General features: G+C 41.9%; 1 protein-coding gene and 1 pseudogene across 11 annotated transcripts; one reads left to right on the top strand and one right to left on the bottom strand.

Moving 5' to 3' along the window:
* Window positions 1–46,064: 46,064 nt before the first annotated feature.
* Window positions 46,065–138,453, bottom strand: ZC3H13 (zinc finger CCCH-type containing 13). Of its 11 annotated transcripts, none has more exons than XM_075532988.1 (21): window positions 138,005–138,453; window positions 133,918–134,043; window positions 133,547–133,656; window positions 123,404–123,515; window positions 121,216–121,324; window positions 114,811–114,950; window positions 112,639–112,796; window positions 103,455–103,652; window positions 91,521–91,831; window positions 87,761–88,231; window positions 77,367–77,558; window positions 72,524–72,607; window positions 71,544–72,153; window positions 70,789–70,881; window positions 69,946–70,049; window positions 66,929–68,092; window positions 63,098–63,613; window positions 59,398–59,550; window positions 57,984–58,184; window positions 54,032–54,195; window positions 46,065–48,709 (listed from the first exon to the last, which is right to left on the bottom strand). In XM_075532988.1, exons 2-21 carry the CDS (start codon window positions 134,032–134,034, stop codon window positions 48,539–48,541), a joined length of 5,178 nt encoding a protein of 1,725 aa, XP_075389103.1. In that variant the 5' UTR covers window positions 134,035–134,043; window positions 138,005–138,453; the 3' UTR covers window positions 46,065–48,538. The 11 variants fall into 11 exon arrangements, with proteins under 11 accessions (XP_075389103.1, XP_075389108.1, XP_075389109.1 ...); XM_075532993.1 differs by having other exon boundaries at window positions 59,398–59,547; XM_075532994.1 differs by having other exon boundaries at window positions 72,554–72,607.
* Window positions 79,151–82,102, top strand: LOC142428048 (ubiquitin carboxyl-terminal hydrolase 22 pseudogene; annotated as a pseudogene).
* Window positions 138,454–144,179: the final 5,726 nt, after the last annotated feature.

Raw genomic sequence — 144,179 nt, 5'->3', positions numbered from 1 at the left:
GCCTATGATTTAACTTGGAAGGATGTAATGGTTATACTGGGGACAGACTATGATGGATTTGAGTGCTCAAAGGTGCTAGGAAGTTTGCAGAGGAGTTACAGGTGATGAATGATAAGTACCCAGTAGGGGAAACAGCTGTGCCTTTTACTGACCCTGCTTGGGATCATAATGACCCCAAGGACAAATGGGCATGGGAACATTTTCTGGGGTGCATCACAAGGGGACTGAAGTCAGGTAGACAAAAGGCTATTAAGTATGCCAAAGTGACAGTGATTCACCAGGGACCTGAAGAAAGCCCCTGTGGGCTTCTTGGAGCAGCTAAAGGAGGCCCTGAGGAATCATACTGCTGTAGCCACAGATTCCTACAAAGGGCAAGTCTTACTCAGGGAAAAGTTTCTCATACAAGCTGCACCGGACATTCAGAAGAAGCTCCAAAAGTTACTGCAGAAGCCTGAAGGAGTCACCCTAGAAGAGATGGTTACTAGTGCTCATGCTGCCTTTTACAATGAGAAAAAAGAGGGGGAGGTTCAGGCTAAAGAGAAGGAAGAATATCTGGCCTGCCTACATATTGGCTGCTATTACTAACCAGTGCCTGTCGAATGCCTCCCAGGTTTCCCAGACACCTGAACAAGGTGCCAAGTGCCACCTGTGCCAGTGGTCAGGTCATTGGGCTAGGAACTCCCCTAACCAGAACAAGCCCCCACGTTACCATTGCAAGCACACAGGCCATTGGGCTGCTCTGTCATAAGGTCAACAATCTGGAGGAGAGACGCCCACAGGCTAGGGTGCAGCTGCTAACCGAGGATTGCAGGTGCCCAGCCCAGACGGTCAAGAAGCAGGAGATAGCTGTTAGTGGTCTAGAGCCTAGGGTAAGCATTGATGTGGCAGGTAGGTCAGTAAATTTCCTCTTAGATACTGGGGCCACTTATTCTGTCCTTATCTCCTATCCCAGACCTCTGGGACCTCTCAATTGCAACATCCTGGGAGTGTCAGGAAAATCTGTAGTTAAGCGCTTTACAGAACCCCTTTGGTGCCTATGGGATAATTTCTACTTCTCTCTTTGCTTCCTATTAGTCCCTAAATGTCCAGCTCCTCTCTTAAGCCAAGATGTATTGCCTGAACTGAACACCTGCATAATCATTAGGCATCATCCTCACTCTTTGACAGCTTTACAAATGCCCCTTATGGCAGAGGAGCCACAGATTCCCCCACAGGAACTATGGGAAAGGGCCATAACCCCTGAAATTTAGGACATGAGAGTTCCCACCAGAGCTAAGTATGCAACCCCTATAAAGATTTTCCTATAAGACTCCACCCAGTTTCCCAATCAGTGATGGTATCCTTTGAAACCTGAAGCCATCAAAAGATTACAACTCCTCATTAATAAGTTCCTCCAACATGGACTTTTGGTCCTTGTTAACTCCCCCTGTAACACCCCAATATTACTGGTCAGAGGTCTTACAGGGTGGTCCAAGACCTCAGGATAATAAATGAAGCAGTGATCCCACTGTACCCCATAGTTCCTAATCCCTATACACTCCTATAGGAAATTCCTAGCTCCACACAGTGGTACAGTGTCCTGGACTTAAAGGATGCCTTATTTTGCATCCTGCTGTACCAACAGAGCCCGTTCCTTTTTGCCTTTGAATGGAAGTTAGAGCAAGGGCAGTCACATCAACTTTCCAGGACTGTGTTATCAACAGGCTTCCGAGATACCCCCATTTGTTTGGACAAGCCCTAAGCCAGGACCTAGCTGGCCTTACTCTAAAGGGGTGGGGGGGAGGGGATGATCCTACAGTATGTAGACAGCCTACATATCTGCTCCGGCACTCAGGAACAGTCCATTGCTCGTATAGTACAAGTTCTAAACCTCTTGGCAGAAAGAGGCCACAGAGTCTCCAGGGCCCAGCCCAGCTAGTGCAATGGGAGGTGACCTACCTGGGACTAGTCTTATCAAAAGGAAAGAAAGGGCTCTCCTCAGAACGAGTAAGGCGATTGTGGGGCTGTCCAAGCGGGACATGCAGTTAGCTGTGAGTGTTTCTAGGCCTCTAAGGGTTTTGTAGGGTCTGGATTCCTAACTACAGACTCCTAGCAAAACCCCTGTATGAGAGCCTGAAAGGGAGGAGTGACTTGGAACCCCTACTGTTGGGGCTGGAGCAAAGGGAGGCAGTGAACCTGGTTAAGACTCTTCTGCTCTAGGCTCCAGCACTGGGTCTCCCAGACTCTGCAAAGAACAATTTTACCTGTATGCCCATGAGAGAAAGGGGGTACGCCTTGGGGTGCTGGTCCAGAAGCTAGGGCCTCAGCCAGTGGCCCACCTATCAAAGAGGTTAGTTAGATCCTACCTCAGCAGGCTGGCCACCTTGTCTATGAGCAATAGCTGCCGTGGCCCTGTTGGTCCAAAGCAGTAAAGATCACCCATAGGAGGAATTTTAGAGGTCCTACAAGTTAAAAAGGCTATAACTGGCTTTCTGATAGCCACCTATTAAAGTCCCAGGTCCTTCTTATAGAGAACCCTGATGTCACTGTCCAGACTTGTGACACCTCAATCCAGCTATGTTACTCCCCGACCCTGGGGGGGACACTAGACCCCTTCATTGCTGCTTTGAACAGCTGTCTACTAATAGCTTGCCTTGGCCAGGGCTCAAAAACCAACCTCTGGCTGTAGCAGATGGTGTCTGGTTCTCAGATGGAAACAGCTTTGTGATTGAGGGGGTGCACAAGGCAGGTTATGCTGTTGTCTACCTCGACCAAGTCATGGAAGCTAATCCCCTGTCCCCAGGAATTTCAGCCCAGCTGGCTGAATTCATAGCCTTATCTCAGGACCTTGAACTAGAAGAGGGGAAGAAATTAGCATTATTTACTGACTCCAAGTATGGTTTTTTTTGTTTGTTCTCTGAGCCCATTTTTTGATCTGTTCAATCTGGCAGGAAAGAGGCTTTCTCACTACTCAGGGAAGCCCCAGTACGTGTGGGAGCCAGGTCAAGGCACTCTTGGAAGCTGTCCAAAAACCAGCTGAAGTGGCGGTAGTGCACTGCCCAAGGCACCAGAAGGGCGACTCAGAAATCGCCGTGGGTAACTGAACAGCTGACAGGACTGCCAGACAGGCAGCCCTTTAGCCTCCAGAAATGCCCTAATTCCCTAAAACAGCTTCCTCTTCCAAATTACTCTCCAGAAGAAGTGGAACAAGCAAAGACATGGGAATTCTGCCTTTGGGTGGTGGGAGAAAGACAAGCTTCACAAAGGTTCCAGTGGAGATTAATGAAAGCCTTACACAACTCTACTCAACTCAGCCATAAACTCTCCTTGACTCTGCTCATTCAGCAGTTCTGTGGGGCCAACTTAACCTCAGCCATCAGGTCAGTAAACTCCCATTGCCCCACCTATCAGACCAATAGCCCCCAAGGGGCGCTCAGAAGCCACTTTGCTCAACCTGTCCAGCGCAAGGGATCCTACCCTGGGGAAGCCTGGCAGATAGATTTTACCCAGGTTCCTGCTGTCCAGGGATTTAAGTATCTTCTGGCGTTTACAGACACCTTCACTGGGTGGATTGAAGCATATCCCACCCACGTGGAGAAGGCTCATGAAGAAGCTAAAGAAGGGTTACTTCAGGAAATAATTCCTCGATTTGGGCTTCCCAAATGGCTTCAGAGTGATAACGGGCCTGCTTTCATCTACCACATCCCTCAGGCAGTCTCCCAACACTTAGGGAATAACTTTTCATCTCCACTGTGCCAGGAGGCCTCAGCCTCCAAGGCAGGTGGAGAGAATTAACCAACAACCGGAAGTTAACCTTCAGAAAATTAACATAAGAGTCTCAGATGAACTGGAAATAGTTGAACTGCCAATAGTTCTGTTCCGTCTCAGGATTGCCCCATGGCAACCTACGTGTTTGAGCATCTATGAAGTTTTATACGGGCGGCCTTTTCATATAATGGAGCCAGCTATAGACTCTGAGGTAGCCTTACTACAATAATATGCCATAAAGTAGCTCAATGACAGGAGGCATTCCGTCAATATGGGCTCACTCAGGCCCAAGGAGAGGAAAAGTTACCACCCTTGTGCCAGTCAGGAGACCTAGTTCTTATAAAAATTTGGAAGAACGGGTCCCCTAATTCCCAGCTTCAGCCATCCCCCACTCCCACCCCCACATCACTACCATCAAAGTTCCAGGGCAGAGTGCTTGAATCCACCATTCATGGGGGAAACCATGGGAACCGTCACAAGCATACCTCTCTGAGGGCACACAGACAAGTACTCCTGGGAGCCATTGGATGGTCTTAGGATGGTATTTCACCACCCACCCCAGGACAGAGAAGTGCTCCTCAGAAAATCCTACCTCAGACCCCTCACAGTCATTAAGCCAGTAAATGTTTTTACACCATTCCTGTGCTTAACTAACACCCATGGCTGTCAGCCTTAAGATTTCCTCTTCTTTAAACTTCTTGTGGCACTAACCCACACCTCCACGGGCACTGCCATCTCAATAGCCTTACTCCTGTCTCACCTAAACTGTCCACCTGTTTTGTTTCTTCTAGAAGTTCTTAAGTTACCAATGTCTCTGAGCCAAGTGTACCAGCTCCAGGATCACCAGCTCCTGGACCACCCCAACCTCATCCATTGTGGGCCCTGCATGGACATCCCCTTCCCACAGAGTAGGAAGGGTATAAACCCAATGCCCCACTTCATGCCCCATTTGCCAGCCGGAAGTAGCTAGAGATGTCATTGCCCAGTACCCCAAAGATATGGGTCCATACTTCTTCAGTGGGGAAATGTTAGGTAGCTAGAGGCAGAAACTAGGGGTTGTCCCGCTATATGCCAAGGCCTCCATTCCCCCTTTTACAGGAAGCTGGATCAAGGCTAGAGGGCATGCACAAATTCAGGCCTTCGAGATAGGAAGCCAGTACACTTGGGTGGGCCCCAATCGAGGCCAGGTCGGCTTAATTCAGCCAGTGGGGTCAACAAGTACCGTCAACCATGCCTCCAAATGAGATGCTCTGAAAAGCCAGAATCCGAAGCACCTCCCTCCTTTTCCAGCTGCTCTTTGGCCGCCCTGCTGTGGGTTTCTCTGGCCTCAGGTTTCCACGTGTGAGTGTGAAGTGCCCTGAGGGTGTCTGTGTAAAACCTGAAACTCCTTCTATCCTTCAGAAAAACTCACTTGGATCACAAACTAGGCTTCGGAGTGAATTTTTGTGTGTGCAAAGCCAAGGACGAACGTATCTCCTCCCGAGGAGCCGAGGAGCCTAACAGAATTAGCCACTGAAAACCCTATGGGTAGCACAGAAACATTGTCAGTTACTAGAAACGTTAACGGACAGCAGCAGAACACTCTCAGATAGAGTGCCAGAGGATTAATCCCTCGGTGAGAAAAAACAGACAATATAACTGCAAAATAAGTGCCCTTCAAAGCAGAGTTCGTCATAATGGACTGGGGTAGCTGAGTAGCCCGTCGAGGAAAGCCTTCAAGCCCTTATTTGCTGGAGGGGCATGACTCAAGATAAGATGACCCAGCTGCACACATCAATTAATAAATGGAACTTGGAATCTCCAAAGTGTGAATCTAGAAAAATGGGGAGTTGTCAAAAATGAAATGGAACCTAAAAAGATTGATTATTTTAGGCATTAGTGAGCTGAAAAAGATTGGCATTAGATATACTGAATCAGAAAATGTATAGTTTACTGGGCTGTGAAAGACACACTCTAAAGGAATGGTGTTGCATTCATAGTCAAAAAGGACATATCAAGATCTATCTTGAAGTACAATGCTGACTGTGATTGGATTATATCTATCTGCCTGCAAGGAAATCCAAAAAACACAACTATTACTCAAATTTATATACCCAGCACTAAAGCTGGTGATGAAGAAATTGAAGAACTGTATCGACATGTTCAATCTGAAACTGATCAGACATTCAATCAATATGCATCGATAATTATTGGTGATTGGAATGCAAATGTTGGAGGAAAGAAGGAACTACTTGGGAAATATGGTCTTGGTGATAGAAATGAGGCTGGAGATCGCTGGATAGAATTTTGCAAAACTAAATATGAATTCTACATAGAGAATGCCTTTTTTTAAACAACACACAAGGCATGGACTTCTCCAGATAGAATATGTATGGTGGAGAAACTCAGTATCAGAAGCTAAAACAAGGCCAGGTACTGACTGTAAAACAAACCATCAATTGCTCATGTATAAGTTAAAGTTGAGTTTGAAGAAAATGAAAACAAGTCCAGGAGAACCAAAATACAACCTTGAATATATCCCATCCACATTTCGAGAGTATTTCAAGAAAAGACTTGATGTGCTAAACACTAATGAAGGAAAAAGACCTGATGAGCTGTATGCGCTAGATCGTTGACTAGAGAAAAAAAGTACAGTGATATATATATATGATAGCTTTATATCAAGAAGTAATTATATATTAAGAAAGCACCCCAGCCCAGTCCAACTCAAGTCCATAAGTCTCATACAAGACTATAGTTCCCTCTTTAGACCCATGCAGCCCCAAGCAATGATGCAGAATGCAGGAATATCACAGGCTGGTGGGTGCAAAGTCATGGGTATCCAGTGACGGTGGTAACATCTCTAGGGCTCTGGCAATGATGAGGGTCTGCCAGCAGGAAGGTGGGGGGAGTGTTAGGGTCTCGTCCAGCGAGACCCTCACGCAGTGACCCGGAGGGGCAACGAACCTGGATGGGAAAAAGAAAGAGAGACGTGGGGCAAGACAAGTGCTGATCAAGCCCGTTTATTTTGCCAAAACTCTGGGTATATATTCACAACAGAGAAGGAAGTGGGAGGCACATATTCCAATGAAGCACATTGTGTAACAACCGCACACTGTACAACAACCAATTAGTCACATGTTCCCAATAAGGTACAAAGGGTGCGCAACAGTACTCAAAGACATCGTGGTGATGTACGGGTGAACTTATCACTTTGTTCCTAATATGGTATATCTGCAGTTCAAGGGGTGCTCAGTACTTTGACTAATGGCAACAAGGTCAGTTATCGGAACTGCTCATGCTACAGTAGCTTGGAATGTGGGGGCGAAGTTGGGCAGGAAACAAAGCCTTGCTGTTACAAAGCGGCCAAGTTTCTGCTACGTGTCAGAGGCCAGGGTCTTAATGGCTATCGGCTCCCAACAGGGGAGGTTCCCAGGGTCTTCCTTATGAGAAGGGCATGCCTACAAGTAGTCACCACCAGGCTGTGACCTGATTGACAGACAGAACTTCACCCCTACATTTTTACATATTTTCAAGTTGACAGAAATTATGTAGCTAGCACTTTGTGGGAGAATATCAAGAACACCATTCATGAAGAAAGCAAAAAGGTCATTAAAAATCAGTGTGAGCCCACCTTCCCGATAGATCGCTGAAGACAAATGGGTGAATAAGCAAATGTGGTGAAGAAAACTGATGGCACCCAGCTATCAAAAGACATAGAGTCTGGGGTCGTAAAGGCTTGAAAATAAACCATCTAGCTCAGAAGCAACAAAGCCCACGTGGAAGAAGCACACCAGCCTGTGTGATCATGGGGTGTTAAAGGGACCAGGTATCAGGCATCAAAGAACAAAAATCATATCATTAGAAATGAGGGGGAGTGCAGAGTGAAGACCCAAAGCCCATCTGTAGGCAACTGGAGATGAGTCAATCAGGATACAGGGTAGCAACGATGAAACATACAACTTTCCTCTAGTTCTTAAATGCATCCCTCCCCCCGCTCCTACTATCATGATCCCAATTCTACCTTACAAATCTGGCTAGACCAGAGCATGTACACTGGTTCAGATAGGAACTGGAAACACAGGGAATCCAGGACAGATGATCCCTTCAGGACCAGTGGTGAGAGTGGCAATACTGGTGGGTGGAGGGAAGATGGGGTAGAAAGGGGGAACCGATTACAAGGATCTACATATAACCTCCTCCCTGGGGGATGGGCAACAAAAAAGTGGGTGAAGGGAGACATTTGACAATGTAAGATTTGACAAAATAATAATAATTTATCAATTATCAAGGGTTCATGAGGGAGGAACAAGTGGGGAGGGAGGGGGAAAATGAGCTGATATTAAGGGTTCAAGTAGAAAGCAAATGTTTTGAAAATAATGATGGCAACAAATGTACAAATGTGCTTGACACAATGGATAGATGGGTTGTGGTAAGAGTTGTTCGAGCCCCTAATAAAATCATTTAAAAAAAACACCAACCTTTAGTATCAGCTCAGTGAGATTTTGGTGACTACAATAAAACAGATGTTTAAAACTAAATAAAGAAATCAGAACAAAAATAAATAAAAGTGTATGTCAGAAGAGACTCTGAAACTTGCTTTTAGTGGGGAAAGATGAAGGCCGTGGAGGGGACAGGGCTCTAATTCACACAGGAGGGCACTGTTTATGTCTCCACAGTAAAGGGAGTGAGGGATCAGACCTCAGCCTGATGCGCCAAGCTTTGAGGAAAACCCACTGAAATGAAGCAGTGGACTAACAGAGAGGTCTGTGAGGCCTGGCTGGCCCCTATCCCAGCTACGTTCACAACCTTCCCCCCAGAAGGATGCACTACAGAGGACAGCACTGAAGATACAGCCCAGGCAGAGTGGCAGACTGGAGCGAACTAAAAGGGAAGAGAAGGAGGAGGAGGAGGAGGAAACAGCATCCTGGCCCACCAAGCTTCCAGGATGATATTCCCACATAGAGCAGCCAGTGCACAGAGAGTACTGTAGGGTCAGCACCACCACAAGACACGATGTCTCCTTACTGACCCACACACTACAAGGGCAGCACTAGAGACAGTGCAGGAAGTGTGCCCAGTCTGACCCCCACACCAGGGTTTGACATGAAGGGAGTGCAGCACAGCAGCAAGGGAGCAAAGCAACAAAGTTCCCGAGGAATTCTAAAAATAGGCTTCGGACTTGTGGGACAGGGTTTGCCACTGCATTAGACTCTATCCGAAACATTCATAAGGGTCAGCAGACAGACTTGGAATTATTCATAGGTATGTTTTTCTTTTTCTTTTTCTTTTTTCGTATGTCTATCTATATATGATAGGCAAGATATACAATCCCAAGGAGAAAACAACGGGACAGATGGTTGGCACGGTGGGGGCGAGGAGCCCCGGGGGAGAGAGGAGGAGGTGGGGAGAAAAGAGGTGGGAGCCAACACACCCAGGGACAAGAGAACAACAAGAGATCAAAAATTGATGGCAAGGAGGGCATTGAATTCTTGGTGGGGTTCAATCACGGCAATATAGCCAAGAGGAAATACAGAGAGCCAAATGAAGGTCCAACATGATAGTGGGACAGGAGGAAAGTAAAATAGAGTAAAGTGCTAGGAGGCAAAAGATATTTATAGAGCTATAAACATAGGCATATACATATGTGAATATATCAATAATGATAGGTCTAGGTTAACTATTAAGGTAGCAGTTGGACATTGGGCCTCTACTCAAGTCCTCCCTCAACACAGGAACACTTTGTTCTAGTAACCTGCTCTTCTATGATGCTTACCTTTCCAACATGATCACTGAAGACAAAATGGGTGCATATGCAAATGTGGGGAAGAAAGCTGATGGTGCCCAGCTATTAAAAGATATGGCATCTGGGGTCTTAAAGCATGGAAGTTAAACAAATGCCCACATAGCAGGGAAGAAACAAAGCACACATGGAACAAGCACACCAACCTGTGTGATCACAAGGTGCTGATGGGATCAGGCATCAGAAGACCCAAAATAAATAACTACTATGTGAGGGGGGCGGGGTCAGAATGAAGACCCAAAGCCCATCTGTAGACAATTGGACATCCCCTTACAGAAGAGTCACAAGGAAGAGATGAGCCAGCCAGGGTTCAATATAGCACTGATGAAAGACACAACATTCCTCTAGTTCTTTAATGCTTCCTCCCCCTCCCCAATATGACTCCAATTCTATCTTACAAATCTGGCTAGACCAGAGAATGTACACTGGTTCAGATAAGAGCTCTTGACACAGAATCCAGGACAAATAACTCCTTCAGGACCAATAATGAGAGAGCGGTACCATGAAGGTAGGGGGAAGGTGGGGAAGAAGGGGGTGGGGAAAGGAGGAATTGACAGCAATGATCAAAGTACAATCCCCACCACCACCCAAGGGGGATGAACAACAGAAACAAGGATGAAGGGAGCCAGCAGATTTGTAAAATATGAAATTAAATATAATTTCTAAATTACCAAGGCTTCACCAGGGTGGGAGGGTGGTGGAGGGAGAGGAAAAGAGATAAGTTGATACCAAGGGCTCAAGCAAAAAGAAAATGCTTTGGAAATTATAATGGCAACATATGTACAAATGTGCTTGATACAATTGATGTACGGATTGTTGTAAGAGTCCCTACTAAAATGATTTCTTAAAGGAATTTTTAAAAGATTAAAAACCTTGCTGTTAGCCAGAGAATAAATAAAGCAAATGGAAGAGATGATGAAGTCAAAGAGCTGAACAGAAAATTGCAATGGGCAGCTCTGGAAGATGAAGTAAAGTATTATAATAGATTAGAAAACCGAAGGAAGAAAAAAAGAGAGAAAGAAAGATAACCAACGGAAGAACATGAGCTATGAGCTTAAACTGAAGGAGCTAAAAAAGAAAAAGTTCAAGTCTAGTTGCAATATTAAGTGACTCAATGGGCAAAATATTGAATGATGCAAGAAAGATCAAAAGAAGATGGAATACAGAGTCACTGTACCAAAATGAACTATTTGACATGCCATTATTGCAAGAGGTAGCACATGAGCAAGAACCAATGGTACTGAAGAAAGACGTTCTAGCTACACTGAATGTATCAGCCAGAAGCAAGGCTCCAGGAATTGATGGAATGCTAATTGAAATGTTTAACAAGCTGCTGAAGTATTGGGAGCACTCACTTGTCTGTGCCAGAAAAATTAGAAACAACTACTCAACTGACTGGAAGAGATCCATGGTTGTACCCGTTCCCAGGAAAAGTGACCCAGCAGAATACTCGAATTCTAGAACCCTATCATTGATAGCACATGCAAGTAAAATTTTGCTGAAGATCATCCAACCATGGTTGCAGCAGTACATCGATAGGGAGCTGCCAAAAGTTCAGACCAGATCCAGAAGAGGAAATGGAACAAGGGATATCATTGCTGGCATCAAATGAATCTTGGCTAAAAGTCATGAATACCAGAAAGATGTTTACTTGTGTTTTATTGAATATACCAAAGCATTTGACTGTGTGGATCATAATAAAGTACGGACCACCTTGATGAAAATGGAAACTGTACTTACATCAGGTTGTGGGAACCAAACAAGGGCATACTGCATGGTTTAAAATCAGGAAAGGTGTGTGCAAGGGTTGTGACATCTCACCACACTCCCTCAATCTGTATGCCGAGAAAAACATCAGCAAAGCTGGCTAATATGACGAAGAAGTGGCATCAGAATTGGAGGAAGGCTCATGAACACCAGAGTCTTGCAGATGACACGATCTTGCTTGCTGAAAATGAGGAAGACCTGAAACACTTGATGTTGACATTCAAGGAACACAGCTTTAATCATGGATTACAACTCATGGTCAACAAGACCAAAATCCTCACAACTGGACTCAGAGGTAACATCAAGATAAATGGAAAAAAGACCGAAGGTGCGAAGGATTTTGTTTTGCTTGGATCTCTAATCAACGCTCATGGAAGCAGAGGTCAAGAGATAAAATAACATTTCATTGGGTAAATCTGCTGCACAAGAACCCTTTAAATGTTGAAAAGCAAGGATGTTACTTTGAGGGCTAAGATGCGCCTGACTCAAGACATGGTATTTTCCATTGCTTTATCTGCACGCGAAATTGAATAAGGAAGACTGAAGGAGAATCGATGCATTTGAATCATGGTGCTGATGAGGAATCTTGAAAGTGCCATGGACTGCTGTTAAGAATAAACTTGACAGGAGAATTACAGCCAGAGTTCTCTTTAGAGGAAGGGATGGTGAGCCTTCTTCTCACATAATGTGGACACATGATCAGGGGAAATCAGTTCCTGGAGAAGAACATCATGCTTGGTAAAGTGGAGAGGCACCGAAAATGAGGAAGACCCAGATGAGATGGATCGACACAATGGCTGCAACAATGGGTTCAAACAGAACAATTGTAAGGCTGGTGCAGGACTGAGCAATATTTCGTCATGTTGTATGTAGGATCACTCTGAGTCAGAACTGACTCTATGGCACATAAGAACAACATTGATTGTCATTCATCTGTGGCCCCTAAAACTCACACTTAACTTTCCCCTCTCTGCAGAGAAAGAAGTTCTATTAAAAAGGAGAATGCTGCACCTTCCCGACACAACCGCAGAAGACAAAGCAGGTGAATAAGCAAATGTGGTGAAGAAAGCTGATGGTGCCCGGCTATCACAAGATATAGCATCTGGGGTCTTAAAGGCTTGAAGATAAACAAGTGGTCATCTAGCTCAGAAGCAACAAAGGCTACAGGGAAGAAGCACACCAGTTTGTGTGATCACGAGGTGCCAAAGAGATCAGTTATCAGGTATCAAAGAACAAAAAATCATATCATTGTGTGCTCACCTCCATGATACGATCGCTGAAGACAAATGGGTGCATAAGCAAATGTGGCGAAGAAAGCTGATGGTGCCCGGCTATCAAAAGAGATAGTGTCTGGCGTCTTAAAGGCTTGAAGATAAACAAGCAGCCATCTAGCTCAGAAGCAATAAAGCTCACATGGAAGAAGCACACCAGCCTGTGTGATCATGAGGTATTGAAGGAATTATCAGGTATCATCAGAACAAAAAAATCTCACCATAGTGAATGAGGGTGTGAATGCGGAGTGGAGACCCAAAGCCCATAGGTAGGCCACTGGGCATCCCCTTGCAGAGGGGCCTCGGGGAGGAGATGAGCCAGACTGGGTGTGATGTAGCAAAGATGAAAAATATAGCTTTTCTCTAGTTCCTAAATGCTTCCTCTCCACCCCCCTATCATGATCCCAATTCTACCTTGCAAATCTGGCTAGACCGAGGACGGACACTGGTACAGATAGGAACCAGAAACACAGGGAATCCAGGGCGGATGATCCCTACAGGACCAGTGGTGTGAGTGGCAATATTGGGAACATAGAGGGAGGGTGGGTTGGAAAGGGGGACCCGATTACAATGATCTACATGTGACCTCCTCCCTGGGGGACAGACAACAGAAAAGTGGGTGGAGGGAGATGTCGGACAGGACAAGATATGACAAAATAATAATTTATAATTTATAAGGGTTCATGAGGGAGGGGGCAGCGGGCAGGGAGGGGAAAAATTAGGACCTGATGCCAGGCTTAAGTGGAGAACAAATGTATTGAGAATGATGAGGGCAATGAATGTACAAATGTGCTTTACACAATTGATGTATGTATGGATTGTGATAAGAGTTGTATGAGCCCCTAATAAAATGATTTAAAAAATAATAAGGAGCATTCTGTTAACAGCTGACTTCTCTAGGATGGTGATTCTTTTCAAAGATTACCTACAATGTTATTCTATTCAAATAGCATGTACAATACAAAACCATTTTAATAACTATGTGATACTTTGGATCCATTTTATAGATGAATCAAAAAGAGGTGGCAAAATTTAGCTGAAGCCACACAGCTCTGAGTTAGAGAAACTAGGATTTGACTTCTGTAGCTCATGCTTGCAAAAGCATAATGTTATTTTCAAAATTATATACCAACTAGACACTGAAAACCAAGTCACTTCTTTTTAATCTTTTATTGGGGGTTCATACAACTCTGATCACAATCCATATATTCATTGGGTCAAGCACATTTGTACATGGTTGCCACAATCCATATATTCATTGGGTCAAGCACATTTGTACATGGTTGCCATCATCATTTTCAAAACATTTTATTTCTATTTGAGCCCTTGATATTAGCTCATTTGTGTCTGTCCCCCTTCCACTCTTACCCTCCCTCCCTCATGAACCCTTGATAATTTATAATTTTTTTTCATGTCTTACACTAGCCAATGTCTCCCTTCACTGACTTTATTGTTGTCTGTCCCCCGGAAGGGGATTGTATATAGATCATTATAATTGGTTACCGCTTTCTCTTCCCCCCACCTTACCCTTACCCTGCTTGTATAGCTACCCTCATTATTGGGGGTTTATCGGTCCTGGATCTCCTCTGTCAAGAGCTCTTATCTGTACCAGTGTACATACTCTGGTCTAGCCAGATTTGTAAGGTAGAATTGGGGTCATGATAGTGGAGGGTGGGAAGATTAAAGAACTAGAGGAAAGTTGTATGTTTCATCGGTGCTATACTGCACCCCGACTGGCTCATCTCTTCCTTGTTACCCTTCTGTAAGGGGATGTCCATTGCCTACAGATGGACTTTGGGTTTCCACTCTGCACTCCCCCTCATTCACACTGATATGATTTTTTTGTTCTGGGTCTTGATACCTGATACCTGATTCCATCGACAGCTCATGATCACACAGCCTGGTGTGCTTCTTCCGTGTGGGCTAGATGGTTGCTTGTTTACCTTCAAGACTTTATCTGTATCTTTTGATAGCTGGGCATCACCAGCTTTCTTCACCATATTTGCTTATGCACTCATTTTGTCTTCAGCGATCATGTTGGGAAGGTGAGCATCACAGGATGCCGGGTTATTAGAACAAAGTGTCCTTCCATTGAGGGACTAACCAAGTCACTCTTTAGAAACTTTACAAATTGGTTTATTATGAACCAGGTGAAGGTTTACAGAGCAGATCATCAGTTTTGCTTTCAAGCACCCACACACACTCCCTTTCAACTTATTTATTGTCACCTTCATTCTGCCTCCTCCCCGTTTCCATTCCTCCCTCCTTCCCAACCCTCTGGATTTTGTCCATGAGTAGATGTTACAATTAAGTGATTAATTATTCTGCCATGGGGGTGACTCAGTTCCTAACTTGGATGGTGACTTAGAGACATAGTCTCAGAGGTCCTGCCTGTCTCTGACTAACCAACCTGCTCTCTCTGAAATTTTGGCTTTTGTTCCGTATTTTACTTCTACTCTATTCAGGGCCTTCTACTATGTCCCTTTTCATTGCAGTTGTTGGTAATAGTTTGGTATCATCTAGTTCTTCTGGTCTTAAGGTTGTGGACACCGATATTTGGATGGTCCATTAATCTATTGGACAAATTATTCCCATTGGACAAATTATTTAATTTTTCTTCCTTTTTCTTTCTTCTGGACTGGAAAAAACCCCACAGTAATTGCACCTTAGATGGCTGCCCACAGTCTTTGAAGACCCCAGTCGTTATTCAACAAAGTAGGATGTAGAACAATGTCACTGTATTTAAAGAAGTCATTGGTCTTACAAAATCTGATCCTGTGACCTTGGGCATTGTTTTTATGACTAATACCATACTTCCCAGGTTATGACTCTTCCTCTTAATTCAAACTTTCACATTCTAATTGCCAGTAATTATCAATGCCCCTTGATTGAATGTTTGATCAATTTAATACAGAAAATATTGGTAGAAATCTTCAGTTTCTTCCTCATTGGTTCTAATCATTGGCTCATAAATTTGAATAATATTCACATTAGCTGTTCTTTGCTATAGATTTATGGGTACTATCCTATCACTGAAGAGCTCTGGTGGCATAGTGATTAGCCATTGGGCTGCCAACCACAAGGTCAGCAGTTCAAAACCACCGAGTGCTCTAGTCATCACTATACCACCAGGATTTCTGTGTAGCAGCATTAGATAACAAGATGTCCCATTGGCATAGTGGTTACCAGTTGACCTGCTAATGGAAAAGTCAGCAGTTTCAAACCTCCAGCCATTTCATGGGGAAAAGGTGGGGCTTTCTACTCCTTTAAAAAGTTAATTTACTCTGTCCTATAGGGTCACTATGAGTTGGCATCAACTGGATGGTAGTGAGTAAATCAGATAATTCCATTCACATGAAGCTTTTACAAAGGTAAAACAAGCAGTATTACGTAGCCCTTCATACTGAAGAGATACACTCATAAAGAAAAGCAGAGAGGGATCCTCACAAATATCAAGATGGTGACTATGATTTAGCTAGTGGAGCAAAAAGGACAGTGTGATCAGGAAGAGGTGATTTCAGGGATCCTCCCTTATTCTGTTTCTTGACCTGGACTGTAATGGTAGGCAACTTTGTTTTATAATGGCTTTCTAAACCCTACCTAAATACTTTATGCACTTTCTCATAGTATACATGAAATCTGATTTTTAAAAGAAAAAAATAGCTCTTCATTTAATATTGCTACAATAGCACATGAACTGAAAATACAAGAATGTGAAGCTATTGTTTCTAGACATATTTTCCATCTATGTCTGCACATCGCTGAAGGCGATGCTTCCATCTCTTTAACCCTTCAAGGAGGCATTCTGCACTCTTCAATTTGCACTGCGTCAAACGGCAGTTCTGCCATTTTGGTAATTACGTAATATCATGTCAACTTGAAGAAGTAGAACAGAAGGGGTGGAATCTAGTCTGTCAACCAGGTCACAACCTGGTACCTCCTGGTGGGCGTGGCCTTTTCATAGGAGGATCCTGGGAACTTACGCTCTCGCTCTGCCTTCACCTTCACGCTGGCAAGCCATGCTGAGACCTGTGTGAGCCTTGGAAGCGAGTACACAGCCATTGGATCCACAAGACTCTACAACCACCATCCTGTAATCTACTTGTACTCTCCATCATTTCATTGAGCTGTGTGAGTCTGAAGAGGGATTTATGAACCAGTATCAGACTTATGGACTTAATTTGGACTAAGTTGGGACATTTTCTTAATATCCAATTACTCCTTGATATAAAGCTTTCTTTTAAAAAAATCATTTTATTGGGGGTTCATACAACTCTTATCACAATCCATAGATTCATCAATTGTGCTAAGCACATTTTTACTTTTTTTGCCCTCATCTTTTAAAAATATTTGCTCTCCACTCAAGCTCTTGGTATAAGCGCCTCATTTTACCCCTCTTTCCAACATTCCTCCCTCCCTCATGAACCCTTGATAATTTATAAATTATTATTTTTCATATCTTACACTGTCCGATGTCTCCCTTCACCCACTTTTCTGTTGTCCATCCCCCAGGGAGGAGGTTATAGGTAGATCCTTCTGATCGGTTCCCCCTGTCCAACCCACCCTCTCTCCACCCTCCAGGTTCTTACACTGCATTTGTTTCTCTGGTTTCTCTAGTGAACCCTACTGAACGCAGCCATCCTCTTATTGCTTGAATCGTGTTCTTTTTCAATGCTTTTATAGTTTGGGAAACCAAAGAAGTCTGATGGGGCCAGATAAGAAATATAGGGTGGATGGGCTAAGGGTTCCTTTGAGAACCTCCATCAAGATGACTCCTGGGGAACCCACCAAGCACCACCACCACCCACACACACAAAGAAAACAAAAACAGTTGCCATAACATTCTGAGCTGACCACTCTGCCTTGAATTTAACTGGCTTAGCCAATCTCCTGAGAAACTATTATTTCAATTGGACTTTTCAAAAGGTACTCTAAATGTGTGTGTGTGTGTGTGTGTGTGTGTGTGTGTGTGTGTGTAGCCCTGGTGACATAGTGATTATAAGTAGGGCTGCTAACTGTAAGGTCAGCAGTTCAAAACCACCAGCTAACTCCTCAGAAAAAGGGATTTCTACTCCCCCAAACAGTTACAGTCTTGGAAACTCATGGGGGCATTTCTACCTGTCCTGTAGGGTCACCATGAGTCAGTATTGATATATGTACATATACATACACAGAATTACATGCTCGAGACATACATGAAGAGGCTTTAAAAGAATCAGGGGGGAGGGGAATCCATTATCTTTCCCCCCCACTCTCTTTTAATGATATCAAAAATTTCCATCAAATTTCTTGTTCCTCTCATATGAGAAGAATAGGTGAAAGGGAATATGCAAAGCATATATGGAAAGTGAAAAACTGATTCATGGTTTTATAATGTTAACTGTGAGTAAAAGAATATATGTTGGAGGTTGGGAACGAAGGAGAATGACAAGGCTGGGCATAAACATACCAGATACATGCAAAAAGAACAAAGCAAGGGTCATAACCTGTGATACAGAAAAGGGCATATCAATTCAACAAGTATTCAAAGAGGAGGAATAATATGTTAATTGGGGGATAAAAGAAACCAATAAGTAAAAACAACCCAAATCTCAAAATTATTCAAGTTTATGACATGGTAAGCACTTGGCCTACTAAACAAAATCCAAAAAAAGCAATAAATTAAAACAATAAAGATAAAGGAGGAAAAAATTTCTAAGCAGAAATTGCCTACCTTGTGACAAAAATTCTACTCCTAGCTATTTACCCAAGATAAATGAACCATTTGTCTATGAAAGGACTTGTATAAGAGCATTTGCCAAAACTTCATTCATAATAACCCCACACTGGAGACAGCCCACATGTTCAGCTAAAGGAAAATGTCTAATCAAATTGTGATGTATGTAGTCAATCATTCAAAAGGGAGAGCAAACCTGGCACAATGTGGATGAATCTCAAAACAGAATGCTAAATTAAAGAAGCTTTAAACATCCACATCAGTGAAGTTCTAGAAGAGGCAAAGCAAAGCTATGAGAACAGAGTTCGTTAATAGTGATTTCTCCAGATGGAGGAGTGTGGGGATAAGCCATGAGGGCGAAAAGGAACACTTCTTGGCTGGCAGTAATGTTCTCTACATTGCTAGCAGTTTGGTTTGTGCAGCATACACGAGGGGGCACCGAAAACAACTGGGAAAAAGCTCCTCCGTTGAGCAGATTTTTCATAGTATGCATTTTTCCTGCTAGGTGAGCATCCAGCAACTCACTCTGAATTAGTGCATCTAGGTTCACTCTGGTCACAGTGAACTTTTTCATAAAAGAGTTTTGCTCGAAACTCGTTTTTTGTTGTTTGTTTATTTTGCTTTGTGATAGCTGATTTGAGAGAATGGAATGAGGCTGTGAGATTTTGTTTCTTCCTCCGGAGAAACGGCACAGAAAGTGCTGTGATGTTGAACACAGCTTACAAGAACAGCGCTGTGGGGAAAACTCAAGTGTACGAGTGGTTTTCTCATTTCCAAAAAGGTGAAATGCCAATTGATGAAAAACCTAATTTTGGACGTCCATTAACTTCCCAAACGGATGAAAATGTTGACTCGGTGAACTTGGAGGTCATTCCACCAGGTCAGACTGTTAAGCAAGCTTTCTATTTAGAGGTTCGGAAAATACTGCATAACAGTGCGCCACCAAAAAAGGCCTAATTTGTGGCAGACGGGGACTGTGTTTGCCACCACGACAATTTACCTGCTCATGCAGCCATCTCTATGTGCCAGTTTTGGGGAAAAACAACAACAAAACAAACAGTATGTCTCTCTTGCCCCATATACCTGACTCACCTGACCTTCCATGAATGAAGAGGGTCATGAAAGGACAGCAATTTGATGACATAGAGGTGGTGAAAAAGCAAGAAATAAGGGACATGCTGTCATCCATCCAAACAGATGAGTTTGAAAGATATTTCCAAGAATGCAATAGCGGATTTGACAAATGTATTAAGTGTAATAGAAAGTACTTTGAAGGTGATAAGGTTATTTTGTTAAAAACAAAATTAAATACATAGTTTTGGGAAAAATTTCAGGGTCTTTTTGAGGGGGTACCCTCTCATACTTTGTCAAAACTCAGTGAATTAATGGTATCCTTTTGTTTTGAGCATTTCAACGTATGTAGATTTTACCTCAGAGTAAAATAAGGAAGCCCTGGAGCACTAGTAAATGCTTATGTTTTACCAGCTGAATTATTTAGTCTGGTTCTTCTACCACTTGACTATGTAGCACTATGCAATGTGAGGTAGCCCACTAAGGGGTTTGGATAGTTTGCTACTAGTGAAAATAAGGTACATGATCCCCTCATGGGGTGTGACCATGCAAATAAGGTGTTGGGAACCCTAACATAGGAATTGTTCAGTTTTGCCACCTGCTAGATTTTAAATGAGCCATCATCTCGGGTGCAGAAAAAGGGACCTCGTTACCATCAAGAAAAAAGAGGCAGACAAGAAGTTTGGACCCTTTGGATCTGCGATCCTCCTCCAGCCAAGAGCCAAAGAGCTGTGACGCTAGAGATAGCGCGAGATGGTGAGAAAGAAGCAGGGCCAGAGAGCCCGTGGAGCCAGCCCAGCAAGAGACAGAATGTGGACTCCCTGGTCATAGAAGGAGAAAGCCACGTGGCTTTGGGCGGGAGGCAGGCTGTCGGAGTGCCTCTGGGGGACACTCACTGTCATAACTGAGACCAGTAGAGTGGCAGATTTCCAGGCACTTGACTGGGGAGCTAGGTCTGTTGGCCCTGGGGGCCAGAGTCTACAAGTTGAGATTTATTGGCGGAGTGGTACCTCTGGGCACCTAAGCAGCAGTACTAAAAGCTTTATTTTATTTTATTTTTTTAATCATTTTATTAGGGGCTCATACAGCTCTTATCACAATGCATACATACGTCAATTGTATAACGCACATTTGTACATTCATTGCCCTCATCATTCTCAAAACATTTGCTCTCCACCTAATCCTCTGGCATCAGCTCCTCATTTTTTCCCATCCCTCCCCACTCTCCGCTCCCTCATGACCCCTTGATAATTTATAAATTATTATTTTGTCATATCTTGCACTGTCTGACATCTCCCTTCACCCACTTTTCTGTTGTCCGTCCCCAAGAAGGAGGTTATATGTAGATCCTTGGAATCAGTTTCCCCTTTCCAACCCATCCTCTCCCCACCCTCCCAGTATTGCTACTCACACCACTGGTCACTAAAAGTTTTATCACACTTGCTGGACCAAGGCAAAGGCCGTCAAGGTGCTGAGTGGCTGAGAGGCCAGGGGTCAGAGAGATGCGGGCCTGCTACACTCTGAGCATCCTGAAATGTACCAGGGGAAACCAGCAGGCAGGGAATGGAAGACATAAGGGCATCAAAGGCAGGGCGTGGACCCTGACTCTCCCTAACAACAATCTTGCATAGCAATTAGGTCTTTGGAAGTTATCCCTGTTGATAATGAGGGATGGCTGTCATGAAAACAGTGTGGAAAAAAAAGAAAAGAAATTCCCTAAGTAGACTCAGTTGCATATGGAAATTCAGTGTATGATAAAAAGCAGCATCTTAAAGGAGTGGGAAGCCATAGGCCTTTTGATAATTGTGCCAGGAGTTACTGGATAGACAAACGGATGAAGACTAAATTGGGCCCGTTCTCCTCAGTGCATACAAGTATAAATTGCAAATAGGTCAGAGCATTACAGATAAAAGTGAAAGCACAGAAGTACTTGGGACTATTATAGGTAAATTTCTGTATAATCTGAAAATGGACTGGATAAAAGCTTTTCTTAAATGACTCAAACTCTAAAATAAAGTAGTATTAAAAAATTGAATATGTAAAAAATTTTAAGTTTTTGTTCCAAGAAAAGCTTAAGGCAAATTTGATTAATATTCCATCACAAAGTATTAGTATCTCTATAATAAGATATTTAGCTCTACATTAAAAATAGAGGTCAAAAGATCAACAACATGATAAGAAAATATGAGTAAAAACTACAGTTCACAAAAAACAGAAATACAAATGACTTTCAAAATATGTAAATAGCAGCCTTGTTCACAATAAGGGAAAATGCAGATGAAAGTTATGTTGATAGAATATTTTTTACCGGAAAATTTAGGCAAAATGTGAAAATATTCACAACATACTCTGTTTGCAAAATAATCCCACACACACACTGCTAGTGAGGATGCAATTTGGTCGAGAGCGTCCGGATGAGAACTTGGCAACTTCTACAAAATTCACCACACACGCACTTAGTTTTTGACCCAGCAGTCACAGTTTTAGGAAGGTATTCTAAAGGCAATCACACAAAAATATCTCCAACTGCGGCCCGTGGGCCACATGCGTCCTGCAGAGGACATTTATCTGGCCCGCAGGCTGTTTTTGCCCCACTTTGTTTTTTACTTCAAAATAAGATATGTGCAGTGTGCATAGGAATTTGTTCATGGTTTTTTTTTAAACTATAGTCCGGCCCTCCAACGGGTCAGAGGGACAGTGAACTAGCCCCCTGTTTAAAAAGTTTGAGGACCCCTGATCTATACAAATAAAGCTACTATGCACTATTTTAATAGTAGACAAGTGGAAACAGATCAAATGAACATCGGTTCCTGACCAAGTTACCTAGCGCTGCATAAGATACCACAGGTGAGTGACTTCAAAAACAGAAGTTCATGTTTTTCATGGTTGCAGAGGCTGAAAGTCTAAATTCTGGTGCCAGCTCTCTCACTTTCATTTTTGGGAGAAAGGCCTTGTCTCTTCAGCTTCTAAGATCTCTGCGTGGCTTGTCATCTCTCTAACCCCATCTCTGCTTTCCTCATTTGCTTTTTCGTCTCTTTTATCTTATTTTAGGGTGCAAAAGAGTCCCACGTCTCAGATATAATTTAAGGAGAACATTTATTAAGTCTTAAAAGAGACAAAGACACAGACATGTTGTCCAGGTGAGTGAGACCATTAGCATGAGGTCAAAATGGTGACTTGGGGCTCAGGCAGGAGGCTGGAGAGACAAGACATGGAATAAAGGGAACTGTCACAACATCATGATTGGTGATCAGATCAAGATAGCATCACTTCAGGTGGGACTGCAGAAGCAGGAACAGGGCCATGATTGGAACACTTACATTGTCAAGTAGAAGAGTTAACCAGATCGGTCCAGGCTTTCTGACAAAGGCAGTAAGGGCCAGACTGATAGTGCATGGCTTGTGACTACCCTGTTTCCCCGAAAATAAGGCAGTGTCTTATATTAATTTTTGCTCCCAAAGATGCACTAGGTCTTATTTTCAGGGGATGTCTTATTTTTCCATGAAGAAGTATACAGTACACATTTATTGTTTTATTAAAAGTGACCTCGCACTTCCTGTCTGCTCAGGCTGTGCTGCGGTCAACAGTGACCTGTGCAGTGGTGCCTGCCACTACAGTCCAGAGTTATGGTAGCTTCGGGGGGCCTTATTTTTGGGGAGGTCTTATTTTCAGGAATGTATATTTCAGCAAGAGGCCAACTGTAAGTAGGTCTTATTTTCGGGAGATGTCTTACTTTCGGGGAAACAGGGTATGTGACCCCCTAGTACTGTCCTTTAGGGACACACCTGAGCAAGTCCCTAAGAGACGGCCCCTCCCTGGTCTGGCTGGAGAGGCAGAGGGGATCTCCTTTCTAAGATACTCTACCTGAGGGCAAGATTATCTACATGACGATCTGAAAGAATTCAATGGAGGCTTAATCTATGTGTGGACACTGCACATGGAATTTGCGCTATCATTGTCGTCCATAGCCTTCTGTAAAACGGGGTGCTCAGAATTTAAGTGCTAATAAAATATTTTGAAAAAGATTTATATAAGATACACCCGATACTAATGCTGTTTCAGTAAATAACAGACACCTCATTCCCAAGTGGGATTAGAACCACAGGCATGAAAGTTAGGATTTATAACACGTATTTTCTGGGATCACAAAGTTATATAATGGAGAATTGTATAGCTATAATAGAAAAGTATCTGTATATACTGCTGTAGAATAATTTCCTGGGAATATTAAGATGAAGAAAATAGTTTAATATGCTATAATTTAAGAACATGAAATGTAGATTATTTTCTTGTATCTAACAAAGAATAGAAAAACACACCTTGAATTCTTTTAAATGGCTACCTAGAACTTTGGTGAAAACAACATGTAGTGAACAGGGATAGGAGCTAAGCTGGTTTCAACACATCCCGGTCTTTTAGCTTTGACTTTGTTAAGTTTGGGGATGGTGTCCTTGGTTCTTGCTTCTCTACGTGGAAAGAATTCACATGGAAGAAGTACGACTGAAAGCCAGCGTAAACGTTTATGAGTGAAATACAGTGTGGGATAGTGTATCCTCCCAGACAAGAACTGGCCATCTCTGGAAAACAAAGGAGGCCATGTGGAGATAGCAGAGCAGAAGGGGTGGCTGAATCGAAAGCCTGCCATCTGCAGAAAGGCTAGAGAGACAAAGGAGTGAGGGGAGAGATGGAACCCAAGAGAAATCTGAGGCTGAATCTTTTTTAATCTTTACTTATATCCCATCCCCTCCCTCATTGAGTGGTTTCCTCCCACAACACTTGGAGGGTGTGTGTGTGTGTGGTTGTGTGTGTGTGTGTGTGTGTGTTGGTGGATTTTTACTGGATGTGCTCAAGTGTGCGTATGACATACGGCATTGCTGACTTTCACAGTTCAGGTCCAAGCTCTGCTCTTTACTGCTCATGGCCCAATTATGGAGCTGTACTATTCGATAGGCCTTGCGGGGACAACCTTTCTTCCCAAAGCTTCCTGCCTATCAACTTTAGTTGTTGTTACTGGTTGCTGCTGAGTCGATCATGACTGGACACTCGGTGTGCAGAGCAGAACTGGGCTCCCATGGCTTCCTAGGCTGTGACCTTTCAGAACAGATCAGCAGACGTTTCTCCCAAGGCTAAAGAGATCATGATTCAAGCATGCTCGCACCTTCAGGAACATTTGATTTCACAGCAAATGCTCAGGAGCTTCCTCTTCCGTGATGCCCCTCATTGGGTGGAAATCTCAGAATAAGTATGGCTCTATGAACATTCTAAATCTTAAAACTTTTTAATAAAAACAAATATAGACTTAAAAATTTTAAGAGCCAGGATGTCAGTTTGAGAACCAAGTCATACCTGAATCAAGCCAAGGTCTTGTCAATTACCTGCTGATATGCATGTGAAAGTTGGACCATCCATCAGTGGAGCCAAAGCAGAATTGAAACCTTTGGATTATGGTACTGGCAAAGAATTTTAAATACGCCGTAAAGTGCCAGAAGAATGAACTAATCTGTTTTTGGAAGAAGGGTAACCAGATGCCCACTGCAAGCCAGGACGGTGACTTCTTCTTGCCCACTTGTGGTGTGTTCTCAGGAGATGCGGGTCCCTGGAGAAGGACATCCTGTTTGTAAAGTGTTTCAGCAAAAAGAAAGACTCTCTAGGACAGTGATCCTCAACCTTCCTCGTGCCGCGACCCTTTCATACAGTTCCTCCTGTTGTGGTGACCCCAGAACCATAAAACTATTTGCGTTGCTACTTCGTGACTGTAATTTTGCTACTGTTATGAATCATGGGGACCCCTGTGGAAAGGTCATTTGACCCCCGAAGGGGTCGTGACCGGCAGGTTGAGCACCGCTGCTCTAGGAGCTGGATCGACGCTGTGGCTGCAACAATGGGCTCAGACATAACCGTTGCAGGAAGGGTGGAAGACGAGGCGATGCTTTGTGTTGTTGTGCACAGGGTTGCTACGCGTGAGAGCCAACTCGGTGGCACCTGCCGCAAAGAAGGAGAGCCGTTTGAGAAGATGATGACTACTCAACTGGGAGACTACTGGGACAGGTACAGCTGAAAGGACCTCTAGAGCCAGGCAGAAAATGGGTTTCCTTTCACAGGGAAGAGTGACCAATGCTATTAGAATCAGGTGGGGGAAGTAAGATGGCCAGGTAGCATGCCCGGCCAGTTGCAGAAGAATGTTTTCCTTAGGTCAGTCGTTCCTCTGGTTTGTCCCATGTTCCTTAAGCTGAAAGGTGGGTCAAAGTCGAAGGGCCTGTGGAAAAGGGAACGACTGATTAAAGTTTGGTCAGCCAAGTTAGAAGATATTTTGTTCAGGTTGGTCAGTGGGGGTTAATTATTTATCAGACACAGAATCAATAAATGAAAACTTGCGGGGGGGGGGTCCTGTCTGCCCTTTTTATAGGTAACTAAGGGTTGGGATAGTCGTGTGCATGAGCGGAGCAGGGGAGGGTGCGTATGTGTCTGTGACTCAGATCACACAAACAGGAACGGTGGTGTGCAGTGAGAGATTTCCCGCGCACAAACGGATGGGTCAGGCAAACGTGTGGCATTCTCTGCTGTGTGAAAGCTATGGTCACAACAAGAGCAGCGCTGAGGCCAAACCTCTCCTGCGATGTGACTGAAGGGTTAGGAACATACTATGATAGGACATCCCAGAATTGGTCTCTTAGCAGGCTTAGTGCTTCTGTTCCATCTCTCAGTTCACTGTGAAGTGTGTTAACGCTTATAAGTGGCCTTGAGAGATCCGATTGGCTTTTATTCACCAGGAGCAAGCGAAAATGAAGGGAAGTCAGGAATAAGAGGAGGGAATGGAACACATGGCTAATTGCCACAAACAATTGCCTTCCTTGGCCAAGAGATCAGAAAATGGACTGGGTCCAGTCATCCTTACTGAACATTTTCATCAACAATTCCATAACAGAATCCTCTCCCAAAGGAGGGAGGTGCTGATCTGAATTTCACATTTTCATGGACTCCATGGAGAGTGGATGAATCCCTGAAACTACTCGTTTAAGTCTGAAACCAAAAATAGTCTCTGGTGTCTTTTTAAAACCTAATAATAGTTTAGTTTAATTACTAAGGAATGTCTGCCTTGATTATTATGCTCCCTTAAGAACTATCTACATGGGATAAAACTGACAACAGCAACTTGGAAGATTACGTATGAAGCTTAAGAGGCAATCAGCTTAAGTCAACGAGGAGGAACAATTCAGAAAAGTCGGGTCGGAATGGGCACACAACTTGAGGAATGCAATTTAAATCAATGCGCTGTACACACAGAAACCACTGAATTTGTGAATGGTCGGATGGATATATGCTCACAAATTCCATTTTGGAAAAAGTTTAACATTCTCAACTTAACCTCAAGACTTGTGTCAAATGACATAATAATAGGGACATAAAAAGGAAGAGCATCATTACTCTGCAAATGGGTACCAGTGGTTAATTTTTATTTCTATTTTATCATTGTGAGAAATATCCAGGTATGCATCTAAGACAAAATACATGGGGGGAGAAGAGGGGAGAACTGATTGCAACGGTCGACGTGTCACACCGCCCCCCACGCCACCCCCACCAAAGGGGAAGAACAACAGACGTGAGTGAAGGGAGACAGCAGACAATGTAAGATAGGAAAATAATAATAACTTACAGTCTATCAAGGGTCATGAGGGTGGGAGGGCAGCGGAAGGAGGGAAAAAGAAAAGCTAATATCAAGGGCTCAAACAGAAAAAAAACATTTAGAAAATGATGATGGCAACATACATACAAATGTGCTTGATGCAATTGATGTATGGATGGTTACAAAAACTATAAGAAGCCCAATGAAATGATTTTTTTAAAATACAGTAAGTCTAGAAAAAAATCTTTAAAACAGAGAAAAAAATCTGAGCTATGAAACAGCTAATGAATTACATTTTGTGTAATACTTTGAATATGTATACATAAACTATTCAGGGACATAAAGTCCTTGATATTTAGGATTTTCCTTCAAATCAACATATAATTTCAGACCACTTGTCAACAAGGTTAGGTTAAAGTGTTTTTTATTGAACACAACTTTGCTTAGCTTACCATTTTAAATGTTTAAAAAATGTTTCCAACTGAGTAAATCTTAAACCAGCTCATCTATCATATAAATATGTATGTAGATTTCAGAACGTTCATTAAACTTGTTTTAATATGTATCATAAACTCATTGTTAGAATCATTAAAGGCAGTTATTACTTATGCTCAGCAGGTCTGTTTCAATGTTTAAGCTCGTCTCACAGCTAAAATACCAATGGCTTACTCACCATTAAGCACCAACAGCAGGAAAAAACTTTTCATAATTGAAGTAACGTCCAATTTAAGTGTAAAAAAATTCTTTCAAACTCAAGAAAATGCCTCCTTCTTGTCATATGTATTTTTAAAAATATAAGAAAAAAATCCCAAACCCATCACTGCTTCCAGATGTTTCCAACTCATAGTGACTCTATAGAGCAGAGTAGAGTTGTCCCAGCGAGTTTCCAAAACTGTAATAGTTATAGACACTAATTGTTGACTTTTATTTCTATTTCTGATCAACAGGGGTCAATAGGGAGTTAGGCATTATATCCCCCTCCCCTAGCAATCCCCACCCGCTTGTGTCTATTTCTATTATCATTGTGACAAGTATCACGATAAGCATCTAAGTCAGAGGTTCTCAACCTGTGGGATGCGACTCCTTTGGGGATCAAACGACCCTTTCACAGGAGTTGCTGATTCATAACAGCAGCAAAATGACAGTGAGAAGTAGCAACGAAAATAATTTATAGTTGGCGGGGTCACCGCAACACGAGGAACAGTATTAAAGGGTCACGGCACTAGGGAGGTTGAGAGCCACTGGTCTAAGCTGTACTATTTATAGAAGCAGGCTGCCACTTCTTTCTCCTGCAGAGCTGCTAGTGGGTTCCAACCAAGCCCCTTTCAGTCTGCAGTCTAGCATTATAACCAATGCGCCACCAGTACTCCCTCCCTGCCAGTGAGTCGATTCCAACTCATAGCAATCCTATACTATGAGAGTATAACTGCTTCCTACGGATTTTTCCCACTTCATGGGCTCTCATTTTACTCTTTTGATGAAGTCTCTTGATGTACATCGGTTTCATTTTCAGTCAATCCCAGTCATCTATTTTGTTTTCCACGGTATAAGCTTCCTTCAGTATATTTGGTACTCCGTATGTGCCCTGCAATATGGTCCTTCAGTTTGTCCCAATTTTTTCACTGATGATCTTATAGCTCTGGGTTTGATATTTAAGTCTCTAATCCACCTTGAGATTGTCTTTGTGCATGGGGGATGGTGTGGGTCCTATTTCATTTTTCTGCAGATGTAGATCCAATTTTTCTAGCACCATTTATTGAAGAGGGTGGCCCTTTACCATTTAATGCATTTTGGTCCTTTATGAAAAATCAGTTCCCACTAGGTGGATGATTTTATTTGGGGGGATTTCTATTCTGTTCCATTGGTCTATGTGTCAGTTTTGGTTGACTAGAGAAACAAATTCATAGACACTCATGTGTATAAAAAAAGAACTTTATATAAAAGAGCAATTGTATATTGAGAAAACATCCCAGTCCAATCCAGACAAAGTACATAAGTCCAAAATTTTCCTATATGCCCAATACTAGTCCATAAATTCCTCTTTAGATGCATGCAGCACATGCAGTGATGACGAATGCAGGAAGATTACAGACCAGTGAGTAGAAGATCTTGAGGATCCAGTGATGGTGGAAGCATCTCAATGCTGGCACGGGTCTCCACATATCTCTTCCAACTCTCTGAGTGTCTCAACAGCAGGAAAGGAAAGGCAGAGAGGTTGTGTGTCCTGCCTCCAGGGAGGAAGACGGGAGTTCCCAGAACACAGGGGCCTCATTAGCTATGACCTGATTAACAGACTAGACTTCACCCCTTCACTCAAGTTGACAGTAGATTATGTAACTGCCACCGTCTGTGTGTACCATTGTACCAGAACCAGGCTGTTTTGACTACTATAGCTGTGTTGCAGGTTTTGAGGTTGGGTAGTGCGAAGCCTCCTACTTTGTTCTTTTTGATAAGTCCTTTGCTTATCCTCTCCATAAGAAGTTGGTGATTCATTTTTCCATATCTTTAAAGAGTGAAGTTGGGATTTGGATCAAAATTGCATTGTGTTTGTAGATTGCTTTGTAATACATTTTCACAATATTAAGTCTTCCTATCCATGAACCTTCTTCCATTTGTGTAGCTCTGTTGATTTCTAGTAAGAATGGTCTGTAGTTTTCATTACATAGGTCTTTCCTTTCTTTGTTTAGGTTTATTCTGATGTATTTTACCTTTTGTAGGGCTATTATAAATGATATTAAAAAGAAAAACTGTTTTATTGAGGCGTAACGTACATATCCTACAATTCAATAGTTACTAGGGGTTGGACAGCAGAAAAGTGGGGGAAGGGAGATGTCGGGCAGTGTAAGATATGACAAAATAATAATTTATAAATTATCAAGAACTTATGAGGGAAGAGGAAGCGGGGAGGGAGGGGAAAAATGAGTTGCTGATACCAAGGGCTCAAGTAGAAAGCAAATATGTTGAGAATGATGAGGGCAACAAATGTACAAATGTACTTAACACACAATGGATGGATGGATGGATTGTGATAAGAGTTGGACGAGCCCCCAATAAAATGATTAAAAAAAGAAAAGTTGTACAATCATTGCCACAATTTTACAATACACTTCATTATTGATCCCCCTTTTCCCCCACCTCCCCTGCTATACCCCACCAAAATATTAACCCAGGTACTGTCTCTACAGATTCACCCGTCCTGGATTTCATGGTATCGTTTTCTTGATGTCTTTTGGGAGCTCTTTCACTGGTACATAGAAATTCAATTTGTTTCTGTTTATTAATCTTATATCTTGCTACTTTGCAAAATTCTTCAATTGTTTCTAACAGTCTTTGTGGAGCCTTCGCACTGCTCTCTTTATAAAATCATAATATCTGCAAATAGCAAAAGATTCACTTCTTCTCAGTCCCATTGTATCCCCCTGATTTCATTTCCGTTGTCTTATGGTTCTGGCTAAGACTTCCAGCATGATGTTGAATGATTGGGGGCATCCTTGTCTAGTTCTGACCTTTGGGAAAATGTTTTCAGTTTGTCTCTGTTGAGCATGATATTAGCTGTTGGATTTTCATATAAGACCTTTATTATGCTGAGAAAGTTTCCTCCCCACTCCTCTATATTACTAAGTGTTTTTAGTAGCAACGTGGTAATGCTTCTGTGGAGACATGGCCTTCTTATAAGAGTGAGAGAAGCTAAGAACCTTCCTCTCTTTTCTTGCCTCTCCACCTCCCTGCCTGCTAGAGCTCTACCTGCTGCAAGGGGCTGCCCATGGGGCTGCCCAACATCGAGAGCTGCCAGTGCTCTCAAGTGACCTTTCTGTGCCACACGTCTATTGCAGTGTGAGTCTAAAGAGGGACATATGGACCAGCATCACACTTATGGACTTGAGTTGGACTGGGCTGGGATTTTTCATATATACATATTTCTTGATATCAAGGTCCTTCTTTTTTTTTAAAACTTTTTATTGTGAATTGGATGATGGTTTTCAGAACAGATTAATTTTCTTTCTTTTTTAAAAAATTTTAACAATTTATTAGGGGCTCATACAATTCTTATCTCAGTTCATACATATACATACATCAATTGTATAAAGCACATCTGTACAGTCCCTGCCCTAATCATTTTTTTCTCCTCTTTTCTTTTTTTACATTTTATTAGGGACCCATACAACTCTTACCACAATCCATACATATACATACATCAATTGTATAAAGCACATCCATACATTCCCTGCCCCAATCATTCTCAAAGCATTTGCTCTCCACTTAAGCCCCTTGCATCAGGTCCTCTTTTTTTTCCCCTCCCTCCCCTTTCCCCCCTCCCTCATGTGCCCTTGGTAATTTATACCTCGTTATTTTGTCATATCTTGCCCTATCCGGAGTCTCCCTCCCCCCCTTCTCTGCTGTCCCTCTCCCAGGGAAGAGGTCACATGTGGATCCTTGTAATCAGTTCCCCCCTTCCAACCCACTCACCCTCCACTCTCCCAGCATCGCCCCTCACACCCTTGGTCCTGAAGGTATCATCCACCCTGGATGCCCTGTACCTCCAGCCCTCATATGTACCAGTGTACAGCCTCTGCCCTATCCAGTCCTGCAAGGTAGAATTTGGATCATGGTAGTTGGGGGGAGGAAGCATCCAGGATCTGGGGGAAAGCTGTGTTCTTCATCGGTACTACCTCGCACCCTAATTAACCCCTCTCCTCTCCTAAACCCCTCTATGAGGGGATCTTCATTGGCCGACACTTGGGCCTTGGGTCTCCACTCTGCACTTCCCCCTTCATTTAATATGGTATATATATACATATACATATACACATATATACACACACTTATATCGTTGTTGTTTTTTTTGCATGATGCCTTATACCTGGTCCCTTGGCACCTCGTGATCGCACTGGCCGGTGTGCTTCTTCCATGTGGGCTTTTTTGCTTCTGAGCTAGATGGCCGCTTGTTCACCTTCAAGCCTTTAAGACCCCAGACACTATCTCTTTTGATAGCCGGGCACCATCTGCTTTCTTCACCACATTTGCTTATGCACCCATTTGTCTTCAGCGATCATCAAGGTCCTTCTTATACATATTTGAATTACTGGCTTTATTTCTCTACACAACCTGGCCTAAAACAGACATGTAGACTTTATATCTTTGACATGTTGTTGGATTCTACTGGCCAGAATTTTTTTAAATACTTTTATTGGAGGCTCTTACATCTCATCACAATCCATACATTCCTACAATGTGTCAACCACATTTACACATATCATTTTCAAAGCATTCTCTTCCCACTTGAGCCCCTGATATCAGCTCCCCATTTCCCCATCCCTCACAAACACTTGATAAGTTATAGATTATTTTTCCCATATCTTATGTCATCCTCCATCACCCCTCACCCACTTTTCCATTATTTGCCCCCCTGGGAGAGAGTTCTAGATTGGTCCTTGTGATTGATTCCCCGTATCTCCCCCCACCCTTCCCTAATCCTCCTGGTATCTCTACTCTCCTTGTTGACTCTAAGAGGTTTATCTGTCATGGATTCCCTGTGTTTCAGGCTCTTATCTGTAGCAGTGCACATGCTCTGGTCTAATCCTTTTTGTAAGGTAGAGTTGAGGTCATGATAGTGGGTTGAAGGAAACACCAAAGAGTTAGAGGAAGGTTGCATGTTTCATCGGTGCTATATTGCACCCTAAGTGGCTCATCTCTTCCCTGTGACCCCTCTGTGAGGGGATGTCCAATTGTCTACAGATATTGGCTAGAATTTTGTAGAGAATTTTTGTATTTACGTTAATGAGTAATATTGGTCTGTAGTTTTCGGTCTTTGTGGAGTTTTGCCTCATTTTAGTATCAGGGCTCAGCTACCTTCATAAAATGAGTTTCAGAGGTTGCTGCTCCTTTCTATTCTGGAAGTCTGTGAAGAATTGGTGAGAGCTCTTCACTGAATATTTGGCAGAATTATCCTGGGAAGCCAAATGGTTCTGGCTTTTCTTGGTTGGACATTTCTTGATGATCTTCTCTATTTTCTTCTTTGGTTATGTGTCTTTTCAGGTTTTCCACATCCATCTGCACTAAATTGAGTAAATGGTCTTTCTAGGCATTCTCCCATTTCTCCTAGACAATCAAACTTGTTGGAGTACAGTCTTTTGTAATAATGTGTTACTATTCTTTTTCTTTCGTTTAGATCTTTTGTGATATCGCTCTTTTCATCTCTAATGTTGCATATTTGAATCTTCTCTTTTTCCCCATGTGTTAAGTTTGCTGGTTGTTTGTAAATCCGGTTAATCTTTCAAAGAACCAACTTCTTTTCTTGTTGATTTTTGAAATTGTTTTTCTGTTTTCCAATTGATTTCTTTCTTTCTTTTTTAAATTAAAATGTCATTTTATTGGGGGATCTTTTAGCTCTTATAATAATTCATACATCAATTGTATCAAGCATAAGTTCATTTATTTTTGTTCTCATTTTTCTGATTTATTCTCTTCTGTTTTTAGAGGATTTGTGTTGTTGCCCTTGTTCTAGTTGTTGGAGATGTTGTGTTGTTATTGATTTTGAGTTTCTCCTCATTTTCTTCTTTTTTTTTCCCAAAGGAAAAGAAAAATGTTATTTATTTCCAAGTTGACAGATACTCTAATTAGTTACATGAGTCAGAAAACCTCATAACCACTATTTAGAAAGTGTAGTTTATCTAAATTAACGATATTTGGGACAGGTTGTGTCTAAATATTTTAAACACTTTATAGGCATAAAAGTTTAGCTTTAGCGAGAGGCAAACTGACAGAGGCGAGGCCTGCAGTTCTAGATACTAACGTGCAGTTCATTATACATGATCTTCCTGTCACAAAGGCAATGTTCAATGCTAGCACACTGTGAGTGTGGCACCCTGGTCACTGCATGGGTCCTCTCATCCTGAAGGTCAAAGAAACTAGGTACATTCTGACCCACCCATCCACTTTAGGATCTGTGATGATCCTGGTTCTGATTTCAAAGCAAGAACTGAGGTGAAGGGACAGATGATTTTAAGAAATGAAGAGCTAGTGTCAAGGCTCAATGGGGCATCTATCCTGAGCATGTCTGTGCCCATTCTGCACACCCCCGGCAGGTGCTTGCTGATCATCTGTTGTTTCTGTGCCTTGAGTCATGCAGAAATGCACAGTTTTGTCAGACTTCAACCTCGGGCTTGCTAGTCAAGATCAGTTAGTTCGGCCAAAGGAGCGAGAGACCCGTCCTTCTCGAGGCAGCCATCGACGTGGTTCTGAGCGTGCCTGATGGGGAAGATGTGCCTCCCGGCATTGGCTTTGCAGTGGTCCAGCCTGGACGCCCCTTCTTCTCCAGACACCAGGTTCCTTTTCTGAATGTTGACGAGAGACAGTGGTTCCTGCCTGCCCCATTTGAGGTCCCAGATGTGGGAAGCTGGACAGTTCGGGTGCTAGAGTCCACATCTCCGCCTGCACACGGCTTCCCCACTCTCAAGGATGAGAAGAGCACTGCGCCTGAGCCTATGCCAGCTGCAGGCTGTCAGGTGCAGCGCTTGCCAAATGCCACACCGGTCCCTTCCGTGCGAGCGATGCAGAAGGCACCAACTGGCACGGCTGGCACACCACTGGGGACACTTCTCTTTTTCCATGTGTGCATTGATTGCTATAAATTTCCCTCTGACGCACCATAGGGCCGGCTACACCACGACCGTTCACTGACCCCTAATGTTGCAGGGGACAGTCCTGGAGAAGCAGGGAGGGCATTGTGCCCGATCTGCCCCCAACACCCTGGGGTGAAACATGACAGGAGCACAACAGAGCAGCAAGGGAGCAAAGAAAGAAGTCCCCGAATTCCGAAAATAGACTTCAGACTCTGAGGGCAGGGCTTGGCACCTCATCAGACCCAATCAAAAACATGCATAAGGGTCAGCTGACAGACTGGGGGCTATTTATAGGCACCCCTCTCTTTTTACCCCCTTCTCCTCCCCCCCCCATGTCTATCTCTATAAGATAGGCAAGATAAATAATTCCAAGGAGAAAATAATGGACCAACAGTTAGGACGAGTGGAGGAAGTAGGAGGAGCCAAAAACCCAGGGACAAGGGAACAGCAAGAGATCTAAAATCAATGGCAAGGAGGTTGTAAAATGCCAGGTGGGGTTTGAACAAGTGCAATGTAGCCGAGAGGAATTACTGAGAGCCGAGCGAAGGTCGAACATGATAGTGGGACAGGAGGAGAGTAAAATGAAATAGAGAAGTAGGAGGAAAAAGGCATTTATAGAGATATAAATATAGTCATGTATATATGTACATATATTAATATATCACAATAGGGATATAGGTCTATGTATGTATATTTATATGCTAAGTACAAGGTAGCAGATGAACATTGGGCCTCTACTCAAGTCTTCCCTTAATGCAAGAACACTTTGTTCCAATAACCTGGCATTCTGTGATGCTCACCTTCTTGACACAATTGCTGAAGACATAAGCACATGTGGTGAAGAAAGCTGATGGTTCCTGGCTATTAGAAGATATAGCCTCTGGAGTCTTAAAGACTTGAAGTTAAACAAGCCATTTTAACCAATCAAAAAAGCCCACATGAATGAAGCACACCAGCCTGTGCGATCATGAGGTGTCAATGGGATCAGGTATCAGGCATAAAAGACCCAAAGCAAACAATCATATGGATGCGAACGAGGGGGTTGGAGTGAAGACCCAGGGCCCATCTGTAGACAATTTGGACATTCCCTCACAGAAAGGTAACAAGGAGGGACAAGCCAGCCAGGGTGCAATATACCACTGAGAATTCCTCTAGTTCTTTAATACCCACCCATCCCCCCTATCATGACCCCAGTTCTACCTTATAAATTCAGCTAGACTAGAGCATGTACACTGGTAGAGATAAGAGCTGGAATCACAGGAAATCCAGAACAGATAAACCCCTCAGGAAAAATAACGGGAGGAGGGATACCATGAGGGTAGGGGGAAGGTGGTGGTGGGGGAGTAAAGAGGGAATTGATCACAATGATTGATGTATAACACTACCAACCCCAACCCTAAGAGGGACAAACATAGGTGAAGGGAGACAGCAGATGGTGTAATATATGAAAATAATAGTAATTTATAATTTATTAAGGGTTCACGAAGGTGGAAAGATGGGGGAAGGAGGGGGAAAAGAGGAGTTGATTAATACCAAGGGCTCAAGTAGACAGAAAATGTTTTGAAGACACAATGGCAACATATATACAAATGTGTTTGATACAATTGATGTATGGATTGTGATAAGAGCTGTAAGAGCTCCCAACAAAATAATTTTTTAAAAAATCTGTCATTCTAAAAAAAACTTCATTATGAAAAAAAAAATGTCCCTCTGACCACTGCTTTTCTGTGTCCAAGAGGTTTTGGTAGGCATTGTCATCATTCTTGTTTACTTCAAGGAATTTCTCCTTCTTCTTTTAAATCATTTTATTGGGGGCTCAGACCGCTCTTATCACAATCCACACCTATGTCCATTGTATCAAGCACATTTTTACATTTGTTGCCATCATCACTTTCAAAACATTCTCCCTCTACCTGAGCCCTTGGCATCAGCTTCTCATTTTCCCCCACCCTCCCTCATGAACCCTTGATAATTCATAAATTATGTTTTTTTTCATGTTCCACACTGACCGATGTCTCCTTTCACCCACTTTTCCGCTATCACAGCCCCCACCCCCGGGAGGAGGCTATATGTAGATCATTGTACTAACTTCCTGGTATCGCCACTCCCACCACTGGTCCCCATGGGTTTATCTGTCCTGCATTCCCTGTGATTCCAGTTCTTATCTGTATCCCTGTATGTGCTGTGGCCTAACCAGATTTGTAAGGTAGAATTGGGGTCATGAGGAAGCATTTAAGAACCAGAGGAAAGTTGTATGTCCTCAGTGCTATACTGCACTCTGGTTCCTATCTTCCTTGTGACCCTTCTGCAAGGTGATGTGCAATTGTCTGCACATGGGTTTGGGGTCTCCACTCCGCACTCCCCCTCATTTACATTGATGTGATTGTTTGTTATGGGTCTTTGATGCCTGACACCAGATCCCATCAACACCTCACGATCACACAGGTTGGCGTGCTTCTTCCATGTGTACTTTATTGCTTCTCAGATAGATGGCCGCTTGTTTATTCCTTCAAGAAATTTCTTAATTTTATTCCTTATTTGATCTGGTTCCCAGTTGTTTTTCAGTAGTATGTTGTTCAGTCTCTAGGTGTTTGTCTTTATATTCCTTCTTTTTAATGTTGATTTCCAGTTTTATAATGTTGTGATCTGAGAAAATGGATTCTAAGATCTCAATGTTTCAGGATTTGTTGAGCTTGCTTTGTGGCCTAATGCGTTCTATTCTAGAGTATGGACCACGTGTTATGGAGAAGAGCTTATATTATGTTGTTGGGTAGAGTGCTCTGCATATGAGGTCAAACTGGTTGATTATGATGTTTAGCTCTACTGTTTCTTTATTGAGTTTCTTTCCTTGAGAGTGGTGTACTGGTCTCATACTACTATTTTTGAGCTGTATGTATCTGTTTTCAACTCTTGTAACTTTTTATTGATGGACTTGTGCCTAAGTTAATAATGTTTCTATATAAATTATATGCATTTTTGGTGTGCATGTTTATTAAATGTTCCTGGTCTTGTTCCTTTAATTATGCAGTGGCCATTTTTTTCCCTTGAAGTCTATTGTACCAGATATTAATGTTGACACTCCTTTCTTTTTATGGCTGCCAAAAGCTTAGTAGATTTGTCACAATCCTTTGATTTTTAGTCTATTTTTATCTTTGAAGTTAAGGTGTGCCCCTTATAGGCAGCACGTAGACAGGTTCTGTTTTCTAATCTAGCCTGCTATGTTCTGCCTTTTGAACAGTGTATTTAATCCATTAAAATTCAATTTCATTATTGATATAGCGTATGCAGGTTTATTGCTGTCATTTTGTTGTGTTTGTGTTTAGTTTCTCTTCCACCCCACCCTTTTTTGTGCATGTGGTTTTACTAGTGTCTTTGTTCCTCCTCCAGTTCTGTGTTGCACCAAGTGCTGATTTTACTCTATTGGTTTCTAGGTGGTGGTGTGCTGTGTGATGCACTCTCGTTTCTTTGCCATTGTTTTTGATTCTCTGCCCACAGTGATTCAGTTAATATTTTAGTAATGCTGATCATGTTTTTTTACTAATTCTTTAGATTTTTTCTAGTCTGGAAATATATTTATTTCTCCCAAATATTTAAAGGGTAATTTTTCTGGATATGGGCTTCTTGGTTGCGGTTTTTTCTTTCAGATTTTGATATGCCACTCACTCCATTGTCTTCTTGCCTGGATTTTTTCTGCTGAGCAATCCGAGTTTATCTCTAGCAGTTCTCCTTTCTTGATGACTGTTCTTTTTCATGAGGGAGGGGGGAGCAGGGGTGCAGGGAGAGCGGGGGTTGGGGGGGGTGGAAGGGAGAATGAGGACCTGATGCCAGGGGCTTGGGTGGAGAGCAAATGTTTTGAGAATGATGAGGGCAACAAATGTACAAATGTGCTTTTCACAATTGATGTATGTATGGATTGTGATAAGTGTTGTATGGGACCCTAATAAAATAATTTAAAAAAAAGGAGTTGGAGGAGTGCTTAAAAAGAAATACAATGTATTAACCCCTAATAAAATGATTAAAAGAAAAAAAAGAGTTAGTTGTGTGAATAGTACTAAAATCAGGAAAGGTGCATGTGAGGATCTGTGGAGCAAATCATCAGAGAAGCTGGACTGTATGTGAAGAAGAGTGCAGCATCAGGACTGGAGGGAGGCCTATCAACAGTCACTGTGCAGAGGGCACAACCTTGTTTGCTGAAAGGGAGGACTTGAAACCCTTGTTGATGAAGATCAAGGATTGCAGCCTTCAATAAGGATATGACTCAATGTAAGGAAGACCAAACCGTCACCACTGAACCAATAGATAAACATCATGGTAAATGAAGTATCTATAGAAATTGTCAAGGACTCCCTTTCCTTTATCAATCAACATCCATGGAAGCAGCAGTCAAGAGATCATTGGATAAATCTGCCGCTAAAGACCTCTTTAAAGTACTGAAAAGCCAGGACAGCTTCTCTGTTTTCCTACCAATAGAAAATTGCCTTTTCCAAGACATACAAGCCCACTTCCCCCATCTTGGCTTGAATTTCTAGTAAGGTTAGCTTATCACTCTAGCATGATGTTTCTTTATTTGGGGTGACCTTAGCACAATGTTGCATGGCAGGAACTGAATGGTCTTCTCTCCCTCCATCTTGAAAAGTGGACCCCAGTTGAGGTAAGGTCTCTTCTGCCAAAGTGGGTCTTAAGATGTACACAGGGAAGAGGTTCATGGTTCCTGGGAGCGAGGCAGGCTTTCTACCTCATTGCTTGGTAGGAGACCGGATTAGAGTACACGATCTGGGAGCATAAGTCTGTCCTATCTTGTTACGCTTATAGTAGTGTACTCCTACAATATTTGTCCTTTTCCTTTTGTGATTGACTAACTTCACTCAGCATGATTTGCAGGTGACTCCACGTCATGAGGATTTTTCATGGGTTCATCGCTGTTTTGTAGGGATGCATAGCATTCCACTACGTGTATGTAACAGAGTTTACCGTTTGCTACTGATGTGCACTTTCACTGTTTCCAGCTTCTTTCTGTTCATTGCTGTGCTACGATGCACATTGGCAAGCATGCGTCTGTTCATGGTGTCTCTTACCTTTGAGAGGTTTATATTCCCAGCAAAGGTATTGCCGGGTCATATGGTATATCTATCACCAGTTGTTTTTGGTGTTGCCATATTGTATGGCCTTGGCACAAGAAACTCCATTTTGAATCAGGCGCTTCCATGTTAGTTCTTGAAACTTACCCCTCACCGACCTCCTCCTCCCTTTTGTAAACCACAAATGTCCAAAAGTGCATGTTCTTACTAACAGCATGCTTTCTCAGCTAGTTTCCCCAACTCCCACCCAATTCCCGGAAAACTTAACGGCTGCTTCCCTTTTTTACAATCCCTTGTGTAGGCACATTCTCCCCCGCCCCCCGCTGCCCCTGTGCCTGCCAGCAAGGGGGGTATAAAAACACAGCTAAAGTGTCCCACTGCGCGGCTTCGATAACTCAATGCCCTGAGTTGCTGATCCCGCCCACAAGCTTCTCAATAAAGCCTGCTTCTAAAACTTTGTTAATTGGATCTCTGGCTCTGTTTCGCACCCAAATAAACCTTACACATATCGCTTTCCAGAATGGCTGTACATGTTTACAAGCCCATAAGTATGCATGAGTTCCAATCTCTGCACCCTCTCCAGCATTTGTTGTCCTGTTGCTGTTTCTTTTAAATCGGGCTATTGTTGTGGGGCTAAGATGATAGGCCATCATTATTTGGATTTGGGAAGTAATTGCTTTGATTGGACCTTTTCCCCCCAAAGACACTCTAAGACTAAATCAACTGTATGGCCGAGACCTTGTCTGCAAAAACCTAAACATGTTTTGTTGTTTAAAAGCCCATGCATGTAAGAACTGAACCCCACTCACAAGACTTTTTGACTTACCCTTGTTCATATGGAGCCCGTGGAGATTGTAGGTGTGGGAACAGAAGGATTTCTCCCAAGCTGTCTCCCCCAAATATATGCCACTTAGCTGCTTGCGAATGGCTATACACTTGGAGGTCATCAGAAGTAAATCAGGGGTCATTTCCCCTAAGGGTTATCAGCCATCCAGAGCAAGCAGTCACCACAAGTAGGGCCCACTCCCTTCTGATAAGGACAGTAGTTGACTGTTTCCTTGTAGGAGAGGTGAAGCCCACCCAAGGGTGGCCAAGGTTAGGCCACCATCATGAATCTAGGGGCCGCCCTTCTTGTCACATGTATACTAGTCCCTCCCATTCCTATGTGCACACTCCTAGCTCATCCCTTCCTGTCACGCCTATGCCCATTGTACATCCCCTTCCTATGATGTGTATGCCTATTGTACTGCCCCTTCCTGTGACGTGTGGTTACCTACAACCACGGCCCCTGAAGTAGATACGCTTGGTTAGCATTAAATGGGGCCTTCCAGCCTCCTACCTGGTACTTGAGCATCCTTCCAGGTCCCTGCCCCACCTCGCCTCAGCCGACGCTGTGCGCAGACCTGGCTGGTAAGATCACGGCCATCCAGGAGGTGAGCATGCTACCATGACATGTGTCTGACTCCATTATTTCAATCTCTTTCTTATCTCTCATGCTCTCAATGACGTTAATATAATATTTATAAATCTCAACCGCACAACTGTGCTTACTGAACCCGTGATTAGTGGTGGGGGGCTGGCACCCTCCTTCCAACCACATTGTAAGTATCATCAGGACAGGGTTCTGGTGAAGCACTTGGCTCGTAACTGAAAGGGCGGGGGGGGGGGGGTAGTTGTAACCCACCAAGCACTACACAGGAGAAATATGAGTTTCTTAGAATTTATCGCCTTGAAAACCCTGTGGGGTCATGTAAAAGTCATGGAGTTGGAATCAACATGATATGGTGCATAACACACACGCACACACAATCAGCCCTTTGTATCCTAGGGTTCCACATCCTCAGCCAATCATCTGCATATTGAAAATATTGGGGCGTACGGAGGCAATTAACTGGTCAAAGAAATCCCTTCAAAGGCTAAGGAGTGCAAAGTGCTATTTATATAGCATTTACATTGCTATTTGGTATTATAAGTAATTTAGCGATAATTTAAAGTATACGGGAGGATGTATCTAGGATACATACTGTTCTGGAGAGACTGGGAGCATCTGCACAAGTGGATACCAGGAATTTAGTTTCCACAGGGGGTCCTAGAACCAACCCACTTCAGGGAAGGAGGCACAACTGTATGCACGTGTGCGCGCGCACACACACACACACACACATATTTATAGACATCGAGAGGTCCAAAAGTCCCACCTGGCATCAACATTTGTCTGTGATGGAAGAGGATTGAGAAGCAGTACAGATCCTGCTGTTTCTCACTCCAACATCTTCTCCGATCCTGTACTCCAAATGGCAGGCTAAGCTCCTGACAAGCAAACAGATGGATACAACTCTGGCAAGTTTCTGAGCATCAGAGCTTTCTGTTAAAACTCTGCCATCCTCTACCACCTGCTTAGCTGACAGATGAGGCCAAGGTCGAGTGGCTTGCTCCAGGTCACACTGCCAGCTTGTGGCCGAAGTGCCCCAGTCTCCAGGTCAGTTTCAGGAGTGCTGCCATAGGCCTGAGCCAGGGTTTCTGCTTGCTTCTGAAATAATGGAAGGCACTGATTGACAAACCCAATGCCTACACCAGCCCTCCTTCCAGTTCTAACAAAGTGGTTAGTACTCAATTTCTTGACCTCCTGTGCTTTGAAGTGACCATGTGACACACCATTGTGGCAGAGAATGTAAATAAAGAAAAAGAACAGGATACCCATCAGGTTGACATCAAATAGATGAACTAACCTTTATCTGGTCTCTATAGACATACAGAAGGTTAAGCCCAAAGTATTGCTTCATAGAAAAGGTTATTTGAAATATCAGGATATGAAGTTATTGCCTATTTATTCATCTAGAAGTTATTGCTTTTACAATCTTCTATCTAGCTCTATACACCTCTGAAGTGCTATTTCCATCTCTACCCCTTCCCTAATGAATCACGTGTCCTTTGACTTATACCAAACCACAGCAGCAGTTTGGGCATTCTGAGCCTGGGGAACAAGAAGAAACCTGAAGGGCAAGATCAGAGCCGTCGGGTGGATGGGGTGAGGTTGTTATGATGGAAATACATTCCTTGGTATAACTTTCCTGACCTTCTTGTCACCAATGCAGCTTTCAACTTTCTTAAACTGGTGATCATGCTCCTTTGAGAGGGCTGATCCATCTTACCTCTCTGGAACTACTCTTAACGTCTCCATAACCTGAGCTGACCCCACTGCTCTGAAGTTAGCTGGCTCGGCAGAGTCCCAGGGAAGTCACCATTTTGAATGAACCTTTTTTCTTTCGAAGGCACCCTTAGAATACCAAGCCAGTGCTTTGCTGAGAGAATTTGTCTGCAGTCATCCACTGACTGCAGAAACATGTTTAAATATATTTTGCTTGGCACTCCCTCAATGCATGAATATTTTCTTTTATTAAATTGGAACTCTATGATGCTCACTCTCCCAACACAACTGCTGAAGCCAAAGTGGGTGAACAAGTAAATGTGGTGAAGAAAGCTGATGGTGCCCGGCTATCAAAAGAGATAGTGACTGGGGTCTTAAAGGCTTGAAGATAAACAAGCGGCCATCTAGCTCAGAAGCAACAAAACCCACATGGAAGAAAACATCAGCCTGTGTGATCGAGTGGTCCCAAAGGGATCAGTTATCAGGCATCAAAGAACAAAAAATCATATCATTGACTGCACACCTCCATGATAGGATCGCTGAAGACAAATGGGTGCATAAACAAATGTGGCGAAGAAAGCTGATGGTGGCCGACTATCAAAAGAGATAGTGTCTGGGGTCTTAAAGGCTTGAAGGTGAACAAGCGGCCATCTAGCTCAGAAGCAAAGAAGCCCACATGGAACAAGTACACCAGCCAGTGTGATCATGAGGTGCCAAAGGGACCAAGTATAAGGCATCATGCAAAAATATATATATATGTGTGTGTGTGTATGTGTATACATATGTGTGTGTGTGTATGTACATATATACCATACTGAATGAAGGGGGAAGTGCAGAGTGGAGACCCAAGGCCCAAGTGTTGGCCAATGGAGATCCCCTCATAGAGGAGTTTAGGAGAGGAGATGGGTTAATTAGGGTGCGAGGTAGTACCGATGAAGAACACAGCTTTCCCCCAGATCCTGGATGCTTCCTCCCCCCAACTACCATGATCCGAATTCTACCTTGCAGGACTGGATAGGGCAGAGGTTGTACACTGGTGCATATGGGGGCTTAGGCACAGGGAATTCAGGGTGGATGATACCTTCAGGACCAAGGGTGTGAGGGGCGATGATGGGAGAGTGGAGGGTGAGTGGGTTGGAAAGGGGAACTGATTACAAGGAAGCCACATGTGACCTCCTCCCTGGGAGATGGACGGCAGCGAAGGGGGGTAAGGGAGACTCCAGATAGGGCAAGATATGACAAAATAACAATGTATAAATTACCAAGGGCACATGAGGGAGGGGAGCGTGGGGAGGGAGGGGAAAAAAAAAGAGGACCTGATGCAAAGGGCTTAAGTGGAGAGCAAATGCTTTGAGAATGATTGGGGCAGGGAATGTGCGGATGTGCTTTTTACAATTGATGTATGTATATGTATGGATTGTGGTTAGAGTTGTATGAGCCCCTAATAAAATGTAAAAAAAAGAAGAGAGAAAAAAAAGAAAATGATTAGGGCAAAGAATGTACAGATGTGCTTTATACAATTGATGTATATATATGTATGGATTGTGATGAGTTGTATGAGCCCCTAATAAAATGTTTAAAAAAATATATTTTGCTTGGAATAAACCCATGTATGAACTTGAACCCTAGTATAGCAAAAACAACTGATGAATGTGCATTTGAGACATGGGTGTGAATCTGGATGACATTATACAAAGTGAGCGTGAAGGTGAGCACTTGATTGAAGCTCAGACGGGGGACGGCTTCGGTGGGTACATAACCACACACATCAATTTTAGTTGCCATCATACCCCAATAAATTGCACACTGGCAACAAAGATACTATAAAAATTTTTATAAATTTAATTTCCAGTGAAATGAGGCGATGATGTGTGATCTTCACTTGTCAAAATAGACCTAAGGACTGTCAGAGATGAGATTGAGCACTAGTTGTGTGGGGTTCAGAAGGCGAGGAGGTCGTGCAGAGACCAGAAGGGCCCACAGTAGCAGAGCTCAGAAAGTGCCAACAGAAAACACGGAGTGTAGGCGTCTCTGTCCAGGTGTAACAGCTAGGCGTGTCAGGGAACTAGAGAGCACACGGACGACAAGTGCCCCGGGCTGCTTTTCATTCAGAGAAGAGACCATGGGCCTCACAGAGCATCATGGAAGGAGCCACATTCACACCAGGGCACTCGCCTCTGTGGCAGAATATGGATGACTGCAAAGCCTGCCAGTTGGGACCTTTCCTGTCCCCTCCTCCCAGTCCTCCATTTCTGGGACACAGTGGCATTCTGGATCACGCCATCTTGACTAAGGAAAAGAAACTGCCGTAAGATTGTTAAAAAAGGATAGTATAAGCAAACTAAGAAAAATCAGCAACACTTAAAGATATTCATCTTCTAAAACATTTTGCAATAGACCAGATGAAAACACCACACCATGAATATTAAAAATAACTCAATTGCTTCCAGAATGATAGCCCACAAAGCAAACGGCAAGAAGCCAAGAAGAGATGATGCCGTAATAAACAGCAGGAAAACCCAAGCTCAGGAAAGGAAAACTACACATGGTGGGTAAGCAGGGGAGACATAGGAATAAGCAGGAAATAAAGAAACTTCCTTCCGGGAACGTGAGGCTAGGCAACCCAGCCCCATCTTCACACTGCGAACTAGGGAAGCGGCACGGCACACTTGTCCACGAAGGTCTGGTGGACCACAAGAACAGCACAGCTGAGTAACAAGGCGAGGCTCCGGGGAAAGTGGACCTTCAGAGGGCCATTTGAGGGGTGATGCTCGGGCGTTTGCAATCTGGAAAGGGGACCGAGAGGCTAAGACATCCCCATGGGGACAGTGGAAACCACTGAAGAGCAGGGTCCGCCACAGATGAAGCCCCTAGCAAACCTTGCACGTGGGTCCAGATTTCAAGGGCTAAATCCTGGGAAGAATGAACCCGAAATGCATGTCTTCACAGCTGTAGTTCCGACTTAACTCGTTCTCTTTCTCGTTAAGTTTGCCTTGTATGAGCGTTTATCAGTATCCCCGTTTTCTTTCACATAAACTTCCAGTTCCACACATCACCTTACACTTTCAAACTTCAGTTCTTTTGTTTGTCTTAAACTCCAGTTCTTCATACCCACTACATTTTGTCCTATTTCCGTATCACCTGGCTTCAGGTAGCATTTACATTTAATCTAGGAGGAACTTTTCTACCGGTACCAAAAACCGTATGCTCTAAAACTGCACAACAAACTGCCTTTATTCAAGAATTTTGGCATTTTTAAAACAGTTGATGGGAAAAGATGAACAAAGTTTACTGTACAGTAGAGGTTTTAAAAGAAATGGTAATACAATAATTACAAGCACAAATTTTTTAGATCTACAACCCAAACCAGATTCACTGCCATTGAGCCCATGTCGACCTATGTTGTGGGTTTTTGAAACCGTCACTGGTCCTGGGGGAGCAGAGTCCAGTCGTTCTCCTGCAGCACAGCTAGTGGATTTGAACTGCTAACCATGTCACCTGCAGCACAATGCCACTGGGGCACCTGATACTAGCTGAAGGTGGGTGGAGAAATAAAAGTTGCATTCGAGCTTTCTAAATAACAAGCCAAGGATAAGCTTACCAGGAACACAATTTAGAAATCATATACCTTGATCTTGACAAAACCAGACAGTAAAAAATGTTGACGATGCTTCTGATACCCCAGATTGTTACATTAATAAGGATGTTAGTTATGGGGTAGCTGGGAACTATAACATGTACCGACTGTTCAGAGTAAAGAGAAGTGACAGAACTGATTATACTCTGGTGGTGGTGTCAGGTCAGGATTTGAATGCTAACCACAAGGCTATTGGTTCAAACCCACCGGCCACTCTTTGGGAGAAAGAGGAGGCTATGGCATAACAGCTGTAACATAACACACTTCATATCAAAGACTGTATATGGCAGAATTAGTGACAAAATCTTCACACTGTTAGGTAATTCAACATGGGAAATTTTCTTACTCCATGGACAAAAAAGGGAAAATCTTTATTTTGGGTCATCTTCCAAAATTCTGGCAACTAGGTTTATAAATTCTAGAGTTTTAAATCATTAAGCTACATTTTATTAAAAATAAAAAACAGCTGAACATCTCTGATGACAAAAGAAGTTATAATCTAAATACATCGAATATACACTGTAATGATACCCATTTATTTGAAAAACAACAACAACAAAAAACCAGGAGTATCAGATAGAACTAGAAAGTTGTTTACTAAAGGGTCATTAAATCATCTTATTTTTTCATTTCTCTCTAAACATCTCGCAAAGGCAAGCCAGGAAAAGGGCATCAGGGAAAGTTGAATCCTTGCTTGTGCTGCCCTTTCGGTAATTTTCATATTCACGCTTACAGGGTTATTTGAAAATAAGACCACCACCTTTGCTGGTGAAGTACCGTGTGCAAATTAACTGCACGACGAACGCTCCTTGAGCAGAAAGCTCACGCGCCTTTAGAGGAGAAGAAGAAGGGCAGGTGAAAAGTAACAGCTTTCACAAAACTACAGTTTTCACAAAAACCTTTGAGAAGGATCAAATTACAATTTTGATTGATTTCCTTTGTTATCGTTACTGCCTGCCCACAAGTCCTTACAGGAGTCTGTTCCTGAGCTCAATCAAGGATATGCAGAACAAAGCTGGTATACTGCAACTTCTAGAAAGCAATTCTGTTTTACATATTATAGGTTGGAGGCAGCTGAATGCAATCAAACATTTTTATAGTGAAGACGATTTAAAAAGGCTATTACATATTTAACAGCTATGATATAGCACACTTTAGATCAAAGACTGAAAAATATTCTAGGATTTTAAAGCTCATGCTAAATAGCAAGTTCAAACCCAAACTTAAATACAACATCTACTTAAACAGCTAGCGATGCAAGTGTTCAACTAGGCATGTCTGTCTGTGTCCAGCATTGTCGAAGGTCATCCCCATCTCTCCCACATCACTGACCGCTGCTGTCCCTCGGGAACAGCCATTGTGAAAGAGCTGAAGCATGCAATGCAATGTGGAGATAGATGTGCAAAACATCAGGAATAAGATAAAGAGCAAGTAGTCTAGACCAATGCAAGGGAAGGTACATTTATTAAGAATAAAAAAAGTTGACAATCTCTAATGACGCGGAATTATAATCCAAATAAATCCAATATACACTGTAACGACACCCATTTATTTTGGGGAAAAAATCCAGACCCATTAGGTAATTACAAAAAAGACCCTAACCTTTCAAAAGGGGGACAAACCTTTTGGCTCCCTCCTCATTGCAATCTATCCTGTGTCACGTGTGGCTCAGAGATCTCTGCAATGTAGCACTTGTGGCCCAGCGCAGGCAGCCGCTGCAAGGACCACGCTGCAGGAGGAACACCCAAGCACTGCGGTGGCCCAGAGCATCGGTTGGTGGCTCCATTTCATCAAAAGTGTCTGTGGGCTGGAAATACACTGACAACCATTATCCAACATCACCCGCGTCAACAACAGGTGCAGAACTAGCCACTGAATCTAGATGCTTTCACATTATTTTGTATTACAGGTACTTGTAAAAAATAAAGTCTCACGTTAGCTTCCCTACTCTCTTCGCACGCTGATCATGTCTTCTGCCTTTGTCACTCAGGTTGCTAGGTCAAACCAAAGAGCTCTGAAGCAGAATAGATACTGTGGACTCAAGAGCCCCCAAGGCCTTCTGCCGGGCTCCAGTCTTAAGATAGACACACTTCTTGTTGGACAGTCGACTGTGAAAGCTTCTGGTCATCAGGCTTTTCATATCCTGGGCCCCGGCATGTGGCCTTGCGCTTTAATAGTCTTAGGCTCAATCGCAGCAGCTCACTGTCCACCAAGGGGGCACTTGTGTAAGCTTGCTTCACAGCACCCTATTGGAGAAAACCAGACAAGATGGCCAGTTATTAGCCCACAGTGCACAAGGCAGGAAGGTTACGCTCTAACAAAAATACCAGAATACTTCTTTTCTGATGGATAGTAAATTACCATATTTAAACCCCAAATTAGGAACTGTCAGACTCAATTGAATCTTAAACAAAAATAACCTCTACCCTTTCTTAAAATAGGGGTTTAATCCCAACAATCCCCGAGGGCTGTTTTTTCTTCATCCTTTTCTAAAAAGTGGGGGCTCTCACAGACATTCTATCAATCCATAATTCAGTTTGATCAAGCACAATTTTACAATTGCTACCACCATCACTTTCAAAACATTTTCTTTCTTCTCTATTCCCCCACCCCCATCCTAAATTCTGTTATTTGTTCCCAACTGAAGATTTCACTCTCCGAACCAGTCTGTTAATAGCCCAAAGTATAATGGACTCTAGAAATGAACAATTTCTCTAAAGACAGCTGATCCGTGGCATACAGGCAGCCCCTGGGTTACCAATCAGAGCCATTCCTGGGCCTTCTGAATCTGCAGGTGCATGTTCTCATGTAGCCCACTTACATGCCAGAAAGGAGCCCTGGTGGCATAGTGGGCTGTGTGTTGGGCTGTCATCTGCAAGGTCAGCAGTTCAAATCTGCCAGTTGCCAAGGGAGAACAGTAATACTACCTGCTCCCGGGGAGATTCCCAGCCTCAGACACCACAAAGGCGGCTCTACTCTGCCTCACAGGCAGTGACTTGACGGAACTGGGTGTTTAGCGCCAGCCCAGCCTTTTGGTGATTGCAAAGCTACATGTTCAGCAAGTGAAGGTGGCTGTGATGAAGAATCTCTTGGGAGTTGGCATGGGTTCGAAGTTTGGGGAAAATTTCCATAATCACCGAGGGGCAGATAGTTGTCCAGAAGTCAGAGGTTCATAACCCAGGGGTTGCCTGTGTACTGAGGAATTACTACATCCTCTATACTAAACCTTATGGATTACTGTCGATTAAGGCTACCTTGGCAGCTATTGTCTTAAACATGTTCTCCCGCAGTATGCGTAATGAAGTCAAGGTAATGTTTTAATATTCTAGTGTTCCAACTGTCTTATTTTCCAGGATCCTCAAAGGCTCTCCTCTGGAGCAACACTTGAATGACGGATCCGTGGTTACATGGAATAACATGGAATCGATTTTTGTGAAAGTTCTGACTGTTGCAGATTCACGCAGACACAGCCAGAACCGCAGCCAGAATCATAGTGGAAGTTTCATAAGCCCCTGAACGCTCTGTGCTGCCCGCCTTCGCTTCACACCCTCCTCTCCTCATGTGTTTGCCGGTTGCTCTTGCTTCCTTTTCCAGAAGGTTGGACAAAAGGAATATATGCTATATATCTATGCGAAGTCAAAAAGGATCGCTACAAGAGCACCGATGCTGCTGTCAAACAAATCTACATGTAAATCCACGGTGTCTTGACACGCCACAGAGCGAAGCCCATGGAGCTCGAAGAGTGGTTTCCTCTCGGACCCCCTCAAGGAAACCAGCACTAGCCAGGAATTCCATGCCGGAAGAGTGGTTTGGGTCGCCTCGAGAACTCAAATTATGTTCCTTGTCAATGTTATTTTGTTTGGGGAACACAAAAAGAAGCCTCAAGGGGCAACATTAAGGCTGTCAAGGGCAGAAGGAGTACGATTTCCCCAGGAAATCCTCGTAGCACAGGCCTGTTTACTCTTCAAGAACGAATGGGTGCACTGTCATGACCACAGGAAAAATTCTGTGGCACAACTTTCCTGGACTTTTTCTCATCAATGCAGTTTTCAATTTTCTTAAAACTTCTTCATAATAAGCCCCCATGATCACCCTGCGTCCTTTATTTATGCCCCCAAAATAGCCACCATAACCTTCTGAGCTGATCTCTGTAGCTTGGTTTTAACTGGCTCAGAGGATCCACCTGGAAGCCAGTTTGGCTCAGATGTTCTTTTAAGGGACCCTAAGCAGACCAAGCCATGCTGATTGCCGAGAGAATTTGTCTGTAGCCACCCACTGATCGCAGAGACACATGTGAACATGTGTATGAGAACTGACCTGTGCGTGTATGAACTAGAATGCCAGCAGCAAAGTTCTCTTACTTACCCTTTTTCCATCAGCAGAATGCCTTTGCTTAGGGATTAGACCCGGTGGAGAACACTAGGGTTGCGACCAGCTTTTGGGGAGTATGAACTAATTGCTCTAAGCACTCATGTACAGCTGGTATAGGGACCTAAGTTTTCAAAATAAACGTCTAGGAATGGAACTGCTGGGTCACAAAGTAAGTGTGCACTGAACCGTGTACATAGCTGTTTTCCAAAACAGCGCTACCATTTTGCATTATCACCAGTAGCATGCGAGTGCTACTTGCTCTGCATCATCTACACGACACTGTCTGTTCTCCTTGTTGTCTGTGATTGGCTACTGTAACACGGGGGTGGGTAGAGATAACTCTGGTTTTAATTCGCATTTGCCCACTGGCCGATGTAGTGAGTGGGTAAAGCACCCCGCTGCTCGAGCGAAGGACGAGGCTCTCTCTCTACTCTTGTAAAGAGTTTCAATCTTGAAATCTCTAGTCGTGAGTCCACAACGACTGGATGGCAGTGAGAGCAGCCAATGATATGGAAGGTCTTGTCATTCACTTTTTAACCACTCACATGTCACCTTTGGTAAAATGTCTCAAGTCTTTTGCATATTTAAAAACTGATTCCTTACTGATCATATTTGAGATTCCTTTCTTATTGCGCATGCACGCCATTTGTTGAACACGTGACTTACAAATATTTTCTCCAACACTGCTTACCTTTTCATTCTGTTAGAATCTTCCAAATACTACAAAGCTAAAATTTGGTGAGGATCAGTTTTCCCAAAGTGACAAGTTCAACTTAAAACAACTGCCCAAACCTCTGACTTACTGGCATCTTCAAAAGCATCGAATTTGTATGGGTCCTTCTGGACACTAATCTCTCCACTGCGCGATAACAGTAAGCCTTAAACTAAAGCTGTGTGAATCCTTTCACTCACTTTCTTAAAAATTGTTCCTCTTCCTATGTAGACTTTTTATCTACAAAATCTGGCTGAGAATGTCAGTAGAATTTCACCACACCAGGAGATTATGGAGAGAACTGCATCTTCAATCCACGAGCACATTATGTCTCTCCATATATTTAGGTCTGGCTCAAACTTTTCCACCAGAGTATTATTTATTTCTAAAGATAATACATCTTTGAGAGAAAGGACAGAGTTTCATAGTTTTCAGCATAAAGATCCTGCATGTTTTTGTTAGAGTAACATAATTTTAGCAGTTAGTGTAAAGGGCACTGCTGAATAAACAATATGTTTCATAATTATTTTTATAAGTTTTAGTTCCCAAGTTTCACTACTAGTATATAAAAATGTGAGTTTTATATGCTAAGCTTCTGATCTTGCTATAAACTCATTAGTTCCAGGAGTTTGGGTGTGTGTTTTTTGGTAAACTCCTTCAAATTCTGACATAATCATGTTGTCTTCATATCTGCATGTCTGTACAGTTTTCTTTCTTTCTAATCTTTTCTTTCAATTACCTTGCCTTGCTGCACTGGATAGAACTACCATTGCGGTGCTGGATAGGGATAGGGAGCATGCCCTCTTGCCTGGTCCCTAAACTCGTGGGGGAAAAACATCCAAATGTTTACAATTCAGTAAAATGTTAGCTGTGGATCGCCTTTCACAGATGCTCACTGTAAACAATCCCAGTTTAAGAACTCATATGGTGAAGAACGCTAAGTGGCATTTACTGCACGATCATGTTTCTTCTTCTCTGGCTTGTCCGTAAGGGACACTGTGTTGGCTGACTTTAAAAACACAGAAACAGCCTTTCAACGCTGGGTTAGGTTGCACTTTATCAGCGTGTCCCGGGCAGTGCTTGAATGGCATCTTCTCCTGCTGTCGCTGCCTGGTTTTCGATGAAGAATAACGGTAGTCTCGTAAAACAAGATGGGAAGTATTCCCTTGGTTCAGGTTTTACGGACGTTACACAGAATCGTAGTCAGTTCTTCTGTAAATGCCTGGAGGATTTTACCGCACACGGACACAGACGCTCAAAGGAGAGCGTAACTGTAGCAACTCTACCAGAGGTAATTTTCCACCAGCTTTCCTCCAGCAAGGACTTGGCGAGGATTACGCAGTGCAGACATGTCTTTGCAAGTCTTCCGTTCCTTCTAGCAGTTCCTGCTTTAACCCTAACTCGTCTTGTTCTTTCACAGAAATTGTCTTCTCTCTAATGGATTTTTCTTTAATAAAGTATCTTTTTTCTTTGGTAATGTTATCAATCCAGAAATAATCTCAGGTTTCCCATATAAAAGCAAATAAAAATGGAAACAAGTTGTCAAGGGAAGATTACATAGGGGCAGAAATGAAAGTAAATATGAAATGAATTTTAATTATTTCAAAGATATGTAATTTATTCAGTACTCCTATAACTGTACAGGATTCCTGTAGCATCAAATCTCTTTTGTCATACTCTATTCCCTAATAAACACCACAGTTACTTAATTTTAGAATGTCTACGAAGTTTTCTCTCTCAAAGAGCTCACTACCATCCAGTCAATTCTGGCTCATTAGTGACCTGATAGAACAAGGCACAATTGCCCATGTGGTGTTCCAAGACTAAATCTTTACGGGAGTAGCAAGCCTCCTGCGGAGTGGCTGGTGGTTTCAAACTGCTGACCTTGTGGTCAGTAGGCCAACATGAAGCATGTACACCAGCGGGCTCAGTGGCTGCATCGCTGGGCTCACACGCAAGGACAATGGGGAAGATGGCAACGGACTGGGTACTGTGCTACAGGGGGTCGCGAGGCGGCGACGTCAGACCCGACTCAATGGCACTCAACAGCAGGCTGGTTCGCATTGTCAGATCTCTTTCCATTTCAGAGCTGCTGTTTTTTTTAACTATTCAATTCCCGTTTTTCTCCTAAAGGACATGTTTGCACAATCACCATTCAGTTATTTGCCAGTTGTCCAATTTCACATCTTCTCAGAAACATCACTCCAATACGTATTCTCCTCACTCTGTGCCTGGCAAATTTCTTCAATTTACATAAATTTACAATATGTTTGCTATTTACAGCTTTCCGCAAGTGAGAAGCTCAGAGAGAGTATTTACATTTTTACATAGCTTAAGTCTTTCTTCCTTTTACAGTAAAAAAAGACCAAACTCATAAAAACAGGTAGTAAGATTTTAGTCTTACTTGAAAGCAATAAAATGAAAAAATGAACCATCCCATACCACTGCATAAGCATTTTACATTCTTCCAAAGAAACAACCGTACCTTTTCATTTCTAACAAGTTGCTTACGAATCGCAGAATCTCGTCTGAAGCATAATGCTTTACAACACGGTCCAAGATTGCTAAGAAGATTGGCTCGCTCTTCTTTCCGTAGTAAGGCCGCCATGTTGAGAGCCCCCAAATCATGTTCAAAAAGACTGTCTGCATCTTTCAATAAAAACGAACATGCATTAAGTTTTCCTAAAATAGGAAAGAAAGCATTACTACCTACTTAGCTGACTATCCCACAAAGTCTAGCACTTTATTAAAGTTGGCAATATCAGTGAAAAGAACTTATTAAAGGCAACAGGTTCTCTGTGAAGGGCAGTGAAACACAGAATTAGGTTGCTATTATTAAACAAAATATGTATCCTGATAGCTACCTTGTCAAAGGTAGAAGGAAAGACTTGAGAGAGAAAATCAGACACTGGTCACTGAGTACGAGAAGCAAAGATCGAGGTCAGTATCAGTGGATTTGAATTCAGTACAGTGCTTAACACCAACTATTTCTTAAAGTTCTGGATTCTGGAACAGTATTGGATAACAAGATTCAGCTCAAACACTATTTATAACTGTGCCTTTAAAAACCACCAGTGCAATGTCCAGTGTGGCAAAGTCTTGGGCAGAGAATCTGCAGCTTCTCATAACACTGCCATTAGCAAATCCAGGGCAAGGTGGGGAATTGAGACCACTCAGGTTCAAGTGCAACACGCAAGCCAAAGAGAAAACATGCATTTATCAAATCTAAGGCGCTGGTTAAAAAGGGGCAAAAGGAAGCGAAAACAGAATAGATGCAGCCAGGGATCCAAATAGGCACACATTACTCATTTCACGTTTCCAAACTGCAAAGCATATACCCGGTATCTACGTGGAGGCTTCAGAAAGTTTGTGGAAAAATAAAGATCACAGAATTTCTCACAAACTTTTAAAGTCCCCTTGTGGTAGGATTATTAAAAAGAAACAAGTCTCCTTCTTCAAACATATGACTCTGATTTGCTATAAATTACTCTGTAAACACAGAAGAGAGGGGAAGTGAAAGGAGTCTTAGTGGCATAATGGTTTAAAACGAATGCCCAAATAAAAGTAAAGTCCAAAAATGACTGGGGAAGTTTAGTTCAAAAGAATGTCACCACAATGCAATTAGCACACCTAGACAAGATCAACTTTAATTTCAGTATATACAAGATACTGCTTTTGTGTTTCAGACTTAAAACCGTACTATCTGTTATTTCAATATTTCGTTACTCGATACCTATTGTATATTAGGCTCTATTCTAGACAACAGGACAATTACAGAAAATAGGTAACTAGTCCCTGGATATAGCAGTAAGGTAAATAAAATATTTTTCCCTCGGAAATTTATATTCAGCATAATATGTCACTTTCCTAACAAAGCTATGACAATAGCAAAAAAAGGGGGGGGGAGTATGATTGATGAACAAAGAAGCCTTTCACAGATGCATTTTCATTCTTAGGTAAAGTTATAAGTAGAGAAGGCCAGCACTGTTGCAGAGCTAGCAAAATCAACCTCAATTTTAAGTTGCAGGGCGGTTAACAAAAGCGAGAGGAGCAAACAGTTCTGCGTAGGAGGAAGGCCCCAGAGGCTGTGCTGTATCCTTTCACAGAGGCAAGTAAGACACAGAAGTTCCTTGCTGGCGGACACGAGCCAACCAAAAGCGTGGGAAGAGCCAGGACAAGAATTCAAATTTATGCTCATTTTTCAGGTTACTATGCATTCATGTTATCACTTACATAAGGGGGCTTCAAATACTTATGCTAATTGTACTCTCTATTAATTCTACTTTTCCCATGAATTTTAAAAAGCCCCCACTATATTTAATAAAAATGTTTAATACTGTTTATAATAAAACCAAGAATGTTATTACTTATGCTAACAGGTGAAACAAGATGTACAGATTAACTTATAGAGTTCATTAAAGAAAATTTTTTTTGCAATTTCAAAGGAGTAAAAAATTTAATTTCAACTAAGTTTCTTGGCACCTACCTCCCCTGCCAGACACTCCCAGGGAAATGACATAAAATTGCTAAACAATGCTATTACTTTTTTCTTCATTACCCATTCTTCCCCCTTCCTATCAAATAGCGTAAGGCAGGCACGGTAAAGGAGATAAAGTAGAAGTGGAATCCTTCCACAGTATATATATTATTAACAAGCAGGTGGTCACACCCCCCTCCCCGCCTCGCCAACTGGAATTCAGATCATCTGGCCCTGGAGAACCTTCACAGCTGTGTTTGGGGCCAATCTCTCTGGGGAGGAAATTCCCAGACACCTCATGTACTGAGATATGAAAAGTACCTTGGCTAGCTTTCTAGGTCTGGCTTTATTTAGCTTTGGGTCTAGAACTAAGCACGCTGACATCTGAATGTACTCATCTGTTAAAAAGGAATTTTGATACAGTTCACTGCACTCCTTTTACAACTATTTTGTGAATTAAATTTTTTCTCAAAATAAGTTTTAAGTTACTTTTTATTAATAAATCATTTTATTGGGGGCTCTTATAATAATCCATACATCAACTGTATGAAATACTTATGTACATGTTACCATCATCCTTTTCAAAACATTTTCTTTCTGCTTGAGCCCTTGGTATCAGCTCCTCTTTTAAACCTCCCTCCCTCCCGTCCCACCACCCTTGTGAACCTGATACATTATTTTCATATCTTACACCATCTGCTATTTCCCTTCACCCACGTTTCTGTTGTTCATCCCATGGGGGAGGGGGTGTTATACCTTGATTATCATAGTCGGTCATCGTTTCTCCCGTCTCCCCACATTTTCCCTCTATCCTCATGGTATTGCTACTCTCATTATTGTTGCTGAGGGGTTTTATCTGTCCTGGATTCCCTGTGTCCAGAGCTCTTATCAGTACCAGTGTACATGCTCTGGTCTAGCCTGATTTGTAAGGTAGAACTGGGGTCATGACAGTGGGGGTTGGGGAAAATATTAAAGAACTCGAAGAACGTTGCATATTTCATTGGTGCTACACTGTGCCCTGGCTGGCTCATCCCTTCCTTGTGACCCTTCTGTAAGGGAATATCCAATGTCTACAAATGGATTTTACGTCTCCATTCTGATCCCCATCATTTGCATCAATATATTTGTTTCAGGTCTTCTGATGCCTGATACCTGATCCTGTTCCCACCTTACGATCACACGGGCTGGTGTGTTTCTTCCATGTGGACATTGTTGTTTCCCTGCTAGATGACTGCTTGCTTAACTTCAAGTTTTTAAGACCCCAGACGCCATATCTTTTAATAGCTGGGCACCATCAGCTTTCTTCACCACATTTGCTTACACACCCATTTTGCCTTCAGCAATCGTGTCAGGAAGGTGAGCATCAGAGAATGCCAGGTTATTAGAACAAAGTGTTCTTGTGTTGATGGAGGACTTGAGTAGAGACCCAATGCCTGTCTGCTACCTTAACAGTTAACATTTAAATACATGTACATAGACCTATATCCCTATTGTTATATATTAATACATTTACATATGTACATGCCTGCATTTACACCTCTATAAATGTCTTTTGCCTCCTAATTCTTTCCTCTATTTCTTTTTACTTTCCTCCTGTCCCACTACCATGTTTGACCTTCACTTGGCTCTCAGTACTTTCTCTAGGCTACGATGCATTGACCAAACCCCACTAGGCATTCTACGCCCACCTCGCCATCAATTTTAGATCTCTTGTTCCCATGTTCCGGAATTTGTTGGCTCCCCCCCTCAAAATGAGTTTTTAAAACTATTTTTGAAGATGGGGATTAAATAATGACCACAAATTATTTCATATGTGTGCATGCGTGCGCGTGCGCGCACACCCACACACACACACCCGCAGTTTCTATATTGTAAATGCTGTCTAAAACACAGTGGGATCCTTTTTAAACCCATACTAATAGCTACAGCATACATTATCTACAAAGTGAAATGGAATTACCTTTGGGCTTTTCTAAAACTCTCTGGCATGTGTCTTTGACTTTGGTGAAAAGTTCAGGACCTGCTAACTTTTTTGAGATCCCAACTCTGAGCATGACAGCTCCAGGCGTGAACTTTAACAGTGCAGCACCCGGCTCTCGGGGTTCTTTTGGGTGCTTTGGCATAAGGCCAGACCAATCCACATCTATCACATCCAGTGGGTCTGTAAACAGTTAAAGGATAGATTTTAAAACAATATTATGATACTGTATTTTCATTTCCTATAAAGAAAAATAAAGCAAGACAAAATACAGAAAGCATTAAATAAAAAGTACTTTAAACCAAAATGTCATGGTTTTAAATTGAACACCTTTCCATAGATAGTTAGATTGAGAATTAAATGATAAATATTCTAGTAAGGGCCCTTGCAAATGAGCAGCACCCTCCTGCCCCAGCTCACACAAAGGGACCAGTACAGAAAGAAGGAAATAAACAAATCTTAGCTCACATGCAACTCATTTTCATTGCAAGGGGGAGCTCACAAGAAAGAAACAATCTTCTACTAAGATTTAGTCAGATGATTTTGAAACTTGGCCCCAGAAGTCTTGAAGGTTAAATCTAGGAATATATTTGTATGCATGTTTGTGCATATGCACACACACACACACATTTCACTTTTTAAAAACAAATACTTCATTATCAAATTCCTTAAAGGCTCAGATAATCCTTTTATTAACATTAAGGGCAAATAATCTATTTCTTAAGAACGAATTAAGAAATCTAGCAAAACAAAGTTCCAATAACTAATATGAGATAATAACAAACCTAATGATCATGTATCTCTTCTGCATGAATGGAAAAAAATTATGAATTTAGGTGCTAATTAAATCAAAATAAAAAGTTAGTGTTTTAAAAACTCAAACACAGTACAGACCCTTACTAACGATGACTAACACATGTTAGGAGCAAGCAGTCTAACTGCGACCATTCAACGAGACCGTCCAGGAGCGCTGCTTCTGGTGGTGCTGCCTGAGTGAACTGTCTGACAAGGCAGAAGTACTCGAAATCAAAAGAATAATTATTGAATTCAGAAAACTGATACATCTGAAAAGATTCCAGGTCAAGTAATGTGAATCTTAAATTCTGGTAAGGGAATGTTGGAATTTCACTATTTTAAATGAGGCTTTCTAATTCATAGGCAATGTTGACTTTCTCTGAGTTAAAAATGGAAAGGCTTTATGAGGAGCTTCAAAAGGCTCGTGAAAATGGAATTAAAAGATAATGATTTTCCACAACCTTATTGACATTCCCTGATGTGGACAGTGATTTGCATTTTGTTGGGCTTGCAAAATTAATTAAAATACACTATGGGTGATTCTAATGGCCTTACAATAAATCAAATAACCTTAAATCCAACCACTTCTGCAAATGACTACCTGGCATCTTCTCGTCATCCTGTTGATCATCCCTCTTCTCAGCATCGCCCGCCAGAATCTCATCTAGCTCATCATCACTGATTGGCTCGTATCCTTCCCCAGCACCAGATCCTAACGAGTGGGCATCATCTAACCTGGACTCCTCATCGCCTGCTAAACAGAAAACAGTAATCTCATGTCACGAAGAGCTTCTATGTGAATAGATGTTTCAGATATCCTGAGGCCAGGGCTATGCACTCTGAAAACCATGTTATTATCAGCAAACAATTTTACTACTGAAACATTTAATACAAAAGGAAACGGAAAAGATAAAATTTTATTTATTCAGTTTGGTTTTGATACATGGACAGCAACAGCAGAGGGTGTAAAAGGACTATAATTAAAATGTGAGAAAGTAAAAGCTACCATTAACATAGTGTTTACTATATGTTGTATCAATTTTTGCAAATAAAACCTTAAATCTAGAAAAATCTAATTTCAAACGGTGACAGTAACTTCTTAGACTAAATAAACGTATTAACTAAACAAACAAAATTTATCACCCAGTTTCTCTTACCTATACCAGCATTTCCCCTTAAATACTGAATATTCAGAAGAATCTTGTAATACTAATTCAAAATATCTGTAGTTCTAGAGGTACACATTCTACTTTATTACTTTGCCAACTTTGTCTCCTGGTGAGTTAGTTGTGAATTTAAATATGTTTAATACTTCTACCTTTAAGGAGTCTATAAGACTACTTTTGATAATGAAAAGTCTCTTTGACGGGTATATGTTTGTTGTTGTTGTTAGATGTTGTTCCAACTCATAGCAACTGCACGCATAACAGAATCAAATAACCTTTCATTCAACTGCCTCTGCAAGTAACTGCTGGGCTTTTCTGATCCTTCTTCACATCAACTGCCAGACTCTCAGCTACCTCACCATCACTGATTGGCTCGCATCCTTCTCTTCGCCAGCACCAGATGCTAAGAAGTGGGCATCATCTCATTTAGACGCATCATCTCTTGCATCAATCTCACCACCATTACATTTAAGTCCATTGTTGAAGTCTTTGCATCAGTCCATCTCAACGGGCTCCCTCTTTTTTGCTGCCCCTCCACTTTACCTAGCATAATGTCCTTCTCAAGGGAAGGGTAGCCATTGACAACACGTCCAAAACACCTGAGTTGAAGTCTCACAATCTCATTTTAGAGAGTATTCTGGCTGTACTTCTCCCAAGACAGATGTGTTCTTCATTCAGTTTGTCATACTATGCTGGGTGGGGGACTGTTGATGCTGATCAAGTTATGTCATCGTTATTCAAATACCACTGTCATCACAGATGGTGGGCAGGTTCCAGCAGAGCTTCCAGACTAAGACTTGGTAATTTCCTTCTACAGGGATATGAAATTATTCTTTTTAGGAAGGAATTTCCTATCTTGGTGTGGGCTCTTCTAGTCACAGCCTTTGTAACCCCCATCAAATAACTAGATGGGAACATGTAAATAAGGACTCTAACTGGGGGACTGATGTATCGACTATTCTGCTGGGTATGAATGGGAGTCATAAAATGTAAGCCTTCTCAGAAGGGTGAATGGAGCAGTGCGTCTCAACCTTCCTAAGGCCACGACCCTTTGATACAGACAGTTCCTTTTGTTGGGGTGACCCCCCAAACCATACAATTATTTTCATTGCTATTTCATCACTGTAATTTTGCTACTGTTATGAATCGGGTGACCCTGTGAAAGGGTCATTCGATCCCTGGTTTAATGGTCTAGGAAGCAGAGGCTGCCACACTGAGACCATGAGAGAGGTCAGAGCAGCTGTGCAGGAGCATGAGACCGAGTGGTGGGTTTCCAGAACAAGTACAGCTGAGTGCTTCGGACTGCGCAGTGGAGGGCCCTCTGGATACTGAACTGTGGTAAATGAACTTGCTAACACTTGTCCTAGCAGGGCAGAGGCCAACAAGTCATGCAGTTGAGAGGCTGCAGACCAGAGAGATGTGCTTGCTGAGACGAGGCATTATTGCAGATAAAAGGCCTGTATCTTTAAGGTTTCCTGATCTTGACTGTGCTATCTGTTAACGTCCCTCATACACTCCTAAAATCACGAGTACTGCCTGAGTTCTGCGTAGCCGCCGCAAGTAGCATATCATGGGAGAAGGGTAGTTTTAGAGCAGGGTGAGGAATTTTGGAGGCTGGAGGGCTGGGTGTCCGACCTCGGCCGCCCAGGAATCCTACTCGAGCAGATGTGAAGCTCAAGTCTTCGCACTAGGGTAGCCAGAGGAGAGGAGGCAAGACATGCGCCTGCCTAGGCCATCTCCTCACACTCCCAGAAGGACGACCAGTGAGGACTTTATGAACCGCCGCAGGTATACATTGACAGCAAATAAGATATAAGAAACTATGAGGCGTCTTTTCATCACTCTAATGATTTTCTATTCTATCAAATTCTACAGTAATCTCTCTATAACAGAGGTTCTCAACCTCTGGGTCGTGACCCCTTTGGGGGGTGTGTGTGTCAAATGACCCTTTCACAGGGGTCGCCCAATTCATAACAGTAGCAAAATTACAGTTATGAAGTAGCAACGCAAATAATTTCATGGGTGGGGTCAGCACAGCATGAGGAACTGGATTAAAGGGTCGCGGCACGAGGAAGGCGGAGCACCGCTGCTCTGTAACATCTGTTGTGGTTAGGTGCCATTGTGCTGGTTCTGGCTCACAGCGACCCTATGCACAATGGCTCAAAACACTGCCCAGTCCTGTGCCATCCTCACTGTTGCTCCTATGCAGGAGATCATTGTAGCCACTGTGTCCATCCACCTCATTGAGGGACCTCCTCTTTTTCACTGTCCCTCTACTTTATTAAGTTAAGCACGATGTCCTCTTCTTGGGCCTGGTCTCTCCTGATAACACGCCCAAAGTATGTGAAGATGAAATCTCATCTTCCTTGTCTCTAAATAGCACTCTGGTCATACTTCTTCCAAGACAGATTCGTTTGTCCTTTTGGCGGTTCACGGTACTTTTGGCACATCATGTCTCTAACATCTCGGTAGCGCAAGTAGTTAAATGGTTAGTGACAGTTAAAAAGGGTTTCGACAGACAGTCCTGGCAATCTGCTTCTGAAAGGTCTATGGAGTTGTTCTGCTTGGCAAACACGGGCTGGCCATGAATCAGAATCAACTCAAGGGTAGGCAACAACACGAGCATACCATCTCCAATACCACTTTCCAAGTTCACCATTTTTACTCACACCCTCATAAACACAGATAGTAGGGGCTTTAAATTCTCAAGTTCATACAGCTCATTTTCCTATTTTAAGTGAATGAAATCTTTTCAACACATAAATTTCTGTAGTCACAAATAGCGTATGATATATTTTATATTTTCAGGTTGATGGACCCCGACCAGTGAAGAGGCGCTACCTACAACAATTATGCTCTGTGCATTCATTCCAACTCACAGAGAGCCTGTATCAGGACTGTAGCAGTTACGTCACTTATCTTCAACTATACACCAAGGTTGTGCCTCCACGAATACCAAGGCTAATGAGTCGATGTTACTTACACTCAAAATGGAGGTGAAAACGTGAGGCGCCACAACTAAAGTCTCTAACTGGGACATCAAGCACTGCCAGGACGGCTGCGGCTGTGGAAGAACTGCCGTGTTCCGCGAAGAGGACCGGAGCCGTGAAACCAGCCCGAGGAAGCGGTACTCACCTTCCACACTCTCTGTCCGCTCCGCTTTGCTGCTATCTTCAAATGCTTGAGCAGACCCCAGGTCTCTCTCTGCCCTCTCTTTACTGAAACCGACAGGCTCGCGGACAGGGACCTCTAGGTCCCGCTCGTGTTCACCTTCCACTTTGGTTTCACTGCGCTTTATAGATTCTGACTGGGAAGCACTCTCAAAGGTCCTGTCCCTGTCCCTTTCTCTTTCAGTAGCATCTGGAACCAGCCTCTCTCTCTCTCTGTCCAACTCTCTCCTTTTGTCTCGCTCTCTCTCTCGTTCTCGCAATCTGTCTCGGTCCCTGTTCCGTGCCCAATCCTTGTCGGCCTCTCGGTCCCATTCTCTTTGCCTTGTATCCCTCCTCTCTCTCTCCCGGTCTCTGTCATGCTCATATCGATCACGTTCTTGAAGCCTATCTCTGCTATCGAATGACCCGGATCTTGAATGGACTTGTCGATCGGACTCAGGAGAACTTCTTCTTGAACTATGGCTTCTTGAATCCTGGCGATCTAAAATGAACGTACCACATACAAAGATTAATACTTGATAAAACAGAGGTAAACTTTCTTTCTATGGCTTTTATTTTATTATTATTTTGGCTTTTAAAATTTTACTTTTTCTGTATATATTCTCAGCTGTCCAAATAGTTCATGTTAAGAATAATTTAATCTCTTGCAATTAAAGTGCTACCCATATTTTCTGACTTATTTCTACATATAACCAGAAATAACTTTAAAAAGAAATAAGTACATAATTGGGTAGGCATTAACCGAACTGATAATGTTACTAACTGTTCTCTATGTAACGGCAAGGGGGTCAAGCAACCAAAGCAATCTTTGAAACGAACAACAAAGGGGGAGGATTCACTTTTGGGTTTCAAAACGTACTATTAAAAATACACATATTCTCATTGAGTTGATTCTGCTCCTGAGAGTTTCTTAAATACAATCTTTACCAAAGTGGGTGGCCAGGTCTTTCTTCTGCAGTATGCCTGGGTGGTTTGAAACTGTCAACATTTAGGCTAGCAGTAGAGGGAACACTATTTATAATATCCAGGAACATTAAATATACCGTGAAACATTCCTCTAGTTCTTGAATACTTCCTCCCCCCACAGTACCATGGCCCAGTTCTACCTTATGAATCTGGCTACACTGGAGAACACACATTGGTCTAGATACGAGCTCTCGAGACATGGTATTCAGGGAAGATCAACCCCTCAGGAATACTAGTGGGAGCAGCGTTATCATGAGGGTAAGGGGATGGTCAGGGAGGGGAAAGGGTGAGAAAGGAGACACCCATCACAAAATTGGATATATAGGCCCCCCTACCCCGAAGGGGACGAATAACAGAAATGTGGGTGAAGGGAGACAATGGATAGTGTAAGATATGAAAATAATAATAACGATATAGAATTGATCAAGGATTCATGAGGGTGGGAGGAGAATGGTACGAGACCTGAAATTGGTGTGCAGAAGGCTCTGGAGGGCAGTGAAAGCTCAAAATACATTTGCAGAACCTACACGTGGAGCAAGTCTTCAGTGATTTCCCTCTAACCATACATAACCGAAGGACGGGATTAGCCTGGTTATCAGACAGAGTGTGTAGACAGGATTACAGCAGATCAAAATCAGAAATCTGACTTGAAGGGTTAAAACCTTATCATTTGATCTCCTATCGGACACCCTTGGACATAGGGAAACACTGCCCTGCGCCCACTGGGAGGGCTGCTTGGGTGCAAAGACTCTTAGTCAACCCTGAGTGCGTGACTGTTTGCATGTTCCAGGAACCTGGTGCCAACGTTAAGTGACAAGGAGATTTCTTAGCGCAAACAGCATGTGCTAGAGTTTGAGAGATACGGAGACAGAAGGAATCCCTCAGTCAGAATGTGCCCGAGTGTGAGAATGTTTGCTAATTATGCATCATGAAAACATACTGAAGGGGGTAGCGGGGAGGGAGGGGAAAAAAGAGGACCTGATGCAAAGGGCTAAGTGGAGAGCAAATGCTTTGAGAATGATTAGGGCAAAGACTGTACAGATGTGCTTTATACAATTGATGTATGTATATGTATGGATTGTGATAGGAGTTGTATGAGCCCCTAATAAAATGTTTTAAAAAAATGAGAACATACTGAGTCTGAAGTCATTGTACCTTAGAGTAGGCCCCGCATTTGAACTTTGATAAACTTTCTCTTTTGGTGTGCATACAGAAACCACTGAGTAGAGAAGCTTGGGAGGTACCTCTCCCTTTCCTCCATGACTCCATCTCGTGTCATGAAGAGTTAATAATGTGTCTCAGTAGGCTCCCAGCTGGCTGAAACTCGACACCAGGACCTTGATAGGGGTTTTAGCATTTTGTGGTTTTGTTTTCCAGACTGGGGTTTAGCTCTGTTGTATTTGTTGTTGTTGTCAGCCTTCCTTCATAACTCTGTTATGCATTCTTCTGTGTTTAGAAACAATGCCTAGATGGAGGGTTCCTGGTGGGTGCAGCTGGGGAAGTAGGAAGAGTAATGGGGATAGCAAGGAGGACAAGAAGGAAGAAAATGTTTTGAAACGGATGGTGGTAGATATTGTACAACGCTTGATATGACCGAACTATAGGATGGGCTGATATCTGGATTATGTACTAATAAAATTTAAAACCTGGCATCACTGAGTGCATCTCTTTTATAATGTTAGTATTAATGTAGCTACAGGTGACACTATCACTTGTTATTTGTGGACTCCACAGCTGAGAAGTCACCTACCTGAGACACCAGAATCAATAGTCATGGTGCTTTTAGTCACTAGTAGTGTGGAGTGTTGCCCAACACACATATTCCCAGAGGTGGAAAAGCGAAGTGCTGCCTTCCCATACTGTACGTAAACTAGCGTCCTTTCTATAATCTATTTAGTGCCATGCCTGTCACAGTTTTGCGTATTTTGTTGGTGATTTCGCCATTTAGGATGGCCGCCAAGCACAATGTTAAAGCGTTGTCTGGGGCTGTTGAGTGCGGAAGGCTGTGTGTACCTTGCAGAGAAAACGTGTGTTGGTTTTGTTGAAGCAGGGGTTCTAGTGCTGTTAAGGAATCAATAATGGCATGCATCTAGATAAAGCGGAGAGTCGCCAATCTACTCGTAGGGCTGCTTTGGAGTGCTAAAGAACATCGACAGAGGCAGCCGTGGGGGAGAGCGATGCCGTACCGCATGAAGCTCAGCAAACAGCAAGGATCTTCCCCATACTGACAGAGGAAGCATGCCTCCAAAATGAGCACCCAGGGTTTGGACTCCGGAATTCTGGGCTAAACTCTGTGTGTTAAAGCCAAGAAGAGAATCAAATAAGGTAACCTGTGTGGTGCATGATGGGAGGGAGGAAGCAGCAGCTGCATTTGTGGGATCATGAGATGACAAGTGGTTCAGAAAAGAAGTGCCGTGACTAGACGCACGGTGAGGCTCACATTGACAGCACGTGGGCCCGGCCCGGGAGATGTTCGTTCCTCCTGGCTAGTGCTCTATGATGTTAAAAAACACCATACACAGGGCGCCTTTATAAAGGAACACGCATAGATCAAGGCTACGTCTTGATGGCTGCGACAGAGGCTCACAGGGAGTTATTCCTGTGCTTCCTATGGGGCAATGGCTTCACAGTCATTAATTCCGTGCTTGAGGCAACCGTGTAACACATAGCTATCACAAATGATGAGGTAGACAGTATTTTGATGAGACACTTAGGTGTTCTTCTAAGTTCTATCAAATTTAAGACAGCACATAAAGCAACCAATTTAGAATTAGCTTAGCAATACACTAACATAAGAAACCCTGGCTATAACAAAGCTCAATTTTATTACCTGAAGAAGTACTTCGACTGGGTTCCCCACGCTTCAACTGATCAATCCTGGATCTCCTCTCTCCGGTGATTTCGAGGCTCTTGGTTTTCTCCCTATCTCTGGAGCTACCATGCAGCGCTCTCTTCCGGCCACTCTGGTCGTCCCCACTTCGATGGGCCGAGTCCGTGGATGGGGAGCGGAGACGGCCAGACGTGTGACTACGATTACTCCGGTTGCTCCCGAGGCTGCTGCTCCTCTTTTGATCCAGCGGCTTGCGGTGCGGGGCATCTTCTGTACCTACATGCGGGGACGCTCCTTTCTCCACCCGCGCTCTGTGGCATTTTCTGTGCGTCTCTTCACTGGGGGCAGCAGTGGAAAGGGAGGTGGTGCATGTGAGCAGAGTGGTGGCAGCGGTAGTACTGTTAGTGGGGGTAGTCAGAGGAGGAGGAGGAGGAAGGAGAGAGGACAGAGGAGTGGAAGAGAGGACAGGCACAGCAGTGCCGGCCGTGAGCTCCGACTCTGCCGCCTCTGTGCGGTCGGGCACGTCTTCATCGGACCAGTCACTGAATGCTGTGTCTTCTTTTTTCTGAGGCTCTTCGACTGCGCCGTCCTTATTACGGGAAATCCCTACCAAGTCTCCCTGAGCCAGAACAGGGGGAGTCCGGGGCCCTTTCTTCTTCTTACTTTGCTGAATTGCTTCTTCATCAGAAATATCAGAGTCACCTTTGGATCGTTTACGTTTTTTGTCAACACTTTTCTTCTTCTGCCCTTTTTTGGGTGAAAATACTTGGCTATCTTCAGATGTTGTCTCTGCATGAGTCCTCTCTATTCCAACATCCTCCTCTTTCTTTTTCTTAATGGGCTTCTTCTGAATTTTCACCCTTCTCTTGTTTTCTTCATGACTCCGATCAGAAACATCTCGATCAGAGGACTGGTGGTGCCCAAGAATGTCTTGGGCACGTGTTCTTGAACTCTCCATGATTTCTGCCAGCTCTCTCTGCTTATTGACAGAAGAAAATTTCTCTTTGAGTTCTGGCTCCTCGTAGCGCCGCGAACTCTCTTTTCTTTCTGGCTTACGGTCCTCCTCTTTCCATCTACCCTGCCTGTCTTCTAGGAGGTGTGAGGGGCTGAGAGAACGAGAATCTTGAGGCCGTACAACTTGGCTCAAGAGTCTGTGTTTTTCATCTACAAAAAAGAGAAAAGTAATCACATTTATCAGCAAACAATGCACAGTGACTCTACATAGTAATAAACCAAGTTCGCATTTTTAATTTTTTAAATGGCACTAATTTCAGTCAATATTAAAAATATCGGTGACTTTGCATGAGTAGTAAAAATTGGCAGTGCCCCAACAAACAGACCTTGAGCTAACTACAAGCTTTCCTTATTTGGTTGTTGATTTGCTTTGTCATTGGCTTTTTGTTGTTGTTTTGTTTTCGTTTGTTGCTTGGTTTTACTCTGTTTCATTTTTGTGCATGTTACTATGTCCGCAGGTCTGTCTAAATAAGATAGTCTGGATAAACAATTTGGAGGAGAAAAAAAACGGGACTGACAATTCTAGGGGAACATGGGAGAGAGGGAGGTGGGGGAAAGGAAGTGATGTTAACAAACACACCGACAAGGAAACAAGTGATCCAAATTGGTGGTGAGAAGGGTGTAGGAGGCCTAGCAGGGCGTGATCAAGGGCAATGTAACAGAGAGGAATTACTGAAACCCAAATGAAGGCTGAGCATGATAGTGGGCCAAGAGGAAAGTAAAAGGAAAGAGAAGAAAGAGCTAGGAGGCAAAGGGCATTTCTAGAGGTCTAAATAAAGGTATGTACATATGTAGATATATTTATATATGTTGATGGGGAAATAGATCTATGTGCATATATTTATAGGTTTAGTATGAAGGTAGCAGATTGACATTGGGCCTTAACTCAAGTACTCCCTCAATGCAAGAACACTTTTTTTCTATTAAACAGGCATTCCATGATGCTCATTTCTCAGACACGATCGCTGAAGAAAAATGGGTGAATAAGCAAATGTTGAAGAAAGCTGATGGTGCCTGGCTATCAAAAGATATAGCATCTGGGGTCCTAAAGGCTTGAAGGTAAACAAGCGGCCATCTAACTGAGAAGCAACAAAGCCCACATGGAAGAAGCACACCAGCCTGTGCGATACGAAGTGGCTAAGGGATGAGGTATCAGGCATCAAAGAACAAAAAATCATATCATTATGAATGAGGAGGAGTGTGGAGTGGGGACCTAAAGCCCATCTGTAGGCAACTGGACATCCCTTTACGGAAGGGTCGCGGGGAGGAGACGAGCTAGTCAGGGTGCAGTGTAGCAACGATGAAACATTACTTTCTTCTAGTTCCTAAATGCTTCCTTGCCGCCCCCCCCCCCCCCCACTATCATGACCTTTACCTTACAAATCCAGCTAGACAGAGGATCCACACTGGTACAGATAGCAACTGGAAACACAGGGAATCCAGGGCAGATGATCCCTTCAGCACCAGTGGTGAGAGTAGTGATACTGGGAGGGTCGAGGGAGGGTAGAGTAGAAAGGGGGAACCTATTTACAAGGCTCTACATATAACCTCCTCTCTGGGGGATGGACAACTGAAAAGTGGGTGAAGGGAGACGTCGGACCGTGTACGATATGACAAAATAATAATATATAAATTATCAAGGGCTCATGAGGGAGTGGGGAGAGGGGAGGGAGGGGGAGAAATGAGGAGCTGATGCCAGAGGCTTACGCGGAGAGCAAATGTTTTGAGAATGATGCGGGTAACAAATGTACAAGTGTGCTTTTTTACAATTGATGTATATATAGATTATGATGAGTTGTATGAGCCCCAATAAAATGATTTTAAAAATGAGAGTGCCATGTGCTACAATAACTGTGTATTTCTAACACAGATATTTTAGTGACACAAGAAGAGTCAGCAGAGGACAAATATTTAACTGTCTCCATGGATCAGCTTTTAAGTTCGCGGTTAAAAATCAAAGTGACTACAGAGACAGAGAAAGTACGGAGCTGGAGTGTGCTTACTCTTCTCATCTCCACTGTTGTAGGCATCGCTGTCAGGAGAATGTTCACGTCGGCGCTTTGGTGACGGGCGAGGGCTGGGGCTCCCTTCATTTCTGTAGCGCTTCCTACAGTGGATACACAAGTGCGGTTTACAACAGCCCAAGGGGGAAGGAGACTTCTTACTTCATGTTCTGCTAGTCCTTCCGCCATAATTAGAGTATGTAGTTCTAGGACAGCAATGCTGTCAGCGACAGTATGCTAAAAATACAGTGTTTCTTCTATCTTCAATAAAGTTCTTTGATTTGCAAAGGACATAACAGACTTTGGATGCAAGTATTTCCTTTTGCTCTTTTATATGTATAGAATCACTTCCACGGAAAACTGTCAGATTTAAATACTATAAAGTGGTGATATCTAACAGTGGAATAAATATATTAATGTATCTCAATATATTTATCAATTTCATATTATGATACAAAAATGCCTATGTGCAACAAAATGGGAAAACCTAGTATTGACTTTAAGATCAAACAAATGTGTACAACTTATAGCCATTCAACTTTAGGTAAGGTCCTCGAACTCACCAGAACCTGTATTTTTCATGTGAAAATGGGGGGAAATTAAAGCGAAGGGAAAAAAACCAGTAATTTCCGAAGTCCAATGCCAAGCATGTTATGGAAACACTATAAACATCGGTTACCTTTTTCAAAATAGATCACATCCTTGATGACAAATAAAACAGTTCAAATTTTCATGATACTTATTCTTTGAATTGTAATTCAGTAGTACTGTATTGGATCTCTTGGATACTTCTAAGGATCCGTGACAGTAGAGTGCATTAAGCATAGGGTTGGGAGTTCTCACCTGCCAGAAGTTCCTTGGGAGCAAGAAGCAGCTGTCTGTTTCCCATAAAGACGTATAGCCTCAGAAACAGCTCTATTCTGTCCTATACGGTCACTGTGAATAGGAGGAATTGACTCACTGGCACTGGGTTTGGGTTTAGTTTTGGGTAATTGCAGGGTTATTTCCCTTATGACTAGATTATTTTGACTCATCATGTTTATAGAAACTATAAACTATGGTCACAGCCCTATCTCCTTGAGAGTTCCTTTCTGAAGGCCAGCAGCCCTGTGGAGGTGGCCCCAGAGGTGGTGGGACAACTCTGAGGCTCCATATGCAGCCACTCAGGGCGCAGGGCGCTCCCTCAGGTCTAAGGGTGCAAGGGCTTCCTGGAGCCTGCCACAGGGACTGCACAACAGGTTTACCAGCCTCACTGCACCCTTTTTCAACGTGGCTGATTCTAGCGCTTCTATACTGACTTCCTCTTAGAAAAAACTCTGCACAAGTGGAGTAAGCCACTGTGCTCCCAAAGTGGCCTTATAATAATAATACCCTCCCCTGGATAAACGAGGAGGAGAATGGGGGGGGGGGAATCTGTTATTTTCCCATAGGTAATTCAAAAGATTTTAAACACTTAATGTTTTAACTAAAATTTCTTAAAATTGAAATGCATGCAATTGGCGAAAATGGCCAAAAAAGTAACAGCAAATTAAGGTGCATGCTGTACGGCATTAAATGAAATAGAACTTTGGAAATGGATTTGTCATCCTGGTTTTTACTTTGATTTTCTCTCCTCGTGCCCATCTCTCGGATTCCTGTCTTCTCGGACCTCGTCTCGCTTCTCGCGGCGGTCATCGCGCCCTTTGTCCTTTTCTTCCCATTCCCGTTGCCGCTCTCGCTCTTTGTCCCGCTCCCTCGCTCGTTCTCGTTCTCGCTCCCGTTCTCTCTCTCGCTCTCTCTCCCGCTCCCGCTCCCTCTCCCTTTCTTCTCGCTCTCGCTCGCGCTCCCGCTGCTCCTTCTCCCTCTCCCGCTCCCTTTCCCTCTCTCTCTCCCTCTGTTCATGGTCCCGATCTCTCTCTCTCTCCCGGTCTCTCTCTTTTTCTCGCTCTCTCTCCCTTTCCCGGGCCCGCTCTCTTTCTAGTTCTCTTTCTTTCTCGCGCTCCCGCTCCCGCTCGCGTTCCCGCTCCCGCTCCCTCTCTCTCTCCCGCTCCCGCTCCCTTTCCCGCTCCCTCTCCCGCTCGCGCTCCCGCTCGCGCTCCCGGTCTCTCTCTCTGGGCCTCTCATCTCTTCTATCATCCACTCTGTCTACTCTTCGTTCCTCTCTTCTTTCATCACGCTCAAGCTCGTCATTCCTTCCCTGATGTCGGATTGGTGAGCTTGGTCTTTGATCTACAATGAAAACCAAGTTTTGTCAGTGATTCATGTGACAGAGAACCTGTTGGTAAGACAGCATGGCAAATCTTCATTTTTATCTCTCTCTCTATGGGTATATATATAGATATACATACATGGCCACACTAGCAATGGATTATAAAGCAGACACCACATTTACTTTTAATTTAATCAACCACATAACAATCACCCCTAGACTTTACAGTACTTTTTCTTAAATAGACATTTTGTTTGCCCTCTATCATTTCTGCTCCCATCCACCCGCCCTCCATTTCCCCTGGATCCACCTCGCCTTTTCTCTGCATGCTCCCTACCCTTCCTCCAGCCCACTGCTCCAACCCCACTTTCTGCCATCTCTACCCTTCACCTCTGATCTTCTCTGTCCCCCCAGCAGGACCTGAGAACACTGGTGGCAAAGGATAGGGGCAGCAGGAGGTGTAGAACAAAGGAGCTAAAGGAAAAAAAAAATTTCCCCTTGTAAGTCACACCTCTAATGTCAGGGCAAAATATACACACATCAAAGTGCAGCTACTTATGTGAGGAACTACAGCAGAATAAAACATCTGTCCATATTTGTGGCTGCAATATCATTTTCTTTTACCATAAACTCGGATGGAGCTTAGCAATTTTGAAATAAGCAAATGTAAAAAGTGACGATCTTAGTGATACATATTTATAATTAATATTTAACTTCCAATAGTAATAAAGTTTTTAATTATTTTCTAATCATAAACTTACTTCATCACGCTGATGAAGTTATTTTCTAAAAATGTTAAATGATAGTCCCGTCACATTTTATATTTTTTCCCGTCAAAGCATGAATTACACAGACACAACTTTTCTTACTACTATAATTTTGTTTTGTCTTTATCTTTAAACACTTGAGGACATGAATGCATGATGTTTAAATTCCCAATTGAGCAGGAAATGATTCTGGGATCACACATGTAAGAGGACAATGTGAGCTTTTCCTTACATGGCCAGTTTGCCAAGTAACTCACTGGGCAGGATCTAGGCTACTGGGCTCTCGGCTAGCCTACAGAGAGCCGACTGGCCAAGCAATGAAGGACACACACACTACAGAGACACACAGGTCTGTCTCACAAGTGGACATTGCCGCTTACAGCATTATTTCAAGAGAAGGAAACGCTATCCCAGTCTGAATGTCCGTCCTTTCCACAGATGGAAAAGGCAGGACAGATCCATCTTTCACTCGATAGAAGGTTGTAGGTCCAGCCATAGAAAGTCCACAGAGCGTTTAGATTAAGTTCACAGAATTTTGAAGCTAAAACAAAGCCCTAACTTCCCTACCTTTCTTCTTAAAAACCCCAAAACCATGGTCCAGAATTAATGTGCCAAAGTCACAGCGACAGCAGAGAATTAGGATATCAGAACTAGAAGTCAGTTCTGTACATCCTTTGTTTGTTGGAGCCGGCTAAAAGTTGAAAGGGTTCTAAGGTGTGTCAATTGGATTCCCAGAATGATACGCACCCTCTTATAAGCTGTTTGCTTTCCTGATCTTAGTTTCGTCCCAAAGCCACAAGAACTACAAAATAACCCGAGAGGAACGCAACTTACACCAATTCCTATTGCAGTTTCTGGTTACACAAAGGGTAGTATGTAGACTATTTTAAGCAGGTACCCTTTCAACTAAATGACAATGATCCATACATCAAAGGAAAATGTACAGACTATAAGAGCACCACATTTTTATGTCTACAGTGTCTCCGCTATCTTACTTCCAAATGTTTTCTTCTTCATACACAGTAAAACCTATATTAAGTGGGAACGGGCCAGAGAAGGAGAACCAGTATTTTCCATGAGAAGAAACAGTAGGAAAGTGGCAGGACTGCCTCCTGTCAAAGGAAAATTTGTGAGACCAGAAAAAGCAAGTCAGGCCAGACAAACTCCAGCTCTCAGAAGCTCCATGGTATTTTCTTAACTAATCACACATCTATTCCATGCGAGCTAGAGATTCAATGAATACATGTTTGTTTATTCCAAACAAAAATGTGCTTAAGCACGTCTCTGTAGTCAGTGGATGGCCGCAGACAAGGTCTTAGTTATGCATGTGTCCTAGTGCCATTAGGTGCCTTCAAAACACAAAGGCCTCTGACAAGATCTGCTGGGCCAGTTGGCAGAGAGAACTCAAGCTATGGCTATTCCGAAGGGGTATCCATTATTTTCTTGAAGGGCATAGGGGATCATAGGGGCATAATATGAAGATGTTTTTAAGAAAACTGAAAATTGCATTGGTAAGGAAACGACCAGGAAAGTATATCAATAATCCCGCCCCTCCCCCCCCCCCAATGCAACTACTCATTCTTCAAGGATAGCAAGGGGTGTCCTCTGGGAATTTCAAAGCGAAATCTTGCCCTATCTACCCTACAGCCTTGATTTTGCTTCTGTGGACTCTTTTTGTTCTCAACACTCACAGTGCATTGAAAAGGAACATGATTTGAGCCCCTCAAGGATGCCAAAGTTGCCATTTAAATGTGATGTAAACTGAAGAGCACAGAATTCTTTAGGAATGCTAGTGCGATGGAAACAATGCCTCCCAGAGTGTATAGACCCAACTGGAGGATATGCAGAGAAACAAGAGCTTCACATTTTGATATTTTCATTTAATACAACTTAAGTTCATGGAAAAATTATGTTAAAAGATAATGCAATATTCCTACAAACGTTTGAAGCTCCTCAAATGAACTCAGACTCTGATCGGCTCTTCTTGGATAACTAACTACATCATTGGCGGGGTGGCTGGTTTACCTTTACATTCAGATTTACACAGATGGTCTTACACTTATTTAAAATAAAATATCTACTTCTTCTAGCTGCTATAAACGCAGTTGTCTTTTAGGCAATGAAAAGGTAAAATGAAAATTTTGTAGCTTGACTTATTAGGACGATTCCAATCTAGCCAATCTTTCCTTGCCCATCAAAACAGCATCCTCTTCACGCCAATCTGCGAACATCAGTCTTTGCTGCTCTGAAGCACGCTCCTTAGTCCTGTCTGTTCTCGCCCTTGCCGCTCCCTCTGTGGCAGAGTGCTCCTCATCCTGTTCCTTCAGATCCTCATTCAGATGACATTGTTTCCTCACAATTGCTCCTTTGTCTTCTCTAGAGACTATCTATCAGAACAGCATCTACCTTTTTGTATCCTGATTTGACTGTAGAAAACTAAAGGGAAGACGGACTCCCTCAGAGATAGGACAAGGTCTGGGAGTACACTTCTATTCTTGTCCCTATTGCTCACCATACTCTTGCCAAAAGGCTGGTCATTATCACCCTACCGCTATTTGGCGACTTCCCATTCCTGGCAAATTGCACTCTTCCCTCCACATGAAGCGAGCTCATCCTTAGTCTCTGCCCATGTGGTTTCTTCCCTTCCACTCACAACTCTGCATGGCATCTCCTCTAGCGTTTCTTAAGCACTCTCTCTCTCTCAATGGGGTCCCTCAATCTTTAGATCTAGATGCTGTCCTGCCGGTTTCCCTTGTTGCACTCATTAACCTCTCTTTACTTTTGGAGGCCTTAAGGTCTACAAAGACAGGAACACTGTTGTGGAATAAACACTTTTTATTCCAAGTACCCATTCTTCCCTGTTCAGGCCTATAACCACAGGAAATTTTTATTCTAAGTACCTAGCAAAGTGACCAGCATGGGTACTTAATAAATAAACATTTGTAGAATGTATCAAGCTCTAAAATAAGTTTCTATTTCAATCATACAATTGATATTCATCAAAGTGGTTACAGTGGAGCAAGCATGGGACTGCTCTCAGCAAAGTCAGTGGCACAAACCTATCAGCTGCTCTACAGAAGATGAGGCACCTGTACTTGAAAGGCTTACAGTCTTAAAAGCCTAAGGCGCAGTTCTGTTCTGTCCTACAGGGTTGCTGTGAGAACAGATAAACTCAATGACAGTGGTTCTTTTAGCCCCAATTGCCTAAACTGTACAGCATGCATTCTAGGATCACATCTACACACACCGGGACCCTGCAAAGATGAAGTCAGAGAACACAATATGACACCAATATCTCATCAATGAATGTATGGTTGAATTAGATATATGACAAATTGAATGTTGCCATTGAAGCCAGGCACGAGGTAAGAAAAATTTGAGCTACAATATAAAAAAAGAAAAGGAAACAACAACAACAAACACCCCATGAGACATTATGTTTGAAAGCTTTACCAAGTCATGGTAGTTGATTAGAGAAAGGGGTAAAGAAAAGTGAATGAAATATTAGAGAAGTCATTTCAGATATGAACACACACAGAAATCCTACACGGGTGTAGCTTGAGTACATCAGGCTTGCCCTAGCAAACTCAAACCTGCCAACTCTCCTGCCCGGATCTATGTTCTCAAAAGCATGCAGTGTACTCAGAGATGGTAAGCTGTCCACTACTACCCACATCAAGATGCAAAGTTACCGCTCTGATTCAGCCCACACTGAAGTACCAACGTAGACTTTCCGGGCCCATCAAGTTGCATACTCTACTAATCTCAATACATGACACACTTTATTCTAGTAAGCCACCCAGAATGTTTAGATGACCCTCACTTTATTTGAAATGTTTAGAGGCCTTAATATGGGCAGACAATAAAAACACACTAATAACCCTTCTTAGATACCTCTGAGTAATTTTACTTCAAAATTTAAGATACCATCAAGCAAATTAGCAGAAAAATATTCTTAGAACATACCAGAATTTAAATCCAGCTAAAGCAAATATAAATATACTTTCTCAAGAAGGAGTGTGAATAAGAAGTTTATCCCCACAATCCCCAGCCCATCATCATGTGTCCTTGCTCCTCTCTGGCAGTCTTTAGAAGACAATTTATCACAGTTGATGAATGATTAGCCAGGGAAGTCAGATGAGAGTGTAGGTAGCTGTGAAATGCGCATTAGCTGGGATGGTACCCAACAGTTTTTTCCTTTAAAGGGCTGGGAGTTTTTCCCTTAAGATGAGAGCTATCCATTAGGGCCCCCTTCATCCACTCATTCTGTTCTAGTTACATAATTCCTCCTGAGCCGTGCAAAGGGAAACCAAGAGGAAGACTATATAGTAGTAACTAGTTCCAGCAAAGGTTAAGCAAAGGTTTCTAACAGTATGTTACATTAAAAAGTAAAATAAATGTTTTTAAAAATCCAATTCCCTCGTTAAGGTGTTGGTCACTACGCAATAATATTCCATTTGACAAACCTCTTTCTCTGTTGTCACGGCGGTCTCTCTCTCCATGTCTTCTCTCAAAAGAAGAATCTCTTGCTTGATCTCTGCTGTCTCTTTCAGGATACCTCTCTCTTTCCGGATAACTACTCCGAGTTTCCCAGCTGTCGTGATAGTTGCTACTACTACTGTGACTGTCAAGTTGAGAGCTTCTTGTGTTTCGACTTCCTAAACAAAGGACACACACATACATTACTGATTTAACAGATAAACTTTATTCAGTAAATGCCACCAGCCACAATCTTTCCCCAAAACACTACATAGGAAAAGTGTTTTGTATATTTTAAAAAATTTACAATCCAGTGGTAATCACTAACTGTTGAGAAAAAGAGTAAATGTTGGATCAGAACCCTCAAGTTTTACTGACTGCCTCTTATACCAAAAAAAAAGTCTTATAAAAAGCCAAGCTCAACAGGATGCATACAGCATGAGTCCATTTATGCAACATCTGTAAAATAACCTAATTATGAAAACAGAGACCACGACATGGGGAAGAAATGAAAATGGCTACAAAAGGCTAACTCAAGGGACTCTTGTGATGCTGGCCGAGTTGGGTATCTTGACTATGGTTATGGTAGCACAGGTTACACATGTGATAAAGCTACACAGAACGACCCTTGCACAACGCATGCACACCTGACTATGCATGTTTAAAGGTGAGAACTGAGTAAGCTCTACGGCATTACTATCGAGTCTGAAGATGGTGAGGTCACACTAACAGAACACAAGAAAAAGCCACCTGAAGCAAGAACCAGCAGGCACTTTCCCACCACACATCTCTCACACACACACACACACACACACACACACACACACACACACCCAACACACATCTCACACACATCACACACCCCCAACACACCACCTCTCTCACAGACACACACACACACAAACACACACCACCTCTCACACACACACAAACACACATGCACATCTCACACACTCACAACACATCATACACACACACCAGGATATGAGCTCTAAAAGAATTATAGCACAATCTGAAATACTGTTAACAAGGTATTTTTAATAATTAAAAAATTTGCAAAGAATATTTTACTAATTTAAAATCTGAAAAAAGTTTAAAATACTTGTTAAGGACGACTCAAAAGGATACATGTAACATCGAGGAATTAAAAAGTTAAACATCACACCAGATGCAACCACTAAACAATTAGGGTGTTGAGGACACTACTCAGTAAAAGCAAAACAGAGGGATAAAAGGGTGAAAAATGTCAAAGGAGAGGTCAAAGTCAGGGAGGACACAATGAGAAGAGTAAACAAATGTCCAGTAACTATAAGCTGTGTAAAGAGTCACATTTAAAAATAAAGTACAGAAAAGCTGAAGGGGTGAAGAAAGATGCATGAACAAATACTAGTAATCAAATGAAAGCTGCCTTTAGCAAAATAACCTTTCATGCTAGAGCAAAGTGTGATGAAGAAACCACATGGCGTCTGGCTATCAGAAAGAATAGCACCTGAGGTCTTAGTGGCTTATCTTCCAACAAGCAGTCATTTAAGTGAGGCATTGTGAATCATAAAATCCAAATCTGAAATGGAAAGGTATCACCCCTGGCTTGCAGAAGGCAAGGAGCCCTGATGGCACAGTGGTTAGGGACTGGGCTGCTAACCAAAGGTCAGCAGTTTGAAGCCATCAGCCTTGGGGGAGAAAGGGCTTTCACCGTCCACAAAGAGCTACAGTACTGGAAATTTATGGGGTGGAGGGGTAGGGGGCTCCTACCCAGTGACCTAGGGCCACTATGAGTCGGGCTCAGCGCAAAGGCAAGTGAGTTGGTTTTGAGATATGGGTGACAGTAAAGGCCTCAAATCCATTTGCAGAATCCCCACAAGATTAAGCCTCTGGCGAATCCGCTCTGAATGCAGTCCAAGGATGTGAACAGCCTTACTACCAGGCAGAGAACATTATAAAGTCGATCATGGCAGATGCAAATATGTTAAACTGTAATCCCTTATCCTTTGATCTCTCTGGACTCATTTCAAAATTGTTCCAGGTTTTAGTATTTTCTGCTTTTCTTTTGATTGGGGTTTTCTGTTCCATCTAGTCACTGGTGTTGGTTTTTCTGTTTGCTTCCAGTTTGTTTTGCATGACTCTGAGTATGAAATCCGGGATAAGCAGGTCTACAGAGCTAATAACTGCACTGCTAATAGGCTAGGGCCATGGCAGGGGAGGATGAGGGAAAATGGGAAGCGGATGGCAGTGAGTACGAGAAGAAAATGTTCTGCTACTGAATGAGATGACTGCACAAATCCTAATATGATAGAAAGATGGAATTGTAGGGTGTGAAGTCAGATGTAGAAGATAAGACAAACTGCTAACAAGTTTAATCCTAGAGACATCTTTTGCAGGAAACCATTAAAAATACACTCTTTTAAAAAAGTTTGTGACAAAAATCCATTACTGACATAAAACAGTATATGCCTCCATGCATGAGGTCTATGGGCAGGTTGTGTCGTTTCAACTTTGCATGCTCATGAATATGTTTCTTTGTGAAGCAGCCAAAGGAGTCACAATAGAGGCCGGAGTGGAGCCTGTTCAAGTGGACACCACAGAGATGAGACAGACGCATCACTTGGCTTGCACTTGTGGCTCTGCAGTGCCGCTCCACAGGAAGCTCTGGTAGATGGCGTGCAGCTTCTGCTTCCACTTGTCCACCTTGAAGCTGCTGAAGTGCGAGCAGCCGGCAGTGCCACCACGAGCTCCCACACCCATAGAGACGCCTTCTACCTCCACCCAGGGGACTGTAGGGAGCAGAGCTTGGCTGCGAGTCAGTGGCGGCAACAAGGACGTGGACAATGCCAGGGCAGTGCCAGGCCAAGCGGGGACATATATGACAAGGACATGGAGATCACTGCCAAAGAGGAACAATGGAAAGCGTAGAAAATGCCAGGTGTTGGGGAGAAGTTTTAAACTTGGGAAGCAACCAAAGGACAGCTGAACAGCTGAAGCACAACCCAAAGCAAAGAAAGGTTACCTCCAAGTGCACCATAGGCCTGCGAGGGCTGATCGACCTTGGGAACACATGCTTCATGAACTGCACTGTGCAGGTACTCACCCACACACCACTACTGCAAGACTTCCTCCTCTCGGACCGACACAAGCGTGAGTTACAGAGTGTGGGTTGCAGAGCCCCAGTTCCTGCCTGGTCTGCGACATGCCCTCACTCTTCCAGGAGTTTTACTCTAGGCACCGGTTCCCCCACATTCCATACAAGCTACTGCATCTGGTGTGGATTCATGCAGGTCACCTTGTGGGAAACAGATTTCTCCCAAGTTGTCTCCTCCAAATATATGCCAAACTTAGCTGCTTGCTACCTGTGGTGAATGACTATACACTTGGAGGTTGATAGAAGTAGATCAGGGGTCATTCTCTCTAAGGGCTATCAGTCATCTAGAGCAAGCAGTCACCACTGTTTATCCCACAAGTAGGGCCCACTCCCTTCTGATAAGGATAGTAGTTGACTGTTTCCTTGTAGAAGACCCCAGAGAGGTCAAGCCCACCCAAGGGTGGCCAAGGTTAGGCCACCATCATGAATCTAGGGTCCGCCCATCATGTCACATGTATACTAGTCCCTCCCATTCCTATGTGCACACCCCTAGCTCATCCCCTTCCTGTCACGCTCATGCCTATCGTACATCCCCTCCCTGTGATGTGTATGCCTATTGTACTGCCCACTCCTGTGACATGTGGTTACCTGTAATCATGACCCCCTAAGTAGTTATAACCCTTGGTTAGCAATAAAGTTGGGCTCTCCTGCTCTCGCTCCCATGGGGCTCTCCCCATGAGGACCACCAAGTGGGGCAGAGGACAGCATGCTACCATGAATTGTGTCTGATTCTGTGACTTCAATCTCTCTTCTATCTCTCATGCTCTCTGTGACTTCACTATAATCTTCTCTTATCGCCGTACAAGTGCGCCTCCCGGACCAGTGATGATGTGTTGGGGGTCCTCCTTTCCCCCACACCACCTGGCAGGGCACAAGCAGCAGGGTGCCCACGAGTTTCTGACTGCAGCACTGGATGTCCTCCACAGGCACTGCGAAGGGGGTGACAATGGGAAGAAGGCCCACAACCCAACCACTGCAACGGCACCACTGACCAGGTCTTTACAGGGGGCTGCAGTTGGACGTCACCTGCCAGGTGTGCCACGGGGTCCCCACCACCATAGAAGTGCTCTGGGACATCAGCCTGGATCTTCCTGGCTCCTCCACACCATTCTGGCCCCTGAGCCCGGGAGTGAGGGCAGCACGGTGAATGGGGAAAGTCATGCTTCAGGCATCGCCACGCTGACAGACTGCCTACGGAGATTTACCAGACCAGAGCACTTAGGAAGCAGTGCCAAAATCCAGTGTAGTGGCTGCCACAGCTACCAGGCATCACCAACAGCATGAAGAAATTGCCCATTGTTGCCTGTTTCCATCTTAAACGGTTTGAACACTCAGCCAAGCTGAGAAGCAAGAATACCACATGTGTACCATGTGTACCAAGTACCAGCCGCCGCCGGGGAGTCTCAACAATGACAACAAATACTCCTTGTTCACAGCTGTTAACCACCAGGGCACCTTGGAGAGTGGCCACTACACCAGCTTCACGACGACCAGTGGTTCAAATGTGATGATGCCAGCATCCAGAACGTGCTAGACAGAGAGGGGCACTTTCTCTTCTACCACCAGCAGGTCCCGGAGTACGAATAGGCTCTGCAGCAGCTAGCCAGAAGGGAGCGAGCTGGCAAGCCTCTCCCCGACATACCCTACCCTCCTGACATGGAGACATCACCTCCTACTCTGGAGCCCCCACCCTGCTTGGGCCCGGGCCAGAGAACAGTGGAGCCCAGCATGCAAGCAGCTTGCACCGAGCGGCTCTGAGGTTGTGGAGACCAGCTCTGGAGATTGCACAAAAGAGACATTTCAATGCATGGTGTACTCTTAAGCGGAGAAGGAATGGACAGACCTACCACTAGTGTCCCGTGCTCTTCAAAACGACAACAACAACAACAACAAAAATGGGGTGGGGCATGTCAGCACAGAGCATCTGCTGCCTGTGCTTCTGTTCTGACTGACCAGTGGGTGGCAAGGAAAAACATCTTTTAAAAGCCCATTTAGAGGTTTCAGTGGGTGCATGAAAGCAGCCAAGTGGAATACAGCAAGGGCATTTACGTAAGGAAAGGGACTTCACGAGCTTCCTTCTGTGTGTGAGTGGGTTTTAGTATTAAGTACATATAGTCTGAGACTCAGCAGATTCAAAGAACCACCTGCAGGCTTGTGGAACTGTGGGCATGAACTTGGGGTTCTGCAGGTAACCTAGCATCAAACTGCATATTGACGCATCAGCTGAGATATTACTCTTTTTGGTTTTCTAGGAATAGGCATTTTCTTATTCCCCTCCTCCTTTTTAATGGTGAATTCCATAAACGTACTAATAGTGAAGTGAATGAATCATTGAGTTCATAATGCAATATAGAACATCTATAAATTATTGAGTGACTCCTCCAGAGGGAGGGCTGCTATAGCGAGTGGGCTGCTCAGAGTTTGTTCCAGGACCCTTTCAGGAGGCAGAGCCGTTTCTGTGGTGTCCTGCTGCTTCCCTGCATGTACCCAACCCCAGTGCCTCTGCCTCTGTTTGGTGGCTGGTGCACTGGATTTGAACTAGGGTGGCTTCAAGTGGAAACTGCCTCAAACTGGCCCTGTGCCCTGCTTTCTGTGTTGTCTCTGATTGTAACAGAAATAAATGACTCATGAAGTGGAGCTTTCCGGGAGAACGAATTGAAATAAAGGATAGCATTTTCCTTGTTAAAAAAAAACTCCACTACTGAGTCACAAGGTATTGGAAGAAATAGAAATACCAAAGAACTAACTTCAAATAGACCATTCTCTATAAAGAAGCACGTGTGAAAACTTAAAATCCTTTCCTGTGTAACTTGTAAATCAAAATAAGAAATTATATTCAAATTTATAAAGTATTTAGGATGGACATTAATACTGATATATTTTAGATAAAAAGATAAAACAAAAATTGATGAACTAGAATAAAAGACATAAAATTATTAACAACAAAGTCAAAGATGGTTCTTTGAAAAGTTTCAAAGAGAACAAATGCCTACAAGACTGTCCACAGCAAAAAAAGACCATAACTACAACAACAACAAAATTAAAAAAAGAAAAAGAAATTTGGGGTTAACTTTCTACGAAAATTTAAAAACTAAATTCCTGGGGGTAGGGTGTGGGAATCATTTGATTAGAACAGCTACAAGAACCAGAAAGTCTAAACAACTCTGTGAGCATCAGAGAATCTCAATCAGTAACAAAAGCTCTGCTGTGTATGGCTCAATTGATCCCAACTCTATGTAACAGAGTATACACACCCCACAGGGCTTTCTAGGCTGGTATTTTTACAGAAGGAAGGTGCCGGATCTCCTTCCTATGGGCTAGAACTGCCACCCTGTTAGTTAACACCTGAGCACCTAACTAGTACACAAAGGCACGTTATCCCAGGGCATCTTACCAGTTTTAACAATAAGCACAATCAAACTTATCAAAGAACTGCTAACAAAACCAAATATAAATTATTCCAGAGAAAGATAAAAAGACAACAATATTTTTCCAACGCATTGGATCTTCAAACCAATCAACCAAAGAAAAAAACCACACCAAACACTACTGCCAGCCACAGGAGAGCATAGAACTTCCCCTATGGTTTACAAAACTGTAAATCTTTACTGGAGTAGAAAGCATCAGCGTTCTGTAGTGACTCGTATTTTGAACTGCTGACTTCGTGGCTATTTAGCAGCTTAACAGGTAACCTACTAACATGTTGCTCCATACAGTGTTGTGTTAGATTCATGTTAGGCTCATACTGGCTCATCATATCATTTGCTGGCTGCACATTGAGGGATGCCATGTTAGTAGCTTGAAATGTCCTGTGGTGCCAGTTTTTATACCAAGAAACTTACTTAAGACTAAAAGTCAGGACTTTAAAAAAAAATCACTTGTTAAATATTTGTCACCATATCACTGATAATATGCCAATCTTGATTATGAGCAAAAATGTTAATCCAAAAGTAAATTTTAGCTACTTATTCTAGAATTTAAAGAAGGGAGGAGGGAAATGCATTTATTTCAGGAATGTCAGTATATTTTGAGATTTCAAAGTAAGAAAATAGAGACAAACTATACTCATATGATCTCGAGAAAACTGTGAGCTAAAATCTAAAAAGTAGGAAAGACCCCAAAGAAAAAATTACCTACTACAGGCATCATATTTAATGATGAAATGCCAAACAATCCAGAAAAATCTCAGTGAACACCAGGGGGCCCATTCCATTGCTCATATTCAATGCTGTATTGAAGGCATTATTCATTCTTATTAAAATTAAGAATATAATAAGCAGAGAGGAGGAGACAAATATGTCTCTTCTTAGACATGCGCTTTGGAGAATCTAAAAATCAGCAGCCTATTAAGAAATCAACAACACAGCCTAAGATTAATATACAAATACCAATCACTACTCCGATGTAAGCTTTAGAAAATATAAAGCCTTGGTATCAGGCATCCAAGACCCAGAACAAAAAAGCACATCATTGTGAATGAGGGGGAATGCGGAATGGAGACCCAAAGCCCATCTGTAGACAATTGGACATCCCCTTCCGAAGGGTCACAAGATGAGCCAGTCAGGGTGCAGAAATACAGCACGGAGGAAACATACAACTTTCCTCTAGTTCTTCAATGCTTCCTCCCTCCCACTATCGTGACCCCGATTCTACCTTACAAATTCGGCTAGACCAGAGCACGTACACGGGTACAGATAAAAGAGCTGGAAACACAGGGAATCCAGGACAGATAAGCCCCTCAGGCCCATATCGAGTAGCCATACCAGGGGGGTAAGGGGAAGGTGAGGGGAGAGAGGGGAACCAATCACAATGATATATATATAAACCCCCTTCCAGGGGGGCGGACAACAGAAAAGTGGGTGAAAAGCGACATCGTTCAGTGCAAGACATGAAATAATACTAATAATTTATAAATTATCAAGGATTCATGAGGGAGTGAGGGTGGGGAAGGGGAAAAAGTGAGGAATTGATACCAAGGGCTCAAGTAGAAAGAAAATGTTTTGAGAATGATGATGTACAAATGTGCTTGACACAATGAATGCATGTATGGATTGTGATAAGAAGTGGACGTGCCCCCAATAAAATGATTTAAAATAAATAATAAAAAAGAAAACATAAAGCCTTAAAAGAAATTGTGGACATGGACCCAAGTACTCACTGAAAACAAAGCCAACCTTTGAAGTCAGTTCCAACTCAATGACTCTGAGGACAGAACAGACCTGCCAGCAGTCTTTCCGAGGTGGTAAAGCTTGTGTGGGCTGAGTGCTGGCTGCCACACCTTTCTTCTGAGGAACGCTGATAGGCTCAAATCAGACCTTTGGTTAGCAGCTGAGCACTTAACCACTGTGCCACCAGGAATCCCTTTATTCATGGAAGTGCTGCTCAAAGATGAACAAATCTGGACACCCGCCAGGGTAAGACTAGCTAAGTATGCTGTCCACCTCACCACGCCCACTATGAACCAAAGGAATGAAGTAGCGACTTAGCTAGTTTACTGACATGAAACCCTCTCTAAGAATCTGTTCAATGAAATCAGCACAGTAGAGAATAGCATGGAATTTTTCACAACAAAAGTTCTAAAATTATCTTTATAAAACCAAGAGGGAAACCTTTTGTTTGCGTACACTCACATTATTAGATGTGTACATACAAAATTGTCAGAAATGATTATTTCTGGAAAGAGAAAACCAGGAATGGGTAGAAAAGAAACTTTTCAGTGTTAGATCTTTTTCCACTATTGAATTCTTGAACTATATATATTACATCTTCCAAGAGAGTCAAGAAAAAATTTTTTAAACACATCATTTCCATAGGCAATCAAAACAGAAGGCACTTAGAAATGAAATATGCATAAAACCTAAATGGAAAAAGTTATAGATCAACCAATTTAGGGTATCTGAAATAAAAATTAAAGGTTTTTTCCCCCTTCCCCCAAATGCAACTTTTAAAGTCTTATGAACAAGGAAGAGATTGAGAAAATCCCAGACAGCTATGGCAGAGGAGGTGGGGGACCCTCAACACTTCCTATGCAGCTGGTAACACAGACTGGGGAGACGTCGAGAGGCCGATGGACTGTATGTAAAAAGGGATGGAAAGAATGCAGAATTCTGTAGTAGTGTCTGTGTGCATGGGTGGACACATGAAGTCAAAATTAAGTGCCAGCCAGGGGCCAGACTCAACTCAGGGATACATATGGCAGCCCATTAAAAAGGAGGAGGGGAACAGGGCACTAACCCACACAGGGGAGGGTGTTGATTGTGTCTCCACAAGGAAAGATGGCCCAGACTCCAATCTGGCGCTCCAAGACAAGATTGCAACACACTGACATGAAGCAGGGAACCGATAGGAGAGGCCTGAGGGGGCGGCCCCATTACCAACTAAGTGGACGGCACCACCCTCCTCCCAAGAATTCACTTCAGAGGACAGCACTGAAGCTACAGCTCAAGAAGGGAAGAGGACTGGTCTGGCCAGAGCACACAGGAGCCCATGAGGGGGATAGGGAAAAAGAAAGAAAAATAGAGTGAAGCGCATCCTGGCTCCCCAAGCCCTGAGGACAATGTTCCTGCTCAGAACAGCAACGCACAGAGATGACCACAGGGTCAGCCTGACCACGGGACACAGCGCCCATAGCACCATTTATAAATTATCAAGGGTTCATGAGGGAGGGGGAGGGAGGGGAAAAACGAGGAGCTGATATCAAGGGCTCAAGTAGAAAGCAGGTGTTTTGAGAATGATGATGGCAACATATGTACAAATATGCTTGACACAATTGATGTATATATGGATTGTGGTAAGAGCTGTATGAGCCCCTAATAAAATGATACAAATAAATAAATAAGTGCCAGCAGTCATAAATAGTTTAAGTAGGTTACCATTCTGGATGGCAAGTGCTTATTAGAGGAAGATAAAATGGTTCGTGACCCTAATTATGTCATGGTTTGAAATGAGTATAAATAACGAGAGAAATGCAAACCAGTCCTTTCTGATGCCATCGTTTTTCAAAGCCCAGCATTTTAATCTCAATCTAGTGATTATTTGGAGATGGTAGGCATGAGTGGGTAATATAACCAGGTGTCTAGCCACGCCCCTTTAAGTTTGTTATTTTATATAGCTAATCATTACCATTCGGAATTTAAAGGGAAGAACACAAAACAAATGAAAGTTGACTGACAAGTGATAAGGAAGATATTAATAATCTATTGAGAAATTGAAGGATGATGTATAGTGAATATAAGGTAACCCTACCCTTTTCAGGCAGCTCGGGACCTCTGCCCCTACTTCTGCCCATCCGGTCGTTCCTGAGTTCACTTCGAGACTCATTTCTGGTATCATTCCTTATTTCAGTTCGAGAACTTTCTTCCCTTAAATGGTTTCGGCCATAACTCCGGGATTCTTCCTGATAGGTTTCCTCCTTCCGATGGGTATCACGACTTTCCCGGTCCCTGTAGTCATGCGCATCACGGGTGGAACGAGACTCTCTAGGCTCCCTGCTGTCTTTGCTGTAGTCTTTGCTGTAGTCCCTCATGTCCCTGGAGTCCCGCAGATCTCTGGAGTCTCTAAGTTGTTCCCTTCGGTCTCTGCCATCTCTGGTGTCCCTCCGATCCCGACCATCACGAGGTTCTCTTTCATCCCTGTGGTCCCTAGAAGAGTTCTGCTCCTGCTCATACTCTCGCTCTTCCCGGGAGTCCTTCTCTCTCTCTCTCTTGCCTCTAGTTTCTGGAATATAATTGTAGAAATCAACTCTAAGTCTTTTTTACAAAGTTCCATCAAACAAGACAATGTATTTAATGCACAGCTTTTAAAGTTAGGATAAATAAGAGAATTAAAATCATCCACAGGCCAAAATAATGTAATGTTAATAACAACTAAAGAATTCTATTCTTGAATGGGCTGAACACAATTCTCCCTGCCGCCCTCCTACCCAAATGGAGAGAACCTACTCAAAAGACGATGGGCTCAGACAAAGGTTCACAAAACTTTAATCACAGCTACTAAATGTCTAGACTATGAAGCACAGACAACAGCCAGCACAAGTACCAGAGCAGTGGTTCTCAACCTTCCTAATGCTGTGACCCTTTAATACAGCTCCTCATGTTGTGGTGACCTCCCCCCAACCACAACATTATTTTCGTTGCTACATCATAACTGTCATTTTGCCACTGTTATGAATTGGGGGACCCCTGTGAAAGGGTTGTTCCACCCCCAAAGGGGTTGCGACCCACAGGTTGAGAACCGCTGTGCTAGAGCAGCTGAGAGTAATCTAGTTAATTGGAACCCACTCACTGCCATCAGTGATTCTGACTCACATGGACCAGACAGGGCAAAATAGAAGTGTTCCTTAGGGGTTTCAAGACTGTATGCACCTTTTCACAGACAGCCTCCTCTTTCTCCTAGAGAACAGCTGCTGGGTGTGAAGCACTGACCCGGCAATTAGTAGCCCAACAGTGACTCCACGGCGCCAGCTAAGTAGGATCACAAAAAGCCACATCAAACAGACTGCAATCGAGTCAATTCTGACTCACAGCGACTCTGAACAGTACAGGAGTGAAGGCTTTACATCTCTTTCAGGAAGCAGACAACCTTAGCTTTCTCTCGCAGAGCGGCTGTTCGGTTTGAATCACCAACTTTTCAGTTACTAGTCCAACAGTCATCCATCATAAATATGACTGTAGTTGATAATTAGTAAAGGTATCTGGCAAATACTGTTATTCGCCTTACCCTTTCCTCAGCTTTTTACTGATGTCAGATTCCTGTAAATACCAGTCTCTGATATTTTCCTACTTATATAGCATTAACATTTCAGAGAAAAGTTAAAAATCATTTTTTTTAAAACGTGGAAATGAACCTCACTGATTAGCAACCTCAATCCTGTAATTTTACAAATGGACAAATAGAGATCCGAAGTCAATACCAGAAACAAAAACCAAACCCACTGTGGTTCTCAACCTTCCTGATGCCGCGACCCTTTAATACAGTTTTCCTCATGTTATGGTGACCCCCCCAACCATAAAATTATTTTCGTTGCTACTTCATAACTGTAATTTTGCTACTGTTATGAATCAGGCGACCCCTGTGAAAGGGCCATTCAACTCCCAAAGGGGTTGCGACCCACAGGTTGAGAACCGCTGCCCTAGAGGGTCCAAGGAGTGGCTGGTAGGTTGGAAATGCTGAGGTCTCAGTTAGGAACTGAGTCCACCCCATACTTCATGAGAATTGGCAAGGAGTAGGAATCTACTCTTCAGATATGCCTGGAATAGGCATAAATTGATTAAAGCTAAATATTATCTGAAGTAATAAAAGTATCCTAAAAAAGAAACCTGACTCTTTTGATCAGATTCTTATAGCTCGTACACCCTGTCATTAACCCCACAGATGATGTTATTCAAAAACCTATAGCAGCCTTTCGCCCAGGTACTGCACATTTACCTTCTCTTTTCTTTCCCCAGAGGATAGGTCCAGACTTTCCCAAGGACCCAAATATCTAGTTTCCTTAAGGCCCCTTTCTCTCACATTAGTAGCCATCTTCCTCAATGATCACTTTATCTAACGCCTAGATCCAGAGATGTCACTGAAGGGCAGAAGCATCAGGCTAAAGTGTGGCTGATCTCCATGCACACCTGTGGCGTCTACTCCCCAAACAGCAGTGGTACCTAGGAACTGGCTGACTTACTTCCAGATCCTTCTCTCACGATCCCTCCCCTGTCTCTACAAACAGATCCTCCCACTGCAACCACCAGCCTCCACAAAATGACTCTGAAACACGGGGGATGAATGTGTGCTGCAAGTCTGGCACACAGGTTGAAAAGGAGTAAGACACACGACTTGTTACTAAAAGAATCCTTCCTCTAACGTAAGCATCCCTTACCACAAAGCACCCTGACAAGGCTCATCTACATACTGATTTCCCTTCTCCAGTATGCTTATACTCATGTTTTGAAATCATACAGGGAAGAGTTTTCATTCATTAAGCACTCATTAAATGTATACTATATCCCTAGTCAACTCTATTCGTTATCTTATTAAAATTAAAATAGATAGGTATAAGAGATTTTTCTCATCTTACCAATGCTCCATAAATACTGTTGTGCTGTTCTGGCTCCAAAATCATGCACACAAGGAATAAGTCTACAAAATAGGTGCTCTCTCCGGTCCCTACCTATGCATCCATCATTTTCTTGAATAAAAGAACTTGATTAATTATTGCTTGCACTGTTGATAGGAAGAGAATAACTAAGTTCAACATGTTTCATAGGAAACTATTACACTGTACTGACAGAGAGGCTTAAAAATGCATATTTAATAAAAAGGTTATAAAGTAAGCATTCCCTGAGTACTCACTAAGCTTAAAATTTAACTCAGGGGACGTTAGGAGGGAGGAAAAAAAAAACCCTGTTAAGTTAGGCACATAAGAACAAAAACTTAGACAAAAAGTAAAGAGGATGAGAGGCATCAGACTTTATGCTAGGTAATCTTAGCTCACAGTTTACAGAGGGCGTAACAAATTCAGAGTGCTTAATTCTCAGGGATCTAGAAAGGAAGCCAGCCTTGTGTATTTCACCGCTACAAATTACATCGAGAAATTTGGGTCCTTGTTGGCAACCCCTGGAGGGTTCCTCCCAGCCCATACCCCTGTACCAAAGGACTTTTAGTACTTTCAAGTTCTGTTCTCCAATTTCCTTCTGTTCTTTTTGTCTTTTATATAATAATTAATTAAGCAATTGAGAATCAGATAACCAAAACATTTAAGAGTACTCAGTAGAATGCCAACTTATCTAAAGAAAGCACCAGTAACTAAATGCCAAACAATGCCCACTTGTCTCTACTTAAATGTTGGCATTAAAGTGTCTTGTCAGCATCTCCTTTAGCCCTCTAGACTTCTCTCACCTAGTCTATAGCACATTCCTCCTCTCTCCCTTGTTATAAATTAGGGTGACTTATAAATTAGATGCAAATTTTTTAAATAAAGAAAATATTTAAATTAAGCTGTAGTGCATGCAATACATACCTTCCCTCCTTTCGTGACGCCGATCATGAGACTGTGAAGTTCGTTCATGATCATGCCTCCCTTTCTCTCGCATCGGAGAACGGTGTCTTGGAGGGCTCTGCTTTCTCTGAGGAGAAGCCAGAGCATGTGAAGGATACGGAGAAGCAGAGCGTGGTAACGGTGGCGTTAGGGCCCGCTGGTAAGCCGGCGAGGGTGTTCGTTTCCGACGAGGAGAAGGTGAATGTCTCTGCATAGAAGATCCTGACTGTGAGGACGAGGAGTGATGTCTGGAAGATACAGGAGAGTGGTGCTGCCCTGCCGGGGAAGTGGACCTATTGGGAAAAACAACAGCAAACAATGGCTCAAAAGCCTTCACCGTTCACCAAACACAGTCTTGAAATATGAGAACATTCGATGTAAGACCTAAGCTAAAGGTGTGGACAATAATTCTTTGGTCACATTTAATTCACAGTACGATAAAAGAATTAATTTGATTTTTAAAAATTTCCTTAAATTTTAAGACACCTTAAACAATAGTTCTACAGGGTAATGAACCGTCTTTCTCCCATCTCTTGACTCGAAGGCATCTTTACATTTTCCACTGAGCAGAGACCATCTCCCCTCATTCAATATATGAGAGTCACTCTTGTCCAAGATCATCTCTAACAGGGTGGCCAGGTACTGGAACCCAGAGCCAGTGAAAGAGAAAACGTGCCGATGAGATCTAGATGGAAAGTGACTGGGAGAAGGCCTATAATTCAAGGCTGCCGGAAAAGGGAAGACCATCAGCAGCTGAGCCACAATTACTTCTTGTTCTGCGTGGCTTGGCATTTAGGACAGGGAAACCATGAGAGTTCAGGGATTGACAATAAAGTATACACTGTCTTAATCTTCAATCTGTCTTCACGCTTAGGCAGCTGAGATCTAATGTACAGTTCTTGATTTATCCAATGCATTCTCTATTCCCTCCAAATCGCTTTTTTTCCCTACTTGCTAATAAACAGCTCATAGCCTTAAGCAGCAAATGTGAATTACTCCTAGAGTCTGTTACATCCTGGGGCATCTTCACACTGAATATGCATCACTGTGTGTGAGTGCGCATGTGTGTTAACTAATATTTAAAATATAACACTCCAGGTATCACATCCCTACGAATGATAATCATATTCCTAAAAATAATTATTTCAGGAGTAGATAGCAAAATATTCTGAAGTCTAGTTCAATTATTTGGGAGTTACTTTTGATGACTGTGATAATTTTGTTTTAATATCCACAATGGTAGGAAAACCAGTATAAATTCTAAACTAGAGTATCTCAGCCTCAAAAATGCAACCAAACCCACTGCCTGAGTTGATTCCAACTCACAGTGACTCTGTGGAGCTGAGCAGAACTGCTTTTTAGGGTTTCTAAGACTAAAACACTAACCAGAAGCAGGCTCATCTTTCTCCAAGAGCGGCTAGTAAGTTTGAACTGCTGACCTTGAAGTTAGAGGTCCGACACTGCTGAATTTCTGAACGGCATATTTGTTTCGGTTAAAGGTCATCCTGTGCATTATAAGGATCCTTGGCAGGATCTCTGGTCCGTACCTACCAGATACGAGTAGCACACTGCCTGCAAGGCAGGACAATAAACACTATTCTACACGTTGTCCAATGTCCCTCTGGAAGGCAGGGCTGCCCCCTTGTTGAAAGCCGATGCCCTAAACTACATGTTTACATATAAAGCCTTAAAATGGCACCGTCGCCGCGTCAAATCTGACTCACACGACCCTAGGAGAGCTACAAAATGCCTGCGACGCTGTCAGGACAGTGCTTGAAAACACCACACTGAGAGAGTTTGTCAGAAGGTGGACTTAAGCAAATAAAGACAAACGCCTTTGCTTGTTAAACGCCAAGGTTGTCAAATGCTGTCCAGTCAATTTTCCAACTCAGTTTGACGGAGTCTAACTAGACCTGCCCCACTGGTTTCCCTCGGGGATCATCTTTCTAGAAAACGGTTGTCAAGCCTTGCTCCCAGGAAACCTGAGTGGGCTTGAACGAACAACCTTACAGTTACCAGCAAGGTCTTTAACCATTGTGCCACAAAAGCTCCTTTTCAGGATAATAGTTAACTTAATAATAAAAAAAAAGGCAGTTACTTAGAACACCACATTCATTCTTGCTACCTGTGATTTTACTGAAACTTTATGAGTTTAATTAATATTTCAGTGTTTTTCATATTAAAATACTTAATCAAGTCACTAAAACTTAACCAATTGTAATTTCTTTACTTACAAATACAACTGGAAATGCCTTGTGGGTGTACCCCAATTTAAAAAAAAAACATTTAGGATCAATGGTCATTCAAATGGTTTCCACTGTTATCAGGTTCTAGTTTAAAGTGGTTAAAGTGGCATAATCTATTCAAAATATGTTCCACTGAACTGGCATTTTGGTTAGTTTTGAGTTTATTCCTGGGGGTAGACTGAACACTGATTACAGAATATATACACTCACTGGCTTTCAGTGATTAATTCACAGAACTTAAAAAAAATACACCTATACAACTACTTTTGTTTTTAAAAAGCATTATACTGTTCAGTCAGATTCCTACTCATGTTTGGTACAGGACAGGGAGCTTCCATTCAAGCTTCCATTCAAGCTTCAAAAAACATAACTACCAGAGCAGGACCTCATTACGCTCACATTTTTGTGGCTTTTAATTAGATTGCTTTTATAGTCTATCCTGCAACAACAAAAAAAGTTTAATTTCATTGCTTTAATTCAGGCATTTGTTATGCTTTCCTCTCTGCTACTACGATTTTCCCACCACTCATCCTGTGGTGGCTGGCATGCTGCTGTGAGGCTGCAAGTTAGTCATGAATATTTCAGATACCAGCAGGGTTATCCAAGCCTGGCAGGCAGGTTTCAACTGAGCTTCCACACTACGAAGGCGTGGGAGGAACAACTAAGATACTAATGAAGATGCTACGAAGAGGAGCACTGAAGATACAGTGCAGGAAGAGGAGTCCCTCAGGCTGGAAGGCACTCAAGCACAAGTGGGGAAAAGTCTTCTCAGATCGAGTTAATCTTAGGAAAGTCGACGGAGCACAGCTTTGGGGACACTCATCTGCTGTTGTGACCCACACAACACGAAGGAACAGTTGCAAATATCCAATAACAACTGGGAAATGGACTGTATTAAAAGGAATCTCATAAAATTAGAAGTCATCAAAAGTGAAGTGGGACACATACTAAGCATAAAATGAAATGATATTGGCTATTTTTAATGAGATAAGCATGGATTCTGATGCCAAGAAGGGCAAATTGAAGAGAAGTGGTGTTACATTTATCACCAAAAGGTACATTTCAAGATCTTACTATAAAGTACAGCGCTGTCTGTGATAGGATAATATCCTAACCACATGTCTACAAGAAAGAGAAGTAAAATGACGATTACTTAAATTTATACACGAATCCATAAAACCAATAATGGAATAAATTGAAAAATCATACCAACTTTTACAATCAGAAATTGATCAACTATACAATCAAGATGCATTGATAATTATTAGTGACTGAAATGCAAAAGTAGCAAACAAAGGAGAAGGTATTTGTAAAATAAGGCCTGATGATAGAAATGTTGGAAATCACATGATAGAGTTTTGCAAGATCAATGATTGCCTCCTTGAAAATCTGTTTTTTCAAGCAATGTAAGTGGTGACTATATACATATGAACATATACATATGAAAGATAGATATACAGGAATCAAATCTACTACATCTGGAGATATTAGAGAGCTCAATATCATCTTAAAGGGGCCAAATATGGAATAGACAATCAATTGTTCTTATGCAAATTTAGGTTGAAGAGGAAAAACTGAAAATATGTCTAATGAGGCAAACTATGACTTGGCTGAAATATATTAGAGAACATCTAAATAATAGAATTGACACACTGAATACGCATGACCAGAGACCAGACAAATTGTAGGGTGAAATCAAAATGACACAAAGAAAGCAAAACCACCATAGCTGATTCTGACTCAAAAGCAAAAGATGCACCCACTGTTGCGGAGTCCATTCTGATGCAAAGCAAATGGTTGTTCTAAAAAACAAAAGAAAAATGGTTGTCAGAGGAGACTCTGAAATCTGCTCTTGGATATATGAAAACAGAAGAGTTCAGAGGAAAGAGTAAAGCAGTATAATAAATAAATGCTAAAAAAATCTAGTTAAGAAAACCAAAAGTGCAGAACAACACAGTGAAAGACCAGAAGGAAAAATTCAGGCCTGAGTTGACATACTCAAGGATTACATTGGGAAAATATTAAGTGATGCAGAAAGAAGATGGAACAGCCAATGTTACTGTGTCAAAGAGAACTAGTGGACATTCAGCTATTTCCAGGGGTGGCATATAAGGAAGAACCATGGCACTGAAAGAGGTCAAAGGCACGCAGACGACATTTCTAAACTTGAGGATCCAGGAGTTAATGCAAAGAGAAATATCAGCAAATTGCTGCAGCACTAGAGGGACTCACTCACGCCTCTGCCAAGAAATTTGGAAGACAACCAGCTGTCTAGCGGACAGGAAGAGATCCTTATCTGTGCCCCTTCCAAAGAAAGGTGACCGACCGGAGGAAGCAATCATAGAATAATCATACTACAGACAACTATCACAAATCTAACAGGGAGCTGCTGAAATGTAAGCTGGGTGCAGGAGGAGGCATGGAATAGAAGGGCACTGTTGACATGAGATGGATCTCTCGGCTGAACACAGGAAATACCAGAGGTTTCTCTGTACTTCACTGGCAATAAACGGCATCAACCCTGCGGATCGTAGCAAATTATGGATAAGACTGAGAAGAACGGGAACTCCAGAACATTTCACTGTGCTCATTTAGAAGCTGTACAAAAGTCAAGAGTTAGTTACTTGAACATCTTAAAATCAGGAAAAGGGATGTTTCAGAGAGGTACATTTTCACAATACTTATTCACTGTGAATGCTAAGCACCATCAGAGAGGCTGGACTATATGAACAACAACACGGCACAGGGTTGGAGGAAGGCATATTAACAACCTGTGATATACGGTTGACACAACCGTGTTTTCTGGAAGAGAGGAGGACTTGAAGCATTTACCGATGAATAAAAAGCCTACAGCTTTCAATATGAATTATAATTCTATGTAAAGAAAACCAACATCTTCTCAACCAGATCAATAGACAAAATCATAATAAACAGGAAAAGAATGAAGTTGTCAAAGACTTCATTTTACTTGGATCCACAAATGTCACTCAAGGAAGCAATAGTCACGAAACCAAACAATGCGTTGCACTGGCCAAATCTCCTACACAAGATCTCTTGGTGCCTGGCTATGAAAAGATATAGCGTCTGGGGCCTTGAAGGCTTGAAGCGGTCATCTAGCTCAGAAGCAACAAAGCCCACATGGAAGAAGCACACCCGCCTGTGGGATCACAGGGTGTTGAAGGTATCAGGTTATCAGGCATCAAAGAACAAAAAATCATCACTGTGAAGCAGGGGGGAGCACAGATTAGGGACCAAAGAAGACCTATCTGGAGGGAACTGGACATCCTCTTAGGGAAGGGTTGTGGGGAGGAGCCGAGCCAGTCAGGGTGCAATGTATCAACGATGAAACATACAACTGCCCTCTAGTTCCTAAATGCTTCCTTTCCCCCCCATCATCATGATTTCAATTCTACCTTACAAATCCAGCTAGACCAGAGGATGTACACTGGTAGATAGGAACTGGAAACACAGGGAATCCAGGACAGATGATCCCTTCAGGACCCAGTGCTGAGAGTGGGGATACCAGGAGGGTGGAGGGGGGTGGGGTGGAAAGGGGGAACCAATTACAAAGATCTACATATAACCTCCTCTCTGGGGAACGGACAACAGAAAATTGGGTCAAGGGAGTGGATAAATTATGACAAAATAATAATAATAATTTATAAATTATCAAGGGTTCATGAGGGAGGGGGGAAAATGAGAAGCTGATAAGAGCTCAAGTAGAAGGCAAATGTCTTGAGAACGATGATGACAACAAACGTACAAATGTGCTTGACACAATGGATATATGTATGGATTGTGATAAGAGTTGTACGAGCCATCAATAAAATGATTTAAAAAAACAACCTTAAAAAATACAAATCAAGAAAATAAAAGTGCTGAAGAGCAAGGATGTCCCCTTGAAGACTAAAGTAAGCCTGACCTAAGCAATGGCATTTTCAGCCACCTCACATAAACGGTAAAGTTGGACAATAAATAAACAAGACCAAAGATGAATTAAATTATGGTATTGAAAAGAATACTGAAAGCACCACAGACTGCCAAAACAAACAACAAATCCATCTTGGAACACGCACAGCTGGACTGCACCTTGGAAGGAAGGATGGCAATACTTGGTTTCTAGATCATTGGACAGGTTATCCATTTTTTTAAAAATCATTAACCCTTGATAATTTATGATTTTTTTCATGTCTTCCACTGACTGGTGTCTCCTTTCACCCACTTTTCTGTTTTCCATCCCCCTTGGAGGTGGTTATAGGTAGATCATTGTGATGGGTTCCCCTCTTTCTCCCTCAACCTTCCCCTTCCCCTCCTGGTATCGCTACTCTCATTATTGGTCCTGAGGGTTTATCTGTCCTGGATTCCCTGTGTTTCCAGCGCTGATCTGTACCTGTGTATATGCTTTGGTCTAGCCAGATTTGTAAGGTAGAATTGGAGTCACGATACTGGGTGGGGTGCTGGGGGGTAAGCATTAAAGAACTAGAGGAAAGTTGTATGTTTCATCCGTGCTATACTGCACCCTGACTGGCTCGTCATCTTTTCCACAACTCTTCTGTTTCCAACTTTCAAACTGTATTCACCAATAATTGCCAAAGCATATTGATTTCAGGTTTGATCAACTTCAGGCTGAACAACTCTGGTAGAACTCTTCAATTTCTCCATCATTGACTCAGTTGTTGGTGGGCAAATCTAAATATTTGAATTAACAGGTGTATTTGTAGTCATTAGATATTATCCTATCACATTATATTTCAAGATTTATCGTGAAATGTTCTTTTTGATGATGAATTAATGTGATGTCATTCCTCATGAATTTGTCATTCCCAGCATGGTAAACCATATGGTTATCCAATTTAGTCCAATATTGTGCATTTTGGCTTCACTAATACTTAGGATGATTTTTCTGCAGTTCATTTCTGAAGGCTTAGAATTTTCCATGTTCAGATGATTAATGGACATTTGCAGCTCCCCCTTCCCCCCCATTGGTGAGTTGTGCCTCATCAGTAAATAGAGATCCTCAAAGTTTTACTTCATCCATGCCACTAAGGTTCACTCTACTTTGAGGAGACAGATCTTCCTTCCAAATGAGTGCCTTCCAATGAGGGGAGTTTATCTTCTTTAGTTCATCCCTAGTCAATGTGCCCCTGCTAGCTATATGGGTTTCGATGGCTAATTGTTCAAAAGTGGACTCTGTCTTCCTTCTGTCCAGTCTGCTAAGTCGAAACATCTCAGAAATTGCTTGAGAACAATGCTCTCCTCAAGTCTTCAATTCCACAAAGGTCTGAAGCAGTGTTGTTAATTGCCACTGAGTTGGTTCTGGCTCAGAGACTCAATGTACAACACACCAAAATATTAGACTTTGGCTGTATTAACTTCCCTACTGTTAAGTCTAGAGCAAGTTAAGTTTCACTGTTATTTATAAGTGTTACAGTAATTAAGAGTCCAGTGGCTAACCACTGGTTGTAACCCACCAGCTGCTGAAAAATGTTTACTTCCACAAAGCCTTAGAAAAAATGAGGCAGTTCCCTTTTGTCCTTTAGACTACTGAGTCAGACCTGACTCAACTGAACGGGCAGGCAGGATTATTATGTTTATAAGGAGCTTTGCAGGTGTTGTGGTTAAGCACTTGGCTGCTAACCCAAAAGTCAATGGCTCCATTCCACTAGCAACTTCACAACAGAGGCTGTCTGCTCCTGTGAAAGATTTACAGTCCTGGGAACTCTACAGAGCATTTCTATGAGTCGGCCTCAGCATGGGCCTGGCTGGATTTTTTGGTGGTGAAAATACTTGATTCACACTTGACTGCTAACCAAAAGCTTAAATTCCCCATAGGGTATCCGCGGCTGGCTGGTGGGTTAGAACTGCTGACCTTGAAATGCTGAGCGTTTCAGTCACTGCATCACAGGCTTCTTTCCATAAAACTTACCTCCTAGGAAGCCTTATGTCCAGGGCAGTTCGACTGTGGGCGCCAAAATTGAGTCAACGGAGCCTAAGTTTATTGTGTTAGATCATTATGTTCATCTACATACCAAATCTTAGTAGTTTTATTTCACATCTCCAGGCTTAAATGCCATTCACAAGAAGACACCATTTAGGTCTATAAGCAGCACTTTATTCACTAAATGCAGAAATAGACTACTCTAGACATATAATCAACTTAAGTACAAAGGTAATATTTCAATATTAAAAAGTTTGCATACCCTTTCATGGTATTTTTTGTGTTAATATCTACCAACTAAGGAAATGTTACAGAAGTTATGACAAATTCAGGGATGTTTTTAAAGTTTGTATTTTAAAACTAAATATATTTTTTTCTTTTCGGTGTGGTATTAGTTGAGTGATTATATATGTATTTTAAATGTCTCTTTTAGTAATACACACTAAAAAAATATGCATGATCAAATGATAAAATGTCCAGAATGTGCTTCAAAATAGTACTGGATAGAGGCAAGGAATAAAAGGTGTGAGTAATGATTCCACCAGTGCATAATTTTTGAAGATCTATGACAAACATGAGAGGATCATTAGCTACTACATACGCTTCAATGTGTGAAGTGCTCCGTGATGATGTCAATGTGGTAGTTTCGTCTTTGGCATGCCATCACACGAGTACACATGTACTCCAGATAGCATTTACTTGGTCTGCAGAAAGTGCTTGATGCACATGTACTTCACAAATCCCACAAAGGAATTAAAGGGTTATACTTCCTGTAGTTCATGAAATTCACCAGCCCAAGTTATGATTTTTGAATTTGGTTAGTAGGTGGGCTCAAGAGGATTTGTTTCTACAAATGTGTACCATTACCGAAAGGAAGTATGAGTATCAGTTTAGCAATAATTTGTTCATTCTATTTAGTTAAAATCAAAGCCAACATGTTTTGAATGATCACATCTGTCTTTCAAACCTGGTTAGAACCCATCTGGAAACGTATCCTCCTGGGCTGCTAAGTGCAAGCTGGGCAGTTGGAAACTACCAGCTGCTGTGTGGGAGAAAGAGGAGGCTTTCTGCTTCTGCAGTTACGGTCTCGGGAACCTGCAGGGGCCGTCTACTCTGTCTTACATGCTCACCACAGTTGGATTCGAATGAGGCTTTCTATCTTCTTCTTTTTGATTAACAGTAAGGAAACAGATTTCTACATCCAGGTAATTATATTAGAATGGTTTTTTTAAAGTAGTCATTCAACCTAGCATCTGCCAAGACATAGTGTCCTCCAGTAAAATCATATTCAACAGAAATGCCTGGCAGAGTGAATTGTGTGCACAGTTCCTTACTGCCTTCCAAAAAGTACTGCTGTCTAAGCCTTCATTCTTCAAACAGTGCTAATGCATTTGTTCTCTTTTCTGATGTAAGCAGAGGAATGTCTGCAAAATGGGTTTTCACTGGTAAAAGATGGCAATGCATATCTACTGAAACAGCAGCAGAAACAATCCTGTTTACTTGGATGTATGTTACCAAGAGGGTATTCCCTACACAAGTGATTTTCTGACAAAAATGCCTAACTTGAACTTAATTTTTTTTCACCTCTTCTAAAATAATTTACAGAAACAAAATTATTTAGTTTCCGTTAATCAGCATTTCCTATTCTGTGTACAAAGCAAGATCATGAAGAGTTTATTTAACAATATTATAGAAGAAGCGTTGTATGCTCTAAAAGCAGTGACTGAATGAATCTATAGTTTCTTTTGGGTAAGTAGGTTGAAGTCATGATTTAATCAACAATGTATAAATTAATCAAAGCTGAGTGAAGTCTACTGATAAAATTAGAAGACAAGTTAACATTTCTTTAACCGTGTGAGAGAATTTAGGGTTACTTAAATTAACAAATATTGTGGGAACAGAATATATTAGTTTACAAAGTTGACACAGTCCATGAAAGTTTGAGGGAAAAGCACTACTCAAATACTCAAATTCTTTCTGATGAGAGCTCAGGAAAGACAGGAATTCTTAATTTTGTTTAGAAGGAGAGCGGTGAACTTCTCCTCTCTCTCCCTCTCCCCTTCCCTCTCAGGTTAGGGGCTCCTGATCTAGAAATCAGAATTGCTGGGATACAGAGGAGAGAGAGAAAACAACCTCTCTATTCGTTATGCTTTTTTCTACCACCAGGGAGATGCCTATGGCAACCCAACAGGAAACCATCCTGATGACCTTAAAATAATCCCGTATATCCAACAGTCCTAGAGACTCTTGCTGGGAAGCTAACACCGCATACCAGCCCTTCCCGCTTCAAAAACAAGCCCAAAACTTAAGGCTGCACATTTTCCCCTACAAATCTGAAATTGCCTGATTCAAAGAAAATACAAACAAAAAACTGCCCCCCAACCCCCAAAAGAAAACGTATCCCTAGGTTATCTACCACACCAATGAATTCAACTGATAACCAGAACCAGTTCGCAATACTGCTTACAGATCCTTGGGTAATTTCGAATGTGTGGTACAGTTTGGGAACTACTGCCTTATATGCTCGAGCCCACTATTAACTGCCTCAGATTCTAATCCTGCCTAAGAACCAACTAGAAAAAAAATCTAAATGCCTTCTTGGCTGTATTACACTAATCATGTAGCTTAGATAAAAAGACATACTTGGAAGGGTATTTTAAAAATACTTCCACCTTACATTTTATTACAAACCAGGAGGAGGACTATATCTTATGGACATTTTGCCTGATTTTACGCATTCTGCCAATTTACTCCCCACCTTAATCCTGTGAGGTAGTAGCATGCGTATTTAACAAGCAGAGCAACAGGGGATCAGTGGAAACAAGAAACTTTCTCAGAGTTGCACATCAACCAACTGGCAGAGCTGTGATTGAAGTTCCTCTGATTGCAGAAGAAAGTCAGGGCATGTTGTCTTCCATTACACGGTAACTCCAGGGGAAAAGAGAGTGCAATTCCTCAAGAGAGCTAAATTGCATCTGGAGGATATAAACATTGCATGAAAAAATACATTTAAAAGTGAATAAAAAATTAAAAAGGGAAATATGGCCCTATCAAATTTGTACACGGTACATAAATCCTTATAAAATGGGAAAACATTGTCTCTAAGTTGACTCCTAGGAAAAAGATATTGGTTCTAACATCAAATAAATGAATGTTAAAAATCAAGAGATTTTTTTGGTTAGAAAATCTTTTAAAAGTACTGCCTGTTGGATGTGCTTTATACAATTGATGTATGTATATGTATGGATTGTGATAAGAGTTGTATGAGTCCCTAATAAAATGTAAAAAAGAAAAGAGGAGAAAAAAATGATTAGGGCAAAGACTGTACAGATGTGCTTTATACAATTGATGTATGTATATGTATGAACTGTGATAAGAATTGTATGAGCCCCAATAAATTGTTAAAAAACAAACAAACAAACAAACAACAACAAAAAAAGTACTGCCTGTGGAGAAAACAACTGATTTATGAGACGGTATTTATTGAAAACCAAAAATTCTCAGTCAATGCAGTGACCTATAATTTAGAAATAATAGTTTCAAAATAAGGAGCTTTTTCAGAGGAGCATCAGTGCTCACCATTTCAACCCCATTTAAATAAAAAGTTAATGCTTACTGAGTTATACATGAGTCAACAATGGAATAATTAAACACCGATACACAGTTAAAAGTAAGGTGTACACGCTCCAGTCTATGAAAATGAGATTGTGAAAAACATATAGTCCTACTTACCTTGGTTTTTCCCTCTTTTCTCTTTGTCTTTCAAAGTCTCTTCCTCTGTCCTTCCCATCTCTTGGTCTTTCTTCTATCCTGTCTTTTACTTTATACTTCTCTCTGTACTTTTTCCCCAAGGCCACATCTTCCTGTGTAGGAGGGGGTGGGCTGGGGGTGCGAGGTCCTTTCTTTTTGCTTTGGTTGCTTTTTGAAGTCCTGAAGGCAACAAAAAGCTATCATTAAAAGTCCCAAACACGTTTAAATGGTCATATAAATATAGAGTTTCCACAATTTAAGAAAGCACTTAAAAAGATAGCAATTCTTTTAAGCAGTGCCCTTTACTGTACTGTATGCCAGCAGCAAACACACAGATGACAGACGACAGAAGCAGAGAACTATGCGAAGAATTTATTTGCCACGCTTGTTACCAAGATCTATTAAGAAATTTAAAGGTAGGTTTCTGAGAAAAGATAGGCGTGGACTACAAAGAGAAAGTATCACAAATTTAAATGAATAAACTATAGAACATTTCTCAGAAGTTAAAAGCATTGCTCATTAGCTTATAAATAGACTTCCTGTAAACAATACCAAAGAAAGAAACCAGTGATAATATAAATGAAGAGGGAAAAATAATTCCACTACACACATTAAACTATTAATTAAAAAATTTAAAGGTAGGTTTCTAAGAAAAGATAAGAGTGGACTATAAAGAGAACTTATCATAAATTTAAATGAATAAACTATAGAACATTTCTCAGAAATTAAAAGCATTGCTTATTAGCTTATAAATAGACTTCCTGTAAACAATACCAAAGAAAAAAACCAGTGATAACATAAATAAAGAGGTAAAAATAATTCCACTACACACGTTGAACTACTGCTAATATCTTGGGTGTACTGTCAGATGATTTTCCATGTCAAGCTATGTCGCATGCACTCAGTTGCATGTGTGCACACACACAAATATACCTGCAAAATGCTTTATACATATTTTTTATACTACATATAGTGTGGGCATTTCCTGTAACAAAAGGTAGACTTATATCATTATAGAATTTAAAAAAAACATGCTCTGTAAAAATATATGCCAACTTCTTTAAACAATCTCATGCTTATAAATTTTATAGGTGGCTTCATAGATTTCATAATTATAAAAACACATTATTACATCATCCATAATATATTATACATATAATACGTAACATTATATTATTTCATTATAAATGAAATCTCAAGCGTTGTTAAAAATATTAACCTAAATCTTTTGAGTTGTCGCTCAGAAATCATTCCTAATTCTAAGAGTACAGAAAAGGTACCCTAACGTGTTGGATTTTGACATTCACATGAATCTAGCTGAAGCAAAATTTAAATGTTAATCTACCTGAAAAAGAAGCCTCTTTTTACTTGGTATCTTAAGTAATTTTATGGAAGTGATAGAGCTGTAAATTAATTGACATCCAAAGCTGTCTGTTTGTGCCTTAGACAGAAAGAATGTCTGACTGAATGTAGTGTTCTGAGATCGCCAGCTTTTAACCTCAGCGTTCTGAAACATGAGTTCTGAAAACATTGTTATCTTGTAGCATTTAGTGACAAACTGTAGGTGAAAAGCACAAAGACAATGAGATCTTCCCCCATACTAGTTACCTGTTTTTCATCTTTTTAGTTGTGAATTTTTAAAAACCATGAATTCTTTTGACTTCCACATCACGAACTCTAATACGGTGACTGCCCTCTAATCAGTAGTCTACCCTGCCTTCCCTACACAGCCCTGGAAACCATCAAAGGTGTGACAACCCTCTTTATACACTTTAGAATAGTAGTCTCACGCAGTACTTGTCCTTCTGTGATTGACTTATTTTACTCAGCATGTCTTCAGGCTTACGTGTCGGGTAGTATGCCACTGAGTGTGCACGTACCAGTTTCTTTATCCATTCTACCAAGGGGCACTGAGATGTCTCCATCGTTCTGCTCCTGTGACTAGGACTAGGGCGAGCATGGGTGTGCTCATGTCTATCATGTCCAGGCTCTAGCTCTCTAGCTGGGCTATATAGCAACTAGAGGAATTGCTGGCCATCGACTTGATGACCGTGAGAATCAGTATGGTATTTCTCTTCTCAGCTTCTTGAGGATGCACCGTATCGCTTTCTATGGGGGCTGTACCATTTTATAGTCCCTCCAGCAGTACATGGGGGTTCCAGTCTCCTGACACCATTACTGTTTTTCCTAACTATGCCATTAATGTTGGGGTAAGAAGGTATCTCACTGTTGATTGGCTTCTAATGGGTAATGATCATGTGATGGATTTAAAGGCTACCTTAATGTCTTTTAGGTAAAGTGTCTGCTAAGGTACACTTCCCACATTTAAACTGTATTGTCTTTTTTCTCATTAGGTTTTCTACAAATTTTAGAGATTAGTCTCTTTTCCAGTATGCTGTTGATGTATTTATTATTTTTCTTCTTTTTTGATATGCTTTATTTAATACGATACACAGACCCCTGAGCACTCTTTTGGTGGTGTCCAAAAGGTTTGGGTATGATGTGTTTCCATTTTCATTTGATTCTGAATTTTCTTTTGGGGCACTTATAAAAGATTACTCATTGTAAATCAGGAATTTGGGTGCTTTGAAGAATCTTTTCTATAGTGCAACAAACCATCAGAATCTGAAACTTCGAGTTGTCTACTCAGTTAAAAAAATTATTTCTTCATGTAATCAATTTCTCTGGCTCCACCTACATGCAGTTACCGAATCCTGAATATCTTTTCTGCTTTTTCTTATCATTTCCCTCTCTCCAGTACTTTCTACACAACTCAAGTTTGTCTTCATTTCTTTTAAGCAGTAACCACTTCACTACTTCTCAAGTTGGCTACTTCCTATTTCTGGTATTTTGGGCGTGAAGATCTTTTTCTCTGCAAGAGTCCTTATTATACAAAATGCCTTTTCCCCTCCAAGACCAATTGTTGTCATCATATGAGTTCAAAATCCTAAGTTGTACTAAAAATATGAAGTTATTGTTTAAGGTGACTCCTATTTTTGCATCAGCTGTTTCTGTGTAAGCCATCAACCACGAGTTTTTAATTTGGTATTCTGTTTTTTTAACTATCTACTTATTTTCACACATCTGGAGAATGTTCACTGACATTTATTTCCCTTTCTATGCACTAAAACTTGGAGCTTACTTCCTGTGGACTTGAGTTCTCCTGTCATTATAATCCTTTCCCTAAATTTGTAGGTAAGATTACAAAAAGATAAGAGTTATCAAAAGATGTATCAGTTAATAATCATAAAAAAATTAATGGATTCATGTACGGTGAAACTAACCATTTGATAGCTATGAAAACTGTCTATGAAAAGAATAAATGTCAAAGTTTTGATGAATATATGAAAATTAAGAAAGCATGGTTCATGACCCCAGTACTGCCTTCCACTGCGGGCTAGACCAGAGCATGTGCATAAGTACAGCGAAGAGATAAGAGCCCAGGACACACAGAATCCAGGAACAGGAATGGCAGTGGCGATACCAGGAGGGTGGGGAAGGGAGAGAGAGGATGGGAGAAAGGGAGAGCTGATCATGATGATCGACCCACAACTATCCCCCATCCCCCTACCAGGAGAGATTAACAACAGAAACCGCAGGGGAAGGAAGACAGCAGTTGGTGTAAGATATGAAAATAACAATAACTTATAATTGATCAAGGGGTCATAAGGGTGGGGTGGAGAAGGAAAAAAAGAGCTTATATCAAGGGCTCAATGGAAAGTAAATGTTTACCAAAAAATGATGGCAACATATATACAAATATGCTTGATACAATTGATATATGGATTGTTAAAAGAGCGGTAAGGGCACCCAATAAAATGATCTTTGAAAAACAAAAAGAAAGAAAAATGCAGCACCAAGATTGAAAAAAATAAAGAAAGTATGATATATAGTTTATTAGGGAAATAGATGGGTTTCAGGAAGAGTTATCACATCTTTCTCTAGTTCATCTCCTTCCATCTTCCTTTGCAGTATTTACTAAGTCTCAGGTAGAAACGAGAGGGCCAAGCCAACCGTGTCACCATGCAAAGCTCTCTGCAGAGCAGGCCCTGTGGGGAACGAGACTAAAGAACCACCAAGGCCTCAGTCTTCCAGGAGCTGACATTTCCTGTTGTTGTTAGGTGCCGTCACGCTGGTTCCCACTCCGAGTGACCCGGCTCGCCGAGGGCCCTCCTCCTTTCCACTGCCCCCTACTTTACCAAGAGCATGGCGGCCTTCTCCAAGGGCTGTCTCTCCCGGCAACATAGCCAACGTATTGAACTCTCCGCATCCTTACCGCTGAGGAACATTCCGGCTGTACTTCAACAACAGATTCGTGTGTTCTTTTGGCAGCCCACGACACTTTCAATACTCTTTTCCAGTCCCCTAATTCAGATGCAATGATTTTTCTTTGGTTTTCCACATTCAATGTGCAACTTTCACAAGTTTATCAGGACAAAAATACATGGAGGGGTAAGGTGCACCCCAGTCTTCAAAGTAACATCCTTGATTTTCAATACGCTAAAGAGGTACTGTGCAGCAGAGGGATCCAATGCAAGGCACTGCCTCTTCCCTGAACACTGACTGTGGACCCAAGCCAGAAAGCACCCTGGACAACTGTAATCTTTCTCCATTTACCACGATGCTACCTAGTGGTCCAGTTGTGAGAATTCTGTTTATCGTTACAGTTGATCTTCTTTATATTAAATTTTATAGGGACTGTAAAACATGTATGCCATTGCTAAAATATAATGCAAAGGGCAATTAGCAGCAGGCTCAGAACCAGTTTTTCCCAATTCAGTCATAGCTGATAAAGCAAAACCAGAACAGACCCATGTGAAGAAATTATGGGTCCAAACCCTGCTAGATGTATAGCATCGTGTACATCTGCTGCATTAGACCTCTTTAAATCATTGAAAGGATGTCATTTTATAACTAATATATATACTTGATCCAAGTCATGTTATTTTCAATAAGCTTTTCAATCAACTCATATGCATATGGAAGTCGGGCAATAAATAAAAAGACTGCAGCATTTATTGATTTGAATTATGGTGTTGGAGAAAAATACTGAACATAGCCTGGGTTGTCAGAAGAACACGTTTGTCTTAAAAGAAGCACAGTCAGAAAACTGAACAGCAAGGATGACAAGACTTCATTTACTGGATCTTGGACATGTTGTTAGGGGAGATCTATCCCAAGAAAAGGCAGCATGGTGGATACAGGAGGGGAGCGCCAGCCAAAAGGAGGAAGACCGTGAAGGATATGGCTTGTCGCAGTGGCTGCCACAAAGGGGTCAAGTCTAACAACAACTGTGAGGATGGTAAAGGATCTGGCAGTGTTTCCTTCTGTGACTCATAGGGACGCTGTGAGTCCACGCCAACATGACTGTACCAAACACCAGCAACTGCAACGAATCTCCCCCTTATGAAAAGGGGCAGCAGGTGCTCTGCATAGTAATTGTGTCTCTTGAGCACAGCATCGGAAACAGCTGCAGCCCACTCAAACACACCGTGGACCTTCGCACTCCACGCACAGGCCATTCTCCACATTTCTGGCAATAAGGCTCCTCAAAGGGCGAACAAACTACACCTCTTTCAAGTTCCCCATTCTAAGGCCTCAACCAGTGATTTGTCCCATTCCAATTCCTTACCCAACTCAAAACAAAACTCACAGCCATCGAGTCAATTCCAACTCAGAGCAATCCGTGGGCTCGTGAGACTGTAAATCTTTCTAGGAGTGGAGAGCCTCATCGTTCTCTTCAGAGCAGCTGGTTTTGAATTGCTGGCAGCCCCGTACGTAAACCATCACGCCACCAAGGCCCTAGTTATTGTCACAGCTCACCCACATATTAAAGATTCAGGTTTGTTTAGATTTTGCTTTGTCAGCCATGACTAAAAAGGTTCAAATAAGTTCACAAAATTAATAGAAATTATCTTCAGTATAAAGAAATGGGAAAACTATGAAATGGAATGAACTTAGAGTTAGACATGAAGAGATTGGAGTTGGAGGAATATTTAAGAAAAAATAATGCTCAAAGTATAAATGCCATTTTAATTAATCAGAATTTCTATAGGCTAGAAAATCACTGAGTTTTCAATGACATTATAAATTAATCAAAATTATATTTTTCAAAAATTCTACTGACAGCCATCTAGCTCAGAAGCAACAAAGACCACATGGAAGAAGCACACCAGCCTTTATGATCACGAGGTGTTAAAGGGATCAAGTATCAGGCATCAAAGAACAAAAAATCATATCATTGTGTGCTTATCTTACCGATAACACTCCCTGAAGACAAATGGGTGTATATGCAAATGTGGTGAAGAAAACTGATGGTGCCTGGCTATCAAAAGATAAAGTGTCTGAGGTCTTAAAGGCCTGAAGGATAACAAGCAGCCATCTAGCTCAGAAGCAACAAAGCCTACCTGGAAGAAGCACACCAGTTGTGTGATTACAAGGTGTCCAAGGGATTAAGATCAGGCATCAAAGAACAAAAAGTCATATAACTGTGAATGAAGATGGGTGCAGCGTGGGGACCCAAAGTCCATCTGTAGGCAACTGGTCATCCCTTGCAGAAGGGTCACCGGGAGGAGATGAACCAGTCAGGGTGCGATATAGCAACAATGAAACATACAACTTTCCTCTAGTTCCTAGACGCTTCCTCCCCCCACACCATCATGATCCCAATTCTACCTTGCAAATCTGAGTAGATGAGAGGATGTACACTGGTACAGATAGTAACTGAAGACACAGGGAATCCAGGACAGATGATCCCTGTAGGACCCAGTGGTGAGAGTGGCAATACCAGGAGGGTGTAGGGAAGGTGGGGTAGAAAGCAGGAACCGATTACAAGAATCTACATATAACCTCCTGCCCGGGGGACGGACAACAGAAAAGTGGATGAAGGAAGACATGGGACAGTGTAAGATATGACAAAACAATAATTTATAAATTATCAAGGGTACATGAAGGAGAGGGGAGCTGGGAGGGAGAGGAAAAATGAGGAGCTGATACCAAGGGATCAAGTAGTAAGTAAATGTTTTGAGAATGAGGAGGGCAACAAATGTACAAATGTGCTTGACATACAATGGATGGATGGATGGATTGTGATAAGAGTTGTACGAGTCCCCAATAAAATGATTTAAAATAAGATTCATGACAAAATAATAATGATTTATGAATTATCAAGGGTTCATGAGAGTGAGGGGAGCAGGGAGGGAGGAGTAAAAATTAGGAGCTGATATCAAGGGCTCAAGTAGAAGGTTCAAGTAGAAAGCAAGTGTTTTGAAAATGATGATGGCAAGAAATGCACAAATGTGCTTGACACAATGGATGTATGTATGGATTGTGATAAGAATTGTATGAGTCTGAAATAAAATGCATAAAAAAATTCCACCGACAGCAATAATCTGTAAAAAAGTATGAAACTGAGTAAATGCATTAACAGTTAGTGTGGAGGTAGGTGGGGAGGACAGGATAACAATCTAATCAAAATTACATGCATCAGAAACAGGTTAAAAGTCACCAGACACTAGAAGAAAAAGACAAATGAATTTTACTCTGGGATCAGATAGGTGCCAAATGGTCAAATGCTGGAGAGGAGAACTACTCAGATTTTGGGGATTTTTTGCTTTTAATGACCAGTGGCATAGCTTCCAGCATCTCAGTAATATACAAGCCACCATAATACAACAACATGAGAAAATGAACAGTAGGGGGACACTGTCTGATTCAGTATCAAGATAAGACCTTGAGGTTGTTAAGAAACAAAATACAACTGGAAAAGAGCTGCCTCCTCAAAGTAGAGCCACCTTTCATGAAGGGAGTAGAATATTGTTCTCGAGATGTTCACGTGCTGATGTGCCAAGACTCAAAACAAGAGGAGCACTACAAGCACTCCTCAATAAATCATCAAGACATAGAGTGTACAAAGTCTGAGTGTGGGAAATTGGAACATTTCAAAGTGAAACGGAGCATATAAAGATGGACAGCCCAGGCGTTAGTGAGCTGAAATGGACTGGTACTGTCCTTTGTGCACAGGACGGTCGTACGGTTTATGCAGGAATGAGAATGTGAAGAGGAGTAAGTTTCTCATTCATCAATTTTTTTAAAATTCACAATCTTTATTGAACAATGCCATCAGTGACAGGATAATATCCATATGTCTACAAGGAAGGTAAGTTCATAGGACTATTGTTAAAATTCATGCACCAACCACTAATGGCAAGCATGAAGAGTCTGAAGATTTTCAGTAACTTCTGGAATCTGAAGTTGATCAAACAGGCAATCAAGGTGCACCAATAATGACTGGTGACGGAGCTTCAAGAGTTAAAAACAAAGGCGTCTCAGTATTGGAACATGTGGCTTCCGTGAGAGGAAAAGCAGCACAGATGTGATATGCATCCACAGCAAATAGTCTGAGAAGCTGGGCTACGTGACGGAGGAGGCACGAGAACTGCAGGAGGACTCATTAACAAGCTGTGACATGCAGATGACAAAACCTTGACTGCAGAGGACCTGAAGCACGCAGTGACGAAGATCGCTTAAAAAGTAAAGCTCTGCTGTCTTACTCAGTCCTCTTAAATCAATCATGTCTATTATCCAATAGGTAAGAAAATGTAATCATTAAACATGCATTAGAAGATTCCTTGATCGTAAACACAGGAAACAAGAAGGATATTCATTGCAGCATCATTTGTGATAGTTAGAAACCAGAAGCAACCTAAATATTCAACAAAGGGAAAGGTGATAACAAACGAGTATAAAATTCAAAATGGAACGAACTACAGCTACCCATATTAACACAGAGAAATAAACAAAAATGTTAAGTGAAAAAACAAGTTGAAGAAGGAAAACTATAAAATATGAGTATTAATAAAAACAATATTAGATTGTAAAACATATAAATTAAAATATAAACATATAGTCAAATGAATAAAGACCAAATTCAAGAGGCAAAACCAGAAAATCTAGCTTTGTTCCATTTCTTTAAAAATTAGATTATAAGCGTGTGCAGATGTGATAAAATGGTTTTTTTATAACTTCAGCTTAATTGCATTAGAAATAACTTACACTAAATACTAAATTCATTAGAAATACCCTCTCTATGATCTACTAAGTAATTCTCTTGAGTATCAGCTAATGAAAGCCATTTAATTCTGCCTTAATTTATACCCTAACTGACCTCTGCTGGTCCAGTAAGGGCGAGGATACTGCAGATGACTTCCTGTCTTTCTTGCTACTTGAAGATGACTTGGGGCTTGACTTTCGCTTTGGAGACTTGCTAGCCTTTCTTAGAGAAGGTGATGGAGACAATTTAGATCTGACCATGTCTGGTGAAACCTTTTTGGGGGAAAGAAAAGAATCATTAAATCATTTCAGAAACTCTTCCAAATAATTATGGTATAAACAGACATGAAAATATACATTTTCAATTCACATTAAATTTCAAATTGCCCCAGTGTTTAATCAATCTGTGACTTCACTGCCCTTACAGAACGCTAATGCCAAAAGCAACCACAGCTATGAAATTTCATTCTCTTCTAGGAAAAAAAAATCACAAAATATATTCAAATAAATTCTAGAGTTCTCCTCTTCTAAGAGAAATAGGGTATTGTCTAAAGGGCACGAACCTAACAGCAATTAAATCCAAATCCTATTTTACATCAGCTAGACTTCAGCTAACATTCTCAATTTTGTTCACTTGTTCAATAACAAAACTTCAAAGGGGTACCCCCAAAAAACTGATGCTCGTTTGATTTTTGGATGTGAGGGGGACAGAGCATTTGGAGTTCCTTCCACCAGGTCACACTATTAATCAAGCTTTCTATTTAGAGATTCTAAAAAGATTATGTAACAGTGTGCAGCAAAAATGGCCTCATGTGTGGCAGATGGCAAACTGGTTTTGCCACGACAATGCACCTACTCACACAGCCATCTCAGTGGACCAGTTTTTGCCAAAAAAAAAAAAAAAAGCATACTCTTGCCCAATGCACCTTACTTACCTGACCTTGTTCCATGTGACTTCTTTTTGTTTCCGCAAATGAAGAGGGGCATGAAAGGACAGTGATTTGACAACTTAGAAGAGGTGAAGAAAAAAATGAGGGAGGTACTGTCAGCCATCCAAACAGATGTTTCCAAGAGTAGAATCGCAGATTTGATGAATGCATTAAGTGTAATGGAAAATACTTTGAATGGGATACTTTATCTTTCCTGATTTTAAAGAACCAATAAATCATTTTATTGGGAGTTCTTTGACATATTATAACAATCTAAAATCCATTATAATAAGCGGACATGTACAAGTGTTGTCATTAACAATTTCAAAACATTATCTTTCTTCTTGGGCCTTTTGATATCAGCTCCCTCCCCCACACTACCAACCCCGTGAACTCTTTATATATTATGTATTGTCATTATTTATACATCTTATACCACCCACACTGTCACCTACTGTCCTGGTATTAGTCCCGCTCAAAGGGTGTTATTCCACGACCACTGCTATCTGCCCCCCCCCACACCCCACTCCCCACTTCCTCTCCCTTCTCTTCCCCTGCCCTCCTGGAAGCGTTACTCCCATTACTGTTTCTAAGGGTGTTTGTCTATCCTGAATTCTGCATATTGAAAGCTCTTGTCTGTACCGGTGTGTGTACACCAGTCTAACAGGATTTGTGAGGGAGGGCTGATATCAAATTAGTGCGGGGAGGAAGGATTGAAGAACTAGAGGAGTGTCATGTGTTTCCCCCGTGCCTGTTGGATGCATCTTCTCTTCTGTGTAGCTCCTCTGCTGGGGAATGTCCTATTATCCCCAGATAGGCTCTGGATATCTACTTTTACCCCTCTCCTTCACCTCGATGAGGTTGTTTATTTTTGAACTTCTGATGCTGGTTCCTGTCAACACCTCACGATCATACAGGCTGGTGCACTTTTTCCATGTGAGCTTTGTTGATTCCCTGCTAGATGGCTGGTTGTTTGACTTCAAGCCTTTAAAATCCCAGACGCTGTATCTTTTAAGAGCCAGGCACCATCAGGTTTCTTCATCACCTTTGCTCATACACCCAGTTTGTCTTCAGCAATCGTGTTGGGGAGGTGGGCAGGTGATAATGTTGTTTTGTAAAAAAATTTAAATATATAGCTGGTGGGGGGGCATTCTGTTTTTTGGGGGGTACCCCTTGTATTTTCTATTTATCTAACAGAATGATTTAAGTCTAACTGATTAACTCACATGAATTAGCTGTCATACAGTAAATTAACTAACGTATCCTAATACTACGAAAAGATATACTCGCATAGCTAATAAGCTCTTGTCAGTACCTACAATATCAATCAGTGGCATATATTCATTTTAATAACATACCTCCTTTTTAATGATAATTTCTTCTCTCTTCTCCATGTTTTCTTGTTCAAGTTTCATTAATTCCCTCTGTATCTTCTGACGCTTCATTTCCAATGACAATTCATGAACATAGTCATAATTAATATCTCCGTTGTCAGAATCTTTAAAATAAAAATTCCATCACCTGTCACAAACTATTACAATTATTGATAACTCCAAATAAATAAATTTATTCAACGAATGTTTAAAACAATTTTAAAAAATCATTTTCTTGGGGGCTCGTGCAGCTCTTAGCCATAACATACATCCATTGTGTCAAGCACATTTATACATTTGTTGCCATCATTTTCAAAGCACTTTATTTCTACTTGAGCCTTTGGTATTGCTCATTTTTTGCCCCCCCCCCCATCCTCCTTCCTTCAAGATAATGCATAAATTATTATTTTTTCACATCTTACGCTGACTAACGTTCCCCTGGGAGGGGGTTATATGCAGATCATTGTGATGGGTTCCCCTTCTCCTCTCACCTTCCCCACACCCTCCTGGTATCAATACTCTCAATATAAGTCCTGAGGGGCTTATCTGTCCGGGATTCCGTGTGTTTCCAGATCTTATCTGACCAGTGTACTTGCTCTGGTCTGGTCGGATTTGTAAGTAAGAACTGGGGTCATGAGAGTGGGGTGGGGGAGGGGGAAGGACATGAAAGAACTAGAGGAAAGTTTCATCAGTGCTATACTACTGAACCCAGACTGGCTCGTCTCTTCTTTGTGACCCTTCTGTAAGGGGATGTCCAATTGTCTACAGATGGGTTTTGGGTCTCCACTTCACACTCTCCCTCCTCATGCACACTGATATGATTTTTTTGTTCTGGGGCTTTGATGCCTGATACCCGATCCCACTGACACATCATGATCACACGGGATGATATGCTTCTGTCATGTGGACTTTGTTGCTTCTCATTTAGATGGCGCTTGTTTATCTTCAAGCCTTTAAGACCTTCAAGCCTTTTGAAAGCTGGGCACCATCAGCTTTCTTTACCACATTTACTTATGCACCCATTTTGTTTTCAGTGATTGTGTTGGGAAGGTGAACATCACGGAAAGCCAGGTTATTAGAACAAAGTATTCTTGCATTAAGGGAGTAGTTGAATAAAGGCCCAATGTCCGTCTGCTACCTTAATACTTAACATATAACTATATGTACATAGATCTATTTTCCTATTGTTTTATATGTAAATATATTTACATATGTACATGCCTGTATTTAGGCCTCTATAAATGCCCTTGGCCTCCTACTTCTTTCCTTTTACTTTCCTCTTGTCCCACTATTATGTTCGGCCTGCATTTGGGTTTCAGAAATTCCTCTTGCTTACACTGCCCTTGATTAAGCCCTACCCATCCTCTTACAACCTCCTCGCCATCAATTTCAGATCACTAGTTGTTCCCCTATCCCTGGGCTTGTTGGCGCCCCCCTTTCTTTCCCCTGCTTCTCCCTCTCCTGTGTCCCCCAGGAACCATCGGTCCCATTGTTTTCCCCTGATTGTTTATCTCACCTATCTTATCCAGATAGACATGCAGACAATAATAAGCACAAAAACAAGACAGAGCATAACCAAACAGCAAAAGAAAACAAAAAGACAAGTCAAAACAACAAAAAAACCAAAGACAAAAAATGAGTCTATAATTAGTTCCAGGTCTGTTTGTTGACCTTTGGAAGTGTTTTCCAGTCCTGCCTGATGGGGTGCCACATCATGGCCTCAAAGTCTATTTTTGGTATTCCCCGGGGACTTCATTGCTTTGCTCCCCTAGCTGCTCTGTCGCACACACTTAGCATTATGGTCGGTGAGGTTAAAACAATTTTAATGTGGGGTTCTTTCAATAGAATAACAACAAATTTTTAAAAGATAAAAGAAATATTTTTGAATACTTAATGTTGTTCTTAATTTTAATATTTAGTGTTGGCAAAAACAGAGGTAAGGAGCATGTTTTCCTTTTCTGTTGGTAGCAATATAGACTGGGTCATCTATCCTGGAAGGTAATTTGGAATAAGGGTAAAAGCCTTGACCATATTCATATCCAAATTTACTTCTAGAAACTTACTCTATGAAAATCAAAATACAATAGGGGCTTCCAAAAAGTTTATGGAAAAACTGAATTGAAAGATAATGGAATTGTCCCACCAACTTTTGAAGCCCCTTTTACGAAGTTTTAAAGGCTTGTCTTAAGAAGCAATGTAAATGAGGTGTCAGTTATGTCCACACCAGTTGATGTGAACTGTAAACTATGAGATCCAAGATCAGAGGGGAATGTATTAGAGCTTAAATTCTGAGACCCTGGTTTAAAGAGGCTATGAATGACCGTGAAAGCCCAAAATCCATTTGCAGAATCTGCACTTGGATTAAGCGTTCAATGACTTCCTTAGGACCACTGATCTGGAATGTGAACAGTCTTGCCCTGCAGTTAACATAAAGTGCGTTTGTATGCCATTTTGACTAACTTTTCATTTGTTCTAGTTTCTATTAGCTACTGCTTTTTCTTAGATTAGGGGTTTTCTATGTCTTATTGTGCTGCTGTGGTTGAGTTTTGGGATTTCTTTTTTTTTTTTTTAATTTATTTTTTTTTTTAAATTTTAACAATTTATTGGGGCTCATACAATTCTTTTCACAGTTCATATATATACATACATCAATTGTATAAAGTACATCTGTACAGTCTTTGCCCTAATCATTTTTTTCTCTTTTCTTCTTTTACATTTTATTAGGGACTCATACAACTCTTACCACAATCCATACATATACATACATCAATTGTATAAAGCACATCCATACATTCCCTGCCCCAATCATTCTCAAGGGATTTGCTCTCCACTTAAGCGAGTTTTGGGATTTCTTTATATGAAATCCAAAAGCCAAAATAAACAACAATCAAACTCTGCCATGGAGTTGAGTGGCACTCATGGCGACCCTGTGAACAGAGGAGAGCTGCCCCTGTGAGTTTCTGAGGCAGTAACGCTTTCTAGAAGCAGAAAGTCTACGCTTTCTCCCGCGGAGCAACTGGTGGTTGTGAACTGCTGACCTTGCAATTGGCAGCCAATCCATAACCACTCTGCCAGGTAAATCCGCAGAGGCAGTAACTAAGGTATGGCAGGAGAGACTGGGTAGTAGTGGGGAGCTAATAATAATGCAGACAAGAATAAAGAAAATGTTCTAAAATGTGATGATTGCACAAATCTTTTTAAACCAATGGTTTAAATATTTAAACCATTAAAGTTGTACAGTACATGAATTAGGTGTTAATAAAGGTTTTTTTATTTTTTATTTTATTTTTTATTTTTTATTTTATTTTTTTTCACGAAGAAGCTGACGATGAGCAGGAAGGAGATGAAGTAGAAGGTTTTTTTAAATGCTATTATTATAAAAATCCCTAGATGGGGAGGATATGTCGAGACAATGGTCTGCATTTTAATATTTTGCTTTAACAGAATCTTCTATGATTTTTATAACAATACCTTTTTAGTGGCGGAATGGATCACATGTCACAGTGTAGGCAAGCAAAGAGAGTATTTGGGTTTAGAATTTTCTGGGAAACTTAGTTATAAAGGGAATAGGGAAGGGCAGTAGCTGAGAATACGGGGATAAGAGGAAAATGTGTCCAGGTAGCTAAGAAAGACCATGGATAACAAATACACAAGCTTGCTGAGAAGATGGAATGTGACTAGACGCTGACTGTATCTATTAGTTGCTGTCAAGTTTACTGCTGCACTAGGCTTTACGGCTGCGACCCTTTCAAAGGCCCAGCCTGTCTTCAGAGCCATCTGTGGGTGGACTTGAACCACCGACCTTTTGGCTAGTAGTCAAGAGTCTAACCTTGCATCACCAAGGACTATGAAGTAGATAGCAACCAGAAATGAATGCCTAGATTTAAGGAGAGCTTAAAAGAACTTCAATGGAGGGAGAACTGATAAGCTTTTCAGAAATGTTGAAATTTTCAACAATGAAAATACACTGTTATAAAGGGAATGGGGAAATTTTTATCTTTAAAGACAGTAAGTAGCCACTCCAGAATGCAATGGATGTATACACTTCAAAATGGAGTAATCCTTTTAGTGGTGAGCCACTAATGGCAGACTGGGGAATAGTAAGGATAACAAAATTGACAGAGAGGAGGGTGTTGTGTTCCTGGTCGGGTTAGAGCAATCGAGCAGTGTCTGAGAGGAATTACTGAGAGGTGAACAATAGGTAAGATAATAGTGGGGCAGGAGGAAGGAAAAGGATAAAATAAGAGGAAAACAACAAATTTATATACATGTATGTAAATATATAAATTAGGTACATTTGTATATACATATACCTATATGTAAATTCAACAGAGAAGCAGATGGACTTTTGGCCTCTACCAAAATCTCACCCAAGTACAAGAACAATTTGTTCCAATACTGTGATGCTGTTCTCGACACAATTGCGGAACACAAAGTGAGTGCATAAGCAAATGTGGTGAAGAAAGCTGATGGTGCCTGGCAATTAAAAAACGTAGCATCTGGAGTCTTAAAGGTTTGTAGTCAAGCAAGCAGCCACTGAGCAGGGAAGCAACAAAGCCCACATGGAAGAACCACACCAGCCGGTGTGATCACGAGGTGTCGATGGGAATAGGTATCAGAAGTTCAAAAACAAGCAATCAAGTGTTTGTGAAGGAACGTGGACAAAGTGGAGACCAAAACCCCATCTGCAAGACAAGTGGACAGGTCTGTATGGAGGGGCTGCATAGGGGAGGACAAGGAATTCAGGGAAGAGTATAGCACTAATGAAATTCCTAGCCATTCTCTGGTTCTTTAATAGGGGATTTATACACACACATACATATAAAAAGCCATCTGTAACAATAACAACAAGGGATGCTGGGGGGACAGGTGGGAGAGAGAGGGGGGTGGGGTGGGACAAAGGGGAACTGCTATCAAAGAGTTCAAGAAGAAAATGTCTTGAAACTGACTGTAGCAGCAATTACACAATTATGCTTGAACGACTGGAATTATGGAATGTTAGGACAACTGTAAAAGCTCCCAATAAAATGAGGTATTAAAAAAATAAAAAGCTCAAAAAAAAACCCTAATCATTAAAAAGAAAAGAAATACTGTCAGGTGTTAAAAAGGTAATCTGCCAGCTTTTTAAAAATCTCAATCTGCAATGGACCATCACAACTGCCCTTATTACTATGTTACAGAAGAGAAATTAGGCTACCTCGTGATTTTAGTCAGCTTTTTAAGAGACTATCCCAAGATGAAATGGATTTCCTCCAAAGATGTGACATTCTAATTTATAAAGAGGTGCTGGAGTCCAATGCAGTCACAGGCCGTGTGTAACTAGGTGAGCAGAGCAACATTCTAATAAACCGCATTTGTAGTAGCAAAATGGTTGGCCCACAGAATGCAACTAGTCTGGGTTTGCAGCTTAAATTCTTAAACTCTTCGGCTTAGTTTTGTCATCTGTAAACAGTTTCCCTTAGTGGTATAAACAATTAACATGCTTGGCTGCTAATCAAACGATGGACATGCAAGTCAACTCAGCAGTGGAAGAAATACCTGGTGATTTACTTGCAAGAAAAAAACCAGCCAATGAAAACTCTATGAAGCATCGCTCTTTTGACACATAAAGCACAATACTCCAAACTCACTGCCATTTAGTCAATTCTGACTCATAGCAACTCCCTAAGACAACAGAACTAACTGCCCCTGAGGGTTTTCGAAGCTGTAAATCTTTATAGGAACAGAAAACCTCCTATTTTTCCCCATGAATAGCTGGTGGGCTCACACTGCTGACCCTGGCTGGGGTTTACCGTCCAGATAACCTACAATGTCACAGGACTCAGTGGTAAGTGCTAATAATATTAAAAGCTACTAAGTTACTGAGATAACTGTATAAACTGTATTAGAAAAACATGCACACTCTTAGTAGTATATTAAAAAGTGCTTATTAAGAAAATAACTCAAAGATTTTATTAATTTTACATGAATAATTAATTTGAGTCTCAATTACCATCTGATTTCAATTTTTTAGAAATAATTTTTCACAGGTTCTTAAGATTTAAAAATCCCATTTCAATATCAATAAAACTTCAAGCAAGTATTTAGATGCAATTCTTAAAAATCAATATTCAAGAATTCCAAAAGTTTACCAACAGAATAAAATCCCAAAGAACTGCAGCATTTTAAAATAAAGTCTTTAAAAAAACAAACAAACCCAAAACTTGAGAAGTTGAAAACAGAGTGTAAATTGTTTTCTCTCCCACTGTACGGTTACCGCCTTGTAACCTAGTAAAAAAGAAACAGACCAACAATATGGTTCTGAAACAACTGAAAGGAGTTTGGAAGCCCACAAAATGTCTATGCAGTCGAAGATCATTAATCAACTCTACAAAGACTCTTTCCACTCACCATCTCTAGTAGTTTCCCATTCTACAGTCTCTTCTTCACTTTCTGGAGTTCGCTCCTTGGTGATTTTTATGTCTTCCTTTTCCCTATGTCTCCCTCTTGAAGATTCTTTCTAAAAGGTATTCAGATCATGGGGATTCAGATGATGATATTTTAAAAATCTACGAGGCAGTTACTATCATATAGGACGTTTTAAATGTCGTTCATTACCATCTCAATCGTCTAAAAAGGGGATAAAATCAATGAAAATATCTGTATGTAACTACAATGTATCTAAGAAGAAGGTGAAACCAGTCACAACAGACTCTCAAGACTGCTCCCAGCTTAAAATCATAGCATTTTCTTACAAACCTAAGCATAAACTCAAACTCATTTAAGAATGTTATAAACGCTTTAAAAAGAGGTGTCCCTTATCCTGATGTAACCACAACGGTTGAGTCCGGGTTTACGCCATGAAATGAACATAATGCGCAGGGAATACTTCATAACAGAAACAAACGATCACGCACCACCGAGTCTGCGTCTCAAGATCTAACTGAATAGCAAAACAGTAGGACAATTTGAAAGATGCCATAAAGCAAATGGGAAGGCGAGCCACACAACATAAAAATGTGTTTAAAATACATATCTAGAATCCTTAAGTACTCCTATAAAGCTAAAATATGAGCAAAACATTTGAGAAAATATGATCTAGTAATTCTATTCCTAGATATATAAAGAAATGAAAATATACGTCAACACAAAATCTTGTACATGACTGTTCAGCACCATGTGATATGTATGTCAAATAAAAAATCATGTTTATCAACTGATGAAAAGACAAATAAAATGTAATGTTACCATGACATAATATTACCAGACAGTAAAGAGGGCAATAAAAACACTGACACATGTGATAGTCTCTCAGGAACCTTGAAAATACTAAGCAAAGTAAAAGAAATGGGTCCTAAAAGACCAGAAACTGTATGAGACCATTTTTAATGAAATGTCTAGACTAGGCAAATTTAGAGACAAAAAGTAGTTACTTGCGCTTCTCTTTTGATTTAGTTGTCAGGAAATTCAGCTAAAGCTGTGTCACATCTTTTATTTAAGTCTGCTGCCTCAGTTTCTGTACACCTGCGCCTTACATTCATTGTATTAGTCTATTAAGTGTTCAACTAAAGTTTTCTCAAATCTTCCTTAGAAACAGGCAGAACATAAATATTTAAAAGCTAAATATTTTAAAACTTAGAATATATTTAAACTAATCTCTATTATACCCTATCATTTGATCTCAGTTGTGATCCATTTAAATTTGTTCTAGCTTTTAATATTTTCTTTCTGACTGAGGTTTTCATCTGTTTTACTGTTATTCTTGGTAGTTTGTTACTTAATGATTTTGTCTATGAAATTCAGAATAAGTAAATCTATAGAGACAGTAACTAGATTAATGGTTCCTTGGGAGTATGTCAGGGGAGGCTGGAGGAAAATAGGCTGCTAGTAACAATCAATACAAGAATGAAATGTTCTAAAACTGATTTGAAGTGATCATACAACTCTTCTTGGTGTGACTGAACTATTGAATTGTATGATACATGGAATTGTATGCCAACAAAACTGCTGGGAGGAAAACAACTCAGCTCGCTGCTGTCAAGTCCACTCTGACTCACAGCAACCCTGTAAGACACAGTGGGACTGCCTCTCTCGAGTTCCAAGGCCGTAACTCCATACACGAGAAAGCCAGCCTCATTTTTCTCCTGAGGAGCAGCTGGGTTTTGAACTACCGATCTTGGGTTAGCAGTCCAATGCATAATCCGATACACAACCAGGGCTCCTCAAAGAATAAATTTAGGTTCTCATAATCCCCATTCAAACCAAACTCAATGCCATTAATTAAGGTCGTTTCTGACTCGTAGTGACAGAAATCCTACATAGGATACAAATCCTTTAAAATAGCTTGAATTCTATTCATCAGCCCACTTTATCTTCACTACCACGAAGAACAAAAACATTTAGAGAACTCTTGAGTTTTTCTGAAAGTTTCCTCCATACCAAATACATTAATTAACCATATAGACTATATCAGAATGTCATACTGTACATTTACTGTATTCAGCAAAATAACCTTTAAAACGGAACAAAATAAACCTTTAAAATATAACCTAAATAATAAAGCACTATGAAATTTAACTTGAGGGAAACGCGTTCTTACCCGAACAGGTGAGGATGACTCTTCGGTATTTCGCTTCTGAGACTCAGCATCCACATCTTGCCGCTTGTTCTTCATTCTTTCTCTAAGATCCCCTGTAGGTCTTTCTGGTGACCTGTGAACCAAAAAAGTGAAACAAAAAGTTATCTTTACATAACATTTTATAGAAAAATATTTACTGACACCATCTCATAGGCTCAGCAGTTTTTGTAATTGCTCATGGCTCTAAAATTAATTTTTTTAAAACTTCTTTCAGTTTATTCATATACAAAAAAATGAACAAGATTTATATGTTTTCTACTCACCTCAACCAAAATGTACACATTTAAAATCCCATGAGGAAGCAAGTATTATTGACAGGAAGAAAAAATTATATGCAAGCTGAGAATAAGCTGTTTGTAATTAACAAGTTGACATATTTTACTATTCACCTAAATGAATAAAAAAAAAGGTAGGGACATACATAAAGCTTTAATCTAAGTAATCCAACAGCATAATAAGCTATAAAACTAGGTGGTTGCACAACATCCAGCTGAGAAATATTTCAGATATCTTAGGTATCCAAGCAAATTCAGGAGTTTTTGTACTAATCATAATTTTTTATTTCAGAATAAGAGTAATTTAAGGATTCGAAGCAAAATATTAAAACAATTATATCCTTAAATTGAAAGAAAAATACACTACTCTTAAGTGGTAAGGTTTTATAATTTATACTGGAAATTATATCGCACATGAATGCTCACTTGGTTTGTTTTTGCATCCTTATTAGAAAGGGCGCGAGTGGAGTGGTGGTCCAGAGCTTGGCTGAGTGGCAGTCAGCCATCTGAAGCCACTATTTGCTCCACAGGAGAAAGCTAGAGCAGTTGGCTCCTGTAAAGATATGTCCTTGGAAGCTCTATGGGGAAATTCTCTGTTCTATATGGTTCTTTAAGACTTTACAACTTACGCTGGGAATTACAGAGAAGCATATTGTCTGTTCAATCAGTTTAGTAAGTGGCAAACACAAAAGAGATGGAAAGCAAAATTCCCTTAAAGAATACTCCTACGGGGGGGGGGGGCAGTCTTTAATTTTACCCAGAAAGTCCAGAGGCCCAAAGAGCCACAGTAATACTGAAAGAGAAGAAGAGAGCAGGAGGCCTCCTACTTCCTGGTTTTAGAACACACTACAAGGCCTCGGCGGAGACTGTCGCTCATAGCAGCCATATGGGACAGACTAACACTGCGGCTCCAAGGGAGCACGAAGATGAGGCTTTCTGGTTTAGAAACTCACAAGGTCAGTTTAAAATTTCTACTCCATCGTATAGGGTCACTATGAATTATAACTGACTCAAGAGCAATGAGACAGAATGAAAGGGTCGGTCATTGCCTTCATGAACAACCACCCCCTTTGCTAAAGAACAAAAGTGAGCCAAGTTATCACAAGTAAACATTTACATTAGAGATAATCATAGAAGATTCCTGATCAAAAGTGGAAAAGACGAAGAACATAATTTTAAATTCTTATGGACTCCAAACTTCCTGGAGCCATGAAGGCTGGATGAACCCTGAAACTACTGCCCTGAGATTATCTTTAAATCACAAACTAAGCATGTCACTTAACATCGTCCTAAAACCAAACAACAGCTTAGCTTAACTACTGAAAACGGTCGACAACATTATGCCCTTTAAAGTATGATATATGTATTAAATCCTAATTTAACAACAAATTAAACAATAATAATGACTTGCTAAAACGAACAATCTCTGTGGCATCACATTGACCAGAGCAACGTGAAGGTTTGAACCAACAACCCCAAACTCATTGCCATCTCGTCGGGAAGTGAGTGATGATGGGAGGAAGGACTCAGAGAGGATGAGGACAGAGTGTGCCCACAGTTCTCTTAAGGACAAGGGAAGTTAAAGAATGCTATGTTCCTCTTTGACCATCAAAATATATCTAATCAGGATGCAGACCTCAGTCCATATACAACAAACTCAAATGGATTAAAGACCTGAATGTATATCCTAGAACTATAAAGATTATCAATGAAAAAGTAGGGACAAATATAGGGGGCCTAGTACATATTATCAAACATAATATGACATACATAGAAAAAATACAGAGTAGATCGATAGAATCCCCTAAAAATAAGAAACCTGTTATCATAAGATTACACCAAAAGGACAAAAAGAAAACCCCTAGACAGAAAAAGATGAATAATGCAATTAAAAATCAGCAGAGGCTATGAACAGACACTTCACCAAATAAAACATCCAAGCAGCCAACAAATATCAGGAAAAGCTGGCAATCACTAGGCATCCAAGAAAAGCATATCAAAACAGGGTGAGATATCATCTTACCCACAAGCTGAGAGCAAATTTTGAAAAAGCAGAAAGCAACCAATGCTGGAGAGGGTGCAGAGAGACGGGGACCCTCACACACTGCTGGCAGGACTGTAAGTCAGCATAATCACTGCGGAAAGCAATGAGGCGCCCCCTCAAAACATTGGTAATTGAAGCGTACCATATCATCCAGCAATAGCACGACTTGGAAGATCAAGTAGTGCTACAGAAATAAGTACCGCAGCATGAACAGATGTGAGTACGCCCATGCTCATCATCCTGGTGGCACAGTGATGATGCCTTGGTTGCCATATACAGGGCCGGCAGTTCAAAACTAACAGCTGCTCCGAGGAAAGAAGATGAGGGTTTTTACTCATCTTACATCCTGGATACATTGCCTTACCACATGGGACACACTGTCAGGAGAGACCAGTCCGTGGAGAAGGACATCACTTTTGGTAAAGCAGAGGGGCGGCGGAAAATAGACAGGACCTCAATGAGCTGGACTGACACCGTGACTGCAACAATGTGTTCAGGCACAGGAACAATTGTGAGGCTGGCAGAGGACAGTGCAGTGCTTTGTTCTGCTGTGCATAACATCGGTGTGGGTCAGAACCAACTCGATAGCAAGAACAGCAAAGAGTTACAATCTCAGACACTCACAAAGGTAGTTCTACCCTGACCTATAGGGTTCCGCTGAGTCAATACAGACTTGATGGCAGGGAGCTTTTTCATGTTCAGAGCAGTATTAGCCACACTAGCATGAAGATGGAAACAACCTAAAAGCCCCTCAGTGGAAGAATGGCAAAACAAGCTTTGATACATACCCTCAATGGAATACTATGCATAGTTTAAGAATACGGATGAAACACACATAAACGCATTTAGAGGATATTATGGTGTTTGCAGTTAGTAACATAAAAAGACAAGTATTTTGAGACCAGTTTTATCTCTCTATCTACCTATCTATATCTATATCAATATGTTTGAATCAAGAAAAGGTTCTCACACCAAAAGAAGCAGATGTGATAGGTTACTGGGGGTGGGAGGTGAAGGATGGAAAGGGAAGCAAAGTTTACAGAAAGGGGAAGATAAGATCCTGCATGCAGGAGAAGGGGAAAGAAGATGGGGCATGCAGAATAAGTTGTTTAAAATGGTGAATGGCAAAAACAATGATCTGATGTGTAAGAGATGTGTAAGAGATGTCCTGAGACTACTTTCTTAGCCGGCGTGACTTAACACATCATCCTTCTTTTACCTTGGGGATATGGTCAGCTATGAGACAAAAACCACACCTCTATCAAAGCTATTCCCCTGTGTACAAGAGCCATCTGGGAAACAAACAAACAACCCAGTGAAACAGGAAGAGTATGTCCAAGACCTCTCTCTGTCTGATGTGGCGGAGGCCCAGAGACCGTGGCACAGAGAAGCCAAGGCTTCTCCTCACCTGGTCCGAGACACTGGGATATGAGACAGAATGACAGGCCAGCTGACTCTCGGGCCCCCCAGTAGCAAAAGCCCAGGGACTGCGAGGCTGAGGCCTGGAGAAAGACTGGCCCACTGGATGAGGAGTTTGCTGTGAATCGATGACTGCATCCTAGCCCTCAGTAGAGGCTGAGACCAGAGACAGATTTGGTTGCTGGCTGAGGGGAGGTGTTGCTTTACCCTTACATTTACTGATCCTGGACTGTGGTAATCTACTAGCTTCCTCAATAAGGCCCTTTAATTATGAGTCTTATCTGTGAGCTCTGTGTGCCCATAGCAACAAATTATCAAGCCCAGCACAGATGCTGGTGTCAGATTACTATGGACGAGGCATCTCCGGACCCCTGGCAAATAGGGAAGCCAGAGGAGTTTGGATATGTATGCTCCTACACTATTAATGACAAAACTTAAAATAATTTTTTTAATTGTGCATGTATGTGTGAAGAAATCACATGGTCACATCTACGTCAAGTGATAGCTGATTAATAAGCCAATTCTTTCGATTTAATCACTCATAAAAAGTACATGATTAAGTAAATAAATCATTTGAGTCAATTCACTATGAAGGAACATATTCCTATTTGCATGTATATTTTATAGGTCTATAGATATTAAATGTCTTGGTAGTTAATAAGCACCAGTGCTCATTACAATGCACATCTACATTTTATGCGCCTTAGTTTCCTTCACATAATAAAAGTTCATAATACATATACTGGTGACCAACTTTGCCCAATTCCTCTACAGCAGAAATCCACAGACCCAAATGGAATCCACCTCATACGAATTCTGGAACTCTTGAGATTCTATGAATGGACAAAGAACTACAATACACATGGATTAGGAGAAGCTAACTTCATGGAGTCCATATTAGGACGGAGACAGCAGACCCTGCATGGAACAAGGTGCACAGAATACAGGTTAGGTCTATGAGCTGGGAGAATACTAGTGGCACTGGCTACCACAGCTCAAGAAGGGAGCCTAGGCAGGGGGAATTAACAACTCACCAGGAAAGAACCATAGTCGCTTGAGTTGAAAGTCCAAGTGGAAAAGTGGAAAGGAAGCCTGTGGGGTGGCAGTTGAAATTGTTGGGCCCCAGGTTCTAGTCCCTATCCTGGATTGAGCCTGGGCAGGAAATGAGTAACTGGCTGTTCCTACTTAAGAATATACCAGATCCACACCAGTGAACTGGGACAGCTTTCTCACCCTTACTCTATGACCAGCCAGGGTGAGGCTTTCCCTCACTCCCCCAGCTTTCCTCCACACAGACCACACACTGCACCATTCCAGAGTCGACTCAGCTGCACCTGAGTTGCCTGGGTGAATGGCAGCTCAAATTGTAGGGAAATTCAGGACCCTTGTCTAGAGCCTCCACCGTCAATGTAGCACATGTTCATACCCTTTCTCTGAGCTCCTGGTCCAGCTCCTTTCAGCAGATCACACTACAGGGGGCATCGCTGCAACAATTACCTGAGCTTTTACATTTGTTTTTCTTGCCTCCTCCCCCCCCCCACTTTTCTTTCTTTTTAATGGTCAATTTCCCCCATTCCTTCTTTGTTTAACTCATCCCCCCTCCCATCTCCTCACCTTTAAAAATTATTTGCTCAGCCCCATCTAAGAGGAGTAGGGCATTGTTCACCCACTAGTCAGCCACACCTACCGCTGAGTGCCACCATTTGCTCCCACACCACGAGCCCAGCCCAGCGACAAAGGTGGACAATACTGCTCACCTGGGCTGCCGATGCGCTTAAGGACAGGCAAGCAGAGATCTGTGCCTACACTCCCTCCAGTCACACCACTCGACAGAAACAGGAAAGGGAGTGGCTACCATAGTGTCCACTCCTCCCCACCCACCCTTATGTATTAACACAAACCGAACTTATAACAATTATGAAATGGATAACGCCACAACCCAACCAACTGAAATAATAACAGAATATTCTGACAAATTTGAAAATCTAAAAGAAATGGGCGAATATCTAGAAACACGTGACTTACGTAAACCAACATGAATGGAGGTAGAAAATCTGAACAGGCTAACAGCAAAATAATAAAATGAACCAGTAATTAAAAAACTCTCCCAGTCCCCACAAAAGGCCCTGGCCTTGATGACTTCACTGGAGAATTCTACTAAATATTCAAAGAAGACTGATAACCAATCATACTCAAACTATACCACAATGAAGGAAGGAATGCCTCTAAATTGACTGTATGAAGTGAACACAACCCTGACACCAAAAAGTTACAGTCCAATCTCCCTCGTGAAAATAGGCATACAAATCCTCAACAAAATCCTACCCAGTAGACTCCAATACTACATCAAGAGTAAAACACCACAAACAAGTGAAACTCACATCTGGTACACAGGATGCTTCAACATTAGAAAAACAATCATTATCCACTGTGTACATTAAAACCCCCACATGATCATATCTATTGTTGCAAAAACGTCATTTGATAAAATCCAATACCCATTCCTAATGCAAACTCAGCAGAATAGAAAGAAGAAGGGAACTTCCCCCACATAATGAAGGCATGTGTGTAAAACCAACAGCCAGCTTTCTCCTCAATGGGGAGAAGCTGAAAGCCTCCTCCTGAGACTGGGGACCAGACAGAGAGGTCCTTCATTCTTCCTACTCAGCAAAGTAGTTTGTGTCCTTGCCAGGGTCTAAGGAAGGGAAATTAAAGGCAGTCAACTTGATAAACCAGACGAAAATTATTCCAGATGATATAAGATACATAGAAGATTCCCGAGACTTGGCAAGAAACTACTGGAAAGATTAGCAATGCAGCAGAGTACAAGATCAGCATACAAAATCCAGTCTGATTCTTTTACCTGAGAACTCTGAAAAACAGTACCATTCACAATAGCAGCCCAAAGATGACGAACTGAAGAATAAACCTAGGCAGACTAAAAAAAAACCCTATACAAAGAAAACTGGGAACACTACCACAAGAAACCAAAAGGGACTTACCTAAGTAGAAGACTATACTCTGCTCATAACACTGTTGCCATCTAGGGCAGGTCAGAACTGCTCCTGTGAGTTTCGGAGTCTGTAACTCTTTACAAAAGAGAAAGCCATCGCTTTCTCGTGAGGAGCACCTGGTTGTCTCTTAACTGGGGGGCTGGCAGTTAGCAGCCCAATGTGTAACGACCATGCCGCAAGGGGTCCCAACAAAGTGATCCATGAATACAATGCAACTTCCACCCACGGTCAACCAACAGTCTTTAAAAAGATGGAAACAATAATCATTGACTTCATATGGGAAGGAAAGAGACTCTGGATAAGTAAAGCACTACAGAACAAGAATAAAATAGGCTCTCGCACTACCCTGATGAAACTATTAGTTACAATAGACAAGCCACCCGTGCACTGGACACAATGAGACACAGATGAGTGGAGCAGAAATGAGAAGAATTTATTTATCCACTTATGGACAGTTGATTTTCAACAAAGAGCTCAAATCCATTTTATGGGAAGAGGAGTTTCTTTAAAAAATGTGCTCACAAAACTGTGTGTGCATTAACAGAAAAAGAAAGAAAAACAGGTCTATACCTCATACCATATATAGAAACTAATTCAATATGGATCAAAGACCTAAATATAAACCTAAAACTATAGAGATCACCAAAAGAAAAAAGAAGTAAATTTCTATATCCTAATTTATGATATGAATACACTATTAAACATAATAAAAATGCATAAACAGCAAAAAATAAACTGGACAACTGGGACCCTTCTAAAAATTATGTTCTAGGCGCATCAGAAGACTTCTCTAAGAGAGTGATAAAGAGAACCCATAAACTGGGGAAAAATATTTGGCAACATTTCAAAAATTTAGAAAATGCAACACTTCAACAACAGAAAGGTAAACAGTCCCGGAAATACTAAATACTGTATGAGTTTACTATTATGAAAAGTCAAGGAAGACTTCTACAGAGAAAAACCAAAACCACATTCTTTGATGGTTACCAGGGAGGGATGTTAATTCCAAGTCAGAGTGACCGTAACGGACATGGCAGGAATGCCCCTGTGGGTTTCTTAGACTCTAACTCCATGGAAGTAGAAAGCCTTATCCTTCTACCGCAGAGAGGCTACAGGTTTGAAAGTGCTGACCTTGTGGTTAGCAGCCCAACCCACAACTCACCAGGCCACCTTTCGTAGAGTTACAGACTCACCATTGTTGCCCTCACCATCTCAGAATTCTTGCTTTCCGCTTAAGCTCCTAGAATCAGCTCATTTTCTCTCCCCCCTCCCCCATGAACACTTGATAATTTATAAATTATATTTTATCATATCTCACACTGCCTGTAGTCTCCCTTCACCCACTTTTCTGTTGCCCATCCCCCAGGGAGATTATATATAGATCCTTGTAATCGATTCCCTTTCTACACCCCCCCTTCCCACTTCCCTCCTGATATCGTCACTCTCACCACTGGTCCTGAGGGGTTCATCTGTCCTGGATTCCCTATGTTTCCAGTTCCCATCTGCACCGCTGTGCATCCTCTGGTCTAACCAGGTTTGCAAGGTAGAATTGGGATAATGATAGTGGGGGTGAGGAAGCGTTTAAGAACTAGAGGAAGATTGTAAGTTTAGCTACACTGTACCCTGAGTGACTCATCTCCTCCCCAGTACCCCTCTGCAAGGGATGTCCAGCTGTCTACAGATGGGCATTGGGTCCCCATCACGCACTCCCATCACTCACAGTGATAGGATTGCCCCCGCCCCCTTTGGTACTTGATACCTGGTCCCCTTGACCCTTTGTGATCGCACAGGCTGGTGTGCTTCTTCCATGTGGGCTTTGTTGCTTCTGGGCTAGATGGCCGCTTGTTTACCTTCAAGCCTTCTTATATTTATGACAAGGACTTCAAAAAGTTCGTGGAAAAAAACACGCTTGAAGCTGCGTAATTTAACAAAGATATTTCTAAATCCAGTTTTCTTACTTTATTCTATATTGGATAGATTTCTCTGACCATTTTCCTCAAGAATGATTTCTATAAAATTTGAGCTGGCTAACCATAAAATTCAAAGATGAAATAAACCATATTAAAACCATAGTATTAACATAAATATAAAATAGTCTTCCAGTTGTATATACATATGGAATTAAGCATATATAACAAACGCTTATTATCCCATACTAGCAGAAAGGGCAAAAGTTAATCTAAATACAAGAAACAGTACTTAACACCACAAATACACTGAACCCATGCAATGTTTAAGTCAACAGAACATTACTTAATGTTAACTATCTGAATTTTTAAGTGTAATGAATTTCAAAAACTACCCAGAGGTTGTCTTCTTTAACATCCAGTTTTTTAAGCTGTTGCTGTAGCTAAAACAATTTACAAACTCAACCTTAGAAACAAGCAAAGTTTCTGTACAACAATCAATTAAGCTGCTTTGTTACAATTTTTCTATGTATGAGAGGGTCTTCAAAGAGTTCATGGAAAAATTCTATGACTTTTCAATTCCATTTGTCCACATACTCTGTGACGCCCTCAAATTACATCTTTAAAAGTTGTTAATTATAAAAATACAAAAAAAAATGAAAGGTCGTTATTTGCTAAGTTTCATTTATCACAGCCTTCTAGTGGTTACTTGTTGGACTGCTAACCACAAGGTCAGCAGTTTGAAACCACCAGCCTCTCTGAGGCTGATACTTTCTACTCCTATAAACAATTACAATCTCAGAAATCCACAGGGGCAGTTCTCTCCCTGCCCTACAAGGTTGTTATGAGTCAGAATTGACTCAATGGTACTGAGTCTGGGTTTTTTGAGTTTTATTAAAGGCAAAATGGAAAATTTTCCAAATAAAAATACACATTTCACTTATAATTATCCAAAAGATAAGGTATTTAACAAATACAATTTAACTGTAGAGTTTGCATTAGATCTTCTCTGTCATTAATATCCGAATTCAGACTATCTTAGAAAGCTATAATTATACCCATTTAAATGTTAACATATTCACATTTCAAAATAGTTTCCCCTCAATAAAAAGAAATTTAGACACACTGATGCTGCAAACACCATGGGATTTTGCCATCATCTTAAACTATTTAACACATTATAATAAAAGGAAAAAGTAAGCCATACAGATATATTTTAAAACTCTATTGTTAAAACAATACTGGACTAGTAAGCCAATTATTTTTTTTAATTTTAATTAAAATTTAACAAAAAATCTTACCAATCCTAGTCTATTGTTAAGATTACCACAAAAGTAAACAATCTGATAAAATATATGACTGTATTTCAGATTTTTTACACGTAGTTACAAAAGTGATCTTTTCAAACTGTGTGAACAATTCAGAGACAGAAATTCTGCAGTTACCTTCTGTACCCGCTGCTATACCCTTTGCCTCGAGGTGAAGGCCCGTGTATGAATCTGCACGTGTTTCCATAGAGGCAGGTTCCAGTCTTCAACCAATTCCGACACTGTGTCTACGAGATAGATAGTGTCATATAAATTTCACACGTATTGCTTAAAAAATGCTGTTGAAAAAGTAAAACAAATACTATAAAAATTCCAGCCAACCTAGGATACAGAATGAAACAAAGCAGAATAACCTATAAACCCTTTCATTCCTTTTTACAAAATACATTTAACTTTTTCTTTCTGATGCTGCAATATAGGCATGTTCACTTTACTTATACAAATCAGCACACCAATGAACAATGGTGGCTGTGCTAGTGACAACTCACCTCTGCTGTACTGCCCGTGCTGGGTCCAAGCCTTTCAAACACACTGGGTCTTCGAGATGTGCTATCAGATATGGTTTTGGTATTTTCCACTGTGACCTTCCTCCTAATTTTTGACATTTTGTCCTACTTTAACCAAAAAAGAGAGGGAAACTGTGAAACTCTCCAGTTTTGATTCAATGAGCCCATAAGTTACAAGAAATTCAAATTATTACACTACAGTACTATATATAATAATAGTCATAATAAATTACAGGGTTTTTTTCTTTGACAGAAAAGTCCTAAGTTGAGAGGCCAGTAGTAGGCAGAAAATATATTTTATGATAAGCTTTACTAGCAAATCTGAAATCTGTTGGCCAATATTCTACCTCTTCTGCAGGTGAACATGTAATATTCCATTTTTCCTGAAGTAAAATTTTCATAGTACATTCAACCTCAGAAAACACTATAGTTTGGAAGTTATTTATAAAAGTTGTTCCCAGATATATTTCCTCCTCAGTGAGGAACCCTGCTGGTACAGTGGTTAAAACATTTGGCTGCTAGCCAAAAGGATCAAGAGTAATTAATTTTTAATGATTTGAAGTTAGAAAACCGTTTTAAAGTAATTACCATGAAAAAGGTAAAGTGTCACACAAATGAACAAAAGTTTCTGTACCATATAATCACTGATCAACTGTTCTCCAGGTAAAGACCATCCATCCATCCATCCCAATAGACGGAGGCTAGCATGACAAGATAACCTATGATTTAACATTGCTGGGCCTCATTCTCAGCCCACACGTGCCTATCTAACAGAAGAGTTGGCAAAAATGTCTTATGTTCATTTGATTTATTGAACATAAAGAACTAGAACCCAAGAGAAGGCACGCCGAGAATGATCTTTTAGGAAATGTCAGTGAGGAAAACACTTTTAGAATTGGTATATGAGCAGGATGAATCAGTTAGGAATTAAATGTGTCACAAGTGTATATGGAAAGTTAGAGAAACAAAATTTTAAAGTTCCGTTGCAAGTACCGTATGTGCAGTTTTTCAGCACACTTTTTAATGCAGTTTTGTGGTAAAATTAGGTCAGCTTATACTCGAGTTCATACAGTAACTCCAAATGTTGTGTGGATACACGTGCATGTTCAGCCATCAACTCACTTCTAAAACCATTTGTTAATAAACAAAGTTGAACAGGTTCCTAAAGCTCACTAGCTAGTTACCTGGAATTTGGGACACAGGTACAGCATCCACTACACTGTAAGGAAACTAGCTCTAACCTTCCCATTTTCCTTCCACTCGTGGTGAGAACAAAACCAAGGAGGCTCTCACATAACCCATATGCCACCTGGGCTCCTCGGTTTTCTGAGAGCCCCACTGCTTTTCTTGCTGTTCTACCACCGGCATGGGATTTTACGCCCGACCTGCAGCGAGAAAGCAGGATTTCATCTTCTTGCTCCAATCATCCTAAGTCCTTAATAAAAGCTTTGAAAATGTCAAGGGGTTCTCCCGCCCCACCCCCTTTCCCTCCTAATCAGGGGATTTGGGCTGTTTGTTAAAAAAAACAAAAACATCATGGAAATTGCTTCCCACAAAACCAAAGTTGCTTGCAGTTGACATCAAGAAGTACCCAAGATTCACCTAAGTAGTGATTCTCTCGGGAATTTTATTTTCAGCTACTGTTGAGTCTTCCAAGTGACAGAAGACCTGCAATGAAGAAAAGATGTACTCTCCCTTCTTCCGAGCGCAACAGTGCCAGACTTTGCTTGCAAATGACACTGCATCCACGTCTAGACAAGGAGGAAAAAGAAACCGAGGGCAAGTTGTAAAAAGGAGGTGTTTTCCTAACTAAACTGAAGCTAAACAAATTCTGATCATCCAGCTAGGATAGCGAATCACTGGTGACAATTCAACCATAAAGTTACCTGAAGTTATATTAGTGAAATATAACATTTGCTATTTTGCACAAATTAAATTGCTATTTGCTTACAAAGAGAACATCAGGTAACTGTGTCAAAAACCTGTTTTTTAAATATATACACAATCTACATCAAAAACATACTTTTTTATAGGTACGAGTCGAAATCGACTTGATAGCAAGGGAGGAAGAGTTTTTTGATGAGTTGGAATGGACTCAATAGCAGTTTGGTTTGGCTGTTACACAGTAATAGCATAATAACAAGGAACTGTCAGATAAGTAATCAAAACTATGTAAAAGTGTTAACTAGTTGAATGAAATTCTACCCATTCAATTCTATTAAAAGGGCTATTTTTTAAAAGCTTTCTCACATTTCTGCTTCATATTAAGTTTGTTTGAAGCGTAGCTATAATGAACTTTATAGCGTAGCTATAAAGAACTTTCCAAGCATTCTTCTAGATTGTTTAACAGTAACCTTGAGGGGAACTCAAAACGTTTGTGGAAAAATTCCCTAATCTTTTACTCCCATTTTCTCACATACTTTCTGAAGCTCTCTCATTGAGTAAATCAACTCCAAACAGATAGTGCAACAGAACTGGCACAACTAAGCTAACTGCTGAGGTATAGTGAGTAAGGCAATACTGTAGCTCTGTATAGAATAATTTGCTCAAAATATTATATGTGCTCAAATTTCCCACTTTGGGAGAAACAACTAAGTAAAGTGAGTAAACAGAACTACAACATACAAAACTACCCCAAAATAGTAACTCTTAATGAGTGTAGGATATGGGATAGGGTAGAACTGCCTCAGTAAATCCTTTAACTGTACTCTTCATGTGAGTGGAAAGACCCACCTTCTTCATGGAGGGGCTAATGGTTTCAAACTACTGACCTGATGGTTAGCAGCCCAAAGCATAATCCATGACAGCACCATCAACATCAGTTAATTCCTCAACTGCTACATAATTTCCATTAAAATGCCTATATTTCTATATGGGTTGGGAGTAAGGAGATGGATTAAAGTGGTATCCACTGAAATCCATTTTTCCAAATGTACTTTACAAGTGCCCTGGTGGGGTAGGACGTCCCTCATCACCCATCAGTTCTTCCTTATCTGGAGATAGTTTATCTTTTAAAAATCAATTAAGTCATAAGGTGTTTTTGGTTTCTTTCTCCCCAACTAGCTTGTAAGTTCCTGAACTTTGAGAACAGTCTGTGTTATTTTATCATTTACAATGCTTATGAATGTTCTCGTCTTTTCAGTTTGATGGTTTCAGTGTACTATGATTTATTACAACTAAATATACTTTACAAAAAAGAACTTGGAAAATCTTTTTAAATCAGTGTATCTCTAAAATATTGTTTGGACTCTACAGGCATGCTAACTGGAACTATACACACACACACACACACACACGGCACTGCATACGCATATCAATTTATTGCAACAGCATCATGAACTTTGAAAACTTGATGTATGAAGATCTTGTCTAAACCTTCAAAATTTCCTCTTCAAAAATGCAAGAAACTTAACACAGTGAACACCAAAAAACTCCAAGGCCATGAATCAATTCTAACACGTAATCTAGGATTTCCAAGGCTATAAATCTCTCCCAGGGCAGACAGGACACTCTTTCTCTGGTAGAGGGAGGGGCTGGCGGGTTTGAATCACTGACCTCGTAGTTAGCAGTCCAATGCAAAATATGCAAAGTCGTTGGAATTCACCAAAGTCTAATATAACCGCATCATTACGATAGTCCATAAACAAGGCACTATCAGTATCATTTGCTCAAGCAATGTCAACTTAGGATAATTTTCCAGCCATATAGATTATGGTAACCCTTTTTTGAGAGGCAGAATGCTAAATCCTTTTTCAGATAGTTGCCAAAGTGACTACTTAGTGGATATGAAGATTAAGTAGCACTCAGCTTCCAGGCCGTTAAGTCGTTCTGCCAGGAAATGCACAAAACCAAAATCAGTCCCAAAGCAAGGCCCTTTTATCGCCTACAGGTGCAAAATGCAGAAGAGGTAACCTGTACATGTAAACGCTTAGTCCGCTACCCTTTCATTGCATACAGATGAGAATCCTGCTTCACGGCCCGACCTCCCACCCGTGTCACCTGCAGTGTCGAACGGTGCCCCCACGCGCAAGCGAGAAAGCCAGATCCATTACAAGGAGTCGCTACAGACCTAAGGGCTCGATGCTCAAGGAGGGCTCAAACTCCGGGTGTCACCCAAGTGGTGGCGGTGGCCTCGGCAGCCCCGGCTCCCCAAAAGTCTTTCCTCAAGTGAGCAGATTCACAGAACCCTTACTCCGCCCCGGGCTCTCCTCGTAAGCAGCGCTAGACCGTGGGCACTTACGCCGCCGCCGCCGCCGCCGCCGCTCCGAGAAGCGGGGGAGGAAAGTGTCCCCGCGCCTGGGCCCGGGGGGCGCCAGCGAGAAGGTGCGCGCGCGGCCCCCGGGAGGCGGCCTTCGAGGGGTGACGGGTCTCCGGGGCGGTGAGGCGCAGAACTTGCCGGCCGCGTCTGCAGGGCTAGCAAGGACCGGGCCTCGGGGAGAAACAGCGGCGACACAGTAACGTCAACGAGAAGCTAGCAGGCCTCCAAACGCCGCCGGAAGTCCGCTCAGCGCCCTGACTCCCCCCCCCCCCCCGTAGGACGAGCCAACTTCCGGCTGCCAGATTCGACGTCACTGCGGGACGCCGCCCCTCACAGGTACGTTGCGCGGACGCCCCCTCACGGGTACTTTGCGCGGACGCCGCCCCTCAGGGATACGTTGCGCGGACGCCCCCTTCACGGGTCCGTTTCGTGGACGCCCCTTCATGGGTACGTTGCGCGGACGCCGCCCCTCACGGGTACGTTGCGCGGACGCCGCCCCTCACGGGTACGTTGCGCGGACGCCGCCCCTCACGGGTACGTTGCGCGGACGCCGCCCCTCACGGGTACGTTACATTGCGTGGACGCCGTAGAGCGACCCGGGAGTCTGCTGACAGTTAAGGCGAATTGATCCCCAGTGAAAAGTGTAATGAAGAACAATAAAGAACACCCAATGTCTAATTCTAGGTGTGCAAAATGCCACCTTAGTGGGAACTACGTGCACCCATTCGTTTGCTTACCAAGGGAGCTGCCGACCGGTACCGGTGGGGACGTTTGTTCTTTGGTGGGGGGGGGGGAGAGGGGGATTGGGAAGGGGCTGGCTTTTTGTTGAATCATTTTATAGAAAAGCATGAGAGATGTACAAAAATGATTCCCTGCTTATTGTTATACTTGAAAAAAATTAGGAGGTTTGTTGCTAAAGTCCCTCTGCTTATTGTATTGATAACACAGAGAGCTCCTTGGAAAAGCGGACTAACACCAAACGAAACCACCTGCCAAACCTCAAATCAGAGAAGACTAAGTTTGCTACTGTTGTGAACCAAGTAACCCCTGTGAAAGGGGTTCGCGACCCACAGGTGGAGGATCTCCTTACTTAGTAAAGAGACAGTAAGACTACATGCCTCTCAAAAGTCGAACTAGAACCCCCAGCCGTTTAAAATCCCTGTCCAATACTGCCAACTTAAAGATTTGGTCAACTGCTCTATCCTTTCTAGAGGGCTCTGCTGTCATCGTGGGACAGAGTTTAGCGCGTTGGGGTGCTAAACTCAAAATCAGTCGTTCAAAACCACCAACCGCTCTGTGGAATCAAGATGAGGCTTTCAACTCCTTTAAAGAGTTAGTCTGGGTGTGATGCGGGGGTAGGGGGGGTGCTTTTCTATGCTGCCCTATAGGGTTTCTGTGAGTCTGAATGGACTCAGTAGATTCCTTTCTAGGCATTTCTTATATTACTGTGGAGCAAGTGGAATGCATTTTTGTGTTTTCTAAACGCTCAAGTAAAAAGTCACTGAAAATTGGGGACAGAAATCCCCCCCCCATCAAAGCCATTTTATTGCTCTATAGTTCAATCACATCAAGCAGTAATTGTACAGTTGCTACCACCATCATTTTCAAAACATTCTCTTTCTCTTGAACTCCTTGATATGACTTCCCCTTTATCTTCCTCCCTTCCTCACTGTAGCCCCTAGGAACCCCGATGCTACTGCTGTCCCAAGTTCATCAATGCTGGGTTTCATATACTTAAAAACGGAAAAACATGTAACACAAACTCAATAGCGTTACCCCCAATGACAAAACACATTTGAGATAAACCCCAATAAGAACAAAAACAAAATATAGAAAACCAGGTCTGGCCCAACGTGCATCAGAGGGAGGATCAACTAAGTTTTAACCGTTCAAGGTTAGTTTATGATTTTGATCTCCTATGGTCAAATCTCCAGTGCACTCTTATTTGGTAACCAGTTTCTTCCCATCCCTCTGTTATGGGTAGAGGGAAATCATCTGAGTCTTATTTCCTATGTAGATCTTTTTTTAAAAAACAATTTATTAGGGGCTCATACAACTCTTATCACAGTCCATACATATACATACATCAATGGTATATAGCACATCTGTACATTCTTTGCCCTAGTCATTTTCTTTTTTTTCCTCCTCTTTTTTTTTACATTTTATTAGGGACTCATACAACTCTTACCACAATCCATACATATACATACATCAATTGTATAAAGCACATCCATACATTCCCTGCCCCAATCATTTTCAAAGCATTTGCTCTCCACTTAAGCCCTTTGCATCAGGTCCTCTTTTTTCCCCCTCCCTCCCTTCTCCCCCCTCCCTCATGTGCCCTTGGTAATTTATACATCGTTATTTTGTCATATCTTGCCCTATCCAGAGTCTCCCTTCCCCCCCCCCCCCTTCTCTACCGTCCCTCTCCCAGGGAGGAGGTCACATGTGGCTTCCTTGTAATCAGTTCCCCCTTTCCAACCCACTCACCCTCCACTCCCAGCATTGCCCCTCACACCCTTGGTCCTGAAGTTATCATCCACCCTGGATTCCCTGTGCCTCCAGCCCTCATATGTACCAGTGTACAACCTCTGCCCTATCCAGCCCTGCAAGGTAGAATTCGGATCATGGTAGTTGGGGGAAGGAAGCATCCAGGATCTGGGGGAAAGCTGTGTTCTTTATCAGTACTACCTCGTACCCTAATTAACCCATCTCCTCTCCTAAACCCCTCTATGAGGGGATCTCCATTGGCTGACACTTGGGCCTTGGGTCTCCACTCTGTACTTCTCCCTTCATTCAATATGGTATATATATATTTATATATCTTTTTTTTTTTGCATGATGCCTTATACCTTGTCCCATTGGCACCTCGTGATTGCACTGGCCGGTGTGCCTCTTCCATGTGGGCTTATTTGCTTCTGAGCTAGATGGCCGCTTGTTCACCTTCAAGCCTTTAAGACCCCCAGACACTATCTCTTTTGATAGCCGGGCACCATCAGCTTTCTTCACCACATTTGCTTATGCACCCATTTGTCTTCAGCGATCCTATCATGGAGGTGTGCAGTCAATGATACGATTTTTTGTTCTTTGATGCCTGGTAACTGATCCCTTCGGGACCACTCGATCACACAGGCTGGTGTGTTCTTCCATGTGGGTTTTGTTGCTTCTGAGCTAGATGGCCACTTGTTTATCTTCAAGCCTTTAAGCCCCCAGTCACTATCTCTTTTGATAGCCGGGCACCATCAGCTTTCTTCACCACATTTACTTGTTCACCCACTTTGGCTCCAGCCGTTGTGTCGGGAGAGTGAGCATCATAGAGTTCCAATTTAATAAAAGAAAGTATTCATGCATTGAGGGAGTGTTTGAGTAGAGGCCCAAGGTCCTTCTGCCACCTTAATACTTAACCTATAAATATAGACACATAGATCTATTTCCCCATCCTCCTATATATATTTGCATGTACATGTCTTTGTCTAGACCTCCATAAATGCCCTTTGACTCCTACCTCTTTCCTCCATCTCCCTTGACCTTCCTCCTGCCCTACTACCATGCTTTGTTGCCACCTGGGCTGGAGTATACCTCTTCTCTAAGCAACCTTACCCTTGATCATTTCCCACCAGGCCTGCCACTCCCCCCTCTCTACCATATTGGGTTCCATATTGTTCCCTTGTCCCTGTGTTTGTTAACACCACTTCCTTACCCCTCCTACCCCCCCACCCCAAGTCCCCCAGGAACTGTCCGTCCCATTATTTTTCCTCCAGATAGTTCATCCAGCCTGTCCTATTCAGACAGACCTGTGGAGACACTAACATGCACGAAAACAAGACAGAGGAAAACAAAGCAACAGTATACAACCAGACAAAACAACAAAAACACACCACTGACAAAGAACAAAACAAAACACTTCACAAGAGAAAAGCTTGTAGTTAGTTCAGGGATCGTTTGCTGGCCCTTAGGAGCGTTTTCCAGTCCAGTCTGTTGGGGCACCACGCCCTGGCCCCAAAGTCCACTTTCAGCATTCCCTGGGGACCTTGCCACTCCATTCCCTTGCTGTTCCGCTGCACTCCCCCAGTGATTTGCCTCGGTGTGGTGGGATCAGGTCAGGTGCAATTCCCACACTGTGTCTCCGGTGCTGTCCCCTGTATCGCCCTTAGTCACTGAGGGGCATCATGTCTCATAGTGGGGCCAGCCATGTTGTTCTCTCTGTGGACTGGCTGCTCTACTCAGGAACATCATCCTCACGGCCTGGTGGGCCAGGCTGTGTTCCACTCTCTCCTCCTGCCCCTTCATCTGCTCCCGTGTGCTCTGATCAGATATGTTCATCTCCAGGAGCTGCAGAGTGAATGTCGTCCTTTGGAACAAATTCTTTTCGGGGGAGGGGCAGGAATCCACTTAATTTATGGTGCTGGGGCCAGCCTCCCAGACCTCTCCACTGGTTCCCTACTCCACGCCGGGATATTGCATTCACACCTTGCGTCACTGGGTTGAAGTCCTATGTAGATCTTATAAATGTATATTGGGCTCTCGCTGTCATCCATAGCCTTTTGCAAATCAGAATCTCACATTGTAGCCTCTGATACGGTTCCCTCTTTCGGCTTTGGAATATATTATTGATGATCCTTCAGTCACTGATGATGTGCTTCTTCCATGTGGACTTAGTTGACATCTCACTTAGATGGCTGCTTGTTTGGAAACAAGCCTTTAAGACCCCAGTCACTATTTTATCTGATAGCTGGACACCATCGTATTTCTTCATCACACTTTGGTATAGCACCCAGCAGGGCCATGATGTAAAAATAAATTGTTCTTAAATTGGAGCTAGGTTTCAGTATGAACCCCAAAACCACTCCTGGATCTATGTTACTTTTTTTATTTTGTTTTGTTTTATTTTATCTGCCTTTGGCTCCCTTTAGAGACCTCCTTGTTAATTTATGGTAGAGAGTCTTATCTATCATCTCCCTGGGGTACAAAGATCTTCTGTTAATATTTTCATTGATTAGACCCTGGTACTAAAATTTTAAAACACTGTTGAGAGAGGGATATTGGGCTAATGTAGACTAATTCCATATAGCAATATCTGAATTATTCACTTGTATAGAATAAATCCTTTCATGGCTGAATGCTATTTAGACAAACAATGGGAGTTGGTTGTCAGGGAAATTTTACAATAATATTCACTGATAATGTCAGTCACAAGTTTGCCAGAATATCTGTCTTAAACATATAGGGTGTTGATGTAATAAAGCAATGTTTGTCCCCCTACTGGCAATTCAATACTCTTTGTATAGCTGTCTTCTGCTTCATCAAACACCATGATTTTTCGGTCTTAACTCCTCATTTTACAAGTAGTTTGAGGGAGAATCCAGTTCACCTAGTGGAGTTTCCCCAACGGATCTCTGGTGCAGCCTTTGGAATGGGTCATGCCCCAGAAGACCCAGGATTCAATGGAAGCAGAAATCTTTCATGTGCTCCTGACCACCTTTGCTTTCATTTTTTGCTGTTAGGTGCTTCCAAGTCCTTGCCCACTCTCAGTGGCCCAGTGCACAACAGAGGGAAACACTGTCCGTCATGCATCACTCTCACTTCTGCCCTGTCCCAGTCCATTGTTGCAGCCACTGTGTTAGTTCCTAAACTTTAAACAGTGATCTGTATGATCCCAAACCAAACTCACTGCCATGGTGTCAATGCTGACTCATAGCAACCCCCCCCTCCACCCCCAACCACCCCCAAGTCACTCCCGCCCGTGGGTTGACTAACTACCCTGTTTCCCCGAAAATAAGACAGTGTCTTATATTAATTTCTGCTCCCAAAGATGTGCTAGGTCTTATTTTCAGGGGATCTTATTTTTCCATGAAAAATATAGTACACATTTATTTGTTATTGTTTTATTAAAAGAGACCTTGCACTTCCTGTCTGCTCTGGCTGCGCTGTGGCCAACAGTGAGCTGCATGGCAGCACCCACCACTATGGTCCATAGTCCATAGTT

This window comes from Tenrec ecaudatus, chromosome 15 (assembly GCF_050624435.1).
Source record: "Tenrec ecaudatus isolate mTenEca1 chromosome 15, mTenEca1.hap1, whole genome shotgun sequence".
Classification (NCBI taxonomy): Eukaryota; Metazoa; Chordata; class Mammalia; order Afrosoricida; family Tenrecidae; genus Tenrec; species Tenrec ecaudatus.
Note: the sequence above shows the minus strand (reverse complement) of the source record. Positions and strands in the feature narration are given on the sequence as shown.

Bases quoted from the DNA above. Each gene is read 5' to 3' on its own strand.
- ZC3H13 (XM_075532988.1), bottom strand. From the start codon at position 134,034: ATGTCAAAAATTAGGAGGAAGGTCACAGTGGAAAATACCAAAACCATA. The intron at 121,325-123,403 runs GTAAGAACGCGT...AATACCTTTTAG, and splicing joins AGTCATCCTCACCTGTTCGG to AAAGAATCTTCAAGAGGGAG. The intron at 103,653-112,638 runs GTCAGTTAGGGT...TGTTGCCTTCAG, and splicing joins CCCTTACTGGACCAGCAGAG to GACTTCAAAAAGCAACCAAA.